This window comes from Saccopteryx leptura, chromosome 6, assembly GCF_036850995.1.
Source record: "Saccopteryx leptura isolate mSacLep1 chromosome 6, mSacLep1_pri_phased_curated, whole genome shotgun sequence".
Taxonomy (NCBI): Eukaryota; Metazoa; Chordata; class Mammalia; order Chiroptera; family Emballonuridae; genus Saccopteryx; species Saccopteryx leptura.
In genome coordinates, this window is record NC_089508.1 from 6,651,829 (window position 1) to 6,796,007 (window position 144,179).

Below are 144,179 nucleotides of genomic sequence, written 5' to 3' on the forward strand. Positions count from 1 at the left end.
CATTGCCCGAAGGTTCGGTGTAGCCGGAGACTGTGGCAGAGGAGTGCACAGGTGAACGAGGAAGGGAGGTAGGGGCAGCTCAGGGACGGAGGGGAGACGTTATCCCGGGCGCAGCGGAAAGGCACTATGGGTTCTCAGCTAGCGAGTGGCATCGTCTGGTTTGTGTCTTAGGGAGATGTCTCTGGCTGCGTTGTTGAAAACAGACCAGCAGGAGCCAAGGCTGAGACATGAAGACATAGCAGGAGTTGTTTCAAGTCCTGGAGACACAGGCTGCAGACGTGGAGAAGAGGCGTGGCCATGGAGAGGTGGAGGCACGCCTAGCCAGCCTTAGGTTCTGGAATCAACATTACTGGGTGGCTGTGTGAGCGTGAGGAAGAAGGAAGCCTCTAGCTGACCTCTGAGCTGTAACTCAGGTGGCCGTGCTCTGGGTGACCTACGGAAAGCCACGGAAGGCAGTTGGGAAGGGAAGATGATGACTTTGTCCTAAAGAGTCTGAGTTTCAGTTGACCGCTGGGTGTCCCAGCAGAGATTTGGAGTAGACAGTTGAGTGCAGGGGTCTTGGACTCAGAGCTAAGAATGGGGGCGTCTGCCACTGAGTGCTGGTTGGCAGCTGGGCTTTGAGGGTTTTGTTACCTTAGGGTTGCTATTTTCTCTGAGAGGCTCTGTTGGGCTGAGCCTGGAGTCTTGGAAGGCACTGAGGCATGTGGGGAGAAGTCTAGGGTACGTCTAGAAAGGCCTGAGTGCCCTTCCTACCAGAAACCTGAGTTTAGTTGAGGATACATGTGGGTAAGCAGACGACTACACCGAAGATAAGGAACGCAGTGGATAGGGTAGGGAGAGAGAACTGTGGAGGGTGCCTAACCCACTTGGGATGGACAGTAGGAAATAAGGAAGATTCTTAAAAAAACAACAACTGACATTTCATTTGAGATATAAAAGATGAGAAGATTTTATCCACCAAGTAGAGTAGGGTGGGCATTCCTTATGAAGGGATTGCAGGCATGAGGACGCAGAGGGGAGAGACATGAAGTCTGTTCTCCTCGGAAACTGTGTCGCCAGCACCTGCCACGGCATCCAGGAGGGAGCAGGCACTCAATAGCTGCTGGGAAGGAAGGAGGGAAGAAAGGAGAGAGGGAGGAAAGGAAAGAGAGAGTGGGAGAAGAACAAGATGGGGGGAAAAGGAAGGAAGGAGGAAGGGAGAGAAAGAAGAAAGGTAGGAAGGAAAGTAAGAAGGAAGGATGGTAGGAAGGAAAGAAGGTAGGAAGGTAAGTAGGAAGAAAGATAGGAAGGAAGGGAGGAAGGAAGGAAGGAGGGAAAGAAGGAAAGAAGGAGGGAAGGAAGGAAGATAGGAAGGAAGGGAGGAAGGAAGGAAGGAAAGAAGGAAGGAAGGAAGGAAGATAGGAAGGAAGGAAGGAAGGAAGGAAGGAAGGAAGGAAAGAAGGAAGGAAGAAAGGAAAGAAGGAAAGAAGGAGGGAAGGAAGGAAGATAGGAAGGAAAGAAGGAAGGAAGGAGGGAAGGAAAGAAGAAAGGAAGGAAAGAAGGAAGGAAAAAAGGAAGGAAAGAAGGAAGGAAGGATGGGAGATAGGGAGGAAGGAAGGAAGGAAGGAAAGAAGGAGGAAGGAGGGAAGGAGGGAAGGAAGGAAGGAAGAAAGGAAGGAAAAAGGGAAGGAAGGAGGGAAGATAGGAAGGAAGGGAAGAAGCAAGGAAGAAAAGAAGGAAGGAAGGAAAGAAGGAAGGAAGGATGGGAGGGAGGGAGGAAGAAAGGAAAGAAGGAAGGAAGTAAAGAAGGAAGAAGGAAGGAAGGAAAGAAGGAGGGAAGGAGGGAAGGAAGGAAGGAAGAAAGGAAGGAAAGAAGGAAGGAAGGAGGGAAGGAAGGAAGGAGGGAAGATAAGAAGGAAGGAAAGAAGGAAGGAAGAAAAGAAGGAAGGAAGGAAGGAAAGAAGGAAGGAAGGATGAGAGATAGGAAGGAAGGAACGAAGGAAAGAAGGAAGGAAGGAGGGAGGGAAGAAGGAAAAAAGGGAGAGTGGGGGAGGGAAGGAGGGAAGGGGGCATGAAAAGAGGGAAGGAGGGAGGGAGCAGGAGGGAAGGAGGGAGGGAGGGAGGGAAATGAAACCGGCTCTCAGGGCTGAGTGGCGTGAGGGTGGGGAGCTGGGGGGCATACACACACAGAGCCTGGGAAATGGAGGGCGGCATCTGGACTCTATCTCAGGTCAGGGGTGCTGGGTGGCTGGTTGCATCCAGGGGAGCTTTGGTTCCCTTTACAGGTACTTGCTCACACTATTTTCACAGAAGGGTTGGAGCTCCTTAGACAGCTTCCCGAGGGAGGTAAATGTTTGCATTTTGTTGACCCATGTTTCCAGGTCTTTGTGTAATGCAAGTTCAGTGAAAACAGGCTTCTGTGAAAACTGAGGGCCTAAAGCAGCTGTCGCCAGGAGGAGGCTGACGGAGCACAGGTGTGCACAGGGAAGGACTCCCTGGGGCGCTGCGGGTGGCGCCACGCCCTGCCGCCCTCAGCACCACCCCCGCCCGCTCCCAGTGAGGGCCCTGGCAAGGGGAATGCAGCAGAAATGAGAATTCAGAGGGGACAGAGCTGGGCCCCTCCTGGGGGCAGAGAGGGGTCAGCGCCCAGCCCTCCGTGGGCAGTCAGCCGTGGGGGGTGCCTTGGTGGGAGGAGGAATGTGTTACACAGAGTCTTTCTCCCCCTTGTTTCCCTTCATCTAATTACTATTATTTTTTGGCTAAGAGGCAGAGTGAGGGATGCAGTGTGGAGCGCGGGGCCTTTGCCTGGGGGAGAACTGAGGCTTTGGAGACAGGCAGCCCTGGTTTTAGCCCCAGCTCCGCTTCCTCCTCCTAATGTCTGACACAGGATGGATTACTCCAAGTCCCTTAGCTTTTATCATGTTCTTAAGTTAAAAAACAATTCTTTTTCAATCACAGCACAGCTGTCAGGCTGCTATGCCCAGCATTCAGGAGGCATTTAGTGACGGCTCATTCTTGTCCTCACCCATCTTGGTGAAGGACAAGTACTTTTGAATCTAGGGAATCCAAGAAGATTCTGGAAGGAGGAGCAAGGGGCTAGAACTCCCAGAAAGGGAGCAGTTAAGGAGACTGGCCACACCTTTGAGCCCAGTCTGCCTGTGTGAAGAGGCACCAGGGGCGAAGGAGGAAGGCCCGTGCAGGGAGTCAAGGGGTGCAGGTGGGCAGAGGAGCCCCTGGGCCAGGCTTGGAGGGCCCCGTGCATGACGGTGGTGGGGGGCAGCATGGCAGCGGCCTCTCTTCCCCCACCGGAGAGACCAGAGCCCTGAGGGACCACCCCTGCAACTCCTAGAGGGTGGAGTTGGGTCTTGTCCCGTGGCCCCAGGTGGAGTGTCCCGATTGTACAGAGGGAATGAAAGTTGCTGACAGACGAGCGCTGTGCTGAAGGACAGATTTATGACCGACGGAGGGAGGCAGAGCCCGGATCCGGTCACGTGGAGCAGGGCGGGCGCGCACACAATTGGCTTGGGAGGGGAGGGCCTGTGTCTGCCTGCGTGGCTGTTTGCGATCTGCTATCTCTCTGGTCATCTGCCTTGGGGATGGGAGGGGCGATGTGTACGTGAGTCCTTCTGTCGGTTTCAGGATTAAGACACCCCAACTGTGTTTTGTGTGCCATTATGAATAATTCATGGATACACGGCAGAGCTACGCGGGTGTTATTCTCAACACTAAGTCCAGTGAGTCTGCCTATGCCAGGCCTGGTAGGCGGGGCCGGCTCTCTTGTCTGGACACAGGGCAGTGGGCATCGGCAAAACAAACAGGAGAGGCCCAGAGCCTGACCGAGGGCTCTCCCCCCGCAGCTGGGAGACAGTCGTTGGAGTTTCTTCCCAAGATAGCGTTAATGGAAGGATCGTAGAGTTGAAGGTCAAGGCAGAGTATTCAAGTGGAAGTCGGTCCTCCGAGAGCCCAGAGGGACAGTGACCAACAGTGGGTGGGCTGTTGAGAAGGTCTCACAGTGGAGGTGACATCTGAGTTGGATCTTGGAGGACAGGAGTGGGAGGGGGAGATCTGGGCATGAATTCTCAGAGACCGGGTCAAGTTAGCTCCGCGTCGCCGGTGTCACTGTTGACAGCCTCAGAGGTCAGGGGCTTCGTCGGGACTCTCTGATCTCCCTCACACGCCGTCTTCCTTTCCCTCACTGGCAGTTGTCACCTGACTATCAGTGACTTCTGGTTGGCACCCCCACCCCTGGAATTACACAATAATGCCGGACAATTCTTTTTGTTAAAATGCAAAATTCAGCACTAAATTACTGTTTCTGCTTTTTTATGGACCCCCTAGGCCGCTGTTATATGTCCTCCGCCCCCTTCTCCGGCAATGTTGTTGTTTTTCCCAGTAAGCCCCTGGTCCTGTTGACTCATACTCAGGTGAGGGAGAGTCCGCAGACCCCGCGCTGGCCAGAGATGAGATATGCATGCATGTTCCTTGTCTGTGTTTGATCTCTCATTTGCCAATTTATAGGCAATATGTAATTTGAGCTCCTCGATGCCATGTGCCCTTTGTGCTAACGATACGAATGGACACAATAGAAACGGTGGCATCCGCAGGCGTTGATTGAGGATCAGAACAGGATGACCGATATGCTGAGTGCTTTACGTACACGAGCTCACTTTACTCTCCCGACAGCCCTGCCAGGGAAGCACCGACTAGTGTGATACATTTTGCAGATGAAGACACCGGGGTGGGGGTGGGGGGGTGGGAAGGTGTGTAGTTTGACGGAGGTTACGCAGGTGGCCAAGGCTGCAGAGTCTGGGCCTGGAGCCACCCCCATGTCATGTGAAATGGTTCCGCTGGGGTCACGGAAGGCGGCTCTGTGCACGCAGGATGCCCCATTCACAGTCCCAAGGCCCAGCTCGGACTCAGCGGCACGCAGGGTAAGTGCGGCGCTCCTTCCTGATGGGCCTCCAGGACCTCCAGGACCTCCAGCCCTGGTTTCGGCTTGGCGCCCTCCAGTACAGGGACCACACCTCCTGCCACCTGTCGTGTGGTCATTGGGTGCCCTTGACTTTTGAGCCGCTTGTTTTCTGAGTGTTGCAAGCTCTTAAAAACTAGAAACCAGTCGATGAGCAGTAACAGCAGGGATAGCCGTCCTATTCTGAGTCTGTGGTATGATGATATGATCTGGACTGGGTGAAGTTCTTTACCTGTATTCACCCTGTGGGTGAAGTTCTTTACTGTATTCACCCTGTGATTACTCCCAAAGCCCTTTGACGCTGGTAGTTAGTATCCCCATTTTACAGCTAAAAACACTGAGGAGAGACAGCTGTCCTGATGTCTCTGCCTCTCAGAGAGCAAAGACTGCTGACGGGGCGGGGGGCAGCAGTGAGGTTGTCACTCTAAGCTGTGATGATATTAAAATGAGAGGTCCTAGACCCCTGCTCTGGCCTGTTCTTATATTTCTGTCCCAGAGGACCCCTGAGGGCAGGGTCCTTAACCTCAGCAGTGCTAAAGCAAGGGCAGGACAGGACAGCCAGGCTTAGTCCTATCCCCTGAGTAGTGCTCCCAGGCTTGCTCTGGCCAGATGTTTGCACCTGGCTGAACGTCCGGCCCCCGTTGCAAGCGATAATGCGGCGAGCTGCCATTCTCTCTCCTTTGCAGCCTCTGAGTTCTCTTCCGTAAACTAGCCACGTTGATGGTCCTCCTCTTGTAGGGGGGGGGGGCATCGCATAGAAACTAGGCTGAGCCCTTATTGCACCATCTGGCTCCAAAATGTCAGGGCTCTCAAATATTTCTTGACCTTATCATTATTTTTCTGTTTAGAATTAAGTAGTTGGAAGAAATTTTATCAAAGACTGCTAGTTGGATGTCCTTTGGCAGGCCAAGCCAGCCCACATTGATTTAAAAATGTAGATAGGTGTCTATGTTCAAGTTGACGTGATGAGTGCTTTATTGTCCAGGAACGCAAAGCAGCAGACTCAGCCGAGGCCAAAACCTCTCACAGTCGTGGCTCCCAGACCCTGTTTCCTAACGTCTTTGCTTAGATGGTCTCGGGAGCCATTGGTTATTTTTGCTCACCTTATTTTTCCTGTGTGTGCCTGAGCCAAGCTCCCCCCTTGATTCGACCTGTGCATTTGACCATTCTGGGCATATCTTCTAAGGGAGCTCATTCATTCATTCATCAGACATGTATGGAGACAGCACTGTGTACCAGTCTTGGGCTGGTACCTGGATGTGGACATTAATAAGGTGTAGCTCCCACCACCTCTGTCCCCATGAGCTCACAGATGCCACGTGGCCAGCAGGATGCAACAGGTCTCAGGAACTCAAGTGCACCGAGGCGCTGTCTTGAAAAAGGGAGTGACAGAGTTCAGGTGACTTCCAAAAACAACGACAATGCCTGTTCCACATAGAAGTGTCCCCTTGCACATTTCTTCAGAGATAAAAACGAAAAGCCCCAAAGCACTCTTGTCTCTAAATCATAGGCATGACAGCATCGGCCACCTTGGCTCCTCAGTATGTAGGTCTGCAGTGGCCGATAAGGACCTTCTACCACCCCCCCCCCCCCCGGGGCTTCCCGGCTCCAGCCTGCGCCTATCGGCATTTCAAGGGCTGTACGTGGGGGAGGTAACTCTGGTGTGACAAGCTCTTTCAGAGGGGAGAGATTTTTAAAGATTGTCAGGATCCTGCCAGCAACTCTTATTCTGGAGCGCTCACGGGGACGGAGTTGGGTGCGAGCACCTGTCGGGCGCGTGTGCGCACGGCCCTGGCGGACAGCGTGCTATTACTCCGCCAGCAGGTGAACGTCCCGCGGGGTGTCCAAGTTCATTCATTGCTTTGCTCAGGACTGGTGTTTATTTTTCAGCACCTGTGAAAAAACACATCAATATTTCAATACCCGTTACCATCGACTGCCTGGTGTGCGTAAGCTCTTGCGCGCCTGGAAGGCAATTTTATTTTATTTTTAAGTAGAAAGGTTCTAAATCAAAAGTGAGTTTACATTAGTCCTTGTAGCATCTGACTTAAACAAGTTTTTTTTTCTTTTTTTTTAAAAATTTTAAACCTTTATCCCAATCAAGAGTTTGGGTTTAAATTGTTTAAAGATGTTATTTTGAGTCTAAATACAAAAGAAATAACAAACCCATAGAGGCCGGAGTGTATAGATTGGAAGGCAGTTCGCCTCCAGATGTATCCCACCTCGCGGAGGCCCCGCCTTGTCTCCGAGCATCTGCTGGGCATCTCCGCGTGGGAGTTCCACAGCCCAGGCACACTCAGCGTGATAAAAGAAAAACCATTTTCTTTCCCTCCCAGTCCTATTACTGCTCCTGCGTCCCCTTCGCCTTGTATCTGTATTAACAGCCTCTCCTATCCAGTTGCCATGGGTAGGTATCCTGGATTCATTTGCAAGCTCTCCCCGACTTCACTGGGAGGTTTCTTCACCACAGCGCCGGCCCTGTCATTTCCCCTCCCATCTCCGGAGCCCAAGGTTTTCAACCGCACACGCCCCATCCCCATCCCATTCAGAGAGATAGAGCAGGGCCTGGCGCCCCGCCCCATAGCTCCCCGCACATGTCCCAGGGCTTCTGATGCCCCCCGAGTGTGCGCTCTCTCTAGCCTCCGTCTCAGGAACTGGTCTAAGGACTCCTTGCGTTTTCTTTCATTTCCTAACCACCCACCTGGCCGCCTTGCTCCCAGCGTGGCTTCTCCAGCCATCTTTGCATGCTTTCCAAGACTTGACCATGTCGTTCCTTTGCTGTTATCCAAGTCAGTGAACTCCGTGCCTCTAGCATAACATCCAGACGAGTCAGCCTGGCATTGTAAGATCTCCAACAGCGTTTTCTAGTGTTCTCGCCCCCCCTTTTAAACTTTCACATGCTCTCTCTTTCTTGCTATAATCTTCCTGGGCTTCCAAGGATATAGAACTGAGGTCCGATGGCATGGATGAACACCAGGTTTCTGACACAGGAAGAGGGTTGTCTCGCTGGCCCGAAAGCATCAAGAGCCCCGCCTTCAGGGCGGGTCTTATAGAAGAGAGGTGGCCAATGGCAGCTCCCTGGAGAGAGGTGGCCAATGGCAGCTCCCTGGAGAGTGGTGGTGAAGGTGACAGCAGCTGTAGGAAAGTTGGTGCTGTCACTGGGGACAGTTGACACGGAGGGAAGTCTTGGAGGGGACCTGAGGGCTGCCTTCACATCCCAGGAGAAATATCGTTGAAAAGACTTTCACTCTTAAGGACGGAATGAGGGTAGGCGGGCAGAAACCAAAGGACACCATTTTTCATCTTGATGTCCAGCTGTCCAGACAGAACTCCCCAAGGACGAAAGGGACTTCCTCGGGGGCGGATTTGCTCTCTGCCACAGAAGGTTTGCAAGTAGAGACTCAACGTCCTCTTGGCCAGGACGTTGAAGGAATGGAAAGCACTTACACAGTGCCTGGTACATTACAATTTATGTTATTATCGACGTCGTGGTTATCCTCCTCCTCCTCATCATCAACTGAGTTCGAGTGTGGGAGGAGCACTAAGGACCCTGCGATGTCTGAGACCCCCCGGACAGCGGCAGCCGGCAGTCGGTGAGCCTGCGCGTTGTCACGTGGACCCAGCTGGTGGCGGCCGCTGAGTTAGAGCCTATGGGAATGTCCTCACACCAGCCACAGGGCTCTGCGTGTGGTGCCCCACCCAGAGACCACGCTCTCTGGATTCAGAAAGATATATTTTTTTCAAGATTGGAAATAGCTCTCTTTTATGATGAAATTTGCCAAAAGGACTTTGCTTCTTTGCTCATTAGAAAGGCTTCGAAAAATGGGGCTGCTCTCAGTGGAAGCGTTCGGGTAAATAAATAATGCTAGCATCTTTGCGGGCCAGAGTCTTTGTTTCCCCACCGTTCCCTACTTACGATCCCTCCCCCCCAAACTGGGGCTAATTGGGCTGTATTTGAAAAAAATTTGTTATGACCCATTATCCTGTATACTTGGTCTAAGAGATGCTTGAGGGACTTCAGAGAAAAAGCAGGTGAGAGCAGGTCTGATTTTTTTTTTTAATGTTTACAAAAACTTGAAAGCAAAATAATCCGCTGTGTCTTAGAGAGGGACTTAAAATAGGGCTCTTTTCTAGGAGAAGCAACTAGCTGTCGCTGTTCGTGCTGGCTTTTATTTCTCTTTCCTCTCCTCCCTTCCCCTGTCTTTAAAGAGATGTACCTGAAGATGCCAAGCAGGGGCTGTTGACTATTCTGAGAAAAAAATGCTAATATACTCCAACCAGTAGCATCGTTTAGCAGTTTAACCAATGTTCCCTGAGCTTTAAAAACGTGATTTGGTTGAAAAGGGTTATGTTTGCTTCATGATTTTATGGCAGCCAGTGTGAACAAGACAGCCGTCGGGAGAAGGAGTGATTTGTTTCTCTGTGTGGTGTGTTTATGATCGCATCTTATTACATTATATTTGGAGATCAAGCATCGCCCGCCGAAGCCAGTAGTGGGGACTCTGCTCACCTCCGTCACAGGTGCCCGCAGAGCTCCAACTGTCTGCGGCTCCACCAGCTCGGTCATGTCTTGTTGGATCGGGGCTGATGGGGACCGCCTCTGGAATGAGGACTCCGGGAGGACCCTGGTTCCAGAGCAGGTGACAGGCTGGAACAACTGTGTTCTTGCCGCCAGGGACATATTTGAGAACATGAGCGGATGAAGGATTTTATGACCATGTAGAGACAGAGAGTATTGTTGGGACCTTGTACACATTCATGCTCATGATTCAATACATGTTCTGAGCTTCTGTTTCCGTCGGGTGCCAGGCAGGATGCTGAGGACAAGAAAACCAACAAGATATGGTCTCTGTCCTCAAGACACTCAGGGACTCACGGTCCAGATGGGAGAAAGACACAGTAAGAAGACAGCCCCTAGGCTAGAAATAGACTCAGTGGGGACTCAGAAGGGCTATCTTATTCTGGGTGGGGTGTGGGGCAAGTCATTCATCCATTCAGTATTGATCTACCACCCAACATTGGTCAAGGTGCTAGGGAACTTCAGGTGTTAACATTAGACACGGCATGTGTGTGCATGTGGGTGTGTGTGATGTCTCAGCTCATGGCTGACCAAGAGGTATATAGCTAATGAGAGATGGAGACTAAGAACTCCCCTTATCCAGATGTGTAGTGACGTTAAATGACTCAGTGTGGTTTGTAGAGTTTAAAACTCAGTGGCTGAAAACAGGGAACCGGGAAAAGGAGGTGGAGAGACCAGCATGGCCCACTGAGGGGCACGGAGGCTGAGGTCTGGGGAGACCTTCTTGTGATGGGGGAGGCACTGGTAGAGGCGTTTGGGGCCGGGGTGCGGTCAGATCAAATCCCCGAGTTGGGAACATCACATGCTCTACTTTGTGTGAACGAAACTCCATTGCCTCACCCTCACCCCTAGTCTTGAGTTTTCCTCCTGTATCTCCTTTGTGACCATTTCAAACAGTGAACAAGGGGAAGGGCTCTTTGGGGGCACAGGTGAGAATGGGAGCGGGCTGGGGGTTGGTGACTGGCAGACGTAACCTTGACCTGGATGGAGAGCGTCCACAGCCAACGCTGTCCAGAAAGGGGAATCACTGACTCACCTGAGCGCACCTGAGGGACAGGGGAGATGGGAGGCGGCATCACAGGTGCTCGGCCAGGTCCTCGTCTTCCTCTTCCTTCCCAACCTGAGACACCTGGGGCCCCTTGGCTTGAGTTGCCTTCTCTGTCCTGGTTCCTTCTGCAAAAACTTCTGCACGACTCTGAATGTCAGCAGACACCACCTGTACTCCTGGACTTTGAGCTGGACATCACAAGACCACTGAGTCCAACCTGTAAGCAAGGGGATGAGGAGGATGTCAACAGGAAACAAGGCAGAGGAAAATGAAAGGGAAAACCCCACAGAAATTAGAAAAAAAATATAATGAAGCAAATAGTTCCTACTGGGCAGGCGCCATTGCTGTTGGGGTGGGTTAGCAAGTCGGGAGAGGATGTGAAGCAAAGGGTCTGTGACGTCTTTGGGCAGCATGAGAATGATTTCTTGTATAGCAACTTAGGAAAATCACTTATATCTTCATATGGTTTTGTCATAGTTAGGGGTGATAAAACCTAGCTGAGGTCCTGAGAGATGAGCCAGGTTCCTTTTGCTGGAAGGGCCAGAGTTGGCCTGGGACAGTGAGAGGGCACAGCAGACTGTGACTCAAGAACGAGGAGTTGTATGTGCTGACGACAGATTCCTGAAGAGCTGAGTCATGCAGATTTGGAAGATGGGAATTTTCCAGAAGGAGAAGGACCCAAAAATGGCTGTTGGAACTTTGGCACCCAAAGACCTTGGGCAAGACACTCCTATCTGCTATTTCCTCAGTTGTGAAATAAGTCACCAGGTGACTCCTAATATCAGTGGAACTTCCACACTAGAGGTCGTTTGCTGTGTGGATTTTCCCCTTCCTTGAGTTTGCACATACTCCAAGGTACAGGAAGATGGAGGGCTTCCTGGAGGAGGAGGCAGATGACCATGATAATAGGTTTTCTCTTTCTCCTGCTCAAGCACCCAGCTAAGCCTGATTGAACAAGATTTTTAAATTCCTCTTTCGCTTTTCTGTAACCAATTTTCTCAATTTTCTATTCTCAAGTATGGCTCTGGTTAAAAGCTATAGACGTTTGGGTGCAGCTGCAGACAGGTGAAAGTCAAGTTCATACATATTTGCCCATTAAAACAGGACCCTGACGTCTCCAAGCTGGAAGGGGTGGGGGAGTTAAGTCTGTCAAGGCACATGGACAAACTTTCCCATTAGCTGAGATTTTCTGTCGTTCTGTTTCTTATTTATGGATTTCTGCAGTTTACTTTGGACGGGGGGGATTATTTTTCTCTGCTGACTCTGGCTGATTGATTCAATGTGTCTGCTCACTTTCAGATATGGCTGGGGAAGCTGCCGCCCAAGTCTGCCTGTATTTAAAATTGAGAACACAAAATAGGTTTTGTATTTGAATATTGAACTTGAATATTTGAAAATTTGAACTGGACTATTTCATCGAGACACTGCATTTTACAAATAATTTATTTTGGAAATATAAGCTTGTGCCTGGGCAGTGTCGATTTTGGGTAACTTGATGTTCAGGCTTACTTCTGAATATTAATAACATTGGGGCTGTGCGCACTTTGAGATTTCATACAAACGTCTCAGTGCAAGATACTTAAATAACCATGAAGGGGCTAAAAGTGAATGCTTTTCTTAACATTATTTCAGGATATTGGTTTTCCAAATGATGCCCTTAATATAATGTCGGATCAGAAAAAAACAGCGACAGTTAGAATAGAAAACAACTCTGTTAATCACAAGACATTGCACAAAAGGCAATCATTTTTGGGACCACAGAAGTTATGCATGCTAAGTGGTTGTATGATTTTTCTTTTTTCATCTGTTTACAAAATAAGTATCTCCTTGATTTTTTTTTTTAAGGATGAAAGCTTTAAAAATAAGTTTTAGCAAAGACCTAATCATGCTCAATTCCATTTCTCATCAAAACACCCCAAACTGGAAGATGGAACTCATTAAGTTCCAAAAAAGAAATATTATGTGGATTGGTGGTTTGGAAGCAGGGGAACTGGTTCGGACTGGAGGCAGTCTGAGGCTCTTTCCTTGGGGATCAGTGCACCCTTTCCTCATCTTTGAACACTTTATAATTCTCAGCGGAAAGATGACTTCTTCTTCAAACGAGACCGAGGGGGCCTGGCGTGTGGGTGAGTACGGGTTGGACTACACGGTGGGTAGTGTACGAGTTGAACCGGGTCTCCTAAGAGATTAAAGAAGTTCTAACCCCTGGTCTCTGTGAATGTGGCCTCACTTGGAATGATGGTCTTTGCAGACGTAGTCAAGTTGAGATAAGTTCATACTGACTTAGGCTGGGTTCTTTCCTAGCCTAATGGGTGTTGTTACAAGAAGAGGAGATTAGGACTCAGACAAGCACCAAAGGAAGACAGCCATTGGAAGATGGCGGCAGAGACGGAAGTTCCTGAGGCCGCAAACCAAGGAACATCTGGAGCCACCAAAGCTAAGAGAGGCAGGAAGGAGTCCTCCCTAGCGCCTCCAGAGGGACCAGGGCCACACTGACACCTTGGTTGGGGACTTCTGGGCTTCAGAACTGCAAGAATAAACTTCTGCTGGTTAAAGTCACCCAGTTGGAAGTATGTTGTTATGGCAGCCACAGGAAATAAACTCAGAAATAGCCCCGTGCTTAGAACTCTGGTGACAGAGAGAACAGCCAAAGCTCAAGTGCTTAGATTTGTACACGTGTGAGACTAAACAAGGCAGTTCATTTATTCAAGCCTCTGTGAAGTGAGGATGTGGCGAGTATTTATTATAGGACTGAGCGCAGGTTAAAGAAATGATTTGTGTCGAGTGTTTAGCACAGATCGTGTGTGTGTGTGTGTGTGTGTGTGTGTGTCTGTGTGTGTGTGTGTGTGTGTGTGTGCGATGACATCACCATAACACCAATAATTTTGTTGGCCAATTTTTAGAGCCACAACCCTGATGGAAAATGAGCTGTATGAGACCAACATGATTGGGCTGAATCAATAAAAAAATATTTTCATAATATTTAAACAAATATTCACCTTCAGTTCTCTGATGTCTCCGTATCTGCCCTGGCAGTCCCGTGTCGGGGAAGGAACACGTGACCGGAAGTCTAAAAAACTGGGCCTCGAGTCCAATTTCTACTGTGTCGATAACAGCGTGGCCCTGAGAAAGTTACTTGATGTCTCTGAGCCTTGCTTGTCCTCTGTCAAGTGACATTAATAATCAGAATCCCAGAGGCTCATGGCATACATCGAAGAGATGATGGTTGTGAAAGGCTTCTTCAGTGGTAGCGTCACAGACGTTATTGGTTGTTACTGTTGCTAGAACTTGGTGTCCTGCCCTGCGTGGAGTGTACCGCCTGGCCCATCCTTCATCAGTGCATGTTAAACCGAGTCGAATCGGTCAGCACATCGCCTCCACGGGATCGCTAGGGATTTTCAGGTGTGGGGTTTCCTTGCGCACTGGCCCCATTAGTTCTGGTATGAGCAGACCCCCCCTGGGTGATGCTGTCCCGCCTGGCCGTGAGGTGACTGTTTGCAGGCAAACACGCATATGTCTGGTGGGAGGTCCTGAGAGAAGGGAGTTCCTGGTGGCAGTTGGGCTGTCTGTAAACGGGGGTGAGATGTCTCACCCTTTTCACAGGATCACGCTCCGGATTAGCCCGGACGGGAACATGGCGGCACCGAGGCTGGGGTGGAGGACGGCAGAGTAAACCTCCCAAAGCTCCAGGGAGCTGTCGACGGCCGCCTGCCAGGACTGTCTCAGCGCAGAACGCGTCCTCCGTCCTTCCCCTGGCCTCCCCCCCACCTCCTTCTGCCTCCCAAGCTGCCCCTCTCGGGCCCAGGCAGTGAGGCCCTTCAGTCTCGGTAAACAGCCCTGTCGTCATCTGAACCTCCGAGAGATTAGGTGTTTTTGAGCAGAATAACTGAAGCAGAAACCTTGAAAACGTTAATTACGACGGTCTCGCACTGCCTGCATTGTTCAGGACCAGATCCCCCCGGGCGGGGAGTCTCTGAGGCAACGTGAGGGCGTGGGCGGGGGCGGGGGCCACGCTGCCTTTGTTGCCACCGGGCACTCCGTGCCCACACTGGCCACAGCAAGCCCACGGCCCTGGAGGGGGAACGGCACCCCGTCTGGCTGTGCGCCGGGAACTGCTCAGGGGAGAACGGAAGGCTGACAAAGAGGCAGGACGCTGGCATGGGTGGGGCTCCCAGACCGGCCAGCACCCCACCCACACCCTGGAATTTTCCAGGATGGCTGTTGACGAATGCACACTGGGGATAGCACACCTTCCTCCTAGAACGTGATCTAGGTGTCACCCATTAAAAAATTCTGTTGAGAAAGGCATCCCTGATGGGAGGATGCCGGAAAACATTATTTGGAGCTGGACAAGGATCTCCCAGGTAGCGTCCGCCTTCTCTCTCCTCCAGGATGCCACCGTATGGCCCTGGCTCTGGCTGCCGGTGGGTCAGTGTGACCCAGACAGATGACTGTGGTAACCATTTCATCCAAGATCTTCCCTGGGCTCATTTTTCCACCTCCACTCCCAAATGACCTCTGATCAGTTATTTTAAGGGCCATTTTCATAAATTAATTCCTAGTATATCTAAATGTCATCAGAGGTGGCACATAGATTTAGAGGTGACAAGATCAAACCCAGGAAACCAGGCTCCTGAAAGGGGAACCACCACATGCTGTCCTGGTTCTCGTACCCACTCTTGACCCCAGAATCTGCAGCATCCACACAGGGACTCCCTGGGACGGACCCCTTCCTGGAGAGGGGCCTTCCAATGTGGGCCTGTCTTGGGAACCGTGTTCATGACTGTGCCCTGAATCTGGCTTTCTGGCTTCACTTCCATAGGATTCTACGTTGCCAGCTCTGTCTCTGGGTTCTGCCCGGAAATGCCTTCCCTGGTCACATCCACACCCGCCCCCTCTGTTGGGCTTGGCCACACCCTGCAGAAACTTCATAGCTCCCAGGCTCTTGATTTCAAAGGTAGAGTTCAGCACGTCTCACCTGCCAGCCCACAGGCTTTCTGGAGGTCACACCCGTTAGTGACAGTGGTTCGAGGCATTTCTCTGCACGCCCGGCTCCTTTCACTGGGGGCCTCTCTCTGCAAGTGTCTCTATGCTTGGATACCTGTACAACTCCCCTCTTCACATCCCGTGGCACCTGCTCAATGGTCATTTCCTCAGAGAAGGGCTCACGGACCTCAGGCCCGTAATATCCCAAACTACAGCTCCTGCCTCCCCTCCCTATGGGGCTTCACCATCATCTGCAACGGTGGTCACGGCCTGAAGCCATATTATTTACTGACCTGTGTCCCCTCCTCATCTGTCTCCCTCACTCTTGACTGCTAGCTCATCACTGTGTTGCCGGGACCCCCGGATTGCTGCCCAGAGCAGAGAGATGTCCAGTAAATACACGGTAAATGCAAGGTCAACAGGAAGAGTGGGTGTCATGACCATGAGACCACACAGTCGACATGGACAGTGACGGTTGCACAAGGCCAGCTTCTCCTGAGACCCCCTTGGAGGCTGCAGCGAGGCAGCTGGTGGGCCATCCCCCCGCCCCCTCACCTCCCCCAGGCCTCCCTTCACGAGGCCACGGGCTGCTGCTCCTTCCACAGAAAACATCGGCGCGGGACCAGACTCAAGTTTCCCACTCGTGTTTCAGATTCACGGTGCGTGAGAAATACCCATTTTAAAGCTCTGGGGTCCCACTTTCCATGGTGAGATATTCACATATGTTGGAAACCAGGACCAACTGAGTAAAAGAATCCAAATGTCTAGCTCCCAAGTCATGCTCACTATCGTCTTTTTGAGTAGAGTAGTGCCTAGAATTCTCCACACTTTTTAAATGACTTTACCCAGTAGAACAGTCTAGAATAAGAATTACTTTTTAGTGAAACACACATTAGTTTTAACGTTTTCAAATTATTGGATGTGTTTAAAGTATTTTCAATTGAATTTACTGAGCTGACATTGGTTCAAAACCATACAGGTTTCAAGTGCAAAACTCAGTAAAAGATCATCCGAACACGAACATTTCTAAAGGTTTTAATATGAACTTGGCATTGGAATAGGGAGGAGAAGAAAAAGAATGTGTACTAAAAAAGCAGTGTCTACTCTTCCCCTTCACGAGCGTGGGTTCACGGTTGACTGGGACGGAGAGACAGACTCTTGGGTTTTCTGTTGTCACGTTAAATGTGAAGGGGGACGCTCGACAGCCTGCTCATTGAAGCCGGAACGAGTGTGTCTCCATCCCGGTATCTGAAGTCTTCAGTGGGAAGCGGAGGGCCCTTCTGATTAGTGCTTGAGCACATTGGAATTGATCACCAGATGGAGGTGCTGGCTGGGCTGAGCCCCCCAAGGAAAGAGTGCAGCAGTATAAGTTAGTGGTCACCTACGTTTCTGGATTGGAAAGTAACCTTTTTCTCCACCTTACTCTGCACACCTAAAATGGTCCATTTTCTTAGACCAAACAGCAAAACAAACAACACCAAAAACAAAAGTCAAACACTTTCTCCTGTTCCCGCCTGCCGCCAATTCCGGAGCTTACTGTGACTTTGGAGGTGATGTTACGTGTCACCTCCATCCTGTCCCTTAGTTTCAGATGATGGTACAACCCTGGGATGATGCTTGGGGAAGCTGGCTGGTCCCACCAATGGCTCCCTCGTCCTCTGCGAGACCAGGGACGTCCTTCATTAGCACAGGAGTCTCACGCCCGGACTTCCTTACGCCTCTAAAATGAATCATCTATCATCACTGACTTATTTAGAGCTGTTTTTCTGTATTTTTTTTTCCTCCTTAAAATTGCGACCTCTGCTGAAAAGACCCCCAGGCACAGGGACAATAACATCGTTCATTAAAATATTCAAATGAGCTTCAGCAGCGGTAATGACCAAGATGAAATCTGGCAGCACAAATTGCCTGTAACAGAAGCACCTATTTTGCCAAAGGGGCTTAAAACAACCTGGATTTGGGGTTCTGGCAACAGCTAAACTCTTGTCAAGAGAAAGTTATCTTAGATTAGCATGAGATCCCACATGCATACTCTGGGTCACCATCCCTAAATGCTTCCCAAAGATAATCACATCAGCCTTGGGATTTCATAAGACTTTTCTGGCTTTTGTGCTAGAAGTAGAATTCTTTTTCTTTTTCTTTTTCAAATTAAATTCATTGGGGTGACATTGATTAATAGGATCATATAGGTTTCATCATCTGTATATGGCACTGTGTGCCCACCACCCAAATTCAATGGAAATGTCATTCTTATAATAAGATTAAAAAACCTATTACTTAACATAAGAACTATTTTCACTCAACACCTACAAAGATATCACAAATCATCATTGTTTTTCATTTGTTTACAGAAAGCATAAAGTTTTGCTGTCCTTCCTGAAAGTGAGAAGTTGCCTGTGGAGAGAAGCAGGGGTCAGAGCAGAGACCCCGGTCACTTGGGTTGAGTGGTAAAATCCAGTCTGAACAGCATCAACTCTGTGGAAGCACTTTGGTGATGGGCTAATGAGCAAAGTATTTAGTGAAGGCTCCACGGCCCGAGGCAGTTCTCTTGAAAATGGTGAGCAGCAAATTCTCTGGGGGGGAGAGAGAGACCCCACTCCTGTCTCTCCAGCCAGGTTACCTTGGGAACACGGGGATGACTTTGAGTCTCGGGGTCTTCCGCTCACGGTGGGGACAGCACTGCTTGGCTGCCTCCCTGTGTGGAATGGACCCTCTCAGGCCCTGAGTTTCACTGGCCCGCTGTCTTCTGGCCTCTCATTGTGATAACACCACCTCCTTTCTGTGCTGGAGGGCGGCTTCCAGCTGCTACTTATCTCTGGGTTCTCTTCCTAGTGTTTTGATTGGCTTCTCCAGGAGCCATGGAATCAATTCCCAGTGTTAGACTCTGTCTAGTGGGAGCAGCGGGGGCGCCCCTGTTTCCCTGACGGGGTCCTTCTCCTCCCTCTCTCCCTCCCTTCTTCCCAACCTTCCTCCTTTCCCTCTCATTATTTAAATTCATGTGGTGTGCTCTAATCAAGAATCAATAGGGTGACCTTTTTTTTTGACAGAAACAAAGAGAGAGTCAGAGAGAGGGACAGACAGGAAGGGAGAGAGATGAGAAGCATCAATTCTTCATTGCAGCTCCTTAGTTGTTCATTGATTACTTTCTCATATGTGTCTTGATGGGGGGGATTACAGCAGAGCAAGTGGCCCCTTGCTCAAGCCAATGACATTGGGCTCAAGCCAGCGACCATGGGGTCATGTCTATGATCCCACGCTCAAGCTGGTGAGTCCGCACTCAAGCCAGCGACCTCAGAGTTTTGAACCTGGGTCCTTTACGTCCTGGTATGACACTCTATCCACTATGTCACTGCCTGGTCAGGCAAAAGGGTGACCTTTAAAACCCAGGTCTCATCTTCTTGCCTACAGGGAGCTTGCTTGGGCATGGAAACCACAGTTCCCTCCTCTTTCCCTCCATGTCCTCTACTTCACAGATCTCGGCTTTCCTACAAAGCACATAAACTACAAGGGTTGAGGGCCTTTCCATTTCCCCCCTCTGGCTTCTTCACCAGACTGTGTTGTTGTTGTTGTTGTTGTTCATTGCTGTGTCCTCAGCTCCTGGTCCAGAGTGGAGATGAGCTTATTTTTGTTGAGTTAATTCAACTCAGTCCACACAGATGCTCACGGCAGGTCTTGTGTTAAGCCCCGAGCATGCTCAGACGGCTCTAGTCTCATAAGAACCACCGCAGCCTCTGGAGTGCTCAGAGTCTCGATTGAAGCGATCAGGGTGCTGCTGCCACAGACACGCCTCCACAGCGGCCGGCTATGCTGCTGCCTGTTGTTACTGCAGCTTCTCTCGTTTCCCGTGGGAAGTGGGACCGGGGGTCGGAGAGGCCTGCACCCCGGCTGGGTCACAGACATGCCGTCTGTGACCTTCCCCTTCCTGGCTCAGCCTGATCCTCAAGTCTGGAAATGGGGCAACGGTCATAGCAGAACTCTTGAGCGGGGTCCAAGGACCTCCAAGGTATGCTTGGTGCACATTGGGAATTGTGGGAAACATGGGTGTGTATGCACACGGCCAGTTTCCTGGGCTAGGACCCATCGGCTTCCTCGTTCTTAAAATGGCCCATTTCAGTTCTGCTACATGGTGAGTCCAGGGGTCCATGATCACCCCCATGCAGGCCGAGGGTGGCCCAGAGTGGGGGTGAGATGTGTGTGTGTGTGCGTGCGATTGCGTGTGTAGGGGTGTTTGCCTCCCTGATGGGAATCCTGCCTGTGGTTCTGATGGAGCCAAGGGAGGCACATTGAGGTGCTCTAATGTCTCCCCCCCCATCACCCCATTTTAAACAGGCGCTGTACAAGTCATGAACTCTGCCTAAATAGATGTTTATCCAAATGCTGGGCAAGGAGCCTGCTGTGTCTCCATGGAAAACAAATCATGTTCTAACTTTTGACGGATTATTATGCGTGGGACTCAAACAGCCCAACGAGTCTACGCGCTCTTCCCACCCTCCTCCACCCTTTCCCCTTGAGAAACAATAAGGCGCATCTTCCCCGTCCATCGAAGCCGGGCCCTCGGGAACAGGGTTCAGGTGTGGCAGCTTCAGTATCGATCAACAAAGCCCCGTGGAGGAACGGACGCAGGTCCGACCTGAGAAGGGTTGAGGTCCGGCTTCCTCACAGGTGTCACAGGTGTCACAGGTGTCAGGGCCTGCGGGGTGTCTGAGAGTGGGATGCCCCCCCCCCCCCGCCATACGGTTTATGCCTGGAATCAATCAAATAACAAATGTCTTGATTGGGAGTTGTTGTTGTTGTTTTTACCACCATCTCCCTTCACTTGGGAGAAATAACCAGCATCAAAAAGTGTCTCTGACCACTAAGCGCCACTAAGCTCAGACATTTGAGGACATGACCATTTTGCCTTTCATGGTTTCCGTTACTCACAGTCAACTGTCTTCTGAAAATATTAAATGTAAAAATGTGGGGAATAAACGGTCCGTTGGTTTTAAACAGCATGCTGTTCGGAGCAGCGTGAGGAAATCTCGCACTATCCTGCTCCATCCGGCTGGGAGGAAGGCACCCCTTCCTCCTGCACCTCTGCCCTGTGGACACTCCCCGCCCGCTAGCCACTCGGTAGCTTTGCAGACGGCGGTCCGCACTGTGAGCACGGCCGCTTGTGGGAGAACGGTCAGTTCCCCGTGGACACAATCAGGCTGTCAGTGTTCTGTGTAATCTTGACCCTTCTGGACCCCAATTCACTCCATTTACAAAACCGTGTGAATGAACCTCACTTTTCTTCTCCTGTTCCAACCCTGAAAATACTGACAGAATGAGATGAGAGAGAAAAACCAAAGGCTGCCGAAGGAGATGGTCTGGAGCCAAAGTCAGACTCTCTGTGGCCCTTCCAGCCAGAGGAGCAGGCAGGGGCGGCGGGTGACCGCAAGTTCTCCATGAGCCCCTGTCCCTCCGCAGCCGGGCTTCAGTGCCCACACAACACAGGCTGCACCTGCTGACCCAGGACCTTCGGAGGGAAGCCCATCCCCTGGGTCTGGGGGCCGCTTCTCCTCCTCCCCCCTGTCACGTTGTTGTGGGAGCTGCCTTACCTCTACGCTGAAGACTGTTTGCTAAGGTTTTCATTGGGCAGTGCCTCTTACCATCGCACTGCTAAGCCACTTAGTTTTTTAACAATACTTGTTATGGGGGCGACGTGATGTAGCGTGAGAGGTCAAGGCTCCAGCATTTCCCCCCTCATAGCCACGGGTGTGTCTTACTACATCTCAGTGCCGGGGGACTGTGTCCAGCTCTTCCTCTTAGCGCCGGCTCTGGGCTCTGGGCTCTGGGCAGACCTAGCTCCCTTTGTCAGGGTGAGGAGAGCCGTTCTGTTCTGCAAACGTCTCATGTGCTCTCAGTATGTAGACGGTATCTTGGTTGACCCTGTATCCTTAAAGGCACCTTCATTGGAAACGATTCAGTGCATGAAGGGATACTGTTGGGGTCCTCTCTGTTGGGATTCATGCTGACATCCATCAGAGCCTGCTCCTGCCACCACCCCCTCCCAGATGCAGGCTGCTGTGCCAGGCTAGTTTGGGACCCATCGGGGGACGAGGACAGAACCAGTGCGTCCTCCCCTGGTCAGTGAGCACGAGTGTCCGCATGTTGCTTCTGCTTGCTGCTTTCCTACGCCCTGTCTCGAAATACAAGGGGTGGCTGGGGGCTCAGGGAAGGATTCCTGAAGTCAGTAGTGACTTATTTTAGTCCTTGTGGGACGGACCGGGGTTGGACAGGCAACGGGCAGGGAGAACTCAGCCATTAGGTGAGAGTCCCTGATATAAACACAACTGATTAATAGTCAACACCGAACTCACTTGGGAAACCAGTTGGTTTAACTAGATTTGGTCTCGTATTTTGTATTTGAACTTGTATTTGTACTCGGAATTGTAGTGTTCCTTCTCCCCCTACTCCCCAGAGTAATCTCCTGGAAAACCCAGGCTGATTCTAGCAAGAATTTGCAGGTGAGTGTCAGGACAGCCTAGGTCGGTGACGAGAGTGTCAATGACTGATCCGCACAGAAGCATCTCTGCCTGGGACCCCGGGAGGGCAGTGAGTGAAGGACTGGGACCAGGGAGAAGAGCCGTGGATCTGGGTGCTGTTAGGGGTCCTGCCACCAGCTGGCTCTGTGTGGACCCTCGGCTGAGCACTGGCCCTCCATTGCCCTCCTTGGTAGAATAGCTTTCCTTGGCAGAACTGATTTTCCAACTCAGGGATCCCACACCTCATAGTGGGACCTGTGAGCCTTGTTCCACCGACCCTGGCTCAGTCTCCTCGCTACCAGTCCTTCTCTTCTCAAACATGTTGATTATATCAAAATGGATCTCATGGGATCGAGTGCCACCTTGTCTGCCCATCACTGAATGGGGACATCCTAGCCTGACCGTCCCACTGGGAAGCTGGCCTGTACCACCAGGGTGGGTGGACATGGGAGGGGTGACTCTAATGGCTCAGAGCTGACCTCCCACCCTGGTCTCTCTGACACCAGTGCCAACCCCTACTGAGTCACCAGGCACCCCGTGGGACACAGCGACACAGACTGTGGGCCCAGTGACAGAAAATTGTCATCATGACCCGACTTCCTCCTCCAGAACGCTGTGCACATAGGAAACTCCTCAGCACCCTTCCCCATGTGTGATGCAAGCGATGTTTTCTTTTTTTATTTTTTATTTTTTTACCCCATCTGGAAATTATTCCTTACTGATTGAGAGGTTCAAGTCCCTTCTGTTTATAATAATATTATTATTTATAATATTATGTTGTTAATTTTTATAAATAGTGCTCAGTCGCCATGGCAACAGAATCTTCACAAATCATTAAATCAAATAATGACTAGTTGTGATGCTCTGCACTTATGTTCATTTTTTTAATTTAATTTAATTTTATTTATTCATTTTTAGAGAGGAGAGATAGAGAGAGAGACAGAGAGGGAGAGAGAAGAGAGAGAGAGAGAGAGAGAGAGAGAGAGAAGGGGGAGGAGCTGGAAGCATCAACTCCCATATGTGCCTTGACCAGGTGAGCCAAGGGTTTCGAACCGGCGACCTCAGCATTTCCAGGTCGATGCTTTATCCACTGCGCCACCACAGGTCAGGCCTTATGTTCATTTTTTTAAAATAAAGCTGCACGTCCTTAAAAACGCTGATTAATGGGGCCCTGGCTCCACCGGCAGTGTCCAGAGGTGGGGGGTGGGGTCAGGGCGCCACACCTTCCGCCAGTTCACTCTCCGGGTCAGGTGTCAGGAGCGTGCGGGGCGCAGGGACCTCAGGGGTCGTCTGGTGTGATGTTTCTCAGAGTCGGGCCCCAAATTGCTACTTAGGGTTCCCAGGGGTGCTTTTTACACTCCTGAGCCCTCTCTGAGCTCGCCCCCTGGACCCACATCACCAGGAGCTGGGACCCAAGAGCACGTGCTTCCAACCAGCTCACCTGGAGATCCCTGGGCCGTTCCCCCACGCGATTCCACTGCCACCGAGCTGAGACGGGCAAGTCACTGTCAGCAGGACGAAAGCCAAAGGAAGCATTGATCTGCGTGCGGGTGCGGGTGTAGGGCAGGACCTCTCAGGAGAGAGAGGCGGCATTTCACCGGCTCTGGGAGGCAGAGGGGAAGTCAGCAGGCCCACCGTGGGCCAGGCACACAATAATAGAGAGCATCTTGATGTTATGGCTCCCAGGGAGAGGTGGCTTGTCCCTGAACTTCAGATCCTCATAAAAACGAGAGTCACTGAAGTGGAACCAGCCTCTTGAGCATTCAGAGGACACGTGGTTGTTTTCCTAAAACACAACCTCAGACTTTCCCAGGGGCAACCCGGGGCAGGGATGGCAATGCCGGGCACGTGACAGTCTGCTGAGGTCTCTTCACCCCCACCCTAGGCCTGCCTGGCCTCTCTGCTTGGAGGGACTCTGGCCCCTGGAGCTGTCAGGAAGGTTTGATTTAGAGTATCGGGATTGAAACCTAGCTCTGAGATCTTCCGCACATCGCCTTCTTGAGGTCCTCTTCTTTACCTAGAGAATGGAAAAATAGAGCCCGCGGTCACGGGCTGAATTGTGTCTCTCCAAAACCATATGTTGAAGCCCAGTTCCTCAGAAGGTGACCTCGTTTGGGGATAAGATCACTACAGAGGTGATTAAGATGAAGTCATCCTGAAGCAGGCTAGGCCCGGAATCTCATGTGACTGGTGTTCTTATAAAAAAGAGAATTTGGACAAAGGGAAGCATGAAGAGGGAGCCCCATGTGAAGATGAAGGCCAACACCGGGGGATTCTTCCACAAGCCAAGGAGAAGCAGAGAGTCTAGTCAACCCCAGAAACTGGGAAGGAGGCAAGGGACAGTCTTCCTCTCAGTCATCCAGAGGAGCCAGCCCTGCCGACACCTTGACTTTGGACTTCCCGCCTCCAGAGCTGTGAGACAACACATTTCTGTTGTTGGAACCGAGCCCCTTGGTTCCAACAGCCCTTGTGGTAATTCATTAGAGCAGCCCCAGGACACGAACACACCATTTACTGGGACTGTGGGCAGATAGGATGGAACGCCATGAAAGCTGGGGTCCGCCACGGGATGCCAAGTCACCAACTGAGGGCAGAAGATGATTCTGGAAGGAGAGCGCGGGAACCCCCACCTCCCCGTGAGAAGTGACTGCAGAGAGCAAGTCGTACTGAACCAGAACAAGAAGCTGGCCGCAAGGACGCAAGGGGGCTCCGAGGAAAGGTAGCCGGGGTGAAAGGAGCTTGTACCTGTGTCTCGGCGAAGGGAGCCGGGGGCCTGGGCTCACACTGGGACCAGCTGCGTCCTTAAGCTCCCACTGACCTCTGCTGTCTCTCAGTCTCATCACAGTCTTTCAAGGTCAATAGCATTCTCCCCATTGGGTAGAGAGGCTTGCTAGCGACCTGTGAGATGTCGGCAAGTCCCATCCGTCCAGGGCAGTGGGAGGCCCGTGTCATTCACGTGTGGGTCTCTAGCTCCTTGCACAGTGCCTGGGACTAGACAGATGTTTGGCTAATATTTGTTGAATGTTGGATGAAATAGAAAAGGTGAGGAACTTGGATTCAGACTGAGGATCTCCTGCTTCGGAGCCCACAGCCTCTCAATTCCTCTCCAGCACCCAGCGCAGCAGACATCTTGGAAAGCAGGACAGCGAGGGACGTGAGCCAGGTGCCGACTGTCCAGACCCTCGGTGGCCCCATTTCTGAATCGGGAGTAATGAAACGCATCCCGGAGGCTCTTCCATTGGGACCGAATGATCTGTTCTAAGTGAGCGCACTTTGCAAACTGTAAACCGCCACGGGAAAACGAGGAAATGGAATGACCAGGACACCTGTCCACCAAGGCTGTGCTGTACTCAGGTGCTTTCATTTTGAACATAACCTGCTGTGGCTAATGCATCAATTTACTCTTAGAAAATGCGCACTGCGTCCCTGACCAGCTTCCCCCAGAGCCAGCCGCTCAGTCAACGTGTCCCAACACCCTGCAGAAAACCCCTAACACACAAAAAGCCAAAAAGCCAATCTCTAGTACCCAAACAACAGGATTCCTGACTTAAAACACAACACCAGTTTAATTAACTAATTAGACACACACACACACACAAAATAATTATTCAGAGTATATCAGTGCGAGAAAGACAGATGCATGAAAAGGTCCCTCAGATGCCCTGTTTCCCAATGCAAAGCTTGTACCTGTGTCTCAGCGAAGGGAGCCGGGGGCCTGGGCTCAGTTCTGGGGCTGGCTGCCCCAGAAACCAGACAGTTTCACTTGTGGGTGTCAGCGAGTGACCTCCCCAGAGCTCCTCGGCGATGACACGTGTCCCAAGTTACAGCACCGCCCGCACGTGCAGGCTTTCTGGGTGACGGCAGCTCGGTCTCTCTCCCGGGGATCCCTCCCTTTGCATTACGCAGGTGTCTTTCCCAGTTCTCTCCGCCCCCCACACAACCTGATCAGAACCGTCACATCCACAGAGGGGAAGAGGAGGGTGCTGTTTATCAAACGAGCCACACGCATGGGGACATGCTTGGCCCGCTCCTTTGCAATTGGTAAAGCAAATTTGCTTTTACTATGTCATTGCAACCCCGAGTTCCCAACAATGCCACCTGAGGTGAAGGTGGAGAACCCCGTGGTCCCCTATTTCCAGAAGACCTGAGTCTATGCAAGCCATTGAGAAGAATTTTAAAAAGTTGTGGCAAAGAGAAGAAACATCTATCAGTCCCTGTGGGGGGTCACACCACACAGCTGCCTGGTGGTTCTTCTCTGACACCCCTGAAGGAGGTCCTCTGGATACGATTGATGTGTGTGACACCCAACGGACACTGAGCTCATCTTCAGGGGAAGTGGATTTGATGGTTTCCAGCAAATACAACAAAAATTAAGAAATATGCAGAAATGAAGAAATGGCTCTCACCCTCCAAAGATGACAATTCGAAACCTTCCAAGGCGCCGAAGCTTGGCTGGAGGAATACGCTTCTGGGCGTGGGGTTTATAGGTAGCATGAGACTGTTAGGCTCGCGAAGAGCGAGATGGGTCCTGGGTGAGTCGATGAGTTTCCAGCAAAAGCGACGCCCTTGACCGTAAAAGGACCTTATTTCTCACTCTTATCCTGAGGAAGGACTCTCTCTCCTAGCCTTCCCTTCCCTCTCTTCCTTCCAGGAGCTATGACGGGGGTCATCATGGTGGACATCGTGCAGGCACTGGGAATGCAAACATTACAACTCCATCCTTTTTCTGGTGAAACTTACATTCCTGCCAAGGAGGCAGACGGGGTCTCAGTGATGCAATTAGTTATTTAACTAAAATGGCGATAGATGCTACGAAGGATGACACTAAGAACTACTTTAGTCATGTATGGCAATGTAGACCTGGTTAGGGCGAGGAGGAGAAGTGGACTTCGAACTGACATCTAAACGGATGAGAAGAAGTCAGCAGGAATCAGACCCTGTGGGAGTAGGAGGCTGTGAGACATACCTGAAGACCAGCAGGGAGCTGCGGAAACGCTTCACGCAGGGCAGCTCACGATCAACCTTCAGTGATCACATAGGCTGCCGTGTGGACAGCGGGTCGGAACTGGCAGAAGCCCGATGTGCAGAATCTAGTTTGAGCGCCCTGAGGTTCCGGGGCAGAGGTGGTGTGAGCCTGGGCTGCCGGAGCGGTGGTGGCGATGGGGAGAGGCGGGCTTCTCCCAGGGGTGCTCTGGCCTCAACCCACCGGGTGTGGCGCCTGATTAGATTAGGGCGGGGATGGGGGACAGAGAGTGGCCTAAACTTGGCTTCCGCTTGTTGGATGAACTGTGATGCCTTCACTGGGATCGTTGGTGCCAAACTTTGTATAGCTTCTTAGAGAGGCAGCTTCTGTGTGCCTGACTCTGGGAGGCCATTCAAGAAGTGTGTCCTCTGTCCATGCAGGGAGGTCTCCCACAAGGACAGGGACCCTCATGGCCATCAAAAACACCATCCATGCTGGGCCAGAAGCCATGGTGGAAATAGTGTGGAGACGGAAGTACACGGAGCCCAGGTGGGCTGCGGGAGAACCGTGGAGTGCAGGCAGGCGCAGGGGCAGCTGGTTACAAGCAGCACTGTGGTGCGTAGTGACCGGCAGCGTGGCCAGATATCTGCCTAGGCTCTGAAGAGACACAAAGCTGGGCTTGAGTCCTGACCTTACCAGGTACGTGGCCCTGGGCATGCACCTCAGCCTCTTGAGCCTCTAATGCAGAAAGGTGATGGGGGGGGGGGTAATTAACCAAATAGAACCAAGCACATGTGACAGGGAGTCAATAAACTGCTGTTGTCATACTTCCATCAGTAGAGTACAAAATTAAACTCCATACTCAAATGGGGCAAAAGGCAGGGGCAGCATTGGAGGAATGGCCCAAGGTCACATGGCACCAGTAGAAGGGACAGATGAGGCCTCACTCAGCCAGGGGCTGGGGCTTCGCTCACTCAGCCACAGTGGCTTTCTGAGACTCTCTGATTTCTGAGTCAACAACAAACAGCCGATCTGCATGATTACAGAAAGGCCAGGGCCAACGTCTTCCTCCGCGGAGCAGCAACTGTTAAACTGTCCCGTGGCTCTGAATTTGCAATAATAACCCAACTTTGGCTGCCGCCGCCGCCGGCAGCCCTGTCAGGTCTGGCTGACACATGTGTTTTGTTTGGCCCGCACACTGTCTCATGAAAATGAAAATAGCCATCCATCAACACTTAAAACTTGGACGTGCCATGCTAAAAATCAGAATTTCCAGGTTCTGCTTGCTGAGAGGCCGGAAGATCAGACAGACCCCAGGTTCCCATCGAACATGGTCAGAGCCACCTGACTGCAAGAAGTGAGCGTCTCCTGGAAGGGGACACCTGCTGGGGTGACGCGGGACGGTGCCTGGGTTTTGGTAGACCAGCCTCACCGCCCTGACTTGTCAAGCCTCCTCGACTTCAGGACCTTTGGGCTCTTTATCTAAACAACGGTTTACTGTGTCCCGACTAGGAACACCACTTTTTCTTTAAGCTTGATAAGGTGGTCCACTATTAATATCGGTCATTGACAGGGTTTTCCCAGTTCACTCAGCCACCCGCACACAAGAGCGCTCCTGTGTGTGTGCTCAGCAAAGCAAAGTGTTTATTATTATTATTAATTATTTTACTTTTCCTCCAGAACAGTTCTTTAAAGTCCTAAGCTTGTCTCTGCTGGAATCAGGCATGGGTATCAGATTTAGGCCACGCCTCCCACTTGGGTTTGTTTGTTTGTTTGTTTTTTTACATGGAAAGGGCTCTTTTTCAGGGTCCTTTTCCAGGTGTCTTGCCACCTGAGTGCTTCTGAGATGCACTTGGCCAAAAGCTCTGGTACACAAAAGAATCAAAACTCTTCGAGGCCCCGAGGGAAATGTCTTTGATCATTCCTCTTCCCTGCCTGCCCGTGATGAACTCGAGAGATGGTGAAGAGACAAATACGAAAATCCTGCCTCTTCCCTGAAAACAACACACACACACACACACACACACACACACACACACACACACACACACACGGCAGTAAAACAGCAGGCAGGGAAGGTATTTGCCCCAGTAGCAAAGTCAGCTACTTGCAGAGTTTCATTTACCCGAGGACAAGCGTGTTTTCTCAAATATCCCATAGTGATTATCTGGCAAAATCTCAAAAACATTTTTTAACGCGAAGTTGTCTTTGGTCAATAAATACCAGAACCGAAACGTCCTGGGGGCGGAGATTTATGGTCGAAGCACAACAAACACACCCATAAATCAGGCCGAGAGCGTTTTCTCTGCAGCTCTTAGCAGAGGCCACGAGCGAGCGGCGTGTGTGGGGGGTCCTGGCAGGGCCAGCTCTCACCCATGTGTGGGGGGAGCGGAGGGGGTGGCGTTCGGAGGCCCCAGCAATTCACCGCGAGGGAATAGCCGCTTCTGACTCTGCACAGCGGCGCTTTCATCTCTCTCCAGTCCACGGTCGCTGGGACGCTGCCCTTTTCCACTGCTCTCCAAGAGAGGCCTGCGGTGGAGACGCTGGAAACTGGGTTTGAATCCCAGCTTGACCACTGGGCTGGGCGAGGACATCTCTTCGATGCTCTGGCGTTGGACATCCCCGTCTGAAACTTGAAGCTAATAATCCCCAGCGAGCCGAGCAGGGCTGTTGTTGGGACGAAAGGCTTCGCAGCACAGAGCCTTGCAGAATGGAAAGCGCTGGCTGTCGTCTCATTGTCATGGTTAACGCCTGCAAGGCTGTTGGGGAGGAAAAACGTCTCCTCCACCCTTATAGGTCCTTCAGGCTGGCCCGAGAATTAAAAGGGCACGAGACACATTAGCGAGTAAATTTAACTGTGTCCATACGGGGCTTCCATTGGGATAGGGGGCCCACAGACAGCCGGGCAATCGTGGTCCGTGTGTCGTCCTGAACTAAGAAGAAGGGCTACGAGTCTGGGTCCTCGGAGGGAAGAGAGGGGAATAGAGGAACAAATGCGTGGTGAGCGAGTGTTGGCCATGTCACCAGAGGAAAGGGACTTAGAGAGGACCCTGGCCTCCCAGCCTTGCTGCAGCCCCCTCGCCACCCCGGCCCGAGTTCTGCGTCGTTCCATCTCGGGCAACAGTGCTGTTTCCGAACCGGGTCTTTTTACCTACATTTCTTTAGGCAATTAAGGGAGAGGTGAGAAAGAAAACCAACCCCTTCCTGAACCTTTTTATTGATTTTTTAAATAATCAACCTAAAATAGTTCTTATGCCAGGAAGACATATTGTGGGTGGCAAACTCTTGCTCTTCTACAAGATGCATGGCACCACGTAGGTCGTCTGTGCAGGGACCCAAGTCCTTTCAGGGGGCTCACTGGAGGGGCAACAGAGATGAAGCAGGGGTCTGAACGTTAATATTTTTTAACAGGTTGCACCAAGGATTGCAAGCACAGAAGAGCCAGGTTGTTGTCTGTTCTCGGCTCGTGGAACCGCAGAGAACTCCCTGCTCTCTGCCGGGCGGGGAGCCGGGGCTCCTGCCTGTCCAGGCGCCCCCTCCCAGAGTGCCCAGGAAACCCCGTCCTCCGCAAGCTTTCTGCTCCGACCGCGTGGCCCAGACGTCCAGCGGCCTCACGGTCACTTGCCAAGAACATAGTACTTCACAAGGAGTGGAGAAGTTTACAGAATTGCCAGTATGAGCAGACTTCCTATTTCCTGTCCTGGGGGGGGGGGGGTCTTCCACATAGATCAGTCTTCCTGGGCTCGCCGACAACAGAAACCCCGTTTTTCCATAGTCGTGGGAACGGAAGAGGCCAACGGAGGCGGCCAGTGTTTATCTACGGCATCGTGCTCTCTTGCAAGGACATTCTCACATGTGACAGCTTTTCTACTCTTCTTTGGAACAGACGTGTCAAGGGTAGGACACAGGGCAGGGGTTGCCAGACCCGACATCGTTTGGTGATGACGCCACCCTGGGTACGTTTTTCCCCTCCTCTGCTGTGCGGACTTCTCTTCTGTAAAGACAGGGAGGATGCTCACCTGGAAGGTGCTGGACATGCGTGAAAGTGCTGGAAACCAGGCCGCCCCTTGCCCTCTCTGCCAAGTGCACATCATTCCCGGTCACCCGGAAGGGCCAGCTCCGCTCTGACAGTGATGTCACTCCGGGCTGTCAGAAGTTAAATCACTGTCTTGGCGGAAGCAGGCGGGGACGCCCTCTTGCTGACACTTGCTCTGGACCGTTCTTTACTTTGTGACATATCCACCTTCCTACTTAGCTCCACGGACCCGTCCTCCGCCCAACTCAAGGCCCCAACTCAAGTGGCATCATTTTGCGCAACTATCTTCAAAGCGCGCCGCTGTGTCTAAAGAACCTCGCGGTGGTCTGAGGAGGCCTGGACTCTGAGTCTAATTTCATTGTCAGAATCCGAGCTTCACGAGCTGAGCGGCCCTGCAAGCCTCAGTTTATCCATCTGCTCAATGAACGCAGTCGTCGTGCCGATCCACGCACTCTGCAGAGCCTGGTGACTGGGGTGTGTGAATGCTCTCGGAGCTGCAGAGCTACGGCCGGTGTGAGGTGATCTCCTTACTCTTCTGTGCATGGGGCAACGTCCACACGCCAGAGCCTGCCTTGAAAGCTGTCCCCAGGGGGCCGTGCTCCCTTTTCGGCCACATGGAACCCGCCGGCCCACACAGCTTTGAGGTCATTGAATCTTGGCTGACGTGTCTCCCCCACGTGCTCTTGCATGGGAGTCCTACCTGATCTTCCCGGTCCACACCCAGGTGGCATTTCTCACGAGGCACGGGGTAGACTGTGCCTCCCCTGCATGGCTCCTGGAATCGGGGGCACTGGGAGGAAAGGAGGCTGTGACAGAGTTTCCGCAGGTCAGAAAATTGCTCTCTAGTCCCGGGAAGGCATTAACCACGCCGCTCGGGGAGCCGGCCTGCAGTCTCTTCCTCCCTTTCTCTTCCTTCCCTTCCTTGTCCTCCCAGCGCTCCAACAGGAAGCAGTCCTGCTGTTTCTAAAAACACACAGAGGCATCTCGCACGCCCACGTGCGGGCTTTGACGGTCACCCTCCCTGCAGGTGACGGGAACACAGCCCGAGCACCCACCCCTCCTCGGGACCAGAGCTGGGGTCCCACCTCAGCCTTCCAGACGAGAAGAGAGGACAGCGGAAGCCACACTGGGGGACAAGGAGCCAAAGTCCACCCTCGGTGCCGCCCGGGACATCTGAAACGCTGCAGACCTCCCATTTCTGTGTAGAAATCCCAAGCAGGGATGGGACCTCACTGAAAATGGAATGTGACTCATCGCTTCCTCTTGTGTTGAAGGAAATGAGAAGTTTTGACACTTTCGCCTCTTAAGAGCCCGAGGTTTTCTTGTCTGAACTTGGATAAACTTTGGTTTCAACCCACGGAGAGGCATCGCGGAGTCCTGGAGGATCACCGGGCAGGGAGCCAGGGAAGGGAGGTTCTAATTGCCACCTGCCACTAACTTGGGACAAGTCAGGGGTTGTCTCTGAACCTCAATCTCTTCATCTAAAAATTGAGAGGCTTTAATTACACGATCCATCAGACCCCTTTCCAGCGTGAACGTTCCGTGATCTATCAGCTGTCTAGTATTTATAACCTAATACGGGACGAGGGCCCACAGGAATTTCTTTTACCACTAAGAGTTACCGCTTTGCAGGATGTTGTCTGTGGTTCTCCCTCCGGTGTCCTCCTCACCGCTGGGGCGGGGGCTGCGGCTTCGCGAGGAAAAGGGGTATTTATTCAGCGGTCCCTGCGTGTTGGGGTTTATGACACGTCAGTGTGGTTGATGTCATTCCATTTCACAGCAGATAACACTGAGGCTCAAGGAGGCTGAAATCCGTATTCAAACCCATGTATACGCTATGGTCCATCCTACCTGCAAGGTCCCAGTCTCGTTCAGCATTCCCGTGGCAGGCTGGTCTTTCCGGTCATACCAAGGTGTGAAGCAAGCACTCATTTATAATAAATCACTAGGAAGGCAAGCCTCATTTGGGTTGCAGTTATTTCAGTCCGTGACTTCTCACGATGGCATAGTCCTGTCGTACGGCGAAGTCTCTTGCTCACTCTGTGCTGAACGTCCGTAAAGCCTCGCTTAGAGCCTCAGTAATGAGGTCTTTCACACAATCGGGAGTCCCCGGTGGGCGTCCCGGTTCGCTCCTTCTTGCCCATCTCAGTCGCTGTTATAGTCAAAAGGTTCCCATGATCGGACTTTCTGGGAACAAGGCACTAAATGAAGTCAGGTCAGAGTCCTTGCAGTGGGGCTGCGTGCCGCCTGGGACGCTTGACTGTGCGTTTGGAATCCCCGAGATACGCTACAGTGTGCTGCTCTTCCTAAGGTTATCTCACCCTGGAACCCCTCGATCATGGCACAGACGGTCACACAAGCCCATGCTTCCCCCGGGGAATCTTAATTTCTCTCATTGACTCCAAAATTGTGGGGTTTGCTATAATGTAAAAACAAGAATAATGGCTAGTGGCTGTAATCTAGACCCTTTCTGGTTTCCAAAGGGCTTATCTCACTTGTTTTAAAGAGGGTCCCGAGAGACTGGCGTGATTACCCCCTCGTATGCTTGGAGCACTGGGGGTCCAGTTTGAGATGGTGCAGAGAACGGTGCTGCCCCGCCCCCCAGTTCGGTGCAGAGAACGGCGCTGCCCCGCCCCCCAGTTCGGTGCAGAGAACTGCGCTGCCCCGCCCCCCGCTCCCCCAGACACGTGGGGAGGGCGGAGCAAGTATTGGCCGGGTGGATTGACCACTAGCAGCACACTAGAATGAAAACGGAGAATGTACAAGATACCCAAAATGCAACTATTTCCTGAAGAAAGGACACCGGTGTGCTTAGCAGGGTCTGAATTCCTGAGGCCCAAGTAGGTGCTGAGGGGAGTCCAGCCCAAGCGTGAGGCTGGAGCAAGGACTTCCGAGTCTTCAGAAGGGTTGGGGCCACATCCGGGAGTCTGGGCGTGGCTGAGGACTGCGCTTAGGCTGTCACTGAGCATGGCTGAGGACGGGGCGTGGCTGAGGACTGCGCTTAGGCTGTCACTGAGCATGGCTGAGGACTGGGCGTGGCTGAGGACTACGCTTAGGCTGTGACATTGAGACCCGACCCCTATTTCCAGAGTCTGTACTGCTCTGTGTCTGTCTTCCCAGGGGTGTGGCTGAAGCCCTAGCCCAGGGATTTGAACAGTGCCTTCTGCTCATGCCAGGATCTGGAGTCACTAAAGGACAGGAATGGTCCTAAGGTAAGTCCAACGTGTGGGATTGGGGCCAAATGGAGACGGAGCAGAGCCCATGATTCCAGGAGTTCCCAGGATGCAAAGAGGAGACATCCCCTAGGACAGTGGTGGTCAACCTGGTCCCTACCGCTTACTAGGGGGCGCTCCAGCTTTCATGGTGGGCGGTAGCAGAGCAACCAAAGTATAAATAAAAAGATAGATTTAACTATAGTAAGTTGTTTTATAAAGATTTCTGACAAACTTAGTGAAATTCCAACATATAATACTTGGTAAATAATTATTATTATATGCTTTAACTTGCTGTAACTCTGCTTTATAAATTTTATAAAGTAAAGTTACTTCCCTACTTTATAAATCACCATGACTGTGGAACCGGTGGGCAGACCGAGAATCACAAAACACTGAAGGAAGAGGAAGCCCACAGGGGACTAACAAAGCCTCGGAGAATGAAAGAGGGTATTCCTGATATAAAAAAAAGTCACACGGGAATCTGAAAAAGAAAATTTAAGATGTTTTTACTATCCTAAAAGACAGAAATGAGGGAAAGCAGAGATGAGAGGGGGAAGGAAGGTTAGGGAAGTTGAAATAACAGCAAGGAGTTAGGAAAAGCCAGGGACCACATCCCTATAGAAAAGTATAGCTTTTGAAAAGAAATAAATACCGTAAAAGATATGCTTGACAGAGGAAGCCCCCAAGACTATATAGCAGTACAAAGAGAGAACATGCTAGAAAAGTTAAGAGACCTGGAAGACGGCCTGCCCAGAAGTCACCCTCAGGTCTGGGGGTAGTTTTGGGAAACAGGGTGGCAGAGCCCACACAGGGCATGGCCGAGGAGTGTTGATGATGAGCTGTGTGGATGTTCCAGCAACTCGCTGAAGTCATCCAGAGGAGCCTCCAAGCGTCTCCGCTACAAAGGACGGTTTTTACAAGCTCGCAGAGGAAATTAAAATGAAACAGGATTTCCTACAGAGAAGTGAAAATCACATTGACAACAGATTTCTTTAGCGGCACTGGACGCCAAAAGAGAAGTTCAGTAGTGTACTCGGAGAGAAAATAGCTCTCTGTCACGGGTTGGCCACTCTGCCCAAGTGGTTTCTCCAAGAGGGAGGCTCCAATAAGGTAAAGAAACTTCAAGTCATGCACCAACCGGAAAGTTGGCCACCGACCCCTTTCTGAAAGGGCAAGTCATCTTGGAGTGATCGTCAATAAACTATGGCCCCGGGGGCCAAAGCCAGCCTTCCACTGGGTTTTGTATCATCTGTGGGCTAAGAATGGGTTTGATATATATATATTTTTTAATGATTGAAAAAAAAATCAGAAGAAGAATAACATTTTGTGGCACATGAAAGTTATTTGAAATTCAAACTTCAGTTGTCCATAAATCAAGTTTTACTGGAACATGGCCATGCCCATTTGTTTACACAGGGACTGTGGTTGCTTTCAAGCTCCAAGGGCAACGTGGAGTAGTTGTGACAGAGACCATCTGGCCTGCAGAGCCTAAACTAGTCACTCTCTGTCCTTGTGCAGAAAAAGTTTGCCCACCCGAAATGATGTTCTTTAGCAAGGAGGAATAATGAACCTAGGAAGAAAGAACTGGAGGCAGGAAATCCGAGTAAACAATACTGTTGATAAATATCTTGAGGAATTCAAATGAGTTCTGACTACTGACCAATAATCATGACGTCATGATATATATATATATATATATATATATATATACATACTTTTTAAATTAAAATCTGTAAAAACAAGCTAGAACTAAGTTTCAGACAACAGTGTCATATGATAGCAAGTTTTGAGGAGAAAGCAGATGTTCTATGCAGATTGTCTTGCTTAGGACAATGGAGGTATTAAATTTTTTGAGAGACTTAAAAAAAAATAAAGAATGGAATTCCTACGTCAGGTGAGTAAAAACAAAAAAGCATAAAAAGCACCTTAATCATCTAAGAAAAGGGGAAAAAGAAGAAAACTGATAAGAGAATAGAAGAAAGTATAGAGAAGACAGAAGTAAGTCCAAAACTTGAGTTATTCCCATATAAACCAAGTTAAACTCACCTAGACAGACCCACTAAGATACGATGGGGTGGTGTTTAGAAGAGACACAGCTAAAAAAATGATTGTAAGAATTGAACATGGATGAAAAGATATATTTAGACAAAACTCCTGTCTGAAAAAAAGCAGGATGTCAACTATTAATATCAGGGGGAAAAAAAGGAAATTAAAAAAGAAAAAAGGACAAAGAAGATGCTACCCGGTGATACAAGAACTAATCAAGAAGCTGTGAACTTGTGTATCCTTAAATATATACATACACATATATAAACCGGTCTGGCTTCGCAGGACTGGCAGAAACAGTCTGCTGTCTGTTTCGGCCACCTGCTCAGAGGAGTCTTGGGGTTGCAAGGTGGCGGCTGCTCCAGCCCTCCAGTCTTCATTCCTTAGAAAGAGAAAAACAAGTGGGAGAGAGTGCCTGGCAGGCCAGGTGTGAGACAGCTCAGCCCTCTGAGTACAGTCACCGCCTGCGTGTCCAGGTGGGGGACCATGATCGCAACTCCCTCTGAGTACAGTCACCACCTGCGTGTCCAGGTGGGAGACAGCTCAGCCCTCTGAGTACAGTCACCGCCTGCGTGTCCAGGTGGGAGCCCATGATCGCAACTCCGCTCGCAGAGGAGGCTGCGCCCTTCCCCACCGTCCACGAGAACAAGCAAAGATCCTTGCGATGCTACTTTTTAATCCCCAGGGGAAAGAATCACCCCACTGGTCTGTGGAGGTGCAGCTCTTCCTTGGTCACTGATGTACACAAGAAGGAACTCAAAATACAAACGTAAAGGCAGTCAAGGGGCGGAGCTCTGGTGGGGAGCGGGGTGTGGGTGGTGGGTGCAGGCTGCCTTTGGAGTCCCAGCCCCGGTCCCTCCAGACCCCGCACCTGCAGACGCCCTGTTTCCTCGCTCTGAAGTCGACTCGCTTCATCTCCGTTATCTTTTCGACGTGGATTTCTCATTGTGCCGTGACCGTGGTTTGCAGGACTCCTGTTTTGGGAGACGGGAGGAGGATGACTCAGTAGCCGATCGATTTCTGTACCCTTGCATGTGTCCCTGAAAATACATTCACCCCCTGGGTGCTGAGTGGACACGTTTTACGAATCGATCAGTTACGCGGCGCACACACAGAGCGACGTGTGTTGTACACCGGCGTTGCAATAGTCAGAGTCAACCCCACTGGACCTGTCACCGTCCCATCTGTCCTGTCTTGTTTTGATGGAGGTGTGTGACAGACAGTCGTTCAGGTTGGGGAGTCATCCTTTCCTTTTTCCCTCCTGGCAGTTTGATCAAGCTTTTGTGTTCTGTATATCGGGAGTTCTAGCATTAGGTAGGAAGGAGGAGAAAGAACAACAACCTTTCTTCCCTCCCCAGACCCGCTGCCCACTGCTTCCTCGTGGTTGGGGAAGGCAGCATGCCTACCTTAGCAATGACCTTTTCCTCCGGAAGAAACACCCCAAGCACAAGGGCAGTGAGGATGCAGGAAGCACAAGGGCAGTGAGGATGCAGGAAACTGGAATTGAGTATCACTCAACCTTAAAAATAAACGAGTTCCTGATACCCGATAAAATGCGGATGATGCCTCCGGACGTTGTGATAGGTGAAGTAAGCCAGACACAAAGGACAAATGCTGTGGATTCCACGTGCCCGAGGCGCCAGGAACAGGCAAAGTCATCGAGACGGAAAGAGGCTGCTGGCCACCAGGAGCTGGGAGCGGCGGGCGCGGGAGTTGTTGTTTATTGAGAACAGCGCCTTTGTGGGGGGAAGATGATAGATAAATTTCCAGAGGCGGACAGTGACGATGGCTCACAGCACCGGGAACGTACTCAGTGCCACCGAGTTGTATGTTTACAAACAATTAAAATGGTCACATTTATCTTCTGTATATTTTACCACAAGAAGAAATAACTTTAAAAGTTCTGTTTCCAGACGTATTTGCAGGTAGAGTGCTGGCAGACGAGGTCAGATGGGGTTCTGAGGAACGGGGCCGCTGGGCGGGGACCCCTTGTTCTTCCCAAGTAGCTGCCACCGCAGGTCCCCCGGCCCCGTGCACGCGCTCCTGGAACGAGGGGCTGGAATGCAGGACACCCACGTGACCCGCCTGCGCAGAGCAGGGGGCCGCAGGACATCACCGGTTCTCGCTTGGCTCTGGAGCCCCGGACCAGACCCCGACGAGGAGGACAGATGGAGCGTTGACTCAGATCTGCCTTCCCGTTGTCAGAAATCCTTCATCATGCCCCAATTTCGTGATGCGATGTCGCTGGAATGCAGCAGGAGCAGCGGCACATTATAGAATTAATTGCCTTCAGCTTGAAGGCCTGTGACTAATTGATATGCAGCTCGAAGGGCCATGCCTGGGGAGTCAGTGTCACAGGGCTGCCTGTGTGTGTGTGTGGGGGGAGCCCAGGGCAGGAAGGGGCCTCCTGAGACCACGTCCACTTCTTCCTCCGCCTCCCCAACACCAGCTCACCCCCACTCGCCCACCCTGACGCGCTCCCCCTTCACCGCTGGGGGATCTTCAGCCCAGGGACAGTGACGAACGCCCCGGACCCACGGCACCACACGACAGACAGAGCTGAGAAGGAACCGTGAATCTTCAGGCTTTGCATTGACTTTTTTCTTTCCGGATCTGTTCCCCTCATTGAAAGGATACATTTCCTGCACCTTTTCTTGTGATTCTGCTCTTTTCTCCCCAAAGACTGCTGACTAAAGGGCTGCATTGTTTCCAGTGGGAACGTGTGCCCGGCTGTTGTGGGCTTCAGGCGCAGGCCCTGTGTGTGAGCTGAAAACCACCCCGTTTCACCACACGGCCCGAGTGCCCCGGAGCTCCGGCCCACCAGGCAGACAGCGGGCAGCTTGTGCGTCAGCTCTGCTGCCCTTCAGATGGCTAAACTCTTGTCTCCTCCCTTCCCTCTTTTACCATTGCCCAGATGTCTTCGTTGTCACCTGAAATTCTCTAACAACCTTCAGAAATCAATAAATCTGCATTTATTGAAGAAAAAAAAAAATTCTGTGTACTGTGCTCTTTCCTGGGAGTCATGAGAGAAACGTGAGTCAAAGCCTTGGTTGGCCGCCAATTCACGGCGTGATATACAAAGTATGATATATAAACAGACAGTGGCAGTTAATATTTATTAGGGGCTGAATATCACCGACACTGTCATTTGGTTCTTTCCACACTCTAACCTCATTTGATCCTCAAAGCAAACAACTACACATGAATGGTATCATGAAATCAGCCCATTTTCGAGATGGAAGAGGGGTGGTCCGGATGAGAGAGGAGGACATGGAGACAGGCCCCTTCCCTGCTCAGGATGACAGGGCCACTTGCCGGAGGGTAGGAGGCATGCCGTGCTTAAAGGACGAAGGAAAGGGCCGTGTGCATGGCGACAGTGACGTTTGAGGGCGGGATGCTGAGGGCAGGGTGGACACTAAACGGAACTTTGAATAGAGAAGCAGCGTTCACCAGGGAAAGGGGCAGAGGAACGGAGACCCGCAGTCACAGTGCAGTTCGCAAGCAAGCGTCACTGCACGTAGTTTAACACTGCTGATGTCTGTGGCAAACCCGGGGGTGGGGCAAGCGGGGTGTGGGTTGCCAGGGTCAGCAGCGGAGGATAGGAAATGAGTGGGGCCAGGTCACGGGGTCCCTGCAAGCTTTGCTCGGGGGGCCTGGGCATCTTCCTGTAGCCGCTGGAAGATGCAGACACGTTTTGAGCTGTGGTGAGCAAGAAGGTTAACGCACATGAGGCGGTTTCGCAGGCTGAGCACATAGTAGGTGCTCAATTCATGCCCGGGAAATAAAGCAACCTACTCCGGAAGCATCTCCGAGCTTTCGGTTTAGATGGTTCATGAACGCAAAGAGCGGCGGTCAAAGCCAACAATGTGTCTCTTCCGTGCCCGTGTCTGTTTTAGACCACGCACGGAGTAATTATCGGGGTGGCTAACAATGGATGATTTATTATAAATATCAGCTCTGCTGCTGCTTGTTAATTCAGAACCGAAATATTTGCCCATTTCCATCCCAAAGGGAGGAAGCTGGTTAGTTTGTTCTCCATGTTGTAACTATGAAATTAAATGAACTGAACTGAATGAATGGCACGGGGGTAAATAAACTAATTCCATTCACACAAGGAAGAATAATACTGACTACGTCTAGAGTTGGCTAAATAAACCAATTAAATACTTCCACTGTAGACAGCACAAGCCAATAGTGTAGCCACGACAAAAGGGGGAAAAAAGAATAATAATAATAATAATAAAAAAGCTTGTCTTAATTAAGTGTAATCCAAACGGGCCTTGGGCTACCGCCCGCTGGCTTCTGGCTTCTCGGCAGCTCGGATGGCTCCGACGTGGTCTTCAGGTGTGCCTCTTTCTTGAGTTCCAGGTTGCTGTTTTTTTCACAAATGGAGAGAAATGACATGATCTCATTCCTCCAGCACACACCCAGAAAATGACAAATCCTGGGCCGTGTGAGACAACGTTCTCAGGGTCTGGGGTTGAGTGGACCCAGGCTCCCATCTGTGGCTGGGTGATTTTAGGCAGGTTGTATGACCTCAGTTTCTTCATCTCTAAAATGGGAGCAATAACTGTGACTGCTCCCAGTGATGACGCCGAGGATGAAATGAGGAGGGGACAGTCCAGCCTAGCCCAGGGCCAGGCGTGTGCACTCTGCACAGCGGTTCGTGCTTCCTGCCGGCTTGAGTTCTGTCTGCCTGGGAAGACGGGGGATGTCCCGACCTGAGGGTCAGGGGAACTGGATACTTTCAACCACTCTTTCCCAAGCGCCTACTCTTTGCTCAGCTTTTAACACTATAGCTGGATCCTATAGTCCAGCGGATGAGTCAAAGATGAGTCTGCACATAGAAAAGAATTGGAATTTAACAGGAAAATGCTGAGACGGGTGTTCAGAGTTTAGGCAGACTCTAATTAGTGTCTTGGCCTCCAGAAGTCACCAACAGCACCGCTCTCGGGAAGCTGCGGATATGTTTTCTCTCTGCAGTTCTAAGCTTGATACGCCTGGCTCCCGCCTCTAGCTGAGGTCAGTTCTTGGTGTGATTGGAGTCGATTCGGAGCCAGCTGGGGTGTTATGATCCTGATGGCGGGGCCAGGATCAGCACAGAGGAAAGAGGAGGTTTGCTGTGGGTGGAGATTTCCTGGACCAGCGCTGCGATCCCAGGCTGGTCCAGCTTTCCCTCTGTGGGCCTTAGTTTCCGCATCTGTGAAGTGGGGGTGCGAGACGTTTCCCGCTGGTTCTGACCCTCGAGAGGGAGCGATGCTTGAGCTACGGTGCAGCTCTGTTCTCTAGAGAAAGGGAGCCCTCTCTCCGAGGGGTCACACAGAAACACAACCAACCAGTGCCAACGTGGAGGGTGCCGGGCCAGGAAGCAGAGGCACCCAGCTCCGCCTGGGCGAGAGTAAGCAGGACTTTCTGGAGGAGCCGAAACCAGAGGGGAGTTACCCAGGGCATGAACACGTCAAGGAGGGGGAAAGTATACACCCGACTGGCATGCGGTGGGAGCTGGCAGCCCAAGCTTTTTGGTGTTGCTAGAATTGAAATAGACAAGGACATAGAGCCTGGGAGGACACTCAGCTTTGCTACACAAGTGGGGCTGGGTCCTCTGGCTGCAGGGTGACCTTGAGGGTGAACTGTCATTGTGGCCGTGTGGAAAAGGGGCAGAGTCAAGAGGAGTCAGGAGGTCACGTCTTTAGGATGCTAGGGATGCAGGAGAGGGAGGGGTGGCCTGACTCTGTAGGAACCCCCCCCCCCTCACCGCGCCAGAACAGAGCATGCCCTGTGCAGAGACGTCAACTGCAGGGACAGAGATCTCAGGAGGTGAGAGCTTCCAGTGTGGAGCTCCCGGGTGTGAGGAGCCGGGCAGTGTCCGGAAGAAAAGAGGTCAGCTGCAGGCCCAGAGCTCAGAGACGGGTTTCAAGGTGGGAGACGCAGAATTGGATGGCCTACGGAGAGCCAGGACGGAGAGGCAGAGCTGATGATGGCATTTGGTGCTTCAGTGGAAGAGGAGCCAGCCCTCCCCCCGCCCCCCAGCCTCTGCGGTCATCCGGTCAACTACACATGGCCCAGGTCCTCCCATCGTTGGGGAAGAATGGGCAGGTCCAATCTGTTCCCTTCTTGCTGCTCAAACCTCCATCTTCAAACAGGGAAGACAACCCAGAACAGGTGAGGACACAGCATTTGATCAAAACCTGACAATCCCTAAATAAAACACTTTATGTATATGTTGTTCTTCCCCCAACTTTCTTAATTCCGTGCGGATGTCCCTGACAGCTTGTCAGACGGGCTTCTGCAGAAGAGCTGATCCCCGGAACGCCAAGGACAGAAAGGCACACCTCTCCCCAGCCGCCAGGTCCCCAGAGGGAGGATGAGCAGATGTGAGGTCTGGGCCACCCCAGAAAGGCAGCAAAGGACGTGTCAAACACCCACACCTGGCACCTCTTCTCCCCTGAGTACGTTTTGCTCGGAAGTTATTTTATGAGTTTTTTGTTGGTTTGTTTGTTTAATTGCTCATGTTTCAATTCTGAGAACACAGAGATAGTGATGGCTTCTTCTTCAGAGGCGCTGAACGGTGCCCTGGTGTCCTGCTTCAGCCTGGCTTTCTGGTCCTAATAGCCCTCTATTCACTTCACCTTCGGCTCCGATCTGTCTCCCTGGCCTCATGTCTTGGCCCTTCCTGTGAGAGGAGCCCATTTGCTTGGTCCTGTGAACTGGGAGGCTGGGGAAGGCTATACACGTTGGCACCTCATCCTCCCCTGACTCCGTGAGCCTCACAAAAATTCTTGCACATGGCGGGTTTTCCCAGAACCAATCAACTGGCCTTTGCTCACATGGTGATCCCTCCTGGGAAGCCCCTCCCTCACATCTTCTCTTACCTCTTCTCATAGACAGGGCTTGGCGAAAGTAGGTTTACAGTTGTGAGTACATAAAGGGGAATTTATTCTTGTATTTTTATTTATTAATTATTGCATTATTTTCCATATGAACAACTATAAACCTACTTTGCTCACCCATGTATGTCCATCCATCCACTTACCTACCTGTTTCTATGTTAATTTTATACTTCCACCACTAGAAATGATGGAGAGAAAACTCTGTGTGTACCTTGCTCTACCTGCGTCCCCAATCCTTTACCACAGGGAAGCTGCCCCATAGAAGGCCTCTAATAAGTATTTATTGAATACACAAAGAACTCACAGTTCTCACAACACTTATTCTTACACTATGCTAGTTACACCCTTTCACCCAGTTCTCTTAAATCTGCTTAGTCTCTCCTCCTGGAAGCATTCCTACCCTTACTTGCTGCCCCAGGCAGAATTTGGCAAGTTGGGGACCACACCATCCTTGCATTCTGTGTGTGTGCACCTCCATTTCCGCTCTTAGTGCACCAGATCGTGCCAGCTTGCACACAAGCTTGTCTCATCCATCCCATCCCCAGAGCAAGGTCAGGACTTGGCCAGGCCCACTTATGCATCCTTCATGTTTAACGCAGCATAGCCACGATGAGTGATGAACAAGGGGATTTATTGAACAGATTAATGAGTGAGCAGCCTAGTTGGAATTCAGCTTTGGACAAAATTGTACAAAGTCAGAAAATACCTGATAGCAAGTTGAAGTCCAGGCTTATTGTGGGTGGTGGGAGCAATTTCCAGACCTAAGTCCACCTGGCATACTGACATTCTCTATTATTTGATTTCTAAAGGCACAAGGTACATGGTTTTCAAAAAGTCCCTGATCAACACCAGTCCAGTCATTTTGGCTCTTCAGCCATCAGGGCTCTCAGTCAGCACCCATCCCATCCCCCTTTTCTTTCATTTTTCATCAGAGATTGATTAATATTCATTAGGTGATGTTCGTATTTCTGAAGTTGTGACAAGGTACTTTACAAAATTAAAAAAAATTTAATTCTGTTCACCACTCTGTGTGATGGATATTTTATCACCGCACCCCAGGGTTTAAAAGAGGCTCAAAGGACATAAATAATTTGACCGCGCTCATGTTGTTCATACCTGGCAAACCTGACCTGCTGTTGCTATGATGCTAAAGCTCTGCTATTTTTGAGCCTCTTCTGAAGAATCAGAATCCTGGGGCGGGGAGGGGGGCATCAGAAGTCATCTGGCTCTTACTTCTAACTCCATGAAAAGCTCTCCTACTCAACCTTTTTCACAGAATTAAGCTTTGTTTATGTGGTGATCATCTTCTTGTCTTCCTCATCGCTATTTTCCTCATCGTTGTCATTACCGTCATCATCATCACCATCGCCATCATCATCATCATTGTTATATTTGGTATGTTCACTATTTAATGCAGCTATAAAGTCTCACAGTTGGTAAGTAAGGGCTAAGATAGAAACCCACACCTGCTTTGAATGCTGTGATGGCCTTCAGCCTTGTAATTCTTAGGTTGGGCAACAACGCTTTCCTTCACATGATGAGACATCATTTTTTGGACATAAAAGTCTGTCTTCAATTAGTGTATCAAGGGCCCAGCCACTGGAATGGCTCTAGTTTCACTCGGTGCACACAAGTTTAATTCCTCATGTATAGTCTAGTCTTTAGGTATTTGATGACAAGACTTAGTTAGACCTAGTTTTCATTTTGTAATTATGTTGACCCCTCTTACCTGAGTCACATCCAGGTTCATCTCAGCCCTGGGAAAATGTGCCGACCCAAAGGGTAAACTCTCTTCTCCGACAGAGTCTGACCCGGCAGCCCTTCCGGACAGGGACGTAGTGAGAATCGGATGGCAATGAGACACACGGCGCTGTTTGTGACGGGGAAGCAGGAGGAGCTCCTGGCGGGCAAAGTTCGAGGAGGGTGGAAGGGTGCTCCGTCACAGCGGGCAACATAAACCCACAGTGCCAGGCAGGGCCAGTGGAGCAGGCAGGGCGCGGGACACTATCCTCCTGACAAAATGTTAACACCTCTGAGTTAGGAGGGAGCAGCGCGGTGCCGTGACTGATCACCCTCCTCTCTGAGCCCTTGGCTCTACTCCCCGCTCAGCCATAAAGCGGCTCTGTGACCCTGGCTAATTACCTTTCTCCTCTGGGCTTCAGCTAGTCCATCTGAAAACCAAGAGTTGTCCACAGCGATCTGCATGTTTCTTCCACTAGGAAACTTCTCTGAACGGAAGTGGGTGGAGCAGCGTTGATGAAGGCGGTGGATTTGAGAACGAGACGAGGCCGACCGTTTAGATCCGTCGTTCTTCCTGCACAGACGGGGAATGCGAAGAAAACCTCCGGGCGACCCTTCTTCAGTGTTTCAAACTTAGAAATACAAGTTTCTCTTTCGTATAGCCTCTTTAAGGGCAGACCTGGAATGTGACTAGAGAATTTAATTGAAATTACTACTTGGGTGCAATGCCATTTTGATACCAGTTGGAGTTTCAAAGGAAACTTCATTGAGTCGGTTAGAATGGTAGGCAGTGCACTTGCTGTTTAGGAAAGAACAGTGACCTCGAGGCTCGGAAGCCTGGCCTCAGCCTCTCCTATGTTAAGAAGCGAAGCTGAGCACATGGCCACTGTGCCAGGTCTAAACTTCCATCAGATCCTGGCTTATAGTCTAAGGCCGGTTAGTAACATGTTGGATTCATAGTAAGGTACGTGCTAATTCTATTAACTCCATCAGTACCAAAATGATTACAGATAATTTATCAGATAGTCTTTAAAAAAAATTACACATCACATTGTGTTATTTACATAATGACCTGATTGTGTTTCGTTTCAAACTGAATGAAATATGGAGGCCTCTGAAACGAAGATGATAGATTAGCTGTCTAGAGCGACATCTTACTCAACCACCTTTGACTCTTTGCAGAATAAATTGATGTATACATAAAACCATATAATAAATTTAACATTTCTTTCTCTCCTGCTATTACATCAAACACAAATGGGCAGACATTTCTGCACACTGAGCTTGCTGGCTAGATGTAAGACTTATGTTAGTCTATGGTGTATGAGACAGCAACTTTGGGGACCCTGAGAGCCTTCCCCCGAGAGGGGCAGGCAGCACCAGATGACCTTGAGGCTTGAGGAGAGGTACATAGGTTACAGTCTGCAGATGTCATGGACCAAGAGGATGAACAATGTTTGTAAGGATGGGCTCTACCTTGAAAGTCCCAAGGGCAAAACTTTGAATTTCATTTAGGTCTTTTCTTGTTTTGCAACAGATGCTTATTTGAGGACATCACTGTATTTAAGAGGAATATCATCAGAGACCAGCTTATTCAACCATGGTTAATAATTCTAAGCAATACAAAGAGGTGTGTGTGTGTGTGTATGTGTTAAGTCATGCACATGTAAAACATCTGTGTACATAAAGCATGTCTGTAGTCATACTTACGTGAAAGTTTAGGCACCCATGCAGATTTGGTAATACCTGCTACATGGTAGCAACTATAATCAGCTTCTCTCAAGGTAACTTAGGTTGGCAGCCCTATATTTTTTTTCAGGAAAAAAGACAAACTAACACAATTGGTTCAGTATATTTTAACTACTCTATGTTGATACGACAGCATAAAACCTAAGAAGCTAATTTTATATACATCTAGCTGTGCAATGTGCTGGCTGTGTGACTCTGAACAAGTCATTGTCCTTCTCAGTTTTTTGGTCACCTCACTCTGAAATTAACCCCAAACTCAACCTTTAGCTGCCCCAAGTCGAAAGTCACAGGCAATTGGGGGTGTGGGGAGGGTGCGACATGGTGGTGAGGAGCTCGGACTGCCCGAGTCTCTGCCACATTTTGGTCAAGCGACAGTGGGTTAGTCACACTGAGCTCTGGGGGCCTCAGCTTCCCAACCCTCATGGGGTCATGGGGATGCTTCGTAAGTTAATTAGGTAAGGCGCTTTGCTTGGTGACAGGCACATGGAAGAGCTACTGGTTGGAGTGATCAGTGAGTCATGCAGAACCCTGAACTGCGCACCCTCCTAAGCTTCCTGGGAATCGTGGTGGCCTTCTGACCCCCTCCCCAGCTTGGAAAGGGAGGGCACGGGGGGGTGCACATGTCCCGAGGTGGGTGACAGCTCGTCCCATCCCAGCCCCACACCCAGCACACTCTCGGTGGGTGGCCCGGGCTCTGTGACGGCTCCCGCTCTCTTTCTCCTTTCTCGCCAGCTCTCCTGCTTCCTGCCTTGACAGGTGGACATCATTATCTCTACCAGGATGGTGAAATTTCCAAAGGAAACAATTTTCACCTTAAAGCCATCAATTTTACTTTTGATCCTTCTCAGTCAAAGCTTCCTTCCAAAGTCACTTAAGAAAAAATAAAATAAAACAAAAACCCTTTAAAAGGAGATTTTATGCAACAGTGTTCCCTATTTGAGTTATTTTTTAGAGCCTGGATAGCATTTCTGTCGCTCACCATCCGATAAAACATGAATCATGGACACAGTGAGCTTTGGAGAGCACCTTCAGACCTGCAGCGCGTCCCTGGCAAGCACTCGGGGGAATGGATATAATCTAAGTCTGGACAGGAGCACAGCCGCGACACTCACCCCTTCCAGTCTGTCTCCACGCTGCCCAGGCACACGGCAGGGGCTCTCCTTCTTACCTTGAGCCATGCGCTCTGTGGAGGGGGGACAAGGTACGCAGGGAAAACAGAGCTCGTGCTCCGATGGCCATGATGACTCGGGTCCTTAGGAGCGCCCCACACCCCTCCGTGAGCGGTTGTATCGTACACTTAGATTAAGCTCTGGTTCTGTCCCAGATTCCTGGAAGACACGGGGCACCTCGTTTAACCCCCACGAGAGTCAGTTTCCTCACGGGTCAGTACGCGGGTTTAATGAGGATATTACAGCGTTGCCACATGTTCCACAGACTGGGGGACTCGCCTGGTTCAGACACCACACTGCTGTGCGCACTGTTGCTCTCCGTCCGTGTGTGTTCTGGATGGCGGGCATTATAACCATCCCCGTCTTGCCACAGACCTGGTCAAGGTTCAGACATTTGCTCAAGGCCGTGTAGCTAGCTGAGCAGCGCCGGCCCCAGCTGCCCTGACGGCTCAGAGTCTCTGCCTCGGGGGGATGCTGGTGGGGAGATGCCTGCGTCTCGGATACAGGAGATGCTCAGGAAATGCCAGACTTCTGTCTTCCTTGGCTATTTGCCCTCACTGTGTGCTGGGGCCTCTCCTTCCTGGCAGGAGGAGTGTAAGTTTAAGTGATTCCTGTTACGACTGTGTGTCCAACACAGAGAGGGCAGGGGGTGTCCACGTGGGCTGGTGATGGGTGTAGAGTGCAGATCGAAGCCGAGCAGAAGAAGACCGTGACTCGGTTGAGGAACAGCCTCTGCGAAGACGCGGATGGAGACGGGCACCGGCAGGGGGTGTGGCAAGGGGTGTGGCAGGGGGTGGGGGTTGGAAGTGGGCACTATGGTGACAGAGCATGCGCAGTGCGGCTCAGCTGCGTCCAGCTAGGAGGGCTGCCACGTGAAACCAGGTCCCGAGCTCCACCTGGAAAGGTGAATGAAGGTTTGCCCATGGACAAGAAAGGCATTCCGAGATGAGGCTGTCCTTCCCACTTCCCCTGTTCGCCAGCCTTCAACAAGTGCCCAGGCACAGTGCTGGTGACAGTGAACATCGGAGAGGCGACGAGGAACAGAAAGGAACCCTCGTGTTCAAAGAGAGCATGGAGGCCACATGGTGTCAAGGCTAGGAGCAGGGCTTGGTTACTGATGAGCTCATGATGGGCCACGCAGGAACTTAGATCATAGACATGCGTGTGCATGGTGTCACGTGCTTTAAGGAAGAAAAGAAAAGGGAATTTCAATAACTCTAAATGAAACAAGTATTCTCTGATTCCCAAGCTGAGCTGTCTTTACCCCTCTTGGTCACTTACATTGGCGAGGTTCACCCCTTTATGTGACTCCCAGATGGCTGAGTTTGTGCGCCCCAGTCTAGGCACTGGGTCAACGGTGAGCAGGCACTTGTGGTGCGTTGGGAGTGGTCACCAAGGTTTTTACACAGAGAAACCCCTGGCCGCCCACGTGATCATTCCAGTTGACCCCCACATAAATTTGCAATGTCCAGAAAGTTCTTCTTGGCTTACAAAGTATTTGCGACCTGATGACATATTGAACTTCATGCTAGAAATAACTGTAAGGCAACACATAGGAAGCTGATGAACTTACTTCTTTTGAATTTTGGGCGTGTAGAAGTAGAAATTTTTCACACAAGGAAGATGGGTTATATTAAAAAATGTATTGTTCAGTCTTTAAGAAAGACTATAGGTGGATGGAGATTAATGTTTTATTATCTTCCACATGAGTGTTCAAGGCAAAAAAACAAACAAGCATACAAACAAACAAACAAACAAACAGCAAAACCTTTAATGACAACCAAGAGCCCAGGCAGGTGGGAGCTAATGGCCAGTGTGTCCGGAGCAGGGCATGTGAGCAGGTGTGTCCGTGAGAAAGTGGCTTGTGACCTACCAGTGCCTCCCTGGTCCGGCTGGAGAAGGGCACTGGATGTGGATTTATTCCGAGAAGACCGCCGATAGGACAGTCAACGCTCCCCCTCCACGGTGTGCCTGCCGTCCCCTACAGAGGAGCTACTGTCACTGTCTACCTGCTTCTTAGCTGAATGTACAATTGTCCCGCACACGACTCTGAACTTCTGTGTCTGTGGACCTAGACACACGCAATGCACATCTCATCTGAGGGCTAAAAACGTCTCCCACCCACCCAGGGCTGGGTCGTCTCAGCCACGTGAACATCCTTGGTGTTTTGGTGGAGACAGACACAAGCAACAAACCTCCGTGGGTGGGGAAGGAGACCGGTGGTGGCAGAGACCCAGTGGGATTAGGAAATACTAGCCAGAATCTCAGGCCCGGCCTGGGTACAAATGGGGGCACTCACTGGGCTGAGCACTCAGCGGGTAGTGTCCCCCCAATAGCTCGTGCTGGGCTATCAAGGGTAGCTCGTGCTGGGCTGCCTGGCCCTTGAGCCATCCTTGTCTTCCTCACATCTGCTTTAAGCACATCAGAGGTGCCCTGCATACCTATCCAGGCCTTGATTTCAGGAGCCAAGCCCCATTGGGTAATTTATTTATAACCAAACTAACATCCCTGTCCTTAGAGAGTTAAAAAACATGTTATGAAACAGAGAAGACTTGTTTATTTGTTCGTTCACCAATTCTTTCGTTCTCAGCAATGATTTGGGCATCAATTCTGGACATCTGCTAAGTTTCATCTTCGGTTTTGGAAAAAACAAAAATACCTAGGATGCTGGTGGTACCTCCCGGAAGCTTTGGGTCTAGTGTGCAGCTCCAACACAGATACACGGACAACTTCAATGCAGCATGAACGGTGTCCCCATGGAGTTAATGAGCCCAGAAAGGCTTCATGGAGGAAGGCAACTAACTCACCACCAACAGAAAGCAAGTCAAAGAAGGCTTCTCCAAGCGGAGTAGCTTAGGCTTAACGTTGGTAGATGACTTGAGATTCTCCCAAGGAGGAGGGAAAGAAGGGACATGTGGGTAAGGACTGTGACCTGTACACCAGACGGCATCAGCAGTGTCAGTTATGGCTGGGACACGGGGCACAGGGGGTGCAACTTGAGAGACAGACCATCCGGGACGAGCTGGGTCTTCATCCTGCCTCTGTGGCCTGAGGAGCTGGGTGGACGCAGCAGAGGAAGAACAATGAAGAGCTGTGTTCGCTGGCCTCCGTGGGCCCCACCGGGCAGGATGCTGGGGCCGTGACGCTCGGAACAGCTGGGTGCCAGGTGGCCCCGCGCCGCAGCCCCTGCGTTCCTGGGCAAATTCAGAACAGCTGAGGATCCCCGGCCCTTTCTCATGGCGCATTGTCCGTGCAGGCCTCCCGCTGGCAGAGACCTCGGCTTTAATTCTTGGGTGCTCTGGGGATTTGGGGGCAGTTAGCAAAGCCTGCCCCTTCCTCCTCTCCATTCATTAATTACTGTCGTCAGAAACTTCCATCTATTTGGCACTGAGCGCCAGTTTTGGGAAGAGCTAGACCCATGTAGAATGCTAGTGATCTGATACGGCTGGACTCTCAGAAGAGCTACCAGACCACGGATGTCAGTTAATTAGGAATTCGGAGCCTGCCATTTGGAGATGCTTGATAAACAGCTCTGTGCGCCATTATCTCCTCAACCAAGGGTGGGGTTGGTCGCCTCCTTGCCGAGCCGTCCCACTCCTGATGCTCTGAGACAATAGCTCCCACGGGGGCCCCGAGGCCGGCCGGGATGGGACCAGGTCCGCTTGGGCTGAGCACCCTTTTTCCGGTCTTCTCTCCCAGCCTATACCCACAACCTCGCTTTCCTCATCTGTCAGGTGGGACCGATCACAGACTCACCTCTGTAGGAAGGAGGTCCTGGAAGGGAAGAGAGTGGCCAGCCATGGAGCCGCAGACAAACGGGTGGTGTCAGAGAGTCACTCCGTCCCTAATTCTCTCCTTCCCCTGGGGTCACTGTGACCTGCACTTGCCCAGGGCTACCAGAAAGGTCACGGAGAAAATCCTCACCTTTTCACTTGACAGAGACTCCTTCTGCAGGGGACTTCTCTAGCAAAATGCACCTGCTTGGGAAATTAGGAATTGTGAGGCTCAAAAGCCGATCCGTGTTGGATTTAAAAACCGCCAGTTGCCCATCCGGATCTGGGAGCGAGACAGTCTGCCTACTTTCTGGTGTCTTTTTATGTATAGTGGTAGAGCAAAGGAAACTGAGGGAAGAAATAGAGAGAGCAACCGGGACCGGCTGAAGGCAGGTGGGGCCCTGAGGAGCTGTGACTGCAGGGTTGAGGGGAAGGGAACAAATGCAGAAAATTCTGGTTGAGCAAAAGAAAGGTAACTTTTCCTTGCTCTGTCTTTCTACAAACACCCCAAAGGCTGAATGCTAGCAGCTCCAAGGGATATTGCCCAAAGCCGTGATGGAAGTTTAGTTTTATCTCTTTTAGTTTTAAAATTTATTTTTGTTTTCCTTTGTTCTGTCTGGTTTTCTACGGAGCCTGGAGGAGCGGCCACAGTTTTCTCTACGTGACAGGGGCAGCGTGGTGAGTAGTGGCCCTGTTTTTTTGTCCCCGGTTGGACATGTGACGATCAGGGGCAGAGACTTGAGGAAGGCCGGTGGGCCGCCGCTGGAGGGGGCAGCGCTTCCTGTTCAGAGCAGGGCTGGGAGCTGCAGGCTGCTGCTCTGGGGGCTTCCTCCGCTGCGGGGCTGTGCTCGGGGGAGCTCTGAGCCCGTGCCTCTGCTCCAGGGCCGTGGGACCCGTGCCTCTGCTCCAGGGCCGTGGGACCCGTGCCTCTGCTCCAGGGCCGTGGGCGCAGGACGACCACGGGAACGGGATGACCACTGGGGCTCACAGGCAGCCGCTTTCTCAGTGTCCCGAGCTAGTGAGTGATGGTCCCAGCCTCGACGCCGGGTCTGCTGGCCCCCCCAGTGCGCACTCCTGCTCGGGACGGGAGGTCTGTGCCCACGCGCAGTCCGCCCTGCGAGGCCCCGTGCCGAGTGAGAGAGCGCGGTCCTTCCTCGGGGGGTTCCCGTGGTCTCTGTCCCAGCCCCCCGCCCCCGCACATGCTTACCCGGCCGCCCACCTCCACGTTGCCGAGTCGGCCTACTTCCCTCCACGCCTCGAGGACCCCTCGGCGTTGCAGACCCCGACCCCTCTGCTTTCCGGACTCTGAGGCCATTCCGAAGTCCAAGATAGACACCCCCGCACTCCCATGCAAGCTCTGAGCAATCCTCCTGCCCGCACACTCATATGACCCAGGGAAAAGAATGTTTATTTTAGTTTTTAGAAATGAAATTTCCCAAGTGTTTGGCTCCATTGCCTTCCTCCCGCCACCTCTTCTTTAAATTCTAAACTCCTGCCTGGGCCGTCCTGGAGAGCCACGGGACCCTGTCCTCTGTGTGACCTGCTGTCGGCTCAGGCCTCCACTCCTCCGCGCAGGAGGGCCCCAGCCTGGGGTGACACGCAGACAGCTCATTCTGCTCGTCCACGACTCAGGCCGTGTCAGGTCGCCTGCCCTGGTGACGCCGGCCCAGAACAGCCCTGCCTACCACCTGCCGGGGAAAGGGTCACCCTGGGTGTGTCCAGGCTCCCAACGCAACACATGCTGTGGGGCTGGCAGCGGTTTCTGTCTCCCGTCAGCCAGTCAGCTTGCTTCCCGGCACATAGTAGGCCCGCAGGATGTCCCAGCTGATTGAACTGATGAACAGCTTTCTGACTGAATGCTCAGAAAGTATTTGCTGAATCACAGATACTAAACAAACTTTGCACAAGTGCCCTGTTGAGGTGGGTACCATGGTAACTTACCATCTCTATTTAACAAAGGAAAAAAACAAAATAAAAGGTCCAGAGAAGTGAAGCCACTTGCCCAAGGGCACAATGCTGGTGAGTCGTGGAGAAGGTCCGAACCCCAGGCCTGCTGCTGGTGCAGAGGCCGTGGGAAGGCTGTGGACTCCACGCTCCAAGTCACTGCACACTCGGCACGCTGCCTCTTTCCTCCAAGTGGCCACGGCGAGGCCTTGAATGTCATGCTAATGTGGCCAAGGCAGTCGCTGGGCTCTGTGGACCTTCCTCGGCCTTGTCCAGGCGTCCAGGGAACGCACATCCAGGCCGGAGCAGTGAGAGGAAAGGAATCCATTGTCACCCACCACTTGCCAGAGGACACTTGACATTCGGGCCAGATAGAGCAGCCAGGCTCAACTCAGAGGCCACGTGGGATGTTTCGGGCAGATGTTGGCCCCCGGCCACATGGGGCCACCCTGCCGGGCCCCTGCTCATCTGGCCCAGCTGCGCCAGGGCTTTAGAACTAATCCACAAGATTGTTCCTTTCAGCTTTGATTGGCTGTTGGTGACTTCATAGGAATTTGGGAGAAGTGAATTTATTGCATATCCTGTTATATATGTTTTTGATTAATAAACATTGGGCAAAGGCAGTTAATTATGCTATTATAGATGCAGATGTGTTGGCAGACTATTTTGAAAATGTGACATTCAGTCAAGTAAGGCTTGATGAGGGTGGTGACCCTCTCACTGTGTAAATGACACCAGAATCCTGCAAAAGAGGTTTTTGTGTACGTTATTGCCCAAAATGAAGTTTTCTAACCCAGCTTAGGGTCCTGCCTTTTACATTTCATCACTCAGTAGATCTTCCAAGAAGATGGGGAGATTTTTATTTTCTAATGTCTCTTTATAAGGCAGTACTTCTCCATGGCATATCTATAAGATGGCATGCGTGTATGCGTGCTGGTATTTGCAGAAGGCAGACATGGGTAGTCAGCAAGAAGTTTTCTAGTTCTAATACTGTATATAATTGCTGTATTCGTTTCCTGAGGCTGTAGGAACAAATGGCCATACTCTGAGCGGCTTAAACAACAGGAATTTGTAGTCTCACAGTTCTGGAGGCCAGAAGTCCCCGATCAAGGTGTCAGTAGGGCTGGTTTCTCCCAGGGAGAATCTAGCTTCCACATCTCTCCTAGATTTTGGTGGTTTGTTGACAATCTTGGCTATTCCTCAATAGATTATACCTTCCAACCACATAGCAAGAAAATCAAAGGCCAATGCAATGATGATATTGCTCAAGCCCACCATATGTTCAGACACTAAAAATGAAACAAGACAACTTACTAATTCATAAAACAAATCAGAAGGCATGATGTGAATAACAAAATATTTAAAATAAAATGACAAAATCACTATTTATACAAATATGTCAGGTAAAATTAAAGTGTGAGATGGGAGTAACTTTGCAGGTGTATATTAAGAAATATTAAAGTTTAGAAGTTAAAAGCAAGCATTTAGTTTGAGGAATTAAATAAGGAGCCACAGAGTAAACCCAAAGAAATAGAAGCATGATATAATAAAGACAAGAGCAGATATTAGAAAAAGTTAGAAAGAATCAATGAAAGCAAAGCTCGTTCTTCACAAGACTATTGAAACAGAAAGATCTCTGGTAAGATTAATGGAGGGAAAAAAGACAAAATCACAAATAAAAATATTAGGGACAAAGAATATTAGTAACAGACATAGGTAGAGATTTTGTGAATAACTTTGCTACAGCAAATGTGATTTATATGAAAGGAATAATTACTGAAATAATATGAATGACTAAAATTGGAATGAAAGAATAAAATAGCTAAATAAAGCAATTACTATTACAAAAAAGAACTTGGGGGCATATAAATTATATCAGTGTATCTCTTCCAGAAAGCTACTTACTCTATCTAAGTTGGTTTTTGAATGAATTTTACCAAACTACCAGGGGACAGATAAACTATGACTTTAACAAATTGCTTCTGGTAAAGAAAGAAAGGAAGAAAGCTATCCAACTTACTATACAATGCTAAGAGTCACTTGATTCCGAAACTGGAGGCCAGAGCAAAAAGAGAAAAAATTTAGGTCACGCTTATTAAGATAGGTCTCTATCTTAATATAACATTATAAATAAAATATTAACAAATTAAATTCAGTGGTATTTTAAAACATTGCATATTTGATTCACTTCAAAAGTGAAACATGAATTTAATGTCACAAAGTCTATTAAAATAGAACACAGAATCAACAGATAAAAAGAGGAAATATATATAGTCATTTCAATAGATGTAAAAAAAATATTTGATAAAGTTCCAGGACACCTTTGTCATAAATATTTTTGGTAAACGAATAAGGAAAGCTAAGGACAGGGTCTAGTATTGGCGTATACCTTAAAAAAGATCTCAATACATTGAAGATTTAATAACACAACAAAATAATATAGCTGTCCATCCATGCCAAAATTAAACCAAGAGATTAATAACATAAAATATCTAGAAAATCCTAAAATACTCGGGGATTAAACAACTTCTAGAATAACTATTTAAAAAAGAAATTGCAGTACAAACTAGATAGCAATGCTAGAAAAACAATAGAAAAAATTGATGAAGCCAAAATCTGGGTTTTTTTAATTAATTGAAGTGATTAATTTCTAGATAAGCTGAACAAGATAAAACAGAGAGAAGACACAAATTGCACTTAACAGGGATGAAAGATGTGACATCCTCAACAATGGTAAAACTAATAAAAAGACAATAATAAAATATTGTGAACAATTTCAGGGTCAAAAAATCATCAGCTTAAGTTAAAAAAAAAAGGACAGCCTGACCTGTGGTACGCAGTGGATAAAGCGTCGACCTGGAAATGCTGAGGTCATCGGTTCGAAACCCTGGGCTTGCCTGGTCAAGGCACATATGGGAGTTGATGCTTCCAGCTCCCCCCCTTCTCTCTCTCTGTCTCTCCTCTCTCTCTCTCTGTCTCTCTGTCTTTCCCTCTCCAAAATGAATAAATAAATAAAAAAAAGATGTCTCAGGTGTACAATTTAAAAAAAAAAAAAAAGGACAAAGTCACTGAAAGATGTAGATTATCCTCCTAAGTTAAGCACATTACCTGAACATTCCTGTTTCTGCCATCTAAATCAAATTTGTAATTAAAAAGCCAAACAAAACAAACAAATTAAATCATAGCAATTCCTGGCCCATATACTACACCAGTGAATTCTGTCAAGCATTCAAAGAAGACCTCCAAACCATTCTATGGGCACTCCTGCAGAATATATCAGATAAGAGAATATTTCTCAACTTATTTTATGAGTCTTGCATTAACATAATTAATCTCGACATCTTTGTCTTTATGATACGTAAGGAAACATGCAGAGCAATATTCCTGCAGAATACAGAGGTAAGAATCCATCAGAAATTTCATTTTTGCAAATCAAATTCAACAACAAGCACAAAAATGTCATAATGCATCATAACGAGAAGGAACTTAAACTAGCAAAGAAAGTTTGGCTTCACATTCTAAACTCAATCCATGTACAATAAAAATAAAATAGATAAATCAATAATAAAACTTATGTAATTCATACTAACAACAAGCTGACAGGAAAAATCCTCTCGGTAGATATAGAAATATGTTTTTTTAAATTTAATACCGATTCATGAATAAACAAAGAAACAAAAATAAACAAATCGTAAACTCTTAGTAAACTAGAAATGGAACGCACTTTCTCAACCTGATCGAGGGACTCTAACAGAAAGCTAGAGCTAGTATCATGCTTAACGGCGAGAGACAGACAGAATGTTCTCCCGTGAAGATCCGACAGAAGGCACCACTGTCCACGCTCACCACTGGTATTTTCCATTGTACTGGAGGTCCTAGCTTGTGCAATTAGGCAAGAAAAAGAAAGAAAAGGTGTCCAAGTTGGAAAGAAAGAAGTAAGACATGATTGTCTGTGTAGAACGTTCCAAGAAAAGCATAAGAGAAATTGTATAACTTATGGGTGAGTTTAAGAAAGCCCTAAGATACAAAGTCAGTGTACAAAAATCAAATGTAGTTCTCATATGAGCAATGAACAATTAAAAAATAAAATTTAAATAAACAATACCATTTAACCGAACATCAAAACTATGACACACTTAGGGATAAATTTAACAGAGCATCTGTAATATCTGTGCACTAAAACCTACAAAGTACTACTGAACTGCATTAAATAAGTAAATAAATTAAGAGATGAAACACGTTAGGGATTGAAAAGTTTACTATTATTCAATTAAGCATCCTTAAATTAACTATAGTTCCTCCAAATCCCAATAAATATCACAGTAGGATTTTACTTTTAAATAGGCAAGCAGGTTTTAAAATTTATATGGAAATGCAAAACACTTAAAAATACAGTTTGGGTGGAATTACAGTATTTGAACTGAAGCTACAGTAATTAAGCCATTGTGATTTTTAGTGTAAAGACAGATATAACAGATTAATGGAAAAGAATGGAAAGTGGAAAAACACATCCTCAATATATGGGCAGTTGAATTTCAACCAAGCTTCCAAAGTAGTTCAAAAGGGAAAGAATAGTCTTTTCAACAGGTGGTGCTGGACAAGACAGTTGGACATCCAGGTGGTAAAGAAGGAAGCTCAACCCTTACCTCACACTATATAAACAATGAGTTAGAGATGAACCGTGCTCCGAAATATAACGGCAGCTAAAACTATAACACCTCCCCATGAGAATGCAGAGAAAAAAAAAAAAGGTGTAACCTTAGGTAGGCGAAGATTTCTTAGATAAAACACAAAAAACATGAATCATAAAAAAGAAAACCATAAATGAAACCTTGTAAATATCGAAAGCTTTTACTCTTCAAAAGACAGTTAAGAAAAGATAAAGTCAAGCCACAGGCCAGGAGAAAATATTGAAAAACATTTATATGACAGAGGACTGGTATTCAGAATATATAAAGAACTCCTACCCTCAACATTAAAAAGAAAAATCACCTGGTTTTAAATATTGTGGGTGCAATCGCTGAGCAGACCTGTTATCTCAAGAGATACAGGGATGGCAAATAAATACCTTGGAAAGAACTCAAAATTATTGGTCATCAGCGAAAAATAAATTAAAGCTACAAAGCAAAGGTGCACACCCACTAGAATAGCTAAATTTAAAATGACTCATAATAGCAAGGATTGGGGAAGGTTTCAAACAAACGCAACCTTCCTACACGGATGCTGGGGGTGCAACACATTGCAGCCACTTGAAAATAATTTGATAGTTTCTTTCCCTTTTTATTGTTAAAAAATTATTTACTGATATTAGAGAGAGGGGAAAAGAGAGAGAGAGAGAGAGAAACATTGATTTGCTGTTCCACTTATCCCTGCATTCACTGGTTGATTCTTGTATGTGCCCTGATCAGGGGTCTCACCCACAATCTTGGCCTAATGGGATGATGCTTTAACCACCTGAACTACCTGGCTGGCTAATCTGGCAGTTTCTTATAAAATTTTATATGTCTGTATACTTCTTACCTTCTTTTGTTATCCAAGAGAAATAAAAACTTACCCCCATACAAAGATCTGTACTTAAATATTCATAGTAGCTCTATTTATAATCCCCTCAAAACTGAAAACAACCCAAATATCTACTAACTGGTGAAGGAATGAACAAATTGTGGTATAAGCATGCAATGGAATATTACTGAGCTGGAAAAAGGAACCTACTGCTATTACGTGTAGCAACAGGGATGGATCTCAAAACCGTGATGCTAAATGAAGAAGTCCAGACACCAAAAGCTACATATGGTGTGATTCCATTTCTATGAAATGAAAGAAAAAAACAACTTATACGGGCAGGAAGATGGCAGTTGCCTGGAGTTGGGGCTGGGGGCAGGGCGTGAGTGCACTTGGGTAGGAGGGAGCTTTCTGGGGTGATGAATACCATCTATTTCAGGACTGCGACTATGTACATTTGTCAAAACTTCTCAAGTTGTACGCTTAAGCTGGCGAGTTTTATTTTATGCAAATTAGAACTCAATTAAGCTGATTTTAAAAAACAGCATAAATGCTGTTGGAAGAAGAGCCAAAGCCGAGGCGAATATAATTGCAACACACTTACCTTTCTCTCTCCAGATCGGGGAAATGCACGTGAAAGCAGCTTTAGCCATAATTTTCCTACCATGTGAGCGTCCAAAATGAAAAAGATGGTGATGCCAAGACCAAATGCTCTGTCGTAGCAGAGAAGTGTCAGTCCCAGCTGCAAACAGGGAGCGGACAACCCTCCTGGCTTCCTGGCAGGTAGAGCATGGGTAAGATGTGAGTTTGCACAACCAGCTGTGTCACCCAAGTTCTGCCAGGGACACTGGGTCCTGAGACAGTGTCACCAGTGATGCAGTTCTAAATGCAGAGCCCAGTGTATGACTTGTCTTCCCTTCCCAAGTGTAAGCCCTGTGAGGACAAAGACTCAGTCTTGTCTAGTGTTCTGTTCTCAGGGCATAGAACTACACCTGAAAAACGGTGGAAGGAATAGCATCTTAGAAAAAAGATGAAGACAGTAGCAGTAGCGAGAGCCAGCCACACGGCAGGGTCAGATCAGCATCCGCTGCCCGGTGTCCCGAGCAGCAGACGGGGCTGTGCCAGCGGTGACAGATGTGGTCCAGTGGTGTCGGCAGCAGTGCATGACCGGGGGTTGCTTACACACGTCGGCAGTACCCACAGCGTTGCTGGCACTGGTGACATGCATCATTCGGTGCTCTGGCTGGTGTTGGTAGCAGTGGCCATGCTGGTGGCATGCTTGCTTTAGCGGCACTGGCGGGGTAGCCAACCAGACTTTCCTTGGTAAAATTGTGACTGTGATTTCAGTGGCCTGGCCTCTCCCCCTAGCTGTCTTTTTCCTGAAGTTTCTTCAGACTTTCTGTCTGTTTCTTCTGTCAATCCCCCAACATCCTTCTCATTAAATCCCTTCCTGCTTAATTTAATTAGAGTCAGTTTCTGTTGTTTGCAGCCGAGACCCCTGACGATTACAGATGCACAGCTGTTAGAACGAATGAACCGGATCTGTGCGAATCAACATGGATAAATCTGAAGAACACGTCTGAGTGAGTAACAGCGTGCTACAGAAGGGTGTATGCAGTGTGATGCCATTCACGTAATTTTAAACACACACCAAACAACACTGTTTATTATTTATAAATAAAAGAGATATAGTACCACTGTTAGAAATAGGGATAAGGAAGATACACAACGACTTTGAAATGTTAATGACCTCTCGGGGAGGAAGAGAGGGGAGAACAACAGAGTTACGAAGGGGAACTCAACATGATCCCAGATGTGTTAGTTAAAGAGGTCAGAGCAGATATGGTGATGTATTGGTTCATTTGTTTTATTGGAGTGCAGGAGCATGGACATTGACAAACTTATCTTTACTTCTATATATACCTAAATACTGTATAGTTATTAAAGGAACACAGACCTTTCTTATCCCTGCCTGTCAAGCCTCCTGCGCTCCCCACAGGGACCTCAGGTCCCCACTTCAGGACCCCGGGATTTCCCAGAGCCGAGTTTCAAACCCAGTGGCCCAGGATAAGCTCTCTCCCTCTTTGGAAATTGTGATCATTGTAGTCACAGCCATTGCTGCTGCCTTTGTCCAAATAATCAAGTTTTTCATAAAAATGTTACTGATGCTTAGTGTTGGAAAATTTGCCCCCCAAATTGGATTAAAGACATCATAAAATAGAATTGAATCTTTAATATATCGGGTAAGCGTTGTTTCATTGAAGCAATATAAAGAGGTCCTTATAAACGCTTTTAAATTATAGAATACAATGAATCTTTAATTTACTGTTTAAATAGTTGTTACATTCTTTTAAAAAAGGGCAGTCTGGGTGTCTCATCATTTTCTAATAATTTCTTAGTAAAGACAACCTGAAAATTAAGGATGATATAATTAATATATAATACATTACATATTAATAAATACATTATAATACACACACACACACACGGGGGGGGGGTTGCTGTCCTGTGCATATACAACTTCTCATGCCCCTACAAGAGTGTTAATGCTCCGAAATGTGTCCTGATGCCTCGTGGAAAGGCTGGGACTTGTAGTGGGATTAGACAAGCAAAGCCCTGTGTAGTGTTCATCCTTGTATTTTGAAAACACTCATCACTTTCTCCATTTTGTTCTCCTCTTTTAAAATTAAAAGCTTTCAACTAAATATAGAGGCCAGGAATAATGCTCACAAGATAAATGAAATGACTGATGCTCAGAGAGAAAAACTCATTGACGATTTCATATTATTTTAGGGATTAGGAAAGACAAGATTCATGTTCCTTGGTTGTGTTTGTCAGAATATTTTCACTCGATGATGTTGGCTTAGCCCAGATCCCAGTCTCCATATCTAGTTGGATGCTCTGAGATTACTAAGGTAACTTTGCAGATTACTTGAACAAACAGTGAAGGAACATTCTGTATACGAAGGACTCTATGTTTGGCATTGGAAAACCCACGACAAATAAAATACGTCTATGCTCATAGTGTAACGGGTAAGACAAACTCATCGGATCAGGTCAATTGAAATTTGGAAGGCTTGTGTAAGATGTAAACGCAAGTAATTATGGAAAACTCATCAAGATGGGACAGTCAGAAAAGCTCTAATGGTATAAAGGTGTTGCACAAGCTATTGATAAATGTTAGTAAATGGATAGGTGTTCACCAAGATGAGGTGAGAGCCCAGGGCCTTACAAACAGAGGGGGCGGCAGAAACCAAGGTGTGAAGCCGCACGGCGTGGGGGACACTGACAAGCGTCATTACCAGAGGCTAAAAGGGAGAGCGGGAGGTGGAAAGACTTTTAGGTTTGGTTGTGACCAAGATTCCGAAGGAACATAGTGCTGTATCCCTTTCCCAGAAACACTCCAGAGGAAATACAGGGGAAAAAGGAAACAAACGAAAAAATACTCCAGAAAAATTTTCATAAGTGGCAGTAAAAAGCATCTGAATAAGGAGAGAAATATAGCATGTTCATAGACAGGAAACCTTAATATCATAAAGATATTAATTTAACGTAAATTGATCCGTCCACTTGAGGTAGTTCCAGCCACAGCATTTAAAAAGTGACACCTGAAATATATAGCAGAGAATACAGATTAAACTTCCAATGTTAGCCAGGGCCTTTCTGAAGGAGAAAAATGGGAAGCAAAGATACCAGATATTAGCATCAGCAATGAAACTATAGACATCACAGAAATGTGGAGCTAGAATGGAGAAAGGCACACTGACCAGTGGGGTTCAAGGGGGAAATCAGCCACGTGTGCAGGTGGTTCTGGTACACATCGGAGTAGCAGGTGAGATGACGGAGTAGAGAATGAGTTAAAAATCGATAGAAAAAGTGGTTATTCATATGTAAAGATAGAAAATTGGATTCCTACCTCATGCCTTGTAAAAAAAATGAATTATAGGTGTATTAAGGTCTCAAATATATAAAAGAAAACACTGGAAATATTTGTTAAAACTCAGTAGAAATATGCTTTAGCTCTTGAGAATTGAATAGACCTTTAGATTAGATACAAAAGTATTGACAAAGGGTAGAAAACTTCAATTTACTAAAATGAACCAAACCACCCATTAAAAAAAATGAAAAGACAATTTATAATCTTGGAGAAGATATTTGTAATATACACACCTAACAAAGAATTGATATAAAAATCAAGTAGTCATTTCAATAAGTGGACAAATTACATACAAATAATAAGGTCAATAAACATATAGTGACATTTTCAACATGCTTGGTGATAGGGAAACTTAAACCAAGACCTCAAAGACATATTTTATATAGTTTCAATGTCAATATTTTAAAATTCTGAAAATTCCAAGTGATACATTATAGAATTCATAGGGTCTTCTACATATCACTGGTGAAAATCAATTTGGAATTGAAATCAATTTGGCATTACCTCCTAAAGTTGAGTTTCACAAAACCAAGAGCTATAGTAATTCTGTTTCCAGGAATATTCTTGAAAGACATTCTCACACATATACAATGGCAGATGGATCCAAACACACCATAGCTGTATTCCTACAATGGCAAAAATTTAGGGATAATAACACTGCCTATCAGCAGAAGAGTAAAAGAATGGCATGGCCACAAAATGAAATATTTGGCAGCTGTCAAAATGAACTATAGTGATTCATAAATAAAGACTGAATATTAGCAATATATTTCATGGAAAAAGTTCAAAATATATTCAGCAGTGTGACACTTTAAATAATATTTAAAATCAGTAAATTAAGAGTTTGTTACAGGAATACACATAGATGCTCTAATCTTTGAAACAAAGAACAAGTTAAGAATAAACAAAAGATTGAGAATGCTGACCACTGTGAGAGAGAGGAGGCAGGGAATTGAATGGTATGTGAGGGCAGCTGGTTAGAGGTAGTTATTGTCAAGACTAGATTTTATTTTAAAAAGTGTGTTTATGGTTGTATGATCTTGAAAAAAGGAAGAAAAAAGGAAAAAGGAAGGAAAGAAGGGTGGAAGGAAAGAGAGAAGGAAGGAAGGAAGGAAGGAAGGAAGGAAGGAAGGAAGGAAGGGAGGGAGGAAGGAAGGAAGGAAACAAAGAAGAAAGGAAGGAAGGAAGGAAAGAAGGAAGGAAGGAAGGAAGAAGGGAGGAAGGAAGGAAACAAAGAAGGAAAGAAGGAAGGAAAGAAGGAAGGAAGGAAGGAAGAAGGGAGGAAGGAAGGAAACAAAGAAGGAAGGAAGAAGGGAGGAAGGAAGGAAACAAAGAAGGAAGGAAGGAAGGAGGAAGGAAGAAAAGAAAGAAGGAAGGAAAGAAGGAAGGAAGGAAGGAAGAAGGGAGGAAGGAAGGAAACAAAGAAGGAAGGAAGGAAGGAAGAAGGGAGGAAGGAAGGAAACAAAGAAGGAAGGAAGGAGGAAGGAAGAAAAGAAAGAAGGAAGGAAGAAGGGAGGAAGGAAGGAAGGAAATAAAAAAGGAAGGAAGGAAGAAGAGAGGAAGGAAGGAAACAAAGAAGGAAGGAAGGAAGGAAGAAAGGAGGAAGGAAGGAAGGAGGGAGGAAGGAAGGAAGGAGGAAGGAAGGAAGGAGGAAGGAAGGAAGGAAGGAGGAAAGAAGGAAGGAAGGAAGGAAGGAAGGAAGGAAGAAGGGAGGAAGGAAGGAAGGCCATTTGGTATTGGTTCGCGGGCCATTTGGTACCGGTCCGCAGAGAAAGAATAAATAACTTACATTATTTCAGTTTTATTTATATTTAAGTCTGAATGATGTTTTATTTTTTAAAAATAACCAGATTCCCTCTGTTACATCTGTCTAAGACCCACTCTTGATGCTTGTCTCGGTCACGTGATACATTTATCCGTCCCACCCTAAAGGCCGGTCCGTGAAAATATTTTCTGACATTAAACTGGTCTGTGGCCCAAAAAAGATTGGGGACCACTGGTATAAAGCATTAGAAACCTGGTCTAAACATAAAAGAGACATTGTGATGGGACCAAGGGCACTCTCAATTATACAGAACAGTTTCATTAATACACATTATTTTACTTTCTTTTCTTGGCTTCTGGGACACCACACTCCTTGGTTTCCAAGCTTTGTTGGTGGCTGTTTCTTCTCAGTCTTGAGTTAAGGCTACTTCCTTTCATCTCAATCTCTACGTGTTGATGAGTTCTTCAGCCCTCATCTGTTGATCTGCACAGATGGTCATCTTGTCTAATCTCATGACTTTAAATACCATTCATAACCAGGTGGCCAAACTTATGTATAAGGATGCATAGGTCTAACTGCCGACTCAATACCCCCACTCAGCTGCCGAAGGAGTCTCTCAAAGTTAAGAAGGTCAAAACTGGATTCTTAATTTCCCTCTCAAACTCACTCCAACCCACCATGCATGCTCAATAGTGGTGTCACCGTTCATTCTATTGCTCAGCCTGGACCTGGATGGATGGTTTCCATCCTCTGACTTATCTTTTCCTGACAACCATGTGTCCAACGACTTTTTGGCCCCCTATCTGTAGAGAGTACTGTCACCACCGCTCACCTGAACTATTACAATAAACTCCTCACTGTCCCCTTCCAGGCAACTCTTGTATTTTTATGACTGATTCTCTACACAGGGACGGAAGGATATTTAAAAAACACAGTAAGAACTCAACATACCACGTTTCAGAGATTCTAGGAGCTTAATTTGGAGCTGAACTAAATCCCCAACTCTCAGGTTGCAGACACCCTGCCTTCCCGTCTCTCATGGGCTGCGAAGCTCCCCCTTACCTTCTCTGCGCCCGAACAACAGCTTCCTCGCTATTTCATCAACTCACTGGACTATCGCTCCCTCCTGTTCCCCTGCCCTGGTTCTCGGGAACACTCTCCTCTCAGGTCACAACCGGACACGCTTTCATAAACCTCCTTCTCTGAAACACACACACACAGCCCCACCACGCTTTAGTCCAGGGGTTCCCAAACTACGGCCCGCAGGCCACATGCGGCCCCCTGAGGCCATTTATTCGGCCCCCACCACACTTCCGAAAGGGGCACCTCTTTCATTGGTGGTCAGTGAGAGGAGCTCATTGACCATCTCCTTAGCCAAAAGCAGGCCATAGTTCCCATTGAAATACTGGTCAGTTTGTTGATTTAAATTTACTTGTTCTTTATTTTACATATTGTATTTGTTCCCATTTTGTTTTTTTACTTTAAAATAAGATATGGGCAGTGTGCATAGGGATTTGTTCATAGTTTTTTTTATAGTCCGGCCTCTCACGGTCTGAGGGACAGTGACCTGGCCCCCTGTGTAAAAAGTTTGGGGACCCCTGCTGTCCTTTATCTTGCCTTACTTTTCCTTTTGACTTTTTTTTTTACAGCACTTCAACCTGAGTGTTTATTGTTTCCTGGGTAACTGTATTTCTCTCCAAATGGAGCGGAAGTTTTGTTAAAACTAGGAACGTCATCTGTCTCTTGTATGGTGCTATCTCTAGGGACCGGTACTGTGTCCACCAGGAGCTTTTTGTTCCGGATTCTGAGTAAATGAATGAATGGCTTCATAGACACTTGACCAAAAAAGCTTTTCTTATTACCTATATTTTACAAGTGAGAAACTAAGATATTCGCCCAGCAGTTTGCGACAATCACGTAGGCAGTAAGACATAGAACCATGTTTCAGATGGAAACAGGTTGACTGTATTTTCATAAACTTAATCTGCTATATTCCTCCTTGATCTGGCTAAGAAAGTACGGCCCATGGCGGTCTACACGGGGGACCTGTTGGAATGGATGGGAAGAACCATATAGAGTTAAAATATACTTTATCCTTCAGAATTGCCTGTCAGGACTTGAAGAAATATGTTAAGTACATCTCCTCATTAATTCTTCCTTATGATTAATTTGCTTAGCACACCCTTATATAGAGAAATAGTAATGTGAATAAATATCTAAGTTCTTACAGATTTTGGACAGGTGACTTTAAATCAATCAGACTTCAGCTGATCTTTTTTTTCCTCAGTGACCGTAAGACTCAACACAAATACTATTGAACAAAACAGTGAGACTATGGTAGTAATCAAACAAGGTGTAGCAGATAGAGACCTAATTTGAGGTTGGTGGACGTCAGTTCCAAGAGACAGCTGAAGTAGCTTCTGATCATCAGATTTTTTGACATATAATCATAAATCTTTTCTGCTTATAAATGCAATACTTGTTAATTTTTGAAAAGTTGGAAAAAGCAAAAAAGTACCTAGATGATCATTTAGTTTAGAGGGAAGCACTGGCCCCGTGTGCGTAGAACGCATGAGCCTTATCACGTTGACAGCAGTATGTGTAGTTCGTGTCTTGCTCATCTCGCTTTACGTCAATCTCCTCTATGAGTAAATACTTTGAATATGCGATTTTTGGTGGCTGCACAGTTTCCCATAATATGATATAATGTTCCAATATTGATTCACCCATTTTCCCAGTGATGGCAATGTGGGAAGCTGCTTTGTGTGTGTGACAAACATGGCAAGGAACAACCTTATCTTAAAAATCTTTTCTTGCCCTTCTGATTATTTCCTGTTACTGAAAGGTGATTTCAAGTGACTAAGAGGAGGCTCACAGGAATGAAATCAGAGCTATTTAAAAACATGGGTCGTTGGTGTGAATGCTGTTTCTTTTCAACTCCTAGGGGAAAGGTGTTGGATGTTCTATAAATGTTTATAGGTGCTGATATATTTTCTAACTTGTCAACAAATTGCCTACTACCTGGGGAAAATCTAGGGGCTGCTTCAGAGTAAAACTATGAATCTATAGATTGACACACATTTATCTCTTACCTGTACATTTGTCCAGTGGTCCATGAATGCAGTCCAGGCACCGAGACCTTCTGTGGAAAAGGTTTTATTGGTCTGTGTTAAATGGTCCAACGTAGTATATATTCCACAAAGCCAAATGATGATGGGAAGAGGTGATAGGTTTTGTGTTTGTGACTGCCTACTTTTGAAAAATGTGAAAATTGTCAACCTTATGGAAATCTTAAAACTTTTTTTATGAAACTTGACTGGCCTGTGAAATGCCCAGATCTGAGAACAACTGACCACCTAGAACATGAAGAAAGGGTTGCAGTGGCATTCTGTGCTCCTGCTGCTGCCTGGGGGACATCTGATGATGTTACACAGGAAGTAGAATCATCACACAGTCTAGTGGTGAATGTGTCCTCGGCATGGACCCCACAAAGAAAAGGACTCTTACTCTGATAGGGACTCTCAATACTCCTTTATCACCACAGCAACCAGAGTATGTTGCAGACAACAGAGATTCGAGGCAGAGCAGCACATGCAGGTTAGTTACAGGAAAATCTGCCAGGTCAGGCATCAGATAAAAGCCACTTCTGAGTTAAAGAGTTAAACAGGCAGCCGGTATTTTTTGCGCAGCATATTGGAAGAAAGTAGAAGAAGCTAAATTTAAATTTAGCTTTGAGGGTTTGCAGGTGTAAAGACTAAGAACTCTGAAGTGCAGGTAATGACATGGGGAGGCAGTGCCAGAGCCTCGGCACCGTAGGGTGACAGTGGCATGGGTGACACAAGAGCACACTTGAACTGGAACCCGAACCCAGCAAAGAGAACACAATCAGAGCCTGCCAACGAGGGGTTCCTGCTTCTGGTCAGGGAGGGGACAAGGACGACGCTTACAGAGCCCGGCTCAGAGTATACTAGTTGTTTATTTTTATGCTTAAGCTGACTGTGGAGGAGACTGAAGAGGGTTCAGTTCTGAGGGCCCCGTGGTCCACGTGTCATGATAATTTTTAATATATTAGTCCTACACCAACCTACTGGAGATCCACACTCCCTTAACAGCAGTACCAAAATTCTAGGAGTTCTGAAAACCACATTCTTAAAGAGATTTGTGGCCAGCTCATTTGGCACCAGATTGTGACCTGAACTGAAGTGAGGCTATTTATAATTATTATCACAACCTTCTTTGTGTGACTGTTCAGGCCTGCTGTGGCAGAAATTGTCGTGTATTTAATTATAGGTTGCTGCCTCTGATCCTGCTGGGGCTGTTAAGTCATATACAGTGCATGGGTCATATTGCTTTGCTAAAATCTAAACATCTTTTGAATTATGAAGTCATCTACCCCAAAGATTTCAGCCAAGAGATTACGGATTTGTATATGAATTACCTATACTATATATAACAAATTTCTAAAAAATTAAGTATTGAAGAAATAGTTTAAATCTTATATATTTGTCTACTATCACAATGTTCTCCCATTTTCTTCCTAAAAATTTATATTTTAAATATTGATATCTATTAGTTCCATACATGTTTAATGACAATGTGATATATGTTGATGTAATGCCTCACACATACTCTATTGTTGTTAATATAGTCATATATATGTATTTATATATGTAAGTATATTTGTAGACATTTATGTTGTTATAAACCCCTTTATATAATTTTATATGTGATATTCTTTATGTGTTCTTAAATATTATCAATAGAATCATTCTGCAATTATTTTACTTTTTATGATGACTCTTGATGTTAAAAGCTTCTTTTTATATGCTTATTGGCCATTCATATATCTTCTTTGGTAAAGTATCTATTCAAATGTTTTGCTATTTTTTGTTGTTGTTGATTTTTTTTTGTTTTGTTTTCTTGCTATCAAGTGGTAAGGCTTTTTTATGATCTTCACGAAGCTCCTTGTCAGATATATGATTTGCAAATATTTTCTCCCAGTCTGTGGCATAGCTTTTCATTTTCTTAACAGTGTGTCTCAAAGATCAAAGGTGTCTAACTTTGTTGAAGACACCCTTAGTTTTTCTTTCATGGCCATGCCTTTGCTCTCCTATTTAAGAAATCATCGCCTAGCCCTTTGTCAGAAAGATTTTTCTCTTAGGTTATCTTCTAAATGCTTAATAGTTTCAGCTCTTATATGTAAGTCTATAATCTGTTTCAGGTTAATCTTTTCCCCAGTGTGAGCTGTGTCGATTTAATTTTTTCCATACAGATAATCCAGTTGTTCCTATTATTGAAAGAGCATACTATTTCCTCATTGAATAACCTTAGTATCTTTGGAAAAAACTAAGTAACCATGTAAGTATGGGTCTATCTTTGGATTCTTCATTCTGTTTAAGGTTTTACATAGCCATTCCTATACCAGTATCACTCTGTGCGTATTACCATGCTTTTATGGTATGTGTTGAAATCAGGATGCATAAGTACTTTGCACATGTTCTTCCTTTTCAAAATTATTTTGGCTATTCTAGTTCATCTGATTTTTTATATTATTTTTACTATTGGCTTGGGCTTTTTTTTTTTCTTCCTCAGGGACAGAGAGAGAAAGTCAGAGAGAGGGATAAATAGGGACAGACAGACAGGAATGGAGAGATGAGAAGCATCAATCAATCATTAGTTTTTCGTTGTGCATTGCAACACCTTAGTTGTTCATTGACTTCCCTCTCATATGTGCCTTGACCGGGGACCTTCAGCAGACCGAGTAACTCCTTGCTGGAGCCAGCGACCTTGGGTCCAAGCTGGTAAGCTTTTTGCTCAAGCCAGATGAGCCCGCACTCAAGCTGGCAACCTCGGGGTCTTGAACCTGGGTCCTTCTGCATCCCAGTCTGACGCTCTATTCACTTCGCCACAGCCTGGTCAGGTTGGGCCTTTTTTTTTTTTTAATGAAAGAACTTGAAAAGACTTGTATTGAGCTAGCATTGAACATCTCATATTTATTTAGGTCACCTTTAATTTCTCTGCAATGTTTTGTAGTTTCCTGTGTTTTAATCCTAGCACATTTTAATTGTGTATTCCTAGTGTTTTAGTCTGTTTGGGCTACAAGAACAGAATGCCATAGCCCGGGAAGCTTGTAAACAACGGAAATCTGTTTCTTACAGTTCCTCAGGCTGGAGGTCTAAGACCCACGTGTTGGGAAAATGGGTGTCTGGTGAGAACCCATTTCCTGGTTTGTAGATGTCCATCTTATTGCTACATCCTTAATGCATGGCGGAAGCAGGTGAGAGCACTTTCTGGGGTCTTTTCTATAAGAACACTAACCCCATTCATTAGGGTTCCATCCTAAGTACCTTTCAAAAGCCTCTTTCCTAATACCATCTTATTGGAGATTAAGATTTTATCATATGAATTTTTGGAAGATGAAAACATAGGTAGTCCATGACACATAGTAAGTTGAAATACACTATATTTACTTATATATTGACCCTATGTTCTGTCACATTGCTAAATTTCATTTATTAGTTGTGGTGCTTTATTTTTTTATAGGTTCCTTAAGATGTCCTGAGTATATACTTATATCATCTGCAATTGAAGTTTTAATCTTATCTTTTCCAATGCATAGACCTTTATTAGTTTTTTCTTTTTATTGCTTTATTACACTGTCCCGGACACAAAATATAGTGTTGAATGGAAGTGGAGGAAAAAGTCTTCCCTCTCCTGTTCCTGATTACAAGGAGGAAGTCTTGTGCCTTTCACCTTTGGTACTAATCTTACCTGTACGTTTTTTATAGATCAATGTAACTGATCATGTTTCCTTCAACTCCTGGTTTGCTGATGGTTTCGATCATGTGTGTGTATTAAGTTTTGTTTAAGACTCTTCCACCCTTTTAATAGAGTTAGGTAAGTTTCTCTTTGTTTTTTACTTGTATATTTGAGGTCATTAATGAGGCTGAACATATTTTCTCTCTATGTTGAACCCTGAAATATTCTTTTGTCGCTGGAGCACAGGAAACAATCATAGTGATTAGTCGTCGTCAATCGGAGTATCCTAGGAAGCTGATCTATCTCTCTGGATGAATGAAATGACAGTCACAAGATGTGAAAGCATGTTGTCTCTAGGTGTGCTGCACTTTTCTCCTATCACTCTATCAATAAGTCTTTGTGGCACAAGCCGGCAAACTCTTTCTGCGAAGGGTCAGATAGTACATATTGCAGGCTTTGTGGGCTATTTGGTCTGTGTCGCAAATACTCAACTCCGCCATCGCAGGGGAAAGCAGCCGTAAATGAGCGGCATGGCTGTATTCCAATAAAACTGTACATGCAAAACAAGTGGCAGGCAGAATTTACTGACCTCTGATCTACGTAGATAGATATTTATTTTTCAAATTGTCTAAACAATAGTCCAGGCTGTGAGTCATTGGCAACATATTTCACCAATTCTTTATTGTTGTGCAGACAGTTTTTCTTTTCCGTTATTATAAACAACATTGTGATTTGAGTTCCTAGATACAAATGTGTCTGCTTGTTTGAGTGTCACATAAATTGTATTTACTGGGCACATGGTAAGTGCTCAATAATATAAATGCATTGACAAATTTCTGCTGTAGCAAAATCACTTCCCTGAGCACTGTGAATGGAGGCGTGGCCGTCTCTCTGCCTGAGGAAATTCACCCTGTTCAGAAATGAGGCAAGTTTGTTGCTTCCTAGCAGTGTGATCTCAGTCACGGCTATAACCACGTCTCTGGGCCTCAGTTTCCACAGTTTAAACGAGGAAATAATGACGTCCTCAGATGTGTGCTGTGAAGGTCGGATGACATCAAGTGTGAATGTTTAGGGAAAAGTAGTTTTAAGGAATCAGCATTACAAAGCACCTCAGCCACATTTTCATTTTTTATTCAAAATTCTGCTTGCCCACAGCAAGAATGCAGAGGCCATGGGCTGTGAGCCATGGACATTTACATGAATCTGCGTAAATATTCAAGGGAAAGCAATGTCTGGAGGGTTATGATCGTTAAGTTAGTTAGGTCTCCACTTCCACGGTACACATGAAATTGTATTTTGTACATGCAAAATGCAGTTCTGAATTCTTATCTCACCATCGTGGGCATAGCTCAGAAATGTCAGGGCGGAGCCTGGCACATTCTGGAGAAAAAGAAATGCCATTTAACCCTAGAATTGTGTGTTCCAAATAAGAAGACAAATACACTCACACATGAACAACTCGGAGTGTAGGTTTGTCATGCCGCTTTTGAGAAAAAAATTTGGATAATTTGGCTATTTTAATAATCAGGCTCAAGCTGTTTTCTATTCGTTTCAGATACAAATGATCTTAGCAAAATTTATGGTTTTATGTGTTTACAAAAAAATAAAATGAAGCATGCATCAATGATAACAAAAGGATATATGTTACCTCATAGCTGGCACGAATATATATCAATACTTTGGAAAAAATACTGCCTTTTTTGGTTGCTCAGTCTCCGATTAAGATTGCTGCTCTATAGAAAGAACTGAAATGAATATTCCACATCTACAGAAAGTCATTCAGTTGTCTTCCCACAGACAACATAAAGGTGAACTACATGCATTGTATACATTGAAAGGGAACGCCCCAGTCCTTAGTCACTAAAATTTGTACATATTTGCCCAGCAGTTATAAATCTCTTATCTCAAATTTCACAGAAACACTACAGTGCAAGGATCACTCATCTGTTTGTTCATTTATTCATTCAAGAAGAACTGATCCCCCACTCTCTAGCCATGATCTGGGGTGGTCACTTCCCTCTCGGTCGGCCATGCCATGTGACTTGTTTTGGTCTCCCCCCCCCCCAAACAATAGGAAATGTGACACCAGCAGACTTATAAGGACTCGCACATGGGAGCTAACCGATCTGGTGCTGCACTCAGAACCCTGAAACATGAACGAGTCTAGCCCGCTGGAGGAAGAGAGGCCACGTTGAGAAGAACCACCAGTGTCCCCATCCCCAGCCAACAGCTTGACAATCGTCAGACACGTGAAGAAGTCTGACCCAGCTCACCCAGCCACCAGACTGCATGCTGGTCCGCCAGCAAAGTGTAGGACATTCCAGTGAGCCGTCGCAGACAAGACCATCTGATTGACCTACAGCAGTGGTCGGCAAACTCATTAGTCAGCGGAGCCAAATATCAACAGTACAACGATTGACATTTCTTTTGAGAGCCAAACTTCTTAAACTTGAACTATATAGGTAGGTACATTCCTTATCGAGGTAGCGCCTGCATGTGGTATTTTGTGGAAGAGCCACACTCAAGGGGCCAAAGAGCCGCACGTGGCTCATGACCCATGGTTTGCCAACCACTGACCTATAGGAATGTAATTTATATCAAAGCAGTGTTATTTGAAGCCACTAAATCTTGGTGTTGGTTTGTTACACAGCAAAAGCTGACAGAGGCAGACATGGCCCTTTCTTCTTACTCCAATCCCATGTCAGTGGAACAGCACGAGGACACGATAGCTACTCACTAAGTGTTTGTATCAAAGACAGCGTGGCTGAGTGTTCTTGGCTATGAAACTGGGTCTCACCTTCCTCATCTCCTGATACCACTTCCTAGGATTGTTTTGAGGATTAAGTACGTTAATATGTAAAGTATTTAGAACAATGTCTAGCACTTAGTAGGTACAAATTCAACGATGGTATCTAGTCTATGCCTGAGTCAGTGTCTCTCAAAATTTCCACCAAACAACTACCTAGAATATCATTGCTTGGTTTGGATAGAATGAAAACCACAGCCTTCAACTCATCTGAAGTGGAAACTTACGGACCTGAGGCAGGGTCTGGGAATCCAGGTTGAAATGGGAATGTCACTAGGCTGGAATCACAGTGACAAAGTCATGCAAGGAGGCAGAAGGGCGGGCTCTGGCCGTCACTCACTAGCCTGTGCCTCTGCTTCTTTGTACTGGGGATAGTGTCTGTCACTTTCTCGTGGTGGGGAGAAAGTTATACAGATGCAACTGTACAGCTTCAAGTAGTAACGTCACTAATAATTCTAAGTTATTACTACATTCTTATCTGTGTATGTCAAGTTTTTGTCTTTAGTAGTCATTTGTCCCTTCGATTTAGAGCATATAGCGGTCAGTTACAGAAACTGCCAGAGAAGTGTGTATTATTATTATTATTATTATTATTCTCTCTCTTTACTTTTCAGTGAGCCCCCGTGTTGTTTCTGGTAGTGTTGTTTATGCAGGAGACACACGTCTAAGGTGTGTCTTCTACCTTTAAAGGGTTACTAGACTAAGGGTGGGTAGAGGCCTGTAAATAAACATGTCAGCACTTTTCAAATATTAAAATATGAACTAATTGAATCTGCATAATAACCCAGCAAGGCTGGCACCCGTGGTCTCATTTCCAGCTGCTGAGATTCAAAGGGCAAGCCGGCAAGCATCCAGACATCTCGGGGCTGGTGTGCGAGGAGTCAGTGTTTGAACCCGCGCCGCCCAGCTTCAGGTTACCCCCGCCATAATGACTCTGAGCACTGACAGTGTCACACAAGATAGGGAAACCAGAGATTGTCTGATCACACCGACCTAGAGATGAGGCCAATTAACTCTCCCGTGAAATGGAAAATTCTCAGAACACACTTACTGGAGCTGAGCGTGCAGATTGGATGGGGTTTTTCAGGTATACTGATGGGCAGATATAATTTTCCAGTTGGAGGCTACAATGTCTGCAGAAGCACGGGGGTGGGAAAATAATCTGGCAGGTTTTTAATGGCTGCAGATGGAAGGTATCCCTGGCTGGGTGGGGAAAAGCCGTGGATTCTAAGTACTGAAAGGGTCGGGGTGGCTTCACCTTCTTCCTTGGGTGCTGTGACTTTCCAACTCTTCCTGCGTCTGACGATGGGAGCGAAACACTTTAGACCGACCCTGAAAAACCGTGCAATCATGCCATTCCAGACATTCCCGTGTGCATGAAAGGACCGGGACATCTGGGATATGTCATTCCTGATGCAATATATAAATACCGTGTAATATGTGAGTGGGAGAGCGAGGGGATGTGAAACCCTTGATGTTGATTTTTTTTTTCTACTTAATGGTGCCCTAAGTAAGACAAATTTGATCAGAAAATGGGTCAACCCATCAGTGATTGGGATACATATGCTTCGCAGTTGGAGAGAGGAACATAAAAGAATAACAGATAATTGATTCAAGTGCACCAGTGTTGGGAGTGATAGCAGGAGCATGGCACCTGAACATAATTTTACATATTTTAAGGACTATTGTATTATTTATACATTTGCAAGCGGCCCCAAGAAAATTGTGCATGAAAAATCAATGAGGACCTAATGCATCAAGTGGGAGAGCTTATGATAATATGGGGTGATCATCTCACATGGGGTAGAATTATCATTCTGAGAGAGCTTTTGTAGTTCTATCTATCCATCTCTATCTATCTATCTATCTGTCTATCTATCTATCTATCTATCTACCTATCATCTATCATCTATCTCCTATTGTATCTAATCTATCTACAATGTATCTTATCTATCATCTTTCGTATCTAGACGTAACTTTTATTGTGAAATAATCCAAGCATTCAGAAAAAAGCAGAGGTTACTCTAACAACTACTACTTTTTTTTAAACAAGGAAACATTAATAACAGGTGAGCACTAAGCAGATTCTAAGCTAAAATGTGAATGCTTTGGCATTCTGCAGGTAAAGCCTCTGGCTGGCATCTGTTTTCCAAGCCGGAATGCACAGCAGTGACAGGAAGCACCTGTCATTACCCAAGAGGTTCCATTGAAGCCTGCACGGTCCCCCAGGCACCATTTCCTCCCTACTCTAGTGTGACTGTACACTAATGTCACCTTCCTGTGACAGTGCCCTGCTGTCTCTGCTTCCCTGCAGAGGACCCTGCAGATTTTTCTTCTTATTAGCCAGGTCGGTCCACATCCCGTGGTCTTGAAAGCCAATCTTCCTCAGGGTCTAACCTCCAAGTACACTGAGCTTCCGGCCAGTTCTCTCACACTCCAGTCGTCCCTGGGTCCACTGAGTTTCCCGGCCATGAAGGAGACAGAAAGTGGATGAATGCCCCTTCGGATCACGGAATCTGCAGGACAGGTAGATGTTACCTAGGAGGAGCCCAGGGACACATGGTCCGGGCAGCGGAGTCTTCTAACCACCATTCTAGATCAACACTCTCCTGTCGAAATTTAATGTGACCCACACAGGTCGTTTTTCATCTTCTGCTAGTTTAATTTTAAATAAATACAAATAAATAGTTAAAATCAATTTAAGTAAAATTTTATTTAACCCAATATATATTGTACAATTTGTTATCATTTCAACATGTGACCAATATAAAATTATTGAGATATTTTCTTTGTTTCTACTCTTACTCTGCCATATTTCCTTAAGAGCATTTGTGTTGATTTGAAATTAGTGTGCTTATTTGCTTACTTTTATAGTTTTCTCTGTCTCCATCCAGTAGACTGTGAGATTCAGAAGCCCATGAGCCTTTGGTAGCCGCTCTCTCTCAGATGGAGAGATCACGTGGTTTATGGGAAGGTCGTGTCACCTGTCTGTTGACTAGAGCTGCAGGTGAGAAGGCCTGTATGTGGGGAAGGTCCTGACATCTTTGGATGCCTGTTGCATAGTGCACCAGGGGCCGGGAGTGTGCAGGAGGAGGGCAGAAGCCAGGAATCATTAACGAGTAGAGACGGACATGCTTCCATGCTGCAGTCGACGTGGAAGAGACTCATTCTCTCTGATACGCTTCCTCATTCTTCAACCCCTTACTTAATACCAGGCTAGCTCTGTAGCTCTATCATACATGCTCTTGGAACAAGGCATCTTTCGGCTGTAGTGCTCACTGTTTTGGACTGGTACGTGCTCGGCTTACGAGTTATCTTTCCTACTAGACCTTGTGGTCCAGGGGTCGGGAGACATTTTGGCTGAGAGAGCCATGAACGCCGCATATTTTAAAATGTAATTCCATGAGAGCCATACAACGACCCATGTATGTTACACATTATCCAATAAAAATTTGGTGTTGTCCCATAGGACAGCTGTGATTGGCTCCAGCCACCTGCAACCATGAACATGAGCCATAGGAAATGAATGGATTGTAATGCATGAGAATGTTTTACATTTTTAACATTATTATTATTATTATTTTGTATTTTTCTGAAGTTGGAAACGGGGAGGCAGTCAGACAGACTCCCGCATGCACCCGACCAGGATCCACCCGGCATGCCCACCAGGAGGCGATGCTCTGCCCATCTGGGGCATTGCTCTGTTGCAACCAGGGCCATTCTAGTGCCTGAGGCAGAGGCCATGGAGCCATCCTCAGTTCCCGGGGAAACTTTGCTCCAATGGCTGTGGGAAGAGAGACAGAGAGGAAGGAGAGGGGGAGGGGTAGAGAAGCAGATGGCGCTTCTCCTGTTTGCCCTGGTCGGAAATCGAACCTGGGACTCCTGCACGCCAGGCTGACGCTCTACCACTGAGACAACTGGCCAGGGCCACATTATTATAATTTTTTATTAAAGATTTGTCTGCGAGCCAGATGCAGCCATCAAAAGAGCCATATCTGGCTCGCAAGCCATAGGTTCCCAACCCCTGGTGTGGTCCTTGAGAGCGTAGCTGAGGTCATGCACACATCTGGGTTTAATCTTCAGTGCTCCACAAGATGATTTCAGGAGTCACTCTCATTGTTACACGTCTTAGTAATTCATTCCTTTTGAGGGCTGTGTAGTATTTCATTGGGTGTATATCACATAATTTATTTATCCAATCATCTGTTGATGAGCTTTTGAGTTAACTCAGATTTGGAGCTATGATCAATAAATCTGTTATGACTATTTTTATATATAATTTTATGGGGTCATATGTTTTCTTATTTTTTGGATAAATAACTAGAATAGAACTGCCAGGGGATATAGTAACAGTAGTTTTAAATTTATACCAAAAAAAATTTCTCAAAGCATTCATACTATTTTATATTTTCATTAGCAATATATCAGAATCTCTATATATTCCCCTATCCCTTGTTGAATTGTTTTGGTACATTTTTAAAACATTCTTTTCATGACAATATCATACTCTCTTGATGACAATAGACAAATCTTAAAATCAGTCATATCAGTTATTTGACTATGTTCTTCTTTCTCAAAATATGTTGACTATTCTAGGTTTATTGCATTTTCATGTAAATGGTAGAAGTAGCTTGTCAATTTCTACATAATAGCCTGCTGGGATTTTGTTTGGAATCATGTTGAATCCGTAAATCAATTTGAAGAGAACTGACATTGTCATAAACATAATATCATTTTCCATTCATTTATATTTTCATTATTCATCTCAGCAGTATTTTATAGTTTGTAGTGTATAGGTCTTGCATGTGTTTTGTTAAATTCATTTCTAGTTATTTCATGTTTTGGAATGCTGTTAAGAATAATATTTTTATTTCAATTTCCAATTATTTGTTGTTATTGTCTAGAAATGACTATTTGTATATTAACATTTATGAACTCTAATATTAGGTTTAGAAAAAAAATTTTTTGTGGGTACCTTAGAATTTTCTATGATGTTGTTGACAGATAAAGACAGTTTAATGTCTCCTTTTCAATTTGTATATCTTTTATTTTTTCTTCCATTATTGCACTGGCTACAATATCTAGTATAATGTTAAGTAGAAATGGTAAGGGCAGTCATTTCTGCCTTGCTACCTATCAAAAAATATATATTCAATCTTTTATATCCATTATAATCTTAGCTATAGGTGCCCTTTATCAAATTGAGAATATTCCCTTAGTTACTTTGTTAAAATGTTTTATACTAAAAGGATATTGAATTTTTACAAGTGTTTTTCTACATTTGATACGATGATTGTAATTTTTCATGTTTAGTCAATTGATATAGTGAACTTTTTTCTTTAATTTTAATGTTAAATTAACATTGTATTGTAGAATTTACTGTATTTTGCAATGTTTTCCATAGGTAACTTATGCATATACAATATAATATAATAATATAAATATATATACATGTTTATATTATATATTATTATATGCATTACATTATATATGTTAGTATGTGTGTGTGAATAAATTTATTAATATTTTGTGAAGGCTTATTTTATCTATAATTGAGATGTTGATCTATAGTTTTATTTTGCCACAGTAACATCTGGTTTTGTCTGGTTGTGCTAGCCAATTTAACCTGGATCTACTAAATTAATTCAGATAAATTTTCTTTTACTTTTTTATTTTCTAGAGAAATTTAAATGTATACCATTTATTTATTATAAGTAAGTTCAATTAATCAGTGAAGCCATAAGGGTCAAAACATTGGTGTGCAAAAAGTTTCTAATTACAAATCTAAACTTCTACAAAGATTAAAACTATTTGTATTTTCTATTTTATCTTGGATCAGTTTTGGTAATTTGTGTCACTCAGAAATTTATTAGTATAATATTGTTCATAACACTCTTTTACTGTCTTTACTGTCTGTTGGATCTGTAGTAAGTTCTCCTTTTTCATTTCTGAAACTTAGCAATTCATTTGTCCTTTCTCTTTTTCATGTTGATAAAACCAATTAGCATTTTCTCAATTTTATTATTTAAAATTTTTTGTTTCACTGATTTATTTTGTTTATCTATATTCTAGTTTATTGAGTTTTTGCTCTTTTGTTATTTCACCTTATAAGTTATTTCCTTCCTAATACTTTTACTATCTTACTATGAAAATTTAGAACACTGGTTTTGGATTTTCTTTTCAAAATTAAATATTTGATGTGCATTAGTTTTCTCTCTGAGAACTCCTTAAACTGAATCCTAAAAGTTTTGTTCTGCTTTGCTTTTATTTTAGAAATTTTTAATAGTTTCTATAATGTTATAATTTTTTTGACTCACGTATTATTTAGAAGTGTTTTGTGCAATTTTCACTTATTTGAATGGTTTTAAGATATTTTTCTTATAATATTTATAATTTAACTTTATTGCAATTAGACAGCAAACTTTAAGTTTATAGAGAATTGTTTTATGGCCCATCATCTGGTCTATTTTGATGAATGTTTTATGTTTACTAGAAAATAAATAAGTGTATTCACTGTTGTTGAATGCAATGTTCTGTGATTGTTAATGAAATAAAATTGGTAGTGTTATTCAAATATTCTATATGCTTACCAAAGTGTGTTTTTTAACTTGTTTTCTATATTAAGGAAAGACTACTGTTAAGGACTTCAACTATGGTTGTGGGTTTCTCCATTTCTACTTTCAATTCTGTGAGATTTTGGTTGAGCACCTGAATCTCCCCTGCTTACAGGAACAGAGGTGGGGGGGGTGAGATGAGAGCCCATAAGGGCTCTCATTCCAAGGAAAATAGCATAAAATACTGCTCACAGCCACTTGCCTGGCAACCAGGGAAAGAGGTGTGTCGAAAGGGCCAGCTTGTCTTCCAAAAAGAAAGGGGAGAGAGAAAGACAGACGTTGAGGAGCAGAGGAATGCAGGAGACGACCTGAGAAACTGACTCATCCAGTGCTGGAGGTGACCATAGCTGGGGGAAGGGCTGATTCTTCCACAAAACAAAAGAATAAAGTGCTTCTGGGTCACAGATCTCCAGACATTTCTCCAGCTCCAATCAGCACAACAAGATACAGCTGAAAACAAGAAGTGGGGAGGAGGGGCAGTAACTCAGGTCTCCATGGAGATCTGAGATACACCTCCTCAACCTGAAGCTGAGAAAACACCCTGCCCCCAGAGAGAGTAACTAGCAGAAGAGGCCTTCAGAGTCTCAGATTACAGCCACTTCATTCCTGGATACAGTTTCAAATAAGCCCCCTGCTGAGATCAGTAAACAAGACTATCACCTCTTAAGAAAACAAACAAAGCAAGACTTCAGAGCGGCCCAAATTCGAAAGTGGATTACAAATAATAGCTGATGCCAACCCAAGAAGACCTAGAAATAACACAATTGAAAACTGGAGGCAGACAACACCAAGCCTAGACTCAACCAGCTCTACAAACAAAACACCCAAACACACAGACATAATGAGAAGACAGAGAAGTGCAATCCAAATGAAACCACAAGAGAAACCTCCAGGAAATGAACTGAGTGATATGGAAATAACCAAACTTCCAGATGTGGAGTTCAAAATAATGATTGTAAGGATGCTTCGGGATCTTAGAACAACAATGGATGGTCATTATAAACACCTAAATAAAGAAATAGCAAGTATAAAAAGGATATTGAAATATTAAAAAAGAATCAGTCGGAGATGACAAATACAATATCAGAAATGAAGACCACAATGGAAGGAATTAAAAACAGGATGGATGGAGCTGAGGATCGAATCAGCGAGTTGGAGGACAAGTGGAATGAAGGCATGAAAGCAGAGAAGAAAAAAGAAAAGAGACTCAAAAAGTCTGAGGAAACTCTTAGAGAGCTCTGTGACAACATGAAGAAAAATAACATCTGCATCATAGAGGTTCCTGAAGAAAAGAAAGAACAAGGGATAGAGACTTTGTTCAATCATATCATAGTTGAAAAATTCCCTAAATTAATGCTGGAGAAAGTCTCACAAGTTCAAGAAGCACAGAGAACTCCATTAAAGAGAAACCCAAAGAAACCTACACCAAGACACATCATAATTAAAATACCAAAGCTAAGTGATAAAGAGAAAATATTAAAAGCTGCTAGAGAAAAAAAGGCTATCACCTACAAAGGAGCCCCCATAAGGATGACATCAGACTTCTCAACAGAAACACTTGAGGCCAGAAGGGAATGGCAAGAAATATTCCAAGTAATGCAGAACAGAACCTACAACCAAGACTACTTTATCCAGCAAGGATATCATTTAAAATTGAAGGAGAAATAAAAAGCTCCCCAGACAAAAAAACAACAACAACAACAAAAAAAAACTCAAGGAATTTATTACAACCAAACCAATGCTGCAGGAAATGTTAAGGGGCCTGTTGTAAACAGATCAAAGTGGGAAAAGAATATAGCAAAAGAGGAATACAGCATTAAAGAATAAAATGGCAATAAACAACTACATATCAATAATAACCTTAAATGTAAATGGATTAAATGACTCAATCAAAAGACATAGGGTAGCTGCATGGATAAGAAAACAGGACCCATACATATGCTGTCTACAAGAGACACACCTTAAAACAAAAGATGCACATAGACTGAAGGTAAAAGGATGGAAAAAAAAACATTTCATGCAAATGGAAATGAAAAATAGCTGGGGTAGAAATACTTATATCAGAAAAAATGTACTTTAAAACAAAGAATATAATAAGAGTTAAAGAAGGCCACTACATAATGATAAAGGGAGCAATCCAACAGGAAGATATAACTATTATAAATATCTACGCACCTAATATAGGAGCACCTAAATATATAAAGCAGACTTTGATGGATATAAAGGGCGAGATCAACAGCAATACTATAATAGTAGGGGATTTCAATACCCCACTAATATCACTAGATAAATTCTCAAGAAATAAAATTAACAAAGAAACAGCAGACTTAAAGGACACACTAGATCAACTCGATTTAATAGATATCTTCAGAACCTTTCACCCTAAAGCAACAGATTATACATTCTTTTCAAGTGCTCATGGTACATTCTCTAGGATAGACCACATGTTAGGGCACAAAGGTGGACTCAACAAATTTAAGAAGATTGAAATCATATCAAGCATTTTCTCTGATCACAATGGCATGAAACTAGAAATCAATCACAACAGAAAAACTCAAAAATTCTCAAACACATGGAAACTAAATAGCAGGTTCTTAATTAATGAATGGATTAAGAATGAAATCAAAGAAGAAATAAAAAAATTCCTAGAAATGAATGACAATGAGCATATAACAACTCAAAATTATGGGACATAGCAAAATCAGTACTGAGAGGAAAACTAATAGCACTACAGGTACACTTTAAGAAGCTAGAAAAAGATCAAATAAACAACTTAACCCTGCATCTAAAAGAACAGCAAGTAAAGTCCAAATGTAGTAGAAGGAAGGAAATAATAAAGATCAGAGCAAAAATAAATGACATAGAGACTAAAGAAACAATACAGAGGATCAACGAAACTAGGAGCTGGTTCTTTGAAAAGGTAAACAAGATCGATGGACCTTTAACTAGACTCACCAAGAAGAAAAGAGAGAGGACTCAAATAAATAAAATTAGAAAAGAGAGTGGAGAAATAACAACTGACACAACAGAAATACAAAATATTGTAAGAAAATACTATGAAGAACTGTATGCCAAAAAACTAGACAACCTAGATGAAATGGACAAATTCCTTGAAACACGCAATCTTCCATAAATCAATCTGAAAGAATCAGAAAATCTAAACAGACCCATTACATCAAATGGGATCAAAACAGTTATCCAAAAACTCCCAACAAAGAAAAGTCCTGGGCTTAATGGCTTCACAAGTAAGGCTTCTACCAAATATTCAAAGAAGATCTAACTCCTATTCTTCTCAAGCTATTTCAAAAAAATTCAAGAGGAAGGAAGACTTCCAAGCTCCTTTTATGAGGTGAGCATAATTCTGATTCCAAAACCAGGAAAAGACAACACAAAGAAAGAAAACTATAGGCCAATATCCCTGATGAATATAGATGGTAAAATCCTCAACAAAATATTAGCAAACTGGATCCAACAATATATGGAAAAAAACCATATACCACGATCAAGTGGGACTTATTCTCGGGAGGCAAGGCTGGTACAATATTCGCAAAACAATCAATGTGATTCATCATATAAACAAAAGGAAGAAGAAAAACCACATGATAATTTCAATAGATGCAGAAAAAGCATTTGATAAAATCCAGCACCCATTCATGATCAAAACTCTCAACAAAGTGGGAATACAGGGAACATTCCTCAAATAATAAAAGCCATCTATGAGAAACCCACAGCCAACGTCATACTCAATGGGCAAAAATTAAAAGCAATCCCCTTAAGATCAAGAACAAGGCCACTCTTATTCAACATAGTCCTGGAAGTCCTAGCCACACTAATCAGACAAGAAGAAGAAATAAAAGGCACTCAAGCTGGAAAAGAAGAAGTAAAACTATAATTATTTGCAGATGATATGATATTGTATATAGAAAACCCTAAAGTCTCAGTCAAAAAACTACTGGACCTGATAAATGAATTCAGCAAAGTGGCAGGATATAAATTTAATACTCAGAAATCACAGGCATTTTATACACCAAAAATGAACAGTCAGAAAGAGAAATTAAGGAAACAATCCCCTTCACTATTACAACCAAAAAAATAAAGTACCTAGGAGTAAATTTAACCAAGGAGACTAAAGACTTGTACTCGAAAAATTATAAAACATTGATTAAAGAAATCAAGGAAGATACAAACGAGTGGAAGTATATACCATGCTCATGGTTAGGAAGAATAAACATCATTAAAATGTCTATATTACCCAAAGCAATTTATAAATTTAATGCAATACCAATTAAAATACCAATGATATACTTTAAAGATATAGATCACATATTCCAAAAATTTATATGGAACCAAAAGAGAACACGAATAGCCTCAGCAATCTTAAAAAAGAAGAATAAAGTGGGAGGTATCACACTTCCTGATATCAAGTTATACTACAAGGCCATTATACTCAGAACAGCCGAGTACTGGCATAAGAACAGGCATATAGATCAATGAAACAGAACAGAGAACCCAGAAATAAACCCACAGCTCTATGGTCTACTGATATTTAACAAAGGAGGTAAAGAAATACCATGAAGTAAAGACAGTCTCTTTAATAAATGGTGTTGGGAAAATTGGACAGCTACCTGCAAAAAAAATGAAACTAGACCACCAACTTACACCATTCACAAAAAATAAACTCAAAATGAATAAAAGACTTACATGTAAGCTGTGAAACCATAAGCATCTTAGAAGAAAACATAGTAAGTAAGCTCTCTGACATCTCTCGCAGCGATATATTTACTGATTTATCTCCATGGGCAAGGGAAATAAGAGACAGGATAAACAAATGGGACTATATCAAACTGAAAAACTTTTGCACAGCCAAAGACAACAAGAACAGAATAAAAAGACAAACTACACAATGGGAGAACATATTTGACAATAGGTCTGATAAGGGGTTAATAACCAAAATTTATAAAGAACTTGTAAATCTCAACACCAGGAAGACAAACAATCCAATCAAAAAATGGGCAAAAGAAATGAATAAACACTTCTCCAAAGAGGACATACAGATGGCCAATAGGCATATGAAAAAATAGTCAACATCACTAATCATTAGAAAAATGCGAATTAAAACCACAATGAGATATCACCTCACAACAGTTGAATGGCGCTCATCAACAAAACAACACAGAGTAAGTGCTGGCGAGGATGTGGAGAAAAGGGAACCCTCCTGCACTGCTGGTGGGAATGCAGACTGGTGCAGTCTCTGTGGAAAACAGTATGGAGATTCCTCAAAAATTAAAAATTGAACTGCCTTTTGACCCAGCTATCCCACTTTTAGGAATATACCCTAAGAACACCATAGAACGGTTCCAAAAGGAGAAATGCACCCATGTTTATGGCAGCATTGTTCACAATAGCGAAGATCTGGAAACAGCCCAAGTGTCCCTCAGTGGATGAGTGGATTAAAAAGCTTTGGTACATATGTACTATGGAATACTCCTCAGCCATAAGAAATGATGACATCAGATCATTCACAATAACATGGATGGACCTTGATAACATTATACGGAGTGAAATAAGTAAATCAGAAAAAAACTAAGAAGTATATGAATCCATACATAGATGGGACATAAAAATGAGACTCAGAGACATGGACAAGAATGTAATGGTAACGGTGGATGGGGAGGGGGGGTGGGGAGGGGGTGAGAAAGGAGAGAGAGGGGGTGGGGGGAAGGGAAGGGCACAAAAAAAACAGATAGAAGGTGACAGAAGACAATTTGACTTTGGGTGAGGGGTACGCAACATAATCAAATGTCAAAATAATCTGGAGATGTTTTCTCTGAACATATACTCTGATTTATCAATGTCACTGCATTAAAATTAATAAAAATAAGATAAAAAAATAAAACAAAAAAAACTGAAAAACTCTTACATCTTAGGGAAATTAAACCTAATTAACATGTATACCAGCATCAATATCTAAAGTCTTTGCCTGACCAGGCGGTGGCATCGTGGATAGAGCATCGGACTGGGATGTGGAGGACCCAGGTTCGAGACTCCGAGGTCGCCAGCTTGAGCGCGGGCTCATCTGGTTTAAATCAAAGCTCACCCGCTTGGACTCAAGGTCTCTGGCTTGAGCAAGGGGTTACTCAGTCTGCTGAAGACCCGCGGTTTAGGCACATAGGAGAAAGCAATCAATGAACAACTAAGGTGTTGCAACGTACAAGGAAAAACTAATGATTGATGCTTCTCATCTCTCCATTCCTGTCTGTCCCTGTCTATCCCTCTCTCTGACTCTTTCTTTGTCTCTGTAAAAAAAAAATCTAAAGTCTTTGAAAGTGCCCCCCCCAAAATATATTCAAAGCAAATATGGCAGACCTATGTAAAATGTCAGTATTATGTTAAGAGTTTACGAAGGTTAATAAATTAGTAAAACATTGAGATTTTAAGATGGTAATGTGTAAACAACATGAAATATCCTTCACCAATGAGAAAATTCAACTGCTAAAGAAATGTAAGGGTAAGGGCTAACTAGCTTTTTTAGTAAGCGATTTAATGTAGCAGATATAATGTAGCATAACTATGCAGTTGTTTTCTTGTCTATAAATTGACTGTTTTTAAAAATTTTAATGTTCAGTGATGGCCAAGGTAGAGTATAATTACATTATTGCACAATGACAGTAAATTGAAAAGTGATTTAAATAATGTATGAATAAATGCAGTCTGAATATAACTGCGCCATATCAATTAAGAACAAGAAAGAGATTAATTTCTTTATTCATTTGGCATAGATTTCTTTAGTATGTATCATATATTAGGCTCTTTGTTGGAGAGTACCCTTCTCTAAACTCCAGAGTTTCTGCAACTCTGATTACAGAAACAATTTCTCTTTTTGTGGAACGTAATCATACTTTTGATATATATCCTAAGGAAATACCCAAGTGGTTCATCTAATATAAGTGAATACATTTTATCATTTCACATATAGCTACCAAATAAATTAGAAATAAATCAGCTATTTACAAGCTACGTTAAATATGGTATATCCACATTTTAAACTACTGCTCATGCTCTAAAATGTATTTATTAATTTATTAACTAAACAGATTTTTTCCCACTTAATAAATACCAGGCATTGTGGTAGATATTTTAGATATAATGGTACACAAGAGAAAATAAGGCTTTGCTCCCATGAACCATATTCTAAAACAAAAATGCAATGTAGTAAGATCTAACATTACACACACACACACACACACAGACACACACTAACAAACAGTATATGAAATACTTTCTGCCACCATAACTCTAATTTTCAGATGAAAACATGATTAGAACCAAAAATCCTAAATATAATAGTATTTATATTGCTGTATAATGAGTTACTTTAAATTTAGTGGCTTAAGGCATTACAGACACTTATCTCCCTGGGTTTGTGGGTCAAGAGTCCAGGCACAGCTAAGCTTGGTCCTCTGGAAGACTGCAATCACGTGTCAAGTTGGGGTGAGTTCTCATCTGGAAGGTCAACTGGAGAAGGGTCTAGTTCAGAGCTCACTCAATTGTTGGCAGAATACATTTCTTTGCTGTTTCAGGGCTCATAGCACAGTCTTATATAATGTAATAGGATCATGAGAATGACTTTCCGCCACCTTGGCTGTTACTGTCATCATGTTCTATTGATTAGAAGAAAGTAGCAGATGTTGCCCACCATAAACAACAAGAGAGAACTCTACAAAGTGTGAACCAGAAGGCAGATGTGATGGGGATCACCGTAAAATCTGTCCACCACACAAAATAACCTAAGTTTTGTTATGATTAGGGCACTACCTGTGACTTTCCTGTCTCTGCTTTTTAAAATATTTATTGTAAAGTGCTATACTTTTTATAATGTAACCTATTTTAATTTTCAAGTGCCGGAGTTAGCCAACTACTCCTTAATTTATGTTATTAAGCATGTATTCTTTCAAGAATGCAATAATTTCTTTACAACAACCATTTATCCTTGAATTTTATTATTTTTTCATTATGTCTCTTAGATATATAGCAATAGTTCTCTGTTCTGCTTCTTTTGTAGCAAAAGCACATTATTTCAGGTGCCATTTAACTATTAGCATGTTCAGAGCTGGCCTTGGAAAATGACTACTATTTATAAATTCTTATCTAAAATTATTGATTGTCCCATTACAACCTTTTGCATGCTGGTACTTAGACACACAAAGAGACAGGGATGGCAAAGTCAATGGTCTCATCTGGGCATGCCTTTCTCAGGTGAGAAGCAGACGGGCTTAGCATCAGGAAGCTGTGTACCAAGATGGAGCTGCACGCAGAAGCAGAGAGACCTGCCTGCCAGGAAGCAGGTGTGATGAGTGTGTGGCTAGCAGTGAAGTCCCATAGCCCTTCACCTTTCCTCCTTGACAAAGACCTCAAGAGTGAGTGCGAAATGGGCCTATCTACATCCTGATTATTACAGTACACTTGGCAGACATTGAGGGTGTGGTAATTGTTGTCATTTTTACAATATTGTGATATTAATCTTATGGCATATTGAGTCTCCAAATAGCCCGTGACATAAAGAGACCTTTATGGCTCCGAAGCGGCTATTCTACTTTATTATCTCGTGAGTCTTCCGATTTAAAGAGCCCTCAATGAGACCTTGGCATAATTAAGCTTAATGAGTCCAAAGGAGTTCCAGTGGTCTATGGTGACAGTAATTTAGACCTGACAAGGCCTTTGCTATAAGGAGGCCCTGGCATCCCAGAGTAGCCCATGGGTCGTGTAGGTAAGACTGAAAGCTGAGTTTGTGAACTGAGACTGTTTAAAGGCACTTTGTACTCCAACCATATAGTCTAAAACTTTCACATGGAACATTTTAAAAGGAATGACAAAGAGGCAGCTAGTGACAATTTCCTCCTTCATTTCCAGGATGAGTTGGAGAGAATGCTAGAAATTTTTAGCCGAGAGCCTCACAAGTAAAAAATATATATATACAAAATCTAAAAAAGTTTTTACATAAAGATTTTACTACATTGCATCTATTTTTTCATGTTCCCTAGAACATTAGTTTATTCATTCATATATGTACAACATTTGTGCCTGCCTGCTCATTCACGTGCCATACCAGGGACAGGGACACAAGGGTTGAATAAAACACAGCCTTACTCTCGAGGAGTTCAGCATCTAAAGGTTTTAAGAAGTGAGTATCGAACACTAGTGAGCAAACAATGGCCCACGGGGCAGCCACTTACTTTTGTAAATGAAGTTTTATCGGAACATAGCCATGCTCGTTCATGTATGTTTTGTCTATGGCTGCTTTTTGTCACTACAATGGCAGTGTTGCGTAGCTGTGACAGAGGCAGTGTGGACCACAAAATGAAAATACTCACTCTCTGTCCCTTTAAGACGGAGTTTGCCAACACCTAGTCTGGAATTTCAAAGGTCTTGGAGCTCCCTCAGTATAAACCCCCAGTGGGCGTGAATTAGCATTTTCAGTTCATACAGCTTTGGTGTAATTCAGAGAGGAGGTCCTATTTTCTCATCATTGCATGTTTATTCTACATTAACATAAATGGAATGTTTTAGCTAATTCTTCAAACATTTGCTTGGTGCTACCTCTACACCAGGTGTTTTGATAATCTCGCTTTTTATTTCCTAGAAGATGCTTAATAAATGTTTACGAAAATGAATCCAGTTAGCTTACACCATGAACAACAATGTGGTGGCTTTAAAGATACATCATCAAATACTTTCTTTCCTAAAAAGTAGACTATTTCCCCTCTCCTTGTATGTGGGCTAGACTGTGGCTCAGTTTATGAAATAAAATACACCAGACATGCTAGGGTGTCATAAAGTTATATAAAAAGAATACTGCTGATGTGTTAAGTTTTATTTCCCTCTATCTTCCCCTCCTTTCTTATTCAAGAATAAGCCATTTGTCATAGAGAAGGAAGTCCAGGTAACAGAGAAGCCATTCCCCGTGTCATAAGGACACTGATGGAGAGGCCCATGTGGCGAGGAACTGAGGCTGGCCATCAACTATAGGGGTGTAATCAGAAGTGGGCCTTCTGAGACTGGCCAATAACCAATGAGTGGGCTTGACAATAAAGTCTGTCTCATTCAAACCTTGAAACGACTGCAGCCCCAGCGGACTCTTACTTGTAACCTCATGAGATATCCTGAGTCAGAAGCTCCTGGCTGAGCCACTCCTGGATTCTTAACCACCAGAAACTGTGAACTAATAAATGTTTATCATTTTCAGTTACAAGATTGGGGTGATGTGTTACACGGCCATAAATAACTGACCCCCTGACACCGGAGGTGGTCAGCCTTGTGTTGTGAGAGACAGTAATGGTTGTCTCTTGCTCTGAATTCCTCTGGCTGCCTCTGCCAAAGCCCTGAGCCTGGGTCAAGGTCCTGAGACGGTTCAGAAGCCCTTCTCCTGTCTTCACGGGTGCCAGTGCCCTCCTCGTTGCCATGTTGTCATTCTTGAAGGTAGCATGGCTGATCTAAAAATAACTTAGGGGGATGTTGCTACCAGCCTCATGTAATTTGGGACTTGATACTGCGTTGGAGAATCCTATGGAAACATTGGGCACCCTGTCAGTGTCCTTTCTGAGCACTTACTATCACTTGTTGAAATTACAGTTCCTCCTCTTCTTTGCACAACATGTCCAGGGGCTCCTATGGTTCGTTGTCCCCTTCCTTCCAGAAGGAAAGGAAGTTCTCTCTGCTGAGTTGTAATTGGTTGTAAGAACAACAAAGAAGATGGTAGCTCACATGCTTATAAATCGTGGGCTTGCTTTCAGCTTTTTTATATCTGTCTTGCTTTTCACTCTGATACCAAAGATGTCCATTTACACCATTGTTTGGATGATGCCACTCAGAGTGGCACCACTCAGAGTAATGGTCAGGTATATCCACCTTTGGTAACCAACAACTAATGATGCATTTGCTTTTTTTTTAACCTCAGAGTAGTATCTGTGCCCGTGTTGGCTGGCTCATGGAGTGCCTGACAGGTGGTCACGCTCCTTTTCAGAAGACCAACTAGTAACTCCCAAGCGTGTCTTCCAGAAGATGGGTTAGAAGTTAGTGTTGACAGCGATGTCCTTCTCACAGAATACCATGAGATGATACCCCCAAATTCCAGGATTCTACATTGGGCGGTTCTGAGACTCAATTACCAAACCCTAACACAAAGCCGGTTGTGACCAGTGTTGAATCAGAGGCACAAGAACAATTCAATGAAAACACAAGTGCAGCTAATAAGGTGTTATATTCTGCGTTGGCTCCTAGAACAGAAAAAGACATTGGCAGAAAAACAAATAAAATCTATATTGACCGTGGAGTGTAATGAATCATAGTGTTCTAATGCTGGTTTCTTGGTTTTGACAAATACGTCATGATAATGTAAGATGTTAATGATAGGGGGACCTTCTGTACCATCTTTGCAGCTTTGTTGCAAATACACATATTCTCACACACACAGACTCTCTCTCTCTCTCTCTCTCTCACACACACACACACACACACACACACACACACACACACACACCACATTAGCAAGAGATTTATTTCGTAACCAGGGCTTGAAGAAAGTTTCAAGAGAAGGACAATGTCATGTGAGTTAGGAAGAGGTTGCGGGTAGGAGCTGGGCATAGAGAGAATTCCAGACTGAAGTGACAGAATATAAAATGTCAACCTACCGCTGGCAGGCTCTGTGACTGGCAGGCATCTGGTGTGACCAGAGCATGCAGGGAAATCATGGGTAGGCACTGGGGCCATTTGGGCACAGGGAGAAAGCATGCCTGGGTTTTGAGTGTCACAACTAAAAGCCTGGGTTACAATTTTATTGGCATAATGGGCCTACTGTGGGGTGTTGTGACATCATCAGAGCTATGTTTGCAAAGGACTAGTGTATCTATTTTATAGCATGCGTTCCTGGGTCTTTCTCCCCAACACACACACATATATATCCTTATTATCCACACAAGTTCAGTAACTCTTCATGGATGACTTGAAATTACCATTTGAGTTTGCTCCGGGGAGACCTCTGTGTCCCCTGCAGACTGGTCAGGGCACCCTGCCATTGTCCTTTCTGAACACTTACTATCACTTGTTCAAGTTAAGACTCCTTCTTCTTTGCACGCTGTTTCCAGGAGGTAGAAGCCTGCTTGATGTTCTGGGCATCCTCAGGGCCAAGCAGACGTTGGGTTCCCAGTATTTTTGTTGAAGGAATAAATTAATGGATAATGATAGAGGATCTTCAGGGGAAACCAAGGCACTGTGACCTACTTTTGCAAAGAATTAAGAGATCTGCCTGGCTGTCAGTGGCTAAGAGTTATTAATGAAAATAAACACAACAGGGGCCAAGCTGACCTCACAGCGGCTTTGGGGAAAGTCTCTGGAGTGATGATACGAGGAGGGAGAGGTGGAGGTGGGTCTTGGCATTTTCCTCGGAACAGAGAAAGGACACCCCCAGCGAGTCTGGCCACTCTCCAGACAGCTCCCCATCACAGCGTCTTCAGCCCAGCTGTCCGTCACTGAACAGTGCTCTGTGCAGACCCGCCCTCCACAGCCACCATTTAGGAGATCAATGTCTCCCACTCCCTCCTCCCCCCCCCCCCCGCCCCGCCCCCTTGCCCTGAGATATCAGACAACCCACCAGGTCAGTAATTTGCAAGGATCAGCGCTGGCTCTGTCCAAACTTACCTCTTTGAAAAGTCTGCCTTAAGAATTGAGACCGCCCTCTGCTCTTCCCAAAGCATGTGTATCTTTTCAGGATTCAAAGAGGCCGGAGACAAATGTCCTACTTTCCTTGACAGACAGACGACCTGCCGTGTTCCTCAGGTTGCCGGTCGGCGAATCGGGAAGCGCCATGCTCCTTTTCTTCCCTCCTCGTTCCTCCCCCGATGTGGCTTTTCGGTCTCTCTCCAAACGAAACCCTCGCGAAACCAGACGAGACGGAAGGGGTGGTGATCGCACGTGCCGCCCCCGGGCCCACCGAGGATTTAACGTTGCGGTTCTGACTCCGCCGCGCCAGGGAAACCGGTATTTAAAGACCCTCAGAAGTTCGGGGCGAACATATCTGCAGGATGTGCCCGACGATTCCCTGCAGGGAAAGAGCGAGGCTGGGCGTCGCCTTCTCACGCTCCCCAGCCCGAGTCCCGGGGTCATCTCTCTGGCAATTCGGTGTGCACGCGCAGGTCTGGGGCTGGAGAGAGAAGGGCTGGAAGCTCCTGGTTCCTTCTTTCTTTTTCAGGTAATACGACCCCTGGCCCCATTCTTTATTTTTTTTATTTTTCCATCCAAAGCACAAATTATTGCTTCTCTTTGGAGGAAGTGGGAGGCAAAGGAGATTATGGAAAGTAACTGGCCGTAGAAGCACTGGAAGTGGATGACATCAGTTAGACCTGAGTATTTCCAGGGACATACTTGGGCGGAGACGCGGCCTAGGGAGACCAGAGCCCAGGGAGACCGGGGAGAGTCCCGCCTCCGGGGGGCGGCTGCCCTGGGGGGCCCTGCCCAGGTTCTCACAGCTTCTTCCTAAGGGATGGTCCTGTGCCCAGACGGCCACAGCTGGCCGGAGGGCATCCCAGGGCCAGAACCGCGCTGGATGGACGCTCGGGGTAGCTTGCAAACGCGTGAGCCTGGTGCGGACCGGCGGAAGCACCGTGAGAGAGTTTTAAAAGCGCGGCATGATAAGTCGGACACGCTCTCCAAATCCTCATACCCATCTCATCCACTGCATGGTGCTCCCGTAGGCCACTTGAGCGACATAAATCCCAGTTGCTCCTCACCGGTACAACACTTACAGCCACGCGAGGAGGGCTGAGAATGCTAAAGAGGAAAAAATGCTCGCTACAGCGCCCGGCAAATAGTAAGAACACGTCAGACACGACCTCCCATCCTCCTCAGCACCGTCATGGTGAAGGTCATCCACGCCCTGAGAGATGGGGCAGCCCTCCCTCACGTCCTGTGCCTGTCTGCGCCGGTGGCCAGAGCTGCCCAACTCTTTGAGGTTCCCTTTCTCCTGTGTAAATCTTCTTCGTCGTCCCGAGTAAAACCTGCAAGAAAACTCAGAACTGAGCGGGTTTCCTTTTTTCTCTTCCTCTCCAACGGTTAAAGCGCCCAAATACAGTTTCCCTTCTATAGACAGATCGCCGTTTGGATAATCCTCCACCCCAGGCCCGTGTTCCTGTGCTGAAGGTAACTTAATTTTCCCCCACTGAGTGATGCAGCAAAACCCCTCTTTGTGTAGGGGCCATTAAGACTGCCCATTCTTAAATTAGCTTAGCAAAAAAAAAAAAAAGTGCATTTTATAGTCCAGCCAGCAGTAATTGGACACTGTGACTATGAGTGGCCCTTGCGGTGTTTGAATGTGGGCCAAACGTACCTTCTGTCTGTCTCTGACACGGGGAGACAATGGCTGTATTATTTACGGCACTGGCCCTGAGCGGTTCCAAAGGCCAGCTGCGAGGACAAAAGACATGCTAACACTGTGCCCAGCCCTGGACCCGACTGGAGCGCTATGTTTCGTAAATAATTCACCCCTCTGCCCCAAGTGGTGGGCCATTTATTCTTTGCCTCTTTCCCTTTACGCCCGACCATGGCTGCAAGGAAAAGACACCTCCCTCCTCTGAATCCCTGGAGAGAAGGGTGGCCAACAACAATTCTTTGTTTCCATAGCTTGGGGGGGAACAGTGTCACCAGCACAGACCAGCTGTGGAGAGGAAGGTAACAGAGCCAGCATCTGGGAGAATGTTGGCAAGGACCAGTCCCCTCTGGAAAGTCACGCTTCCAAAGAATGTCATTTGGTGTTTTGCCTCCACAGAGTTTTTTTTTTATAAGGGAGCTTGAAGCTTCCTCAGGCAGTACTCACAGGTTGTCACACTCCTGGGGGTGGTTGAGGAAGGGGTTCTAACCTTGTATTAGAGATCATCTGAGCTAGGTGGGCAGAGCAGAAGATATTACAATTGACTTGGCTCCATTGCTCACCCAGAATCTGGGACTATGGACCAGACCGGATGCAAGTGTCCCATGGCAATCCCTGCTAACACAGCACTGACCAAAACACAGCCTCATCGGCCAGGAGACATGCAGCTTGTGCTCGGGTTGGAGAGTACACTGCTTCTGACCCAGACCTGGGCTCGTGGCGTTCCATGCGGCCCGTGCCTCCAGCTTGCAAGCAGCACAGCCGACAGTCTTCTAAGTTCATCCACAACAATCCGTCGGCTCTTCTCGCCTCATCCCACCTGGAGCCCTGTTATCTGACCTGTTCTTGCGATCTTCAGCTCCTGGCCGAGTGCCCAGACGTTGGAGCCGGGCCTCCCCACGGGTGTTGGGATCTGCTGGCCACGACGGCTTTCCCAGACGGAGGGAGACTCTGCCTGCGTGTTTTCCTATGTGGCGTCTGTCTCCGGCTGATGGCCAGCACCTGGCCCGGAGAGATCCAGACCCAGGAAGCTGCCTGGACACAGCCAAGCAGACACTCTGGGCCCCACAGCCTCTGGGAGTCCCACCACCACTGGCCTCAGGAGAGTCACGGTCATCAGTGTGACGGTCACACAGAGGGTTCATCGTGGCTCACGAACTATTGTGTTACCAATGTTTGCACGCCTCCCCCCTTTTAATTTGCATCTAACACTCCATGAGATATGAGGAAGGCATGATCACTCACACGTTAAAGGCTACTTTAAGTGAGCTTCAAAGATGTTCAATTAAAAAGCGGGAAAAACCAAGTCTAAGAGGTCAACTCTCTCAGTCTGCGGGGCTTTTCACACACCACAGAGTCAGAAGGAGGGTGTGAGCGGGAGAGGAGTAGAATCATACTCCACCTGATGCTTAAGGGGTCTGACCCTATCTGCAGCCAAGGTGGTGCTGAGCCCTTGAATTTTCCTTTTGTGGACAATGCTGTCTAAAGACAAGACTTCACTCCGTTACGCTGTACCCTGTACCTTCCACGATAGCGGGTGATGCTTATACTCACTCACCATTGCCTTTCCTGGGCCAGCTCAGATCTTCAGGTAGACTAGACGCTGAGGGAACGAACGAATGAATAAATGAATGAATGAATGAAACGAATGGACAGATGAGTGGAAGAAGAAATGAATGCTGCTTGTGCGGGAGGCTGTCAGCTCTTTCTTTGATTGTTCTTGACGATGGAATCCCGTCTGTCCCTTTCTTGGTGTCCTCGTTCTGTCTCTGAGCTCCCCCCACCTCCCCTGGGTACTCTGGCCTCAGCCCTGAAAGAACAGTTCTCACGGCAGAGGGGGCTTTGTTCCCTGGGCCACCCCGCCAGCTTTGTGTGACCTTAGCCCAGTGGTGGTCAACCTGGTCCCTCCCGCCCCCTAGTGGGCGTTCCAGCTTTCATGGTTGGTCGTAGCGGAGCAACCAAAGTATAAATAAAAAGATAGATTTAACTATAGTAAGTTGTTTTATAAAGATTTATTCTGCCAAACTTAGCAAAAATCAACATAAAGTACTTGGTAAGTAATTATTATTATATGCGTTAACTTGCTGTCACTCTGCTTTATAAATTTTATAAAGTAAAGTTACTTCCTTACTTTATAAATCACCATGACTGTGGAACTGGTGTGCAGTTAGAAAATTTTACTACTAACAGAGATACAAAAGTGGGCGGTAGGTATGAAAAGGTTGACTGCCCCTGCCTTAGACGGAAACTGCTGGGTGCCAGGACGCACCCTTGCAGGACGACTCCCTGTCTCCTCTACGCTGGGTGCAGGTGGGCCGGTGGCCGGGCCTCCGGAAGCTCTCCTCCCCGGACCCGTGCTGTCACCTGTCGTCTCCCCCTGGGACTCCTGCTGCAAACGCTGAGTCAGACTCCCGGACTGTTCTCACGGAATTTCAGAACCAGAGGGGACGCCATGGACCTCATTTCGGTCCTTATTTTTCCTTTTGAGCGAACCAGCACTCAGAGAAACACCTGGTCTTGCGCAGGGTCCCCTGGCCCTTCAGTGACCAGCACGGACTTGAAACCACGGAGCCGCCTGTGTTTTCCGGCCCCTCAGGCTGTGCTCTCTGCCCATCACGCCACATGTCATCCACTTTTCGAGGTTTGTCCTGGGAGAATGTTGACATTGGGAGCGCGGGGAGGCGGGCTGTTGGGCTGTCGCTGCACCTCGGCTGAGAGAGAGCCGGCTCCCCCTCGGTTCAGGACTTGCCGATGGCACAGTGAACTCACCCCCCGTAGACAGACCGGTGCAAGCAGCAGCTCCGTGTGGCGCTGACCAGGAATGCTTCCGACGGGCTCTGAGGTCAGACGTTGAAGGAAGGGCCCAGGGCTGACCGTGGGCCCCCGACTCTCCAAGTTCTGCTCGAGGGTGTATTATTGGTTGGATAGAAAAAGCTTTGGTTTCAGGGCCCATACAGGTGCGGCTGTGCCTTGGACGCACCACGCCCGCTGTTAAAGTCGTCAACGCTCAGCTTGTATCCCCGTGAGCAAAGAGCTCGGAGGTCACCTCTGTGGACACTGTTCTGGATTGGGAAGGTGGAAGTGGCCAGGATGAGGCCTGCTCCCCACGAGCACTCCATCACGGCAGATAGAGCCCTCTCCTCCCCCGTCCAGCCCCGGGCGCCGCTGTCCTGGGTCGCTGGCGCCTTTCAGTGCACTGACTTCCAGGCTCGGCTGGGTGTTCAGGAGCCTCTCTGGGTAATGAAGGGTGCTGGGCAGGCGGGCCGTTTCCAGCCCCCTCTGATTTTTGATGGACTTACACAGGCCACTGATTTCCACCCTCCTGCTCCCCCTTTAACGAGCTTGTGTGCTCAAAGTTAATGAACTAATTACTTCTGAGCAAAAAAACACATTAAGTTGCAAACCTGGTTTCCGCAGACTCCGCCAGACCAACTTTTTGTGGGTTTTTTTGTCGAGGCAAAGACAGCGTGGCCACGTGGAGACTCTCCCCACGACAAGTCTTCCCCACCGGACAACGTTCACATCAGCCAGCACAGTTTGAATATAAATATCGCGCCGAATGAGTGACATCCAACATGACAGGTACTTTCTGGAGATCCGGGATGAGACCGCAGTGCGGGCGCGACCCGCGGGCCTCCGTGCTTTTCCAGCCGGGAATACAGCTCTTCTCGAAGGCGGCCCCCCCCCGCCCCCCCCCCCCCCCCCCCGCCCAAGTGACTCGATTAATGGCCAGAGAATGGAGGTGTGCCAAATGGCCTGCTTTAAATTCAGATGACGGTGAGCAGCCCACCCCGGAGCATCCAGGAGGGAGCCGTACACGCAAGGCGCATCTTAATTGGAAGGGAAACTTTCTGCGCTTTGAAACATTTAAGCCGTTTGCCTGGGGAACACCTTAGAGTGATGTGGCACAAGGTTGTTTGCAGTAAAGGACTCCGTTTTCATTCCTGCAGGACTCGTTGTACCGAGAGGCCGGGACACAGGCTTCAGAGCTGCTGGTTCTGGATTTGGATCCCGACTTCGCCCCCATTAGCCAAGCGTGTGCCGTGTGACCGTGGAGAGATCACCTATCGTCTCTGTGCCTTAGTTTCCTCACTGAGGATAAGTAGAAGCTGGTAAAGTCCAAGCACATTGGGTTTATTGTGAGGTCTAATTGGAAAGGAGATAGATGTAATTATCGACCTGATATCTATTTAACACTACAGCAGAGTCCATTAATGCTCAAGTCTCCGTGTGCCTCCTGTACTCCCAGCTCCCCTGAGAACAGCTTACCTGGGGATTCTGGCAGAAGAGAAGGTGAGAGACAGAGATTCTCCTCTTTTAGTTTATGTACGTGGCCACTGCGTCCATATAGGGGGGCAGAGTCTTCTTTAGCCATGAGTCCATGAGTCACTGTGTGGAGCCACGTTGTATTAGTTAGCTAGGAGGGCTATGACAAAATAGCAGAGACTGGATAGCTTAAAACAACAGAATGTTCTTACAGTTCTGGAGGCTAGAAGTCTAGAATGAAAGTGTTGCCAGGGCTCTGCTCCTCTGGGCTCCCGGCAGAATCTCTCCTTGTGTCATATTAGCTCCTTGTGATGGCGGTCGATGCTCTTCATTCCTTGGCTTACAGCCAAATCACTCTGGTCTCTGCCTCTGTCAACTCTCCTCATAAGGAATCCAGGCATATTGGATGGAAGCCACCTGACTGGGCTCATCTGAACTTGATTATGTATGCGAAGGCCTTGTTTCCAAATAAAGTCGCACGTCTCCAGCGCCTACCACAGTTCCTGTCATAAATGAGAGTTCTTGATCAACGTTGGCTGAGGAATAAACAAGTGAAGTCTCCATGACCTCTCTAGTGAAGAAACCGTCGTGGGCTGCTCGTTGGAGAGAGATGGCAGGGAGGCTGGGCTGGCAAAAGTGGAGTAATAGATGCGGTGAAGAAGGTTTCCTCCAGGGTTGGGACGCCACAGGACCAGAGGCATGGAGGTCTTCAGAAAGCTAGGACGAAAGGAGTGCTCCGCTGTGGCACCTGCAGAGTGGACTGGTAGTTGACATGGCCCTGCGTTGCTGGCTGGATTGCTGACATATTATGTAGTCTTGGGTTTCCAGCCAGGAGCCCAAACAGGGACAGAACATGTTGAATAAATGAAAGAGATGCCGGGTCTTCTTGTGTGCAACTTGTTTAAGTGATCGAGAGCCCAGGAATTCCCATCTTGTTTTCAGAAACTAGTGCCTGCCTGGTAGGAAATTACTTTCCAAGTTTTACTGAGATGTGCTGGTCGTTGTTGTTGTTGTTTGTTGTCATCGTTGTTTACATCACCTTCCAAATGATAGAGGGACTGTTCTTGTGATAACACTGGACTGTACTTGCAGCCAGAAGGAGACCAGACACATTTATATTTGAAGGCGTTGAACAATGGAAGGGGAGAAGGCATGTAGGGTGTGTTGATCTGATAAGGGACTGGCTCTTTATGGAGTCATTCTCACTGTATCAGTTAGGCCCTTGCGATAGTAATGCTGTGTAACAAATGTCCTGCTCTCCAGGAGTGGAGAACAACAGTTATTCCTATTGGTCTACAGGTGAAGTTGGTTAACTCTTTAGGTTACAACTCTGTAGGGCTGAGTCTGCTTCTTGTGATTTTCATCCTTCAAGGCCTGGAGGTTAGTTGGGGTTTGTTCTTGTCGTGGTGACGGCTGAGGCACAAGAGGCTCCAGGAGAAACAACCGGATGGGATGCCTGGCTCTCTCGACTTGGCCAAAGCGGTCACATGACCAAACTCAAAGTCAACGGTTGCAGATATAGGCAAAGACAAAAAGCTAGGATCAAATGTTTACTCCGTTACACTCTAAAAACAGAGTTGACTCATTGTATGAAGGGAGACACTGAGATGGGGCGATGACATGCCTTGACCAATGTCAAAATGCTTATAAATGATGGACCCAGGATTCAGGTCTAGGTCTACCCAACACAGTGGTCCTCAGCCAGGGAAGTTCCCACTGCCTTCCCCTCAACTCCACCCCCAGGGGACATTCCCATTTGGCAATGTCTAGAAACATTTTTGATTGTTACAGCTCAGGAGTGGAGTGTGCTGTTAACATCTAGTGGGTAGAGGCTGGCAATGGTGCTAAAATAGGTCAGTCTCTGCACCACAGCCGATTCATTCAGCCCAGAATCTCCATGGTACCAAGGCTCGGAAACCTGAATCCAAAGCCAGTCTTCCTCTGTTCTATCCAACCATCTCCTGCAACTGGAGACATCTGGCTGGGCACGCCCCTGCTTGGAGAATGATCCTTGCAGCACCTAAGGGTCTGATGCTCTCCATTTTGGTGTTTAACATATTTAGTGCAACACTTAATTTTGTCCACTCATTTATTCATTCAATAAGCGTTTCTGAGCACTTGTTCTGCACAAGGTTCCTCATGGTCTCACTTTCCCACTGGGACCACTATGTGTCCCGGTGCTTGGCACTGGCGGGTCTCACGAGTCCCTCCGTGTATACCACAGTGCCTGCGACGGGTTCCCACCCACGGCGATTTAGTCAGCACGGCGCTGGGCAGGTGGGAAGCCCTCACTCCGTGGCTCCCATCACGGCTGTGACGTCATGGTAGCGAGAGCATGGGAGCTCACCAGCTCCCCTCCGACGTCCTGTCATACACCCACTGCCCCCGTCACGTAGCCTGCTTCTCCTCCACCGCATTTAATTATCTTCCATATATAAAACACTCCTTACTGCATAAAGTATCCAGACACCTCCTCTGACAGGGGAGGCAAACAGTAACGTGTAGCGTTTCATTTGTTTTTTCATTAAATCGGGCGTGACCATTGTTGGCGCCTGGGAGTTTACGACCCTGGGTCTGACACTCTGACATGACTCATCTATTTGCAGTCGGTCTGAGCGCCACGGAAGGGCCTCATTTTCTCTCTATTTACGTTAGTCAAATAAATTCATCTTTTATTTCGTTGAGCTGAATACCTCCATCTGTGGGGCTTCTTATGAGCCCCGTGATTTTATTTATTTATTTGTTTAATTTATTACTGATTTCTTCCTTCTTCTTCTTTTTTTTTTCCTGCTGCTGTCTTCTCATTAAAACGTCTTTTAGCTTTTAGACATGGAGGCAGAACAGGATTAATTAAAGTCTCCCCGCGTCTCTGATACCGCAGGATGGAGAAGCATCAGACACACACTTCCAGCCGGTGATGATCTCAGGGGAACGCCCGGTGGAGCCGCACCGGGGCTGGGACGCGCCGTCCCTTCCGAAACAGAGTTAGTAGTAATTTGGACAGCAGAATGAAGTCAGCCCCCAGCCTGCTCACCTGGTCCTCACCTGGGCTGCCGAGACAGGTGGGAGAGTGCCTGCCAGACCCAGCCTGCGAGAGAGTGCCTGACAGACCCAGCCTGCGAGTCCAGTCTAAGTGACAGTGGCGGTTGTCCCTGACACGGCCCTCCATCCAGGGGAATAACCCTGGCTGACAACGCTCACCCCGCAGAGAGTCTGCAGTGCAGAATGTCGTTCTAGTCATTCTTTTAGTGCTTCCAAGACCCGTTTATAGGCAGAATCTCTATTCCTTCAAACTCTAAATGGTAGGGCATTGAAAATGTATTTTATTTTGGGGGTGTGTGTGTCTAATCACATACGATAAAACGTTTAAGTCTTAAGTATAAAGTCTGTGAGTTTTGACAAATTGGCATAGCTGCATATCCCACACTGCTGGTCAAGTTCTAGAATATTCTTATTAGCCCAGAAGGCTCTCTATCTTCTGCACCTTCCCAGGTAAATCCTGTGAACCCCCCTGAACCTCAGCAACACCTATTTTTTTCAGCTTTATCAAGGTGTAACTGGCAAATAACATTGCATATATTTAAAGCGTACATGCACAGCGATGTTTTGATATAGGTATACATTGTTATTATTATCATGTCTAATGATTACCGTACAAAGATAATTAGCGTATCCATTTCCCACCGTCGTCGTCACCTTGCTTTTCTTTCTTTTCTGATGAGAACACTGGAGGTTTAACCTCTCAAGACGTGTGAAGCGTACCAGACAGTGTTGCTGTTTAGTCACATACTATTCATTAGCTTTTCAGAATTTATTCATCCTGCGCAACTGAAAATTGTATCCTTTGACCAACATCTCCCACTTCTGCCTCCCTTGACCCTGGGCCACCACCTCTCTACTCTCTGCTTCTAAGAGTCTGACTCTGGGAGAGTCCAAATGTAAGTGAGACTACGCAGTATTCGTCCTTCTGGGTCTCATTTCACATAGCGTAGTGGCCAGCAGGTTAATCCGTGCTGTTGCAAATGACGGGATTTCCTTTTTTTTGAGGGCTTAATAATATTCTAAACATATATATATATACACATATATATGTATATATATTATATATATATTATATATATGTGTGTGTGTATATATTATATGTGTGTGTGTGTGTGTATATATATATATATATATGTAATATATGAAGAAACTTTTCTTTATCCATTCACCTGTTGATGAATGCTGAGGTGGTTTCCGCGTCTCAGATGCTGTGAAGTATTGCAGGGAAAGTGCGAGTGCAGGTACCTCCTTGAGGCAGTGATTTCGTTTCCTTGGAATAAATAACCTAATTGTAAACATGGGGAAAGAACCTGCACAGACATTCCTCAGAAGAGGACATACCCCCGGCCAGCAGGTATGTGACAAGGTGCCCGCTCGAGGGCACCAGTTGTTAGGCAAACGCAAATCAGAACCACAATGGGTCATCACCTCACACCTGTTAGAAGGGCCGCCATCGGACAGGTAAGTGATAGCAAGGGCTGGCGAGGATGCAGGGGAAAGGGGGCCCCCCACGCGGTGGGTGGGATTGCAGACTGCTGCAGCCACTGTGGAAACCAGTATGGAAGGTCCTCAAAAATTTAAACTACTGCAGGACCCAGGGATCCCAGCAACCACTGTGTGGATTTCTTTCACGGTTGGTTATCTTTGCCTGATGGAGAAATTCAAGTATCGATAAATGGAATACTACTCTGTGCTCTTCTGTGGCTGCACTCCTTCGCCCAGACGAATGAGCTTGAACTGGGATTCAACACCTTGTGTGTTAGTGGTTCATTATTTTTTAAATTGCTGAGTCATAATCCATTGTAAGAGAATAGCATAATTTATCTGATTTTCTATTTATGGACATTTCCAAAACTAATTGTTTACAGTTTTCGGTTGTTATGAATAAAGGTGAACATAAGTCATTTTGTAAATTACTGTTGGGTACCTGCTTAAGGACATTGCTACTCAGCTATGAGGTAGTATTATGGATGGAGTGTGTGTTCCTCCTCAGACTCCATATGTTGAAGCTCTAATCCCCAACGTGATGATATTTGTAGTTGGTGACTTTGGGAGGGGATTAGGTCATGGGGGTGGAGCCTTCATCAACCAAATAGTGCCTTTCTAAGAAAAGACAGGAGAGAGAAGACCTCTGTCTGCTAGGTGAGAACATGGCCAGAAAGCAGACATCTGAAAACCAGGAAGACAGCTGTCACCAAACACTAGACCAGCCAATGCCTTGATCTTGATCTTCCCATCTCCCAGACCTATGAGAAATCGATGCTTATATGGTTATTCACCCGGTCTGCGGCAATCTGTTACAGCAGTCTGAGCTCAGACAGATAGTGCCCACAATTTATGGTTGGTTCTCTACATATCTCTCTTTTAATTGTGTTAAAAATCAAAGCTCCAATACACACTTACTAAGAACCCACTGTGTGCAAAGAACTGGGTGATCACAGAGTTGAACACGGTTTCACCTCAAGGACTTCTGTGGCCAGGAAGTGGGATACATTGGGGCTTCCAAGGGGGACTTAGAAGGGGAACTATGGGAACGAGTGAATGTGGGCGTGCATGGGTGACAGAGACATCTGACGGGGATGGACAGGACTTGAGTAAACTCCATCCACAAAGTGCACATGTGAGCCTTTGTTGAAAGGATTTGATGCCGTCTCAGTGGCATTCTACATGTCTGCCACCACATTCTCAACTGAGACGTTGTCACCCAACGTGTGATGTCATGAGTCACAACCTCCCCTCCCCCAAACAATGCGAGTTTTGCACCTCTACTGACACGTTTGTCTCCATCCCAGGTGGGCGTTCACCGTCCCACGTCTGGGACCCGCGCAGTCGTGCTCAGTTTTGTGAAATGGAACAGCCATTGTCAGTGCTTTCTGGTCCAGAATATGAGCATTCCGTCACTGAAAAGACTCATGGACTAATGGTAGAGTTTATCATTCTAGAATGTCTACTCCTTTCCTACCCCCCCCCCCCCCCCCCGTCATGTATAAGGGCTTCAGACAGATTTGGGCAACCCGTCCCGACCAGTACGCATCTGAACACACCTTTCTCTTTGCCATCATCGGTGGACGGCGCCCTGAGGAGGTCAGCAGCCGGTGGTCTCACCGGGGCTGCGACCAGAGCTACAGGAAGGCCTGGCCTCCTGAGGCCTCTCAGCACGTTCGCTAGGTGGTGGATTTGAGCCAGAACAGCCTCCTTTACAGCTCTTCTGAGGACGCACACTCTCACAGTGCTTCCTGACCTGGAGCGTTCTATCCAGCAGAGGTGTGTGTGTGTGTGTGTGTGTGTGTGTGTGTGTGTGTGTGTGTGTGTGTGTGTGTTTCTGACCCCGCGACTTTCTGACCTGTAGCGTTCTATCCAGCAGAGGTGTGTGTGTGTGTGTGTGTGTGTGTGTGTGTGTGTGTGTTTCTGACCCCGCGACTTTCTGACCTGTAGCGTTCTATCCAGCAGAGGTGTGTGTGTGTGTGTGTGTGTGTGTGTGTTTCTGACCCCGCGACTTTCTGACCTGTAGCGTTCTATCCAGCAGAGGTGTGTGTGTGTGTGTGTGTGTGTGTGTGTGTGTTTCTGACCCCGCGACTTTCTGACCTGTAGCGTTCTATCCAGCAGAGGTGTGTGTGTGTGTGTGTGTGTGTGTGTGTGTGTGTGTGTTTCTGACCCCGCGACTCCTGACCCTGAATAAAGTGGTATTTGGAGAGAACATCCCCCCATGTGGCTGTAGAGTGCTGGGCTCAGGCAGGATCTCAGTGCCACCTCTCCTGAGGTGGCATCTGATACCTCAGTCCTCCAGGCAGCTCGAGGCCACGTGGCTTCCTTTTCTGGTCCAGCCTGGCGGGAGCTCACGTTACCTTCGGGGCACACGCTTCCATTTTCGGCAGATCCAAACCGAGCCTGGTCGGCCCTCTGTCGCGCTGACATCTGCTCCCCGGACTTTTCACCCAGTGGCCCCGAGTCGGCCGGCCATCTGGGATTACAAAGAGCCACTCCAAACACAGCTCCGCGTGCCTGTGTGTTTAAAGACGGCTTTTGTATCCCTCGGAGTCTCCGCTTTCCCAGCCTGCCTCCCCGCCCCCTCACCTGTCTTCCGTTCCTCCCCAGCGTCATGTGACACCTGTCCTCCCGCCTCGGGAATGCTCAGGCCTCCCCAGCCCACCAGGCGCCCTCCTTTATTTTGATATATTCCTTAAAAAGTGGCCATTCCACAAATCCATTCCCATTCTAAAAACTGCAGTGACTGAGGTGAATGAATCCCTCTGCTGCCCCAGCAATTAGTTTATGCAGATCGAGGAGAGGATAAGGTCTAGCACAAATGGCCTGTTCGTGTTGGGGATCGAGGTGGGGGACCCCTCTGGCTGCCTGCTCTGTGGTTCTGCTCAACCCTGAGCCTCAGCTTCCTTAGCTGACAAATGGGGACATACTGTTTCCTACATCACAGGGTCAATGGGAGGAGTAGCTACATTCTAGAGCATTCAGACGTATGCATACTTGACAGAGAATAGATACTCAACAAATGTACATTTTTTATAAATATTCTTTTGCATAGTTATATATATATTGATATATATATAATATATATATTTGCATTCTTTTCTGTGCTTTTTTGCACAGATGTTTAAATAAAAATACTTTTTGATATAAACTGGGTCATCTTTTAATTATGGTACTGAATCATTGTATCTTATTTATCTTACAAATCTTTCCATGTAAACATCTAGTATTTTCCATCTGTAGTTGGGAACCCACAGATATGGAAGGCTGACTACTCTTATCCTTGGATTTTCAACTATGTGTGGGGTCATTACCCATAACTCCTGTGCTGTTCAAGGGTCAGCAGTACCTCATCATTTTTACCAACTACCTAATATTCTATGGGGGTGCTCCATCACTCACTATACTTTTTCTTGATGGACACCTTATTATTATTATTGTCTTTTGCTTGTATCTGTTTTAGTTGATAGAAGAAGTGATCTATATTACCCAGAAAAAAAGTAAACTAAATCAATAGAAAAAAGGACACAGGATGTAAATATAAAAAGTTAGGTCACAATAGAAGATCCACAAGTGTCCATAACCATGAAAAATGAGATCAATGTAACAGTACTTAGGGGAATAAAAATTATAATGAGCCATGGGTTCTGTTTTGTTTGGATCAGGCAATCAGTGATGTTATAGTGCTAGGTGGGCACTGGAAATATCAGGGGAACACTTCGTAAAGTATACGATTGTCTAACTTCTGTGCTGTTCACCTGAAACTAACACAAAATAAGATAGAATGCAAACTATAATTGAAAAAAAATTAAAAAGTGAAGGATTAGAAAAAGAAAAAGACAGGTGGTATCCATAGTTGAAGAATATGTGGTCAAGTGGCTTCTCCTTTATACCCTTGGTGGGAATGTGAACTGTCACAGCCTTTCTCATGGAAAAGAATACTTTTCTTATTGATTTGTAGGAGCTCTTTACATAATATGGATATAGATAATTTACTATTTGTATAGAAAATATTTCTTTTACTCTTTTAAATCTTTTGCCTTTCAATCATTTGAATGCTGAGTTTTATTTTAAATAAAATTTTCTTTTAATTGTAGTTGTACGTGCCAAATTTTACATTATAATTTCTAGTTTTGAGATCTTATTTAGGAAGCTTTTTCTCATCCCAGTCTATGACTTTCTACTAATGCTTTATCGTTTATTCCCACATACCTGGCTTTCTAATACATTGATTATTTGTTATATATATGAGGTGGACAATAATCTAACATTGTTTATCCAGTGGATAATGATCTTCCCTAAACCACTTGTTGACTATTCCATTGTTTTATTATTAATTTGAAATATCATTTTTATTCTATCAGTAGATCTGTACAGGTATGAATTAAGTATTCACATATAGCTTCATAAGTTATACCAACTCCTCTAGGCAGTGATTTTCCATTGCTGATTTTGATGTACCATCTTTGCTCCCTCACAGAATGAGCTGGGATGCCCTTGTCATCTCTTCTGTTTTGGCATATAATTGATAAACCATTGGAATGACCTCTTCTTTGAAGATAGACACTAGTTACCCAAGGGCCACAGGGGAAAGTGAGTTTTGCTTATCAACTTTATCCAGTTCTAATTTATATACATGTATCTCACTCACTGAATCTTGAAATATATAAATACTCATATAAACACTAATATAACCAAGATAAAAATTAAAATAAAACTTTCCTTTACCCCAAAAAATGTCTTTCTCAGACCGTTTTTTGGTTAACTCACCAATACCTGGCCATTCTCGCCCACTGTTCTGCGTCTAGTCATGATGGCTTAGTCGTACATTTGAAAGGATTTTAAATAACAAAATTGTTAAAGCTCTGCTCCTCTTGTCTAGTTCCTTTCACTCGGCACATTGCCTCTGAAATCCGTTGGTGCTGTTCCTTGTATCTGGAGATTCTTTTCCTTGCTGAATATTATTCTACTGCACCAATATATCACCATGTTTGTTCCTTTACCTCCTGATGGACGTTTGGGTTGCCGCCAGTGTCAGGTGGTTAGGAATAAAGCTGCTATAAATATCGGCATTGAAGTATTTGTGTGCACATGTGTTTTTATTCCTTTTGGGAAAGTACCCAGGAATAGGATTGCCAGGTCATCTGGTGAGTGAATGCTTTACCTTATCGGAAGATGCCAAACTGTTTTTCAAAGCTTTCCACACTTTGTATTTCTATCAGCAATACATGCAAATTCCAGTCGCTCCATATTCTTGCCTATAAATCGCTATTGTCAGTCTTTTTAACTGTAGTCATTCTGTTTGGCGTGTAGGGCTACAATGATATTCCTTGACATCTAATGATGTTCAACACTTTGCCTGTTTATTATAGGACATTGAGGTACAGGTTTTGAATATCCCTTCATCTTTTTTGCCTTTGTGTTTTTCTGTGGGTGTTTTGTTTTTTTTTTTAATTTTTTGTCTTCTTAATCGTGGTACAAGTTCTTTGTATACTCTGGATAGCCGTCATTTATCAGATATATGCATTTAGAATATTTTCTCCTAGCCTGTCAGTTGCCGTTTTATTTAACTGTTGTCCAAAGAGAAGAGGTTTTCATTCTGATAAAAAAGACAAACTCTGTTTTGAGGCATTTTGTTTTACTCTTTCTTTAACTCATCTAATCATTTCTTTCACTCCTTAATTTTGCAATTTATATTTTTCTTGGTAATTATCTATTGCATTAAACTTCTCAAATATATTAAATTACCATATAATCTCATTTTAAAATTGCCGTCTGGTCCAACGCTTCTATGCAATTTTTTTATTCTTGATATTGATGTTTTTATATTGTATTTTCCTTCGTTTTGCATGTCAGTTCAAGTCATTAGCTATTTTATTGGTATTTTCAAATAATGCACTTTTGGTGTCTTTGATTATACCCTAATTTTTGTTTGTTCCTTATGCAAGACATTTCTGCTTTTAAATGAATTCATTCTTCTCTTTTAATTGGTTTAGATAATTCTGTTATCTTTTTAACATTTTAAGTAAAAATCTGAATTCATTATTTTTTAGTCTTTATAATAATGCAAATATGGTCAGAAGTTTTTATTCTCTGGCCTTATCTCTTGGGATGCACTATGCAGTTTTTCATTTTTATTTCTAAAATACTTTTCTGTTTTTATGTCTTCTTTAAGTGATATGTAGATGGAACTTTTTAGTTATATGTAAAAACATTTTAGTTGATTTTTTCCCTATTGTTTTTATTTTTTTAAAAATACTTTGTGAACATACTTTTCTTCTTTTAAAGATAGTAATATCTTACTTGACATCTCACCCAGTTTTAACTTTGTTGTCTGTGCCAGATGAGTTTTAAAAGGCTTGTATTTTCTGTTAGGCACTGCATATTAATGATGTGTTCAATTTTTCTATATTTATAGTTATTTTTTTGTTTACTTGATGTGACATTTGATCTGAGAGAGATGTGTTAAAATCTTACATTATGACTGTGGATTTATTAGTTTCCTTTGCATCTCCAACAGGTTGTGTTTTATGTAGTTGGAGTTTTGTCACTAAATGTGTGAATATTCTTCTTGGTGGAGTATAATATTTAATAATATTGAAATCCCATTTTGTCTTATTTAATATTTTTGATTTGGATTATTGTGTTGTCTGATACGTATCTCCTTCCCCTCTTTTATTTCAGCATTTGCTAGTTTCTCTTTCTCCATCTGTCTGTTTTCAGGCTTTCCCTGTCATTCTGTCAGGGGCATGTCTTATACAAATAGTTAAATTTTTAAAAATTTTCCTTTTTTCAAACACCCAACCAGGAAATCTCTATCTTTTCATAGGCGGATTTGACCCATTCACATTTATTGCAGTTACCAGTATTGTTATGTGTAGCAATGCTCTCAGTTTCGACTTACCTTGTTTTCTCTTGGCTTCCTTTTCCTTTCCAAAATCTGTCTGTGCTCCTGGTTTTGTATTCTTCCCTCTACTGTTTTCCCCTCTAGGATCCTAGAAGACATGTGCATCCTATTTTAAACAACTTTCAATCCATAACATAAAGGCGTTAGGAACAATCTTATAGACAACAGTAGGGCAGACAAGGCACACCATTTTAAGAACAGAGAAACACTATGGCAATTGGAATCCCAATAAGACACTTGTTAGTATAAGAAACTAAGTCAGTTTTCATTAATTTATTCCCATGACAGTACTTATTGATTACCTGTTATGTGCCATGTGTGTCTCCAGGTTCTGGGAGATGAAAAGTATCGAATAAGACACATTGCTAGTTTTTGAGGAAAATGCTGCCATGAGGGAGGGGGAACAAAAGCAGTCAGTTTTTCTCCGGGGATCGCAGAGTTCGGGATGGGCTATAGCAACCCACCACCCAGCCAGGGTGGAGCATGGAAAGATAGGGAAAAGAACTTTGGGTACAGCGAGGTGGTGGGGCCAGCACCTCCACTGCGCAGTGTGTAGAGTGTGCATAAAAGAAACTGAGCATCTGCGTGTGGCTGGACCACGCTTGGAGTGAAAATTTTCAGGTATTAAGGCTGGAAAAGTAACGGGCAGGTCACAGTGATTTGAAATCTCAGCAATAAGAAAATGGTGTGGTTACACCACAGGGTCAAGTACATGGATTGTGTAAATGTCATTGAAACACCGGAGAATCTTTTCAGGTTGCGATAGCCCTGGAATCCACACTTGGCTTCCTCTTTGGTGAGGGAAAATAAGAATTTGGAGCTCCTGTGGGAATTTTTTTTTCTCTCCCAGAAGTGAGAAGCGGGGGTGGGGTGGGGAGGAGGCAGGCAGACAGACTCCAGCATGCGTCTGACTGGGATCCACCCGGCATGCCCACCAGGGGGCGATGTTCTGCCCATCTGGGCCATTGCTCCGTTGCAGTTGGAGCCATTCTAGCACCTGAGGTGGAGGCCATGGGGCCATCCTCAGCACCCAGGCCAACTTTGCTCCAATGGAGCCTTGGCTATGGGAGGGGAAGAGAGAGATAGAAAAAAGAGGGGAATGGGTGGAGAAGCAGATGGGTACTTCTGTGTGCCCTGGCCAGGAATTGAACCCAGGACTTCAACACGCTGGGCTGACACTCTACCACTGAGCCAGCTGGCCAGGGCTCCTGTGGGAAATTTGAGCCCATCACTGACATGGAAAGCGAAAAAAGGGAACTCATATTTTCCAGAACCTTTATGTTACAGTCCTTCTCCATGCAACATCCCACTGAATCTCCACCTCAGCCCGGCCTCCTGGCTGGTTTTATCATCGCCTCACAGATTAGGAAGCTGAGAATCTGAGAGGTGACTGGAACCAGTCACTTAGGAACTGATTACCACAGTTCAGACTCAGACCTCACTGGTCAAGGGATGCATGTTTTTTTAAAGAGAAGGTCAGAGGCGGATTTAACGGGTATGCGCCCTGGGCCCTGACTTCTGAAGGGCTCCACAAAATCTCAACTTGACATTTTTTTCTAATGACACCGAGTTTGGTTTCATATGTGCAATTTTAACATTAATAGTACATAATATTATGTATTTATTTAAAAATATGGTTAACATGTATTTTTATTTTCTCTGTTTCTCTCTCTTGCTTTTAAGGGGCCCAATATTTTCTTCTCCACCCAGGGCCTCACCCGACCTTAATCTGCCTCTGGAGAAGGTAACAGTTTCTTTCAGAACATGGGCTGCATACTGCCTACCAGGTCAAAGCAACCAAGACGCCACAGCCGGGCAGGTGTTTCAGCGGACCACCAGTGCTGCCAGGGCAGGTCCCTGGAGGAGGGCTGGGAGATGGTGGGCCCTGGGTGGGGCTGAGCCACCTGGGGGGTCCCGAAACCACACTGAGAAGGTTTCTGTCAGACCCTGCCGGTCATCCCATCGACAATCCGATGGAACAGCAGACCGCAGTCTACTGACCACAGAATAAAAGGCCTGAACCCCGGGGGCCCCTCTCTCTGGGAGCCCCCCAGCTCCGACGCTCCTTGCAGATCATCTGGACCTTAGCAGGGACTCAATACACACGTTTAAATAAATAAATAAATAAATAAATAAATAAAGTCTAAAGGAAACTAGAGTCTAAGGCATGAGAATGTAGTTTTCGCCGCTCAAAACCAAGTGCCTTTGTGGGGAGCGCGATTCCAAGTTCCTCTCCCTGGGCACCCCGTCTCTCCCCCTGCTCTCTCCACGGGCCCATAGAGCAGGTGACAGACTTCTGTGGGGTCCGAGAGGAACGTGCAGCTAGATTTTCCAGGAACAGGCAATATTCTGGTTGTCTATGCTTTAGACTTACCTTTGGCTTGGATTGGATAAGGAGACACAGTGAACTGCTGTTGATTAAACAGCATTGCTGTTCGGAGCAAACTTCTCCTATCGCGATGAGGATTTGTAAGGTATGTGGAGGAAGAGAGCTGCTGAGTCTCATGGCCATACGTCTTAATGCTTTACGATTCGGCACAAGTAAGTTAAGTAACACCAGAAGGCCCATTAGGAAATTTAATGTGGTTTAATATTCTCAGCCATGTTCATCGGCCCGAGTTCCAATTACTAAAGGGACGGGTTTGCCAGACGATCTCAAAGCACCTTGTAATTACTGGAATGTTATTTTGTTCTCGGTTTATGAGAACCATCAGAAACATCTTTCAAAGGAAAATTGCAGCTGGAGAGAGATTATGAATTAATAATAATAATATTAATAATAGCAATAATAACAAAGGTGGTTCAGTGATAGGTCCACATGAACAATAATCATCATTTTCCTACTCACTGTTCCACTTGGTCCACACAACAACCCGACGAATTAAGGAATATTGCTCCCATTTTGCAAATGAAATTAAGATGCTTAGAGAAATTATAAAGTTAAGTCTGAGCCTGGAAAATGCCTGCCTCTGACACAGTCGGCGTGGGCAGACCGGAGGAGTGTGGCACTCAGAAACACATAGGCGGAGTGTGAAGCATGCATACCCAACAGCAGCTCCTCCAGTCTACCCACCGTTGAACACTGGGGGGCCTGTGCCGCTGTGCACCGAAGACTTTGCTGACTGGTGAGCACAGGTTAGGGGGTCTGTGAATTTATATACCCAGTCTCCACGGCGATCTGTGACCTCCACTGCTTTGAAAGGAGGAAATTCAGGGTTTTGCCCTGTGTTTCTCCAAAGAGGTTCGCAGTCTTTGACACAGGTTCACCGCCAAAGACAGTGGGTCCCTGGAAGCTACATGGCCTGCTATGGAATTCTATAGCCCGGTCCATCCAAAGACTTTACAGAATCAAGCACAGTTGCCCTCAAGCCACGTGGGGTGGGAGTTGGGTGTGGGTGTCCCTGGCCCCTGACATGCTGCAAAGATGCCACTCTGACCACAGTGTGCCACGCGGCTGGCTTTGGTGCTTTAAGCAGCCCATGGGTACGGACTCTGGCTGCACCCTTTTCCAAGCCACCCGGGCCATGATAACTCCTGCATTCCTTCCTTCCCTTCTTTCATGAAGCATTCAGGGGAGGCCCATCACAAAACCACCCGACGGGGTAGGACTGCTGGCGGTGGCGTGCTGCCCAGGGCAAGCAAGCTGGCGTTTGAAGGCCGGCAGCCAAGCTCCCGAGCCCTGCGTGTAGGGGGTGGGGCTCTGAGGGGCGACTGGGGAGCCAGAGGAGGGAGGGGGCTTGTTCATGTCCGGGAAGTGGAGAGGTCACAGGCGAACTGTGATGACTGAGTGAAGGAACATCGGCTTGCACGGTGCACGACCGAGTCCCTGCAGGGACAGCTTCTCTCCGGCTGTGTGTGCTTGTGCAGCCTGCAGGGACCTCAAGCCACCAGGCCCGGCCACATTCTGCTGTTGTCACTGCTCACGCTGTAGGTCCCTTACCAGCTCACGGAGCTGCAAACCGGTTTCTCAGAATAGACCAGGACATCACACTGCACAGAGATGCCGGGGCGGGGGAGCCCACTCCAGATGTGGCGAGGGGCACTTCAGGGGCTCATTACAATCAGCAGACAGATTGTGTCACCTCCTCTCACTGCTCCTGACTTTCAACGAGGGCCTTGGCTGCCTCCTTCCCTGGGTCGACACCTGGCAGGAGCCTCAGCTCCGGAAGACGGCACGCAACTCCGCAGGGCAGGTCTCTGCTGTCCCCAGCCAGTCCCATCCTTGCCCTGTGGATTCCCAGGTCTGCAGGGGTCCCCTGTCCCCTTTAACATGGGGTCCAAGCCCATTAACCAGCCTTTTAAAAGGTCTTTGTTCTTGACTCCATGCTGCAACTTCAGCATCCTCCACTCCCTGTCCAAGGAGGGGCGTCTGCCAGGTTCCCCACCCTGGTCCCCTTTCTCACCTCATTTGAACCCCCTCCCCACCCCTGCACCCCCTGCACCCTTCTAGCCCTGGTCTCCGGGCCAGCTCCTGTCATCCCGATCCAAGCTCACGTCTCCCCGCCACGCCCAGCGTTCTCCCTGCACGTTCCTTGACTTTCCGCCTGGAGCTGTCACCACACCCCACCCACCGCGCTGGGCTGGGAGCCCCCGGGGCGCTTGCTCATATTTGTACGCTAGCTCACCGATTGCTCTTGTATCATCACACCACAAGCTACAATTACTGTTCATTTTATGACAGTGATTGCCTTTTTCCTTTTGGTTCCCTCCAGTGGAATGTCCAGCTCGGAACTGACCGGCACGGTCTCTGTGTTTTGGGGTCATCGACCCCGTTTCCCACCGTCGTTCAGCCGCTTGTTGTGCGTGCGCGTGGGAAGGGGCCTCGGGCCCAGTGTCCTTCCCGGCTCAGCCGCCGCGAGCGGGGCCACCTTGCTGAGTGGCGGACCCTTCTGCGCCTTGGTCTTCTCCTCTGTGAAGTGGAAATAATAACATTTACTATGTGGTCCCGTTGCAGAAAAAATTTAGTTTGTAAAATAAATTTGGTAAATGCCTGGCCTGTGCTGATGATGCTAGAGGTACTGTCATAGTCATGAAGACGACAAACCAGGTTAGATAGTTACATGTGCTGACAGCCTGTGAGTGACAGGCCCTGTGCTGGCTTCAGATTCATTATTTTATTGAACACCCGAAACCCTCCCGGGCGGGCAGGGCTCTGTCCACTGTCCTAATTCTATGGAGGTGGATGCTGAGTGGGTGGGCCGTGGCCCCCTCTAACCTCTGCTTCCGTCCTCTGGAAACAAGGTGTGTCACCTGCCCTGTGGAGGCCGAGACAGGTAAGCCGGGTGCTGTCCCACACCGGGGAGGACACCAGGCCCCCCACAGGGCTCAGTGGCCTGCTTCTGCTCCCTGCCCGGCCCTGGGGGGGTGTCCCCCGTCCCCCCCCCCCCCCCGGGCATGGGGGTCGCCAGGACAGCGCGGTGTCTTCTGGTTCCGGGTTTGCGGCCAGGAAGAGCTGGGTCTTGGCAGCGTCACTCTCCTTTGCCCTGGAGGAATGAGTACGGGGGTCTCGAAAAAGGAATAACACCCTCACTTTACTCACGGTTCCCTTTCCAAGCCAGCCGGGTGCCGGGACAGGCGTCTCAGGGCGCTCCGATGGGGAGACAGCGAAGGCGCCCAGGCTTGGTCCTGGTGCCGATGCGCTCAGGGTGGAGGGGGGCTGGGCCCGGCCCCCGCTGGGAGAGTTTGTACCTGCTCTGAACTGAGCTCCCGTCCTGGGGAGAGCAGGCAGGCGGGTGGCTCCCCACACCTGCCCCCCCCCCCCACTGCACTGGGGAAGAACTCACCTTTCTTTCAAGGTGCACTAACTTTCAGCACATACGGCGTGACAGGTCTGCAGGGTGGCCTGTCACCAGGCCCAGGAGAGAGGAGGTGGAGAGGACATCTTTGGCAGCTGTAGAGACGAGCCCTTTGTCTCTGGGTGAGAAGGGCCAGCCAGCTTGGAAGGTTGGGTGGCCCAATGTGCAGGGGAGCCAGGTGGGTCTGCCTGGGACTCCTCTGTCCTCCCTCTGGGAGCAGGCAGGGTCTGTCCCTGGGAGTGCTCTTCACGGAGGAAAGGGGACATGGTGGCAGGTGGAGGAGCCCCCAGGGACAGTCCGGCCTTGCCCAGATGCAGACAGGGATCCTGGGACCCGCAGGCTGGGCTCAGCCCAGCTGCCCGGGGTTAGGGGTTGGAGGGTGGAAATATGGGGAGAGGCAGGGGGCTCCTAATCGCTCATTACTTCGGACAAGCTTTAAGTTTATACGTTTATGGGTCAGTCCTTAGACAACATCGGGACGTAGATCGAAACGCCATTTATCAGCAGGGAAACCAAGGCGCAGAAAGATTTAGTAACTTGCCTAAGGCTGCCCAGCAGATGAGAAATAGAATTGGAATTCAGATCCAGAATTGACAAGCAGCAGCCTGGTGTCCCATAGATGTCTGACGCCTCTGAAGACTGGCAAGACCTGCAGCCACCAACCCACCAGCTTGTGTTGGCCAGCTGTTCCCAGGTCACACATGTGGGCTTCCAGAAGTCCCTCTGGAGCCACCTCCCTCCACTCTGCCCCTTGGGTGGGTCTGACCCCGGGCAGGCAGGTCATTCTCGGCCCCCAGTGCTGGGGCTTCCTCAGCCGTGGGATACAAAAGCTGCTGCCCATTCACAGGGCTCCTGGGTAAAGCACCCTGGGCAGGCGAGGAGGGGCTCTGCCGGGTGCCCCCCTTGCTCAGGGAACCCTCACTAACATGCATGTCCTCCTTCACTTCCGGCGCAGGTTGGCTCTGCAGGAAGCCAGCTCTGAACTGGGGGGCTGTAGGGAGGGGAGGATGCCGGAGTGGGCAGGGGAGAAGTCCAGCCACCAGCAGAGCCCAGGACAGCCTCGGTCCTGGAGCAGGGGAGGCCCTCAGAGTTGTGCCCCGTTGACAGGCCACTGGGTGTGAGTCAGGCCAAGAAAGCTGGGACCTGGCTGAGATGGCTCTTTGCAGCTGAGGCAGGTCCTGAAGGGCCCGCAGCACTCCCGGGAGCTGGTGCCGTGAGAACCTCAGTGATGGGGCGTCTGTGTGGGGCCTCCCAGCGTCTGCACACCCTGTCACCATGGCCCTGCCCCAGTCTGCCTCTGGCTGACCTTTGTTTCCCACATCTGATTCTGCTCCTCCCCCCATCTGCCCGATACATAGCTCACCTCTCCCATCCTCCCTCCCAGCCTCATGGTCAGCTGCCTGCTGGGTCCCCAAGTGGAAATAGGTGCTTCCTGTGACTTCCAGGCCACCATCCCGGCGGTTCCTCCTGCACTCAGAGCACGTCTGCTGAGGTCCCTGGTCTCCGGTTTGCACTAGCGCCCGCCTGGCGCCCTCCCAGGCTACGCGCTTTGCAGGTCCAGCCTTCCGGGGAGCCTGTGCCCCTGGGGCCCGTGAGCTCCACTGCCCCGCCTTCGACAGAGACGTGCCCGCATCTGACCCACACTTCACTTCAGCTCTAGCAGACACAGCCCAGGATCAAGTTCTCCTCTCTACTTAGGGTGCTTCTGCTCCAGCAGAAGTCCCTTCCCCCCACGCAGACACCTCTGGGAACACGTTTGTTGTGGGGAAGAATGGGACGGGAGCTACACAGAGGCACAGAAACTAATGTCACTTGAAATGAAGAGCATTTCGGGCACCATTTGCACAAATGAAGCCCTGGAGCATGAGGCTGCTGTGGGTGGTAATAGACCCAGTGAGGGGAGAGGAGAGGGCTGCCCTGGCAGGGCTCTCCCAGGTAGGAGAGCACAGCCAGGGCCTCTGTCTGTAAGGAGTGGGCCCAAGCCGTTGGGAATTTGGGGCAGCCCGGGGTTGCTTCGTGGGTCACTGGTTCTGCTTGGTATGGCTTTCTTGGCCCGGTCCGCGCAGGCCTCTGACCGTGGCCTGCTGTGCTCTGGATCCTCAGATCACACTGGAGCAGTCGCTGCTGTGCTTTCCAACCTTCCGGGCCGTCCTGTGACGGTGGCTCCTTCCACAACAGGACAGGGAACAGGAGCATCCCCTGCTGAGAATGGCTCCCGAGACGGGGCTTCCGGAGCTCTCTGTTGCCTTCTGTCCTCTCCTGAGACTCATCCTGCCTTTCTCCTTGAACTACCTCCCCTCCCTCTCCGGGGTTACCCTAAAAGGAGGAAGTGTCTGGGACCCTCAAGTCCCAGTGAATATGGCTCAGCAGAGAGGCCCAAGGACATGGCTGACATCTTCTGGTGACTGGAGACCGTGTGGACCTTCGGACTTTCTCTATCCGAGGATCTCAGTTCTCTTCCAGTCCTAACCCTTTGCGGCCGTTCTTACACTGAACTGCGAAATACCAGCTCGTTAACACCGGGCCGCCCATTCTCAATTCCAGTCTGGGGAGGAGCGGAGGGAGGAGGATCCCACTTAAATCCGCCGGAGTCCACAAAAGCGAGTTTGATGTGCTAACAGCTCCTAACCCAGATGGAGGGCATCGATTACACAAATAAACCATTAGGAAGAGCGAGATGAACTGTGTCAGCTTAAATTTAACCCGTTTCCGGGGATTGTCGGGCGTCCGCCGCAGCCACGCGCACGTGTTTGTCCGTGCGCCCTCCGCCTCCGCAAAAAAAAAAAAAAAATCTATAAAACTAATCCAACTGGCAAAGAAAGTTTTGTGCTAATAAGGCTGCTAATAGAGCTTAGGACTAGGGTTTAAATAACTAACATTGAATGCAGAAAAGAAACATTTTAATTATTTAATAGGGCATGAAAAGGAATTCCAAAGTGTTTCTACAGAAGCAATCCCAATGGGTATAATTTTGGTCCCCAAATTTTATTTTATTCTTTGAAGATGATGGCTTGAACTCCTTATTTCATTGGATTAAAGGAACTGGAACCCTCCGGGGTAGCGGTGAGAAGACGTCCTAATTTAGAGACCAGCAGGGGAGGCTGTATCCCAGCACGGGGAGGCATTCAGGGGGAGAGGAGGGAAGGAGGAATTGAGATGCGGAACACACGGTCTGGGAACAACCCCGGGGCCCTCATCCATAGTCACGAGGGCTTGCATCTCCGTGGTGCTTTTATCATTCCCGGTGTGCTTCCCCTTCCCCCCATCGCGCCTCCTCCCTCGCTCCTCAGAACTCTCTCCGCAGTTACGGTTCCTGCTCCACAGACAAGGAAACCGAGGTTCAGGAAAGTCCCGATGCTGCCCCACTGCGCTTCAGGGTACAGAAGACTTCAGGTCACACTCTGGCCCTGGGAGTTATCCCTTCCCGGAGGAGGGCAGCCAGGACGGGGAGGGGCACTCTCTGGGGTTGCCCTGGCTACTGGTGTGTTCAGCCTCTGCGTGCTGGTGTGCTGCTGGGTGGCTGCAGATGTCCGCTCATCGAGGACGGGGATGCCGCCTCAGCTGAGGAGGGCCTTGATGCAAGCGCAGAAGCAAGGAATCGCTGCTCAGAATACGCCCAAAGCAGGGCCTAGGGGCCTTGATTTCTGGCCACTTCCGCACTCGGGTTTGGGCTGTTTGGGGTCTGGCGAAGTTCTTGCTTGTGCTTTTGTGATCCAGTCCCTCCGTTCAGCCAACTTCCCCCCTAAGATCGGGGGAGCAAAATAGATGTACTTTCTGGACCCCAGTGAAGGCCCACGGCCTCCCCCACTGAAAGGTTTGGCGGAGGGCACATGGGTACAAGGGGTGTCCCAACTCCTTGTGGTTGACCATTGTGGAAGCCAAGCCTCCCTTTCCTGGCTGTGTTCTGTCTGCTGCCAGGCCAAACAGGTCTTCAGAAGAGTTATTTTGTCAGGGGCAAAGTTCTTTAGACATCGATTAATTATTCAGATTGTTTTGATATGTTCAAGTAAATCCCGTGCTGGATGGAACGTTCTAGTATGTGTACTCCCGTTAATGAAGTTCAAAGTGCTTGAAGAAACGCACTGTTGTTGGTCGTGAGCACCGATGTCGGCATGACTTATGTCAGGCCCGTTCTCACTGCATCTCTAACGCCGGGATTTCTTTTCTGCACAGCCAAGGAGAATGACCAGTGGGCTCTGCAAAATGTGCTCAGGTACACGTGACCGTCACATCTACTCCAGTGCCGAGGAGATGTTGGGCCGGACTCTCGGAGCAGGGATCCGACTTCCGAGAAAGAAACACGGATGTATTTGCGAATACCAAAGAGAGGTCGTAGAGATTACAGAGTTAATGGCGTTCAAACTTAGGTATGAAAATCCCGTCACAGAGGCAATTGAACAAAAGAAGAAGTTTGGAATTGGAAAAGCAAACACGCAAGAGGTCATCGGCTAAGAAATGTGGAAATTATATCGTTTTACCTGAAACGTTCTTTCAAGCGTTCATCTCAACGTGAAAATTACTTTGCAGTCTGTGCAGTTATACCTGGGATGGCGAGGGCTGCAGAGCATTTAGGAACTCCTTGAACCCGGAGTCCCAATCCACACACCTCTAAAGCGTAGGATCTCGGAGGCAGGAGTCCCACGTTGAAATGTGTCATGGAAGCTTGTGCCAAGTGACACAGGCCGGCTGGCACTGTTCTCCCGTGCGTCTCTGAGTCTCCGTGCCTCCGAGTTCCTTATTATCTATTCTGGTAACCGCCCGGGATGACGGCCATTACTGTCGGCGCAGAAGGACGGTCAGGCCGGCTACGTGTTACGTTCCTCCCAGGTTATTTCGACAAGGGGTGCAATCTGTGTGTCCTGTAGATGCGCACCCAAGGCCCGCCTCCACGGGGCCCCTTTCCAGACTGTTTCTGATACCCCACTTTCTCTCCCCCACCTTGCACAACGTGGAACCTCGCGGGGGCCCCCGCACTCCTCACGTCACTTGTATTGTTCCCCCAGCTCGAGCCCTTTGTCGTGCCCCCCAGTGAGAGGGACCCCCCTCTGTTCTCCTCCCTCCTTGTCCCTAGTCCCTTTCCCTACTTCTCTGTTTCCTTGTCTCTGGTCCCCTGTGGATTATGACCTTCGTGAAGACGATGACCAAAAGAAGACATTTTTTGTTGGTTTTGTTTTCTGGTTTTCTCCTCCGTTTTCTTTTGTTGGCAGAAACCGGGTGCAGACATCTTCCCCAGTGCAGGGGTGTGGAGTGAGGGGGCTGCCAGGCACGGGCTGCAGGCGGGGTGCCGTGGGGAGGGCGACTGAAGAGTCCACACCGTGTCTCCAGGCGTCCCCGTAATCCGGGATCTGAAGCGGTGGGAAATGTGAGTTGCAATTCAGACTGAAATCTTCAAATTCCTAGATCTCAAGGTTGGTGCTCAGGACTTGTTAAAGTGTCAACCTGGTGATTAAACCTGGGAAGGAGTAAAGGTGACAGGGCAGGGGGAGGGGAGTAATTGATCCATCTTGCCCAATGACAGCGTTTCACGTGTGGCCTCCTTTACTCCACGACGCGACAGCTTGAGCTTCCTGGTGTTATCAAGGTGTTTCATGTGTCCAGTCGCTTGCTTGGGACCTCCACGCAGGTTGTCTTAAGACAAAGTTAATTTTTCACTCATCCATTCATCCCTCCTTCCCTTCTCCCCTCTCTCCCTCCCTCCCTCCACCCACTCATTCATTCACACTTTCCACAAAGGTATGCCTGACAAGATCTCCAGGCTGTAGCAAAGGAGAAGCAGATGGGGCTTCATCCTCATGGAGATCGTGGTCTGTGGTTGAGAATGACATTGCAGCCGGAAGCTGTGAGGACATGACACAGAGGAGGGCTTCTACCCCATCTCCAGGAGGCAGGAAGGCTTCCCGGAGAGATGAGGGTTACGCTGCTTAGGAGCAGGCAGGACGGGGCTCACCGGGAACGCTGTGGCCGGAGCCCTGCAGACAAGAGAAAGCACAACACTCAGGAAGAGACAGGGGCGAGGGGCTCAGCAGTCAGGGGTCTGCACACAGCTCGGCCGACCTGGGACTCGAGCTGCCTTGATGGCAGGAGCAGCCGGTGAGGGTGGAGGCGAGGATGGAGGTGAGGGTGGAGGTGAGGATGGAGGTGAGGGTGGAGGTGAGGATGGAGGTGAGGGTGGAGGTGAGGATGGAGGTGAAGATGGAGGTGAAGATGAAGGTGAGGGTGGAGGTGAGGATGGAGGTGAAGATGGAGGTGAAGATGGAGGCGAGGGTGGAGGTGAAGATGGAGGTGAGGGTGGAGGCGAGGGTGGAGGCGAGGATGGAGGTGAGGATGGAGGTGAGGATGGAGGTGAGGATGGAGGTGAGGGTGGAGACGAGAATGAAGATGAGGATGGAGGCAAGGGTGGAGATGAAGATGGAGGCGAGGATGGAGGCGAGGGTGGAGGCAAGGACGGAGGTGAGGACAGAGGCGAGGATGGAGATGAGTATGGAGGTGAGAGCAGGGATGCCAGGATGGGAGGACGGGGTGAGCAGCCTAAGTCTTGTCTGCCAAGTGCGGGGGAAGGAGTAGCAGCACTGGAATTGATATCAGGATGAACTGTCCCTGGAAAAGACCACCCAGGCAGCCACACTGCGCGGGGAGAGCCTCTGTCTGTGGAATGACACCTCGTAGTGCTCATGCTGAGGTGCTGCTCGAGTCGCTCGTGAAGCTGACTGCCCGCTGTGCTAATGGCCCTGATGAGCAGGGGCCTCCGGGGCTCTGCAAACAGGGCGGTCCGCACCTGCCCGGAGGTATGACAAGACGTAGGTTAGGAGTCCCAAGCACAGTTCCAGAAGCAAACCCACCCGCTTCTGGTGGGCATTTCTTAAGCAGAGGTTGGATTTCGGGCATATCTGAGACACCATGTGTTTGCCTAGTTTAAGTTGCCATGGGGTAGCTGTCCTAAGTCATGGCTAATGTCACCTTCCTTGTCATGTTTCCAGAACCACCTCCCAGAAGAGCTTTGATTCCATGTGCTGCCCTGCATGGGGCACCCACAGGCGGGACCCCGCCTCTGCGGAAAGGGAGAACGTCCCTGAAGGTGTGGGGGGTGTCGAGACAGAAAGGCTGCTCATGAGGACGTGACATTCATGTTGGGAGGTCCTCAGGGGGCCCTGGGTGATGCCAGAGCATTGAGATATGTGTGCCATGAATGGACACGTGTGAGGAAACAATCATCTGGGTGTTTCTTCACTTTTTTGAACTTTCTTAAAGTCAAAGAGTAATAATAATTGCAACAATAGAAGAATAAAAAAACATAGAATAAAAATTATACATTATTTTTTCAACTCTTCACTATACCCCTGCCCACTCCACATTCTACAACCTTCTAAAGACATTAAATGGGAAGGAGTTTCATATCCAAGTTGGTATAAATTTAAAATGAACATGCAAATAAACACTTATATGGGTTTTGATTGCATGGATATATATCTACATTTTCAAACAACAGATGTATAACTAGTGGTTTTGTCAGTATATATATATATATATATATATATATATATATATTGAAGTTTATATTATCAATGTATATGAATGTTAAACTCTCTCACTTATATATATTTTCATTATATTACTTTTTCTTTTTTTTTTTCCTTAATAATAGAAGATAGATTCTTTCTTTGGCAGTGGCCATAAAGGATACTTGTTAATAATGGCAGCAACAAAATATTTCATGCTTTAGGTTAAATTAACTACCCCCCAACTTTCTAATTTTTGCTATTTTATAAACATTGCTGAAACAGTCATCCAATATATACTTTATGTTTTGTAATTCTCTGACAAGTTGCATGTCGTTATATGTACTTGTTCAGATGTATGAGTGTTATAGAGTCTAAACATATACTTGCGAGGTCAACAGTATGCATCTTCCTAATTGTTAGGGAAAAGCCAAATGGCTCTCCCAAGACATCAGTAATTCCACTTCAACCAATTCTGGTTGAAAATGCCTGCTGTTCAACACTTCCACAAATTACATTTTTAAAAATGGTTTGCCAATCAGAGCAATTGTATCTTAAGTTAAAAAAGTTTCATTCCCCTGATTAATAGTAAAGCTGCACATCTTTTTATAGACTTATGAACTATTTGTGTTTATCTTCTTGGGTTGCCTGTTAGATTTTTCCACATTTTTTCCCTACTTGCTTGTCTCTTATTAATTCTGCATGTGTGTGTGTACTGTAAGGGCTCCTACAAGGGGAGGTATGGTCATGTGTGTGTGTGTATGTACTGTAAGGGCTCCTACAAGGGGAGGTAAGGTCATGTGTGTGTGTATGTACTGTAAGGGCTCCTACAAGGGGAGGTATGGTCACGTGTGTGTGTGTGTGTACTGTAAGGGCTCCTACAATGGGAGGTAAGGTCATGTGCATGTGTGTGTGTGTATGTACTGTAAGGGCTCCTACAAGGGGAGGTAAGGTCATGTGTGTGTGTGTGTGTGTACTATAAGGGCTCCTACAAGGGGAGGTAAGGTCATGTGTGTGTGTGTGTGTATGTACTGTAAGGGCTCCTACAAGGGGAGGTAAGGTCATGTGTGTGTGTGTATGTACTGTAAGGGCTCCTACAAGGGGAGGTAAGGTCATGTGTGTGTGTGTGTGTACTGTAAGGGCTCCTACAAGGGGAGGTAAGGTCATGTGTGTGTGTGTATGTACTGTAAGGGCTCCTACAAGGGGAGATAAGGTCATGTGCATGTGTGTGTGTGCTGTAAGGGCTCCTACAAGGGGAGGTATGGTCATGTGTGTGTGTGTGTGTGTGTACTGTAAGGGCTCCTACAACGGGAGGTAAGGTCATGTGCATGTGTGTGTGTGTATGTACAGTAAGGGCTCCTACAAGGGGAGGAAAGGTCATGTGTGTTTGTGTATGTACTGTAAGGGCTCCTACAAGGGGAGGTAAGGTCATGTGTGTGTGTGTATGTACTGTAAGGGCTCCTATAAGGGGAGGTAAGGTCATGTGTGTGTGTGTGTGTACTGTAAGGTCATGTGCATGTGAAGAGCGTCTGCCCTGTGCTATGATAATAAATGTGGCAAAAACAGCTGTTGGAAAATAACTTACTTCTCTCCCCTAGAGGTGCTCCATGGAGAAACGACAGGTGTTCCCTGCACTTGCCCAGCCCCCCCTCGCCTTCGACAGGCAGAGTCGGGCCTGTTCCCAGGGCTGGGCTCTCACACACACCTCATCCTTCGCTGAAGGCCTCCTCCCCATGGCCTCGAGGTGTCCCCTCCGTGTGCATTTTATTCTTACACACACACTGGGCACTGAGGCTGTACTCTCTCTCCCTGACGCATCTCTGTCCCATCTTCCAGGGCTAATGGTAACACCCGTGAGTACAGCTCCATAGCCACGTTTTGGGCCATTTGCAGAGGGAATTACCCCCACCCATTATTCTTTGTTAATTTTTTTCTTTGACTATTCCCATACATTTTCTTTCCTGATAAATTCTAGTGCTATCTTGACAAGTTCTGTGAAAGATTCCAGTGGGATTTCCATGGGGATTGCATTATTTCTGTTGATTAAATTTGGAGAGTCTACCATCCAATTTTCTCATGCAGGACCTTGTGAGTGTCTCTGTTCATGTACAGTATTTCTTTTCAAACCAATCTGGTAAATGCTCTAGTTTTCTACATGTAATTCTTGGATATTTTATGTTTGTTTTATTCCTAGATTTTTTAAAAATGTAGTTTTTGATAGTGTAGATAGATTTTTTCTTACCATGCCATGATTCCCCCATTCTATGGTAATGTCAACTGAACCGTTTCTGTCCCTGTATTCTTGTGATGTTATGAGTCTATGACAGAGGTAATTGCAATACTAATGATAAATCATAACAGTGGCTCACTCCCAAATGCTTGTTATGTGCCATGGACCATGCAAGAGATTTTCCAAATACCTGCATCTTATTTGATTATCACACACAAAAAAAAGCTACAAAGTTGGTATACTCATGGTCTTCCTGGGCTCCGACTCAGGAAGCTGAGGGGTCTGTCCAGGCCCACAGTGCTAGAGGCGGCCAGCTGGGGCGCACAGGGACCTGCCTGCGCTGGAGTCAGCCTTGCCCACGCCTCCGTGCTGCCCGGGTGAGCAGCTCCGTTGAAGCAGATTTTTTATGAGAGCACGCACAGTGACCGTCAGCAGTATCACCCCTCGATGATCACAAATGAGCAGAATTGGGATGGCCTGCCAGTACATGGAGTCCAACCCCACCTCCCAGGGTTCAGGGCCCTCTAGGAGGGTCTGTCACGGGAGTGCCGCTACTGCACACGCAGCTCCCCTACGGGACACGCAGTGTTCCACACGCGGCTTCCCCTGCCTCTTCGGACACATCTGCGGGTCAGGACATCCCTCTCCGGCTTCAGTGGAGCCTGTGCCCCTCTGCTCTCCACTGCCCGTCAGGGGGTCCCACGGCTCCCCGTGCTGCTTAGGGTTGGCACTTGTTCCGTGGGATTACTCCCTGGAGACTTTAAGCTGCGGGAGGACAACAACTGTTCGTATTCTGTCTCCCAATGAACCCCCGGGGCCAAGCTCCACACTCCCTGTGCTTGGTAACGGTTTGGTGAGTGAGCTGTCATCACTGACTCAACAGAACAAGCCCCCCGCCCCACAGTGGCGCTTTCTCAGGTGTTAAGATAAATCATTCTGTGGCTCCTGTGAGCTGGCTGACCAGTTCAATCAATGAGCCTCATAAGAATAGAGAATACCTTGCCCCTAGCCATGTTTCCCTGGGCATTGTCTAGTTGGCCGATGTCCCTATAAGGGTGTAGTGTCCTTGGGTCCCTTTATTTCTTTAGCTGTCATCTGAACAGAGCAAGGAGAGCAGCACCCGAAACCTCTGTCCTGTCCTAGCCCAGACTTCCCTGCCATGGCCTTTTCCAGCTTTCTCTACGACACTCTCTGGCCCAGGGCAGTACTGTATTTATGTTACTTTATTCCAATCGATGCTACAGTTATGACTAACCGTATAGGATGGGGCTGAGGCTCCTGACTGCTCAAGCACAAGAGTGTGATTCACTAGGAAATGCGTCCCTGATCCAGACATCGTCGACTGGTCCATTTTAGGCATGTTCCACACGATCTTTGGGAGAGTTGTTGGGACATTTCTGCAGGCACTGTTAGTGCGGCAGGGTTTCTATGTCCCTTAAAGTAATGAAGACAAAGCAGCGACCAAGTTCACCTCACTTTGCTTTCTGGTTCTTCTCCCCGGGGTGTGAGCTTTGACCAGAGCTGGCGAGGTTGCTGTGCTGGGACTGGATGTGGAAACACGAGGACAGGGCGGGGTCAGAGCCATAGGGCAGGGCTCAGTTAGGGGAGCACACGGGGACCCGTCTCCTTTCGGCTGGGGACCCGTAGGACAAAGCCAGCATTGCACAGAGGCTGGGCGCTGTGCATGCAAGGTCCCCTGCAGGGGTGAGGGGGGCAGGGTGGGGGCGCAGAGGGTAAGCCACAGGAGAGGCAGGCCTGACAACCGCTCCTGGAGCAGGGACATCAAAACCAGAGACGAGGAAAAAGAGGGAGGCCACACGGAGACAGTGGGCAAAGAAGAGGGTTGGGGGGAGAGAGGAAATGAATGAGGAAAATGAGCAAAGAGAGAGAAAACCAAGGCTGGATGGAGGTGGAGTGCATGAAAAAGATGACCGGGCTTTGGAAAGGAGGAGAATGGAGCGGAGAAAGCGGCAGGAGGGTGCGGTCTGCCCTCCTCTAGGTCCAAGGTGGGCAGGACGGGTGCAGGAGACACCCTGTCTTTTCAGGGCTGGAAGGGGCCAGGAATCAAGGACATCTGCAGGTAAAATGGAAGCAGGGGTCTGTCTGCAGTCTGCCTGGCTGGCCCGGTCTGTGATGTTAACTGGGGGTTGATTGAAGACACAAAAGAGGAGAAGCCCGTTACCTGCACAGCGCGGCCCTGGAGGGCGGTCCTGCTCCGGCTCCCGGGCCAGGCCGCGCATGCGCACTCGCACTCGCACACTGCGCATTCGGGCCACCCTTTTCCAGCGCAAGAGAAACGCCAGTGGACATCGGATCTCAACGTAAGGGGAGGGGCAGGAAGCAGCCAGTGAGTGGCAAGGCCTTCAACATGCGCCTCTGTGCGGCTGGAGGGCGGTGAAAAATTCTCCGGGGAAGCAGGGGCTGGAGCTGAACTCAGGATCGCACGCTTCTCGGGCTGCGAAAGAAAGGGGGCCAGCAGGTCGTGGGCGGCCCAGGGGATGAACGTTCCCCCACCCAGCCTGGGATGGGGGTGGGTGACAAGGGAGGATGTCCAGGGAGGGTGACACCTGAAATCTTTCCACTTCTTTTCATGAGGGCCTTGCCTTTGACACCCTGATGCCAGCTGACCCTGTTTCACGGGGCGTCTTTCTTTCGCAGTGGCGTGCCTGCACCGGAATGGCAATGACAGCAAGCTGCGCCAGGCACTGGGCGCCTAGGCTGTGTCAGGCACCCTCTCAGGTTTACACGTGGCACCTCTCTGGCCCGTGGTCGGCGCTGCCCTCTCCACTTAGGACACACGGGAGCAGATGCCACCAGTGGGGTCTGGAAGTACAGAGAGGAATCCTCCCACGGCCCACTGAGGAACGGAATTGGGAGACCCTGGGTACCCACATTGTTCACCTGGGTTTTAAGTTTCCTCGAGACCTTGGCCTTCACGAGCCCCAGTCTGTCCTTTAAACTGAGGGTCATATTCTCTGTGTGACTGAGCTCTCCCCAGGGGGTTAAATGAGATAATGTGGGAAATCCTGGACCACACTGCCTACCTGGGCGGAGGGGTGCACTCTGCTAGCAAGGGGCCACCGGCCTCTCCTCCCTGTCCTTTCCCTAAGACAGGAGTTGCCCCCGGAGGACTTCATGTGCAATTCCTGCTCAAGCGTCTGATGATGTCTTGGAGGGCGTCTGCAATCTTAGATGCGGTGGACCCAGGACCAGATGTGTCTGTCCTTTGGTGCCGTGTGGCCCTGGGCCATCCGGGGTGCTTACACCGCTTGCTCTAACGTGTTATTCTGAGATTTCGTTCTGGTCATGGATGTGAACACGCCGTGAGAGCGAACGGGAGGCAGGCGGGCCCTGCAGCGCTGGCCCTGCGTGGACTCCTGGTGTTTACAGTGATGGTGACGGGGGGCTTCATGGCGGGTGACTGTGCTCATTTGGAGTTTCTTGAACAGTAAGGCCCCTTTCCTCTCTCTGTGATTCTCCCTTTGTGAGCCCCGTGTGTTTATCGCATTTCCGGCACAACCCGGGAAGACTGACCAAGTTTAGGGACCGCACTCGTGGAAGCCCCCTCCCCGCCGCGCGGGTCCGGACACTGCCCCCAGCGGAGGCGGAGGCAGCGCAATGTGGGGTCCTGCCGGGCTCTCCGCCACACTTGGGCCCCAGAGCCAGGAGCCTGCTCACCTGCAGCGTCGGAAGTCTGGAACAGAAACGGTGTGGCCCGGAAAGCCGGCCCCTGAGGTCGGGCTCGGCTCTTGTGTTCTCCCCGCTCGTTCCTCCACGTGGGCTCTTGGGCCACGCAAAACACCGGGAGGTCTGGGCATGCGTCCTGGAGTGTGGTCTTTTTAGCCCACGGCTGGTAGCAGTTACAGCAGAATTAGAAAACAGGGCAGCACAATCGTCATTTTCTTTTTTCAGAAAAAGTGAAAACTCTTCATATTTATGGTGGGGAGTGCTTGGGAAGAGCAGGGTGGAGAAAAGGGGGGGAACCGCGACCCCAATGTGTCAGTCACGCTGTGACCACAGCTGGGGTGAGGAGCAAAGACACGTGAGCACTCTAGAACCCTGGTCCCATCTCAGAGCCCTTCCAAATGCCGATGTAATAGAGAAGATTTCTTGGGACCTTGCATGTTCACAGACTTGTGACAAATGACCCCAATCAATTTCGCGGAGGATGGAGATAGTTCATGTTGCCTCATCCTTCTGCTTTAGTCGTTTTTAATTAAAAAAAATTTTTTTTGGAGAGATTTTTTGATTTATAAACAGTTGTGAGAAATAATCCAGACAGCTTTTGCGTGGACTTGACTCAGTCCCCCGCCCCCCACCCATGGCAGCATTTTCAGAAACTGTCCCCTTACCACATCCGGGATGGTGACGGGCATGGGGTCTGCCACCCTCAGGCAGGGTTCCCGGGGATGACTTGCCCCCTTTCTCCTGTGGGTTTCCACCAGCATCCAAGGGAACCAGTGAAGGTGTCTACGGAAGGTAAGTGTTTTCAGCCACAGCAGAAGGCAGTGTACAGCGATCTGTTTCCAGAAAGCAGTTCGCCTGTCCGCTCTAAGTAACTTCACATGTGAAATGGGCAAGGTGAGCGACATCGCCATCCTCAAAGGCTGTTGTGTGCATTAAATGAGATCGTAAACCCTCAGCCTGGTGGTGGCTGACCTAGAGCGAGGTCTTAGTAAACAGCTTTCAAGTACGTATCAAGAACCTTAAAAATGCAGTCCTTTGACCTCTAACAGTTATATGGCTGAAAAATCTGCCCTTAGTAAATGAACTAAAATTAAGAGAAAGTCTCATTTTTACCAACTTAAATGCCTCTAATGTTGGATTACACAATGAATATGAATAAAAGTAAAATATAGACAAAAATGGTTGGTTTATGGGGTACATCTCTGCACTCTATATTTGATGGACAAAGTGAGACCCACATTTACCTACAGGGTGATGTTATCTATGTTCAAAAGCCGGAATTCAAAGGAGAAAAAAAGATCCAAGAACTAGCAGTGGTAATATCGGGTGTCAGAATATTTACTCTTATTTCTACAATCCTCTTATAACATCCTACAGCAAACTCTAGTTTTGGAACATGGAAGGATCTCAGGGGAGATGGTGGGGAGTGAGGGTTTACTCTCCAGGATCCAAGACAACAACTTTGGAAGCCCCTCCGGGTTGAGGTCAGTCTCAGCTGGAATCTCTGAAGGGACCCCGGAGAAAGAACGAGCGGGCCAGGACACACACTAGTTACTCTGTGGACTCAGAGGTGGGTAACGAATGCAGTCTCCCCCTTTCGGTCCCCTCCCCTGTGGATGGTGATAATAGTGCCAACTTTGCAGGTGCATTAAGGGTAAACATACAGAGATCGACACAGTGCCCAGCAGAGAAGCGTGCATTGTATCCATGGTAGTTTGTATGGGCTAACTGAAAGAAACCTGAGAGTGAACCATTTGCTCATTAAACCCCTGGCTACAGAATTCAGATCTGAGAGGGAGAGGGAGAGAGGGTCCAGGCCATGCCCGGACCCCTGATGACAGGGGTGAGGACAATTTTAATGAAAGAGGAACAAAACCCATGTGCTTCCGGCTGCTGGACAGAGCCGTCCCTGCTTCATGAAGCCCCCTCTCTTCCCTCCCCACTTCTCGAGTTATGGCTCTGCTTCCTTATTTAGGGCTTGTGGGGGACAGTTGCCATATTTTATCATTGTTTGAGGGAGCAGTGAGTCTTCATATCCTCATGCAGGGACCTCCCGGTCAGGCAGCCAGGGCTGAGGGCCCCCCGCTCATACTGAGTAGACTGTAGCCTAAGGCAAGCCTCCCCATTTGGAAGCAACTTACAGGGTTTGTTGTGGGAATGAAATAAATTTAATTCTCAGAAAGTGCTTAGGGTAGCATCTGGCATGTAGTCAGTGCTCAGTAAACGTGATCCATTATTGTTACCAGGATTAACAAACTATACTGAGCCTGTGGTGTCTTACTGATCTTTGGGTACATGTCTACGGAACATCTACAGGGTGCCAATGACTGTTCAAGGCACTGGGGATAAAGCGATGGCAAGAAAACCACAAGTGGCTGCCCGCCCGGCCACACCTTCCCGACAGATGCATCAGCGAACAAGCGGTGGCCTGTCGATTGGTGGTAAGTGCTCGGAAGACGAGGGGAGGATGGCACGGGGAGTGGGAGAAGAAGGTCCCCCGGATCCCGGGTGGAGGATGCTGCATAACCCCGGAGATCCACACCGTGTTCTCTTCCTAAAACGTTGAGAAACCTTGAGTTTCAAACACCCGGTGGTCTCAGTAAGGAACTTTGGGAGCCGTGAGGCACTCCCGTTCTAAGCGCGGGAAGTTATTTTTAAACTGTCTGCACATGGCACCGTCCCCTCCCAAGCTTGTGAACATCGAACGCCAGAGAGAAAACAGGTTCAGGGAAGTGGCCCGTCTCACTCAAGGTCACTCTGATAGTGAACGACAGAGACAGGGTCTGGGTTTGAGTCCAGGACTCTGCCCACACCTTCTTTCCACTCCGGTTTGTGTGACTTCAGGGCCACATCTTGCAAAAAACTTGAATGCTGGTGCCCTTGGCCCTCCATTGTCCTACGTAGACTTCCAGCCTCGAATAGAAGTAGGAGTTGCTACTGTCCCTCAAAGGCCCTCAAACTCAAACAGAGCAGCTTTCATTATGTCCCGTGGACAAAAGGAATCGGGGTCAGTATTAAACGTAATTACCGTGCACGGGGCTAATCAATGGCGTTTCTATTCCGTGAGGCGCAAACCCCTCAGGTCACCTAATCCCCTCCGCCTTTATCCTCGGAGTCTGAGCAGATGGAGCCTGCGGTTCTCAAATTACCTTTCTTCCTTTGGCACTTTGAAAACATTCCCCCGCTGGCTGGCGGCTTTCTCTTTCTCTTGTGTTCCCGTGTCCGCCCTGCCCTCTTCCCCGCCCTCTCCTCCCCCCTCCACTCCAGCCGTGACCCCTTTTGTACCTGGGCACCCGAAACGGTCTCAAGGGCAGGGCTGGGGTCCTGGCGGCTCCTCCCGATTCGGAATCAGAAGCACGGACGCCGGACATAGCTGTCCCAGCCCACCAAGCTGGAGGCGGGAGAGAATTTTTCAAAATCCTTGCTATTCCACTCCCACTGGCGGGGTCCTGGAGATCTGACTCGGCTCATCGGACAGCGTCCTCTCTGACGCTCACAGCAGTGCCGGCTCGGGGCCGGGACGTGGCCGCTGCACACGGTAGAGAATGGGTAGGCTTCCCGATCCCTCGGCATCCGTGGTCCTTCTCCGTCTGGTACGTCGAGGGCCATGAGAGTCGCCTGCATGACCCCACTCGTCAGGCAACAAATACACTGGGAGCTCAGCGAGGACAGGAGCCAGGCTGGTCCTGTGGTCTGACCAGGGTGACCCGCAGGTGGAAGTGGGCAGGCTCATCGTAGACGCTCGGTGAGCAGAGCGGGTGACCAGCCTCTGTCACTTGGTCAGTGCGGAGTCTAGTACGCTCCGGATGAGAGCGTGTTAGTGTCCATCCTCCTTGGCTGACCTTAAAGAACATGGTCGGACCAGCGATGAGAAGACCCGACCTCTCGTTCAGATTCGGGCTGGTCTCCACGCTGCCACGCAGGAAGGTTTACCCCAGAGCGTGGTCCTGACCGTCTGAGGATACTGCACGTGGGATCTCCAGAGCCCTTCCCACATCAAGACTCGGAGATATAACTACATAATGAAGTGACTGGTGCCCTCACAGGAGGCCTCTGGGGGCAAGAGGCCTGGGTCTCACTTCCCACCATTACTGGAGGCAGTGACCCTTTCATCGGCTTCCCGGAGATAATTAATTAAGGTTTCTTCTGGGTATGCATTAAAAAAAATCCCGTTGGTGTTGCTTCCCACCTGCATCTAGGATCTCCCCACTTTCTGCCCATGCCTTGTGAAACCCCACCCCCGGAGCCATCTTAGCTCCCACTTTCTGCCCATGCCTTGTGAAACCCCACCCCCGGAGCCATCTTAGCTCCCACTTTCTGCCCATGCCTTGTGAAACCCCACCCCCGGAGCCATCTTAGCTCCCACTTTCTGCCCATGCCTTGTGAAACCCCACCCCCGGAGCCATCTTAGCTCTCTTGGAAACTACATTGGCATCTTAGCAGCCTTCTGCCTCCGCTCTTGACACACTGTAGTCCTGTCTCCTCTTCGTCCCCAAAGATGTCCCCTAACATCCAAGTTGTGACAGGACACCCCCTGTGATCAGCTTCCCAATGCCTTCCTGATGCAAGCCAGACTCCAGGCCCTGCTTAGCCCGAGGGGCGGTGCCTGTCCTGAGCCCAGCCCTCCTCCGGCATTCTCCCCACTGCTCTTCATTGCTTAGTGTCTCTTGCTGAGTGTGTTGGTCTTTCCGGGTAAAGCGCCTATCCTGCGAAGACGCTCATGGAGAGGCGGTGGCTTCCGAAGGACCGTTAGTTAGGCTCCGGTTTTGATTGGAACAGTGTGGGGAACAGCAGCTGGAGAGAATTTGATGGTTGAGAAAGCACTGCCATGTGCACTGTCTGATTCCCAGAGAACCCTTTGTAAGGGGATAATGTTTAACTCCGTTGTACAGAGGAGAAAGTTGAGGTTGGAGGACTTGAAATGAGGTCGAGCAAAATGATGATTAGTCTTCTCTCATGAGTCAGCTTCTGAACTGAGAGGTTTTGCTGATTCTCTGTATAATCTCCCAGGAAGGTTCACAGGTCTGCATGGCATTTCCTTAACTGTGTCTTCATTTTGAATTTGCTCAGTCCGCCCAGGTAAAGGGGCAGTCCCAGACCTCATCTAGGGTGGGCACATGTGAAGGAACCTCTCTGTTGGGTGAAGGGCCTCTTAATAATAGGGTGGGACATTCCGGTTGAGCAGGGGCTCCTGACCTCTCGGGGGTGACCTGGGAAGTCATCAGCAGAATTTCTGCGAGCCTTGTTTGAGGTCCAGCTCTGACTACCTTATGAAATCTCCTGATTATTTAATTAAAATTTTCCTTGAGTTGGGCAAACATGAACTGCAGCCCAGCTGGGTGAATGAAGGCTAAAACACTCAACTCTGAAATCTGGAAAACTAGGTCTGGACCTGGCCTTTGTCCCTTACAGCAGGTGACACTGGACCAATTATTAAGCATCCTTTAAGCCTTGGTTTTCTCATCTAGAACGTGAGAGAAATATAACACATCCCTTGTTGAAAAGCTACGGGGAATCCATGAGGTATGCTTGCAGAGCCCTCTGCAAGGAACTTGGTGAATTGTGAACGTTGAGAAGAATTCAGTTAGCTCTTCTGCGAACATGCGGTGGGCAGTGGGACGTCCCAGCTCTGGGTTGCTGGAAGCTGCACAGTCAAAGTCGGGCGGCACAATGTGGCACTCCCAAGCACAGGTGGGGGGTCTGTCTGGGCCAGGACAAGCGCCTGTGTGCATGTGCATGAGGCCAGCCTAGTGTTCTGCTGCGGCGAGCCTATGACACCACGCGTGTAAGCACAGGACCTAACACACAGGAGCGGCTTAACCGATGTTAACAACCAGCACGACGAAGATCGACCAGGTCCTTTGCCCTGGACAGTAGTCGGCAAACTCATTAGTCAACAGAACCAGATATCAACAGCACAACGATTGAAATTTCTTTTGAGAGCCAAATTTTTTAAACTTAAACTATACAGATAGGTACACAGTTATTAACTTAATTTAGGGTACTCCTAAACTTGCCAAAGAGCTGCACTCAAGGGGCCAAAGAGCCGCATGTGGCTCGCGAGTCGCGGTTTGCCGACCACTCCTAGAAGGAGCCATCGTCAGTACGGGCAACAGGTGTGTTGAATGCAAACAACACAAACACACACAGAACAAAGTGGCGCAAGCTCTGAGACGGTCTTCAGGGACTAACACGCACACCTGGGCGAAGACCGCAGGTTAAGAAGGGATTATCAGCCTTGGAGATGTCGGGGAAGACTTCAGGGAGGGTGAGATGAGCAAGGCCTTGAAGAAGGAGAATGGTTTTCCATGAAAGAGGGGTGTCAGCCCTGGCCGGTTGGCTCAGCGGTAGAGCGTCGGCCTAGCGTGCGGAGGACCCGGGTTCGATTCCCGGCCAGGGCACACAGGAGAAGCGCCCATTTGCTTCTCCACCCCTCCGCCGCGCTTTCCTCTCTGTCTCTCTCTTCCCCTCCCGCAGCCAAGGCTCCATTGGAGCAAAGATGGCCCGGGCGCTGGGGATGGCTCTGTGGCCTCTGCCTCAGGCGCTAGAGTGGCTCTGGTCGCAACATGGCGACACTCAGGATGGGCAGAGCATCGCCCCCTGGTGGGCAGAGCAGCGCCCCATGGTGGGCGTGCCGGGTGGATCCCGGTCGGGCGCATGCGGGAGTCTGTCTGACTGTCTCTCCCTGTTTCCAGCTTCAGAAAAAAAAAAAAAAAAAAAAAAAAAAAAGAAAGAGGGGTGTCGAGAAGGTGACCTCAGGCAGAGTTTGGCAGGAGCCACACCCGGAGTGTGGAGGGCTGTGGCATGCTCCCCTGGGGTCTGGGAGAGCCAGAGGGGGCCCCCTGGGGAGGAGGCAGGCAGGAGCGGGGAGGAGAGGGGCAGGCTACGCCCGGCACGCACGCTAGCACCTCAATCTCATCCTTGGAGGCTGCGGAGCCCGGACGGTTTGCGTCGCGTTTGACGCATTGGCTCATTTGCCTCCTTGTTTAGACCAAAGAGACTTCTGTAAATCAAAGTATAAGGTCATTTTGATAGCGCTGTGTTCACAGTCCACCGAGGGGGAAAAAGACGTAAATTATGTCATTCGGAGGCAGAAAAGTGCCAAGTGATTGACAAGATAGACAAAGCGCGACAGGCTCCGGGGAGAGGGCGATGGGTTCGGTGGGGAGCTGGGGGGGGGACTTCGAAGGGAGGCTGCGCTTCAGCCAGAGGAGGTGTGGGCCATGGGCGGTGATGATGGGGGAGATGAGGATTCTGGGGGAAGACACCTGTGGGGGCAGAGACCCACAGGTAATAAATGAGGACATCTACACAGAGAAGGAGCAGAAAGGGAGGTTGTGGGGAGTGAGATCAGAACGCGAGGCTGTACCTAGATCTCAGGAGGCCCCTGGGTGCCAGGCAAAGCCCTTTCTCCTTTTCCCTGGAGAACAGATACAAACAGACACAATAGCATGCAAGGGCGCTTGGCTACAAAAGGACTCATCCTGATCACATTTAGACCTTGTCCTTCGCGTTTTTTAATTTTCTGATTCACATTCTCAACTTCTAATCCAAAGCTCGGCTGGAGAAGCTGCTGTTTTCAATTTATATTATCTTTTTTTTTTTCACATTTTAATCCTCTTAGATCCCATTTCTGCTGGGTTAGTGAACCCACTAATCAGGTAAGCAGCGAGCAGCAGCCGGTCCAATTATGAAGAAGAATGAGACAGGCAAAGATGGGTCAGGGCGCCAGGGGGGTTCACGCTGCCACGGAAACCGTCCTGGGGCACGTGAGTCGTCATCACAGAAACAGTGAGCCCTCTCCAGAGGGGGGCAGCCGGGGCTTGCTCATCACCTGGTCCGAGTCCCTCTGCCCCCTCAGTTGGCTTGGTTTCCTCATCATCGCTGCCACTTCACAGGTGGCAGCGTGACAAAGTCCCGCTTGTTCTTCGGGCTCTATTCAGAAGCAGCCCCCTCTGGAGCCCTTTGGAAGGGGGCCAGGCTGAGTGGAAAGAGACTGACTCTCCAGGCAGAGTCGGGGCTGAGTCCCAGCTCTGCCACTTGCAGCCTCTGTGACTTGGATCAAAAGTGCATCATCATCAGCCTCAATTTCCCCTCTTACCCATCTCAGGGGGTTGCTGTGAGCATTAAAGACCAAAAGTGCCTACTGTACTTTTGACCACATGTGAAATATACCCCAAATACATTTTAGGTGGAAGCATAATCCAGAAGTCTCAACGGTGGCAACTTCTCTCTCCTCTCGGTTCCTGTAACATCGTCCTTTCTCTACCCTTCTTATTTCAGGTGACTCATCACACAGTGGTATGTGGTCTCATCTACCTCCTCACCTGTCAGTGTCTTGATGACAGAGCTTATGTCTTCCTCATCTTTACAACCTTGGGTCTGGGGTAGCACCTCACCCCAGCTCATTCAATAATTGAGTTAATAGATGAAAGAGTAAATAATTCACAAGACCCTCTAATGGCCGGAGAGTCTATTCAAGGACTGGAAAATTCTGGCAAATATTTGGTACTCAATACACATTTGTTGAATAACTACATGAATACATTATTTAATTAGAAGGGAGGAGAGGTGATGAGGTTGAAGAAGGTAAGTCATGCCCATATTCTGGGAGAGCAATTCCAGGAGGTGAGAATGAGCACGGAGTTGAATTTAAGGACGGAGGCCAAGTTAAGGTGAAGGGGAAGACATGCCAGGAAGAGGAAGTCACTGGCCTTTGTCATCATCACTGCTTTTTTCATCTCCTGCTGTGAGGTCACTTGCCATGCCATGTGTTCTGTACATGGGCAGGGACCTGACTGCCCGGTCTTGTCACCGCAGCTCAGACCCTCTGTCTTGTTCAGACTTCACCCAGAACATCAGCCCCAGGTCCCCGCGTCCCCCTCCACACTGTCCCTTAGCCACATCAGGACTGAGGTTTTCACCGAGTCAGCTTTTCCCACGGCCATCACGTCCAGTGCTGCACTCCTTGTGTTGACCCTGGTTGCGGTTCACTGCTCGTGTTCAAGGCGCAGTGTAAGCCTTCTAGCCGGCCAGTCCCTGCTATAAGAAGCTAGCTGCGTGGCAAAGGACAGGGTTTGCCTTGTCATTTGGGTACGACAGCACACGCATCCTGGCACCTGCTGCAGCCGAGGTCTCTCTGCTCAGAGGTATACAGACTTTGATGTGGACGTCAACGCGCCCTGCAGGGAGGGCCGGCTGTCCTTCCCCTCCCCCTCCACTGCGGTCACAGATGCAACTCAGAGTCCATAGGTTGACCAGAGCGAAAGTGCTACTGTCCGTGGTGCTGAAACACTATGGTTCCTTCTCCTGACTCAGGGACACTGAGGGACCCTTGTTGAATTTCTTCCGGAACAGCGTTCTGTAACTTTACTCTTTAATTATTGTCTTGCCTTTTTCTAATAAATTTAAAATTTTTGAATTAAGCCCTCTTAATAGTAATGTATAATATTATGTATAATTATAAGTTATAATCTATACATATTGTGTATGTATTTATATATATATATCAAAAATAATATTGTGCCTCCTAGAATTTAGGGTGTATGTGGGGTACCTCCACACCATGTTCTGCCAATGCTTTGTTTCTGTAGGTGCTTCAGAGCATGGGGTCCTGGGTAGGAGGGTTAGACTGGGGTCCAGAGAAGGAGACCTAACATTGTTCTTCAGATCTCACTCCATGTTTTTTGAAGAAAACAGAAAACAAGTTTAGCTGTAGGTTAGGAAGTCTTCACGTTTCTAGGTCTCACATGAAAACACAAAAAGGAAAGTAGTTATTTTCACAGAGTTATTAGGCACCTACTTTGTGTTGTATGTGAAAGGTAAACATTTTATAGTCCCCTTTTCTAAGAAGAAAATAGGATCGTGGTAGATAAATACATGCAAATCAATAAATGTTGTTGGCATGATATTTGAGTCATATAAATATATATGAGGTCCAGATCAAATCCAGAGGAGAAAAGGACTCACAAGATGCCTCATGGAAGATGTTTTGAAGGAAGTTGAGCAGCGCTCTAAGATGTAGTGAGTCAGGTCTTCATGGGCAAAGCAGCACCAGTTACAAAGGCAAGCAGACAGAGAATGACTCCTGAAGGAAACCCTGGACATGATGAGTAGAGGGAAGAACAAGATGCAGCTCCCTCCCCACCGAAATCACATAACTTTGGGACCAACTGGTACAGCAATCACTCGGGGAAGTTATGGACTGCGTCGAGATAAAAATCTGTCATTGACGGAAGTGTCTGCCCTGTGTGGGTTCTCAGTGTTCACTGAGTAAGTCGATGCAGGTGTAATTCATCAGCCGAGATTCCTTCCGTCTTGGTCAGTCAAGTATGGCATTCATAGTTTGTAGAGGTCCTGAATTTACTCCCAAGTTATGACTCTTTCAAGGAACACCTGCAGTTCATCAGAACTTTTCACTTCTAAATCCATACTCTGGTATGAGGTAAAATTTCCAGAAACTATGAGACTTCAAGATAAAGTATAATATCTGCCTTGTTTACCTCATCATGAAAGTATTAGAATATAAAAATTAACCATATAGAGCATTGTGAGGATTACAAAATATTGCCATTCTTCACACACACACACACACACACACACACACACACACATTTAAAGAAGCCTTGCTTTACCATTGCCATCAGTCATGAAATAGTAATATCATTATCTAAGTTCATTTTCAGTATTTGGAATGGTTCTTTCTGACATCTTTAGAGACCTTGATCCCTTCACAGGCTCATGACAAATTCATTTTCTCCCCTACGTGCCACATCGGCATTCAGTTGCCACAGAAATGCTCTGTTGGAAACCTTTCCAAAACCTAGTGGCTTGATTTAAAGCGCACTGACTGAGCTCATGATGTAGAGTTTTCCTAGTTAGTCTAGAAATAGTTATTCTAGTCTTGGACCATTCTTCTAGTCTTGGCTGGGCTCTCTCAATGGCTGGGTGTCCCTGGCTCACAGCACCTCATGAATCACCTAACCTGAGACCAATGTTTCAACTCTTCTCCAAGTCTTTCCTTTTTCATCAGAGAAGGTTGGATGGCTTTTCACCATAAGGGATGAGGGGCAGAGTGAAGCCGAATGTATAGGCTCTGTTTCAGATCTCTGCTTGTGTCACATACACTGATGTTCTGTTAGTCAAAACAAGTCAGGAGGTCAAAAGGAACCTGGGAAGCTGATGGGAGAAGCTCAAAAGTCACATTGCAAAGGACTTGGATTCAGGGAGAATGAGCAATGTGGGCCATTAATATGAATAATCTCTCATGAATTCCAGGGAGCTCACTAATCCTTAAGTCCATTCGGGGGATTCAGTTCTACTGGTACCAGCAGACTTCAAAGTTTATGTCTCATCTCCTGTGAGTGACTCATTCAACAAGAACAGAGAGGTACGCAAAATATCGGCAGACACACACACACACACGTGTGCACGTGCATGTGTGCACGTTACGATAATATTTTGCAGAGGCGTGTGAAAATGCATATGTATAAAAATATCATAAACCATGAAACAGGAAGCAAAAAGAAGCAACAAAATGTAGCACTAAGAAAAGGTGGAGTTAGAGCAATCAGTCTGAATCTATTAGTAATGATAATAAATGTGAATAAATTAAAGTTATCTTTAAAAAAATGGGGAGACAGGAACTGAATCAAAAATGGAAAAGAAAATTTTCATTTTAAAAGGCAAATGTTACTTGCAGTTAGTACTTAAGACAATGGAAACCAAACAGCACGAGGTATCAAGAAAAGAGTATAGAAAAACGTATGCCCAATCGGAAGAAAATGTGTTTTGCAGTAATACTGTCAGAGGCTACAAAAATTGAAGATAAAAGGCAATTAAAAGGAGAGAGTAGGATGCTTCTTAGGAGTAAACTATACACCATGCCAAGGAGGTAGAAAAGATGCAAACTTTCATGCAGCTAATTGTCTAGTTTCAAAAAATATAAAGCAATACTGTTAGGAATGTAAGGGGAGAATGACAACTATATCATCATGGCAGGAGAGTCGAATACTTTCAGAAATAGGAGGAGATGTAACTAAATACAACTAAATACTAATGTAGAAGATTTGATTCACACAATTAAGATAGTGCATCGAAGTAAGCATGTGTGTATGCATGACCACAGAATCACATATAGATACAAATGAATATATATATCTAAAGATGAACATAAATTCTTTTAGAGCACTGTTTTAGCATGCAATATTATTTGAACATGCACTAGCTGATAAAGGAAATCTCCAAACATTTTTAAAAGCAAATGAATTATAGATATTATTCGCTGACCATTAGATTATAATACTCAATTAAAAACAAATACACAAGAAAATTTCCTCCAAGTTGGTTTTTTTATCTCTTGCAGAGAATATATATATATTTCTTTTTTTGTGACAGAGATAGAGTGAGACAGAGAGAGGGACAGACAGAAACAGACAGGAAGGGAGAGAGATGAGAAACATTAATTCTTTTTCTTTCTTTCTTTTTTGTGTTTTTCTGAAGTTAGAAGCAGGGAGGCAGGCAGACAGACTCCTGCATGTGCCCAACCAGGATCCACCCGGCATGCGCACTAGGGGGTGATGCTCTGCCCCTCTGGGCTGTTGCTTCATTGCAACCAGAACCACTCTAGCACCTGAAACAGAGGCCATTGAACCGTCCTCAGTGCCTGGGCCAACTTTGCTCCAATGGAGCCTTGGCTGCGGGTGGGAAAGAGAGAGAGATAGAGAGGAAGGAGAGGGGGAAGGGTGGAGAAGCAGATGGGTGCTTCTCCTGTGTGCCCTGACCAGGAATTGAACCCAGGACTTCCACACACTGGGCCAACGCTCTACTGCTGAGCCAACCGGCCAGGGCCGAGAAACATCAATTTGTTACGGCATCTTAGCTGTTCATTGATTGCTTTCTCATATATGTCTTGACCGGAGCATGGGTGGGGAGGCTACAGCAGACCTAGTGACCCCGTGTTCAAGCCAGTGACCTTGAGCTCAAACCAGTGACCTTGGGCTCTAGCTGATGAGCCTTGCTCAAACCAAATGAGCCCATGCTCAAGCTGGCAACCTCTGGGCCTCGAACCTGGGTCCTCCGCGTCCCAGTCCAACTTTCTATTCACTGCGCCACTGCCAGGTCAGGCATTTCGCAGAGAATATTTTTTAATTTTGCATTCTCTGACCTTGTTCCTCTCTTTATAAATAAAGTCAATGCCAGGGTTCTAAGTAGATCAATGATTCCTTGTTGGAGTGCTCAAATGTGTGCGCAATGCTGTTTGAGACCTGCTTGCTGGTCTGCACGCTTCCCCCGTAGGGTGGCAGGCAGGACTGCAGTCTCCCTGGGCTTACCACACAGCTTACAGCTGCGGGATTTGCAAGGAGGGTCAGGTGTGGGCCCTGGTGCTTAGATCCTGTGGCGGTCGTTCACAAGTGTAAACAAGGCTGGGCTATTGCGCTTGGTTATTGATCCAAACGCACATCGAGGTGTTTATATGGAGGTGTTCTGCGGACGGGTGAACATCCATCAGTCAGTTGACGCTAAGTAAAAGAGAGTGTACCCTTAGTAATGCAGGGGGCTTTGAGAGAAAAATGTAAGGTTTTCTGGAAAAGAATAATGGCTGAGTTTCCAGCCCTCTAGCACGCCCTCCGGGGGTCAGACTCTCCAGCCTCCCTCATTGCATGAACAACTCCTTGTAACAAATAAGTGTGTGTGTGTGTGTCCACCTGATTCTATCTCCTGGAGAACACTAACGAATTCAGGCCCGCCCTCTTTAGGATATCTCTCTTCCATGGCATTCACTAGAGTTAATTTTCTGAAGTCAAAGCAACACGGTCTTCAAAACCCCAAGGTCGCTGGCTTGAGCATGGGATCATAGACATGACTCTATAGCAGCG